The 143,587-nt window shown below is 37.0% G+C and overlaps 11 protein-coding genes, 2 long non-coding RNA genes and 1 other non-coding gene across 27 annotated transcripts; 4 read left to right on the top strand and 10 right to left on the bottom strand.

Moving 5' to 3' along the window:
* Nucleotides 1–3,492: 3,492 nt before the first annotated feature.
* LOC106172215 (uncharacterized) lies at nt 3,493–30,815 on the bottom strand. 5 transcript variants are annotated; one of them, XM_087015691.1, is made up of 5 exons: nt 30,607–30,812; nt 15,585–15,730; nt 14,698–15,015; nt 14,331–14,481; nt 3,493–6,277 (listed from the first exon to the last, which is right to left on the bottom strand). In XM_087015691.1, the coding sequence occupies exon 5, from the start codon at nt 6,213–6,215 to the stop codon at nt 5,067–5,069; it is 1,149 nt and encodes a 382-aa protein (XP_086871817.1). In that variant the 5' UTR covers nt 6,216–6,277; nt 14,331–14,481; nt 14,698–15,015; nt 15,585–15,730; nt 30,607–30,812; the 3' UTR covers nt 3,493–5,066. The 5 variants fall into 5 exon arrangements, with proteins under 5 accessions (XP_086871817.1, XP_013408300.1, XP_013408296.1 ...); XM_013552846.2 differs by lacking the exon at nt 14,698–15,015 and having other exon boundaries at nt 3,493–6,226; nt 30,607–30,815; XM_013552842.2 differs by lacking the exon at nt 14,698–15,015.
* Nucleotides 30,816–36,326: 5,511 nt separating this feature from the next.
* Nucleotides 36,327–49,016, bottom strand: LOC106172207 (urocanate hydratase). 2 transcript variants are annotated; one of them, XR_015335302.1, is made up of 20 exons: nt 48,851–49,016; nt 48,209–48,339; nt 47,827–47,980; nt 47,255–47,383; nt 46,819–46,880; nt 46,264–46,330; nt 45,630–45,773; nt 44,813–44,964; nt 44,346–44,454; nt 43,821–43,891; nt 43,270–43,367; nt 42,422–42,530; nt 41,974–42,062; nt 41,451–41,521; nt 40,897–40,995; nt 40,303–40,402; nt 39,639–39,720; nt 39,108–39,156; nt 38,816–38,955; nt 36,327–38,106 (listed from the first exon to the last, which is right to left on the bottom strand). XR_015335302.1 is itself a non-coding variant. In XM_087016313.1 (20 exons), the coding sequence occupies exons 1-20, from the start codon at nt 48,974–48,976 to the stop codon at nt 37,966–37,968; spliced, it is 2,034 nt and encodes a 677-aa protein (XP_086872439.1). In that variant the 5' UTR covers nt 48,977–49,016; the 3' UTR covers nt 36,327–37,965. The 2 variants fall into 2 exon arrangements, 1 of the variants encoding a protein (XP_086872439.1); XM_087016313.1 differs by having other exon boundaries at nt 38,905–38,955.
* Nucleotides 49,017–49,041: 25 nt separating this feature from the next.
* Nucleotides 49,042–68,074, top strand: LOC106172206 (UDP-N-acetylglucosamine transporter). 2 transcript variants are annotated; one of them, XM_013552825.2, is made up of 3 exons: nt 49,042–49,195; nt 64,283–64,617; nt 64,992–68,074. In XM_013552825.2, exons 1-3 carry the CDS (start codon nt 49,168–49,170, stop codon nt 65,640–65,642), a joined length of 1,014 nt encoding a protein of 337 aa, XP_013408279.1. In that variant the 5' UTR covers nt 49,042–49,167; the 3' UTR covers nt 65,643–68,074. The 2 variants fall into 2 exon arrangements, with proteins under 2 accessions (XP_013408279.1, XP_013408278.2); XM_013552824.2 differs by lacking the exon at nt 49,042–49,195 and adding an exon at nt 49,218–49,403.
* Nucleotides 58,139–62,120, top strand: LOC147760949 (uncharacterized). The gene is made up of 3 exons (XR_015335305.1): nt 58,139–58,658; nt 59,553–59,682; nt 60,691–62,120. It is a non-coding gene; the product is annotated as an uncharacterized LOC147760949 (long non-coding RNA).
* Nucleotides 61,826–63,473, bottom strand: LOC147760950 (uncharacterized). Its single transcript, XR_015335303.1, has 3 exons — nt 63,335–63,473; nt 62,840–62,895; nt 61,826–62,332 (listed from the first exon to the last, which is right to left on the bottom strand). It is a non-coding gene; the product is annotated as an uncharacterized LOC147760950 (long non-coding RNA).
* A 324-nt stretch (nt 68,075–68,398) lies between the features above and the next one.
* LOC106169483 (cyclin-dependent kinase 20-like) lies at nt 68,399–86,920 on the bottom strand. Of its 3 annotated transcripts, none has more exons than XM_087016320.1 (12): nt 86,809–86,920; nt 85,790–86,341; nt 85,497–85,570; nt 85,049–85,088; nt 84,578–84,766; nt 84,089–84,210; nt 83,720–83,782; nt 74,149–74,200; nt 70,865–70,936; nt 70,236–70,391; nt 69,524–69,710; nt 68,399–69,395 (listed from the first exon to the last, which is right to left on the bottom strand). In XM_087016320.1, the coding sequence occupies exons 2-11, from the start codon at nt 85,862–85,864 to the stop codon at nt 69,525–69,527; spliced, it is 1,029 nt and encodes a 342-aa protein (XP_086872446.1). In that variant the 5' UTR covers nt 85,865–86,341; nt 86,809–86,920; the 3' UTR covers nt 68,399–69,395; nt 69,524. The 3 variants fall into 3 exon arrangements, with proteins under 3 accessions (XP_086872446.1, XP_086872445.1, XP_086872447.1); XM_087016319.1 differs by having other exon boundaries at nt 68,399–69,710; nt 85,790–85,932; nt 86,230–86,341; nt 86,809–86,919; XM_087016321.1 differs by lacking the exon at nt 86,809–86,920 and having other exon boundaries at nt 68,399–69,710; nt 85,790–85,932; nt 86,293–86,341.
* Nucleotides 75,883–81,939, top strand: LOC106172208 (uncharacterized). The gene is made up of 2 exons (XM_087016318.1): nt 75,883–76,222; nt 79,538–81,939. Exon 2 carries the CDS (start codon nt 80,083–80,085, stop codon nt 81,811–81,813), a length of 1,731 nt encoding a protein of 576 aa, XP_086872444.1. The 5' UTR covers nt 75,883–76,222; nt 79,538–80,082; the 3' UTR covers nt 81,814–81,939.
* A 455-nt stretch (nt 86,921–87,375) lies between the features above and the next one.
* On the bottom strand, nt 87,376–96,472 carry LOC106169503 (pseudouridylate synthase 7 homolog). Of its 4 annotated transcripts, none has more exons than XM_013548971.2 (17): nt 96,380–96,472; nt 95,594–95,860; nt 95,154–95,241; nt 94,627–94,734; nt 94,233–94,359; nt 93,495–93,612; nt 92,945–93,022; nt 92,734–92,799; nt 92,350–92,412; nt 91,622–91,747; nt 91,318–91,391; nt 90,503–90,660; nt 90,175–90,370; nt 89,651–89,770; nt 89,328–89,397; nt 88,975–89,126; nt 87,376–88,677 (listed from the first exon to the last, which is right to left on the bottom strand). In XM_013548971.2, exons 2-17 carry the CDS (start codon nt 95,812–95,814, stop codon nt 88,553–88,555), a joined length of 1,890 nt encoding a protein of 629 aa, XP_013404425.2. In that variant the 5' UTR covers nt 95,815–95,860; nt 96,380–96,472; the 3' UTR covers nt 87,376–88,552. The 4 variants fall into 4 exon arrangements, with proteins under 4 accessions (XP_013404425.2, XP_086872443.1, XP_086872441.1 ...); XM_087016317.1 differs by having other exon boundaries at nt 95,594–95,855; nt 96,359–96,472; XM_087016315.1 differs by having other exon boundaries at nt 96,359–96,472.
* A 208-nt stretch (nt 96,473–96,680) lies between these two features.
* Trnal-caa (transfer RNA leucine (anticodon CAA)) lies at nt 96,681–96,807 on the top strand. Its single transcript has 2 exons — nt 96,681–96,718; nt 96,762–96,807. It is a non-coding gene; the product is annotated as a tRNA-Leu (tRNA).
* A 1,500-nt stretch (nt 96,808–98,307) lies between these two features.
* On the bottom strand, nt 98,308–102,797 carry LOC106169485 (uncharacterized). Of its 3 annotated transcripts, none has more exons than XM_013548949.2 (2): nt 102,598–102,797; nt 98,308–101,455 (listed from the first exon to the last, which is right to left on the bottom strand). In XM_013548949.2, exon 2 carries the CDS (start codon nt 101,255–101,257, stop codon nt 100,403–100,405), a length of 855 nt encoding a protein of 284 aa, XP_013404403.2. In that variant the 5' UTR covers nt 101,258–101,455; nt 102,598–102,797; the 3' UTR covers nt 98,308–100,402. The 3 variants fall into 3 exon arrangements, with proteins under 3 accessions (XP_013404403.2, XP_013404402.2, XP_086871934.1); XM_013548948.2 differs by having other exon boundaries at nt 102,477–102,797; XM_087015808.1 differs by having other exon boundaries at nt 102,341–102,797.
* Nucleotides 102,798–104,124: 1,327 nt separating this feature from the next.
* Nucleotides 104,125–109,803, bottom strand: LOC106169489 (E3 ubiquitin-protein ligase TRIM56-like). Its single transcript, XM_013548952.2, has 2 exons — nt 109,720–109,803; nt 104,125–108,124 (listed from the first exon to the last, which is right to left on the bottom strand). Exon 2 carries the CDS (start codon nt 108,104–108,106, stop codon nt 106,202–106,204), a length of 1,905 nt encoding a protein of 634 aa, XP_013404406.1. The 5' UTR covers nt 108,107–108,124; nt 109,720–109,803; the 3' UTR covers nt 104,125–106,201.
* Nucleotides 109,804–109,993: 190 nt separating this feature from the next.
* LOC106172194 (E3 ubiquitin-protein ligase TRIM56-like) lies at nt 109,994–116,696 on the bottom strand. Its single transcript, XM_013552811.2, has 2 exons — nt 116,616–116,696; nt 109,994–113,230 (listed from the first exon to the last, which is right to left on the bottom strand). The coding sequence occupies exon 2, from the start codon at nt 113,210–113,212 to the stop codon at nt 111,302–111,304; it is 1,911 nt and encodes a 636-aa protein (XP_013408265.2). The 5' UTR covers nt 113,213–113,230; nt 116,616–116,696; the 3' UTR covers nt 109,994–111,301.
* Nucleotides 116,697–117,129: 433 nt separating this feature from the next.
* LOC106169486 (uncharacterized) lies at nt 117,130–120,616 on the bottom strand. Its single transcript, XM_013548950.2, has 2 exons — nt 120,483–120,616; nt 117,130–119,890 (listed from the first exon to the last, which is right to left on the bottom strand). The coding sequence occupies exon 2, from the start codon at nt 119,870–119,872 to the stop codon at nt 117,965–117,967; it is 1,908 nt and encodes a 635-aa protein (XP_013404404.2). The 5' UTR covers nt 119,873–119,890; nt 120,483–120,616; the 3' UTR covers nt 117,130–117,964.
* Nucleotides 120,617–133,223: 12,607 nt separating this feature from the next.
* On the bottom strand, nt 133,224–135,569 carry LOC106169488 (thyrotropin-releasing hormone receptor). The gene has a single exon (XM_013548951.2). The coding sequence runs from the start codon at nt 135,222–135,224 to the stop codon at nt 133,710–133,712; it is 1,515 nt and encodes a 504-aa protein (XP_013404405.2). The 5' UTR covers nt 135,225–135,569; the 3' UTR covers nt 133,224–133,709.
* Between the last annotated feature and the right edge of the window lie 8,018 nt (nt 135,570–143,587).

A 143,587-nucleotide genomic window follows, 5' to 3' on the forward strand; every position in this document is an offset into this window, starting at 1 on the left:
GAGCAGAACGACTGGAGTACGTGGACGTTGGGAACCAAGAAAAGCGTCGGACGCAAAACAACTGATCAAATCCCTTGGTTAATATTTCACACTAAGTACTTGTCCCTCGAGTGTTAAAGCGTAAAAATTGGAGGAAAAAACAGGAGGCTACAACTGAAACACATGCGTTCCGTTCAATTGAGGTACGTTACGTACGTTATTTCTAAAGTACATGTATAGGCACAATTACAAAATAAATGTAATTGTTTCTGAAGTGTAGCGAACCAAATTGTCCCCAAAGTGGGCTTTGATCTTCTAAATAAAAGGAACCGAAATGTACTTTACATCTGCCTGTCCTTCAGACATGAAGTCAGTTAACCTTTACTAGAAAACTGGTAAGGCCCATATCTCTCTCTCTCTCACTCTGTGTGTGTGTGTGTGTGTGTGTGTGTGTGCGCGCGCGCCCGCGTGTGCGTTGTTTGACTTTTGAAATAAAGGGCTGACATAAATAATGAATAATCAGTTTTGGCTTGTAATGTAAAAAAGTGCGACCATAAAAGATACTCCCATTATATATTAAATATCATATCAAAGGCACTGATTTGCAGAACAATCCAATTCTGAAGCATTCAGATATAGCTTTTGGCCTTTTAAATTTCCAGATCGAAAATACGGTTTCAGCAGGTCGCACTTGTTACATGAAAAGACTGAGTCACATTTTCTATTTTTGACTTGCTACACGTACACTGTACATTATATACTTGTATTTGTGAGGGTTAACGCTGCTATAGAAGTACTGATGGAGCTCCTGGAATGTAGAACTTGTCGAGGCCAAACACATCTTTGATTTGGCGGATTGTTATATGACAAAATTGATCTTTGTAGCATGATATTGCATGACAGTGTCTTGCCAGATACAGAGGACAAAAACATCTTTTGTTGAAGCAATTCTCACAGCTCGCCAATGTCGTTGTTTAATGCCAGAAATAAACATATATCTGAACAGTTGCATAAATATCGAATTGCAATATGCTGAACATGCAAAGTTCTTTCCTGCAAACCCTTCATAGCAGTGATGGAAGAGTATAATCGTTAATAGATTGAGCTTTAAAATATATACGTGTTTCGGGAATAAAAAGCTTTGTGTCCAGTAACAACTTCACCCACTGATTGGTAACTGACCAGCCGAACAGGAATGTTGGTATAATCTCCACAATCCGGTGTGACAGGAGTGGTAGTCCGCTAGGAACTGTAGTCCGCCTCCCATTTCTTTGTAAAGATGGCATTCATCCCATATACACTAACCCCAAAACTCCCACTAATCCTGACATGTACTCATCATATGTGACCCCGGAATTCCATTCCTACGACTACCGTTCCCGTCACACCGAGTCATTAGGAGTACGGTGACAACAGGAAACAGACGCTTTAACCATGACCTCCTGCTTGGGGGCATCTGAACTAAAATCATCATCTGTTATATATTTAGAATTGACGGTACTGACGATGCCCTAAGCAATCTCTTTTTCGCCGACTTCATTTAGACACATATTTTAAAAACAACGCATTGCCGCAGCTGGTATATAAGTACAGCTTGGTAAGATCATAAACAGGGCTTAATTGGTCCCGAGTTAGACCTATCAACAACACATGCGAAACCCATGGTAATAAACAAGTATGGTGAAGTCCAATAGTCCATGTCTGTCCCCAGAAGGTCACCAACTGCACTGGACGTGTATGTCCCCAGAAGAACATCAACTGCTTTTACTGATCTTACGGGAGGTGGAAATAGCAAGACTAATGTTCTTTCATACTCCTTATTTACTGCTTCCCAGTTCCCTTCTTTCCATTTGTCTCTCTTTGCTTCATTCAGTCCCAGCTTACGAAGTTCACCCCGTTCACATTTAAATTGCATTAAATGTAACACGTGTAGACAGGGGTCAGTCTTATTCTTTGCGTTCATCACACCCACGCCACTTTTGGAAAATTATGACATAACATAAAATAATCAATAAATAAACTTTCGAAATTGAAAAGAATTTGGCTTTTAAACCTACCAATTTAAAGTGTCTCGTTTTAAACAATTCCTGAACGAGATTTTCACGGATTGTAATGGTATTTCAGTAAGTGCCATCCTTTGAGTTGCCAGCACCTCTCCCAACGGGACTTAATTTCATCTTTCACTTGTCAACAACGATATAATTACGCCTCTTTCCAAGAATTCTCAGCATCCATGATTTTGGTGGCAGAAGAACTAATCTATACCATCCGCCTCTAAACATGCGTTCATTAACACGCTCCATCAGTTGCACTATTTGTAATCTGATAATGAGCGTCTCATTTGTAAAATATGGCAATTCTGAAAATAAAATAGCTAAGTCTAAGGACCCAAAATGAATTACGTTAGGACATTGAAGTAGACAAGACTCGATCACATGCCTTATCTGTTCTCTCTTTTACATGTTTAGTCTTTGACGTTTTTGATGTTTCTCCGACAAAATAGAACCCGTTGGAACCCATAATATACCCTTGAACTTGGTAAATTATTATCAAGTGCGTGTTTGTAATGACAATAAAAAACTCAGATATGACAGAAAATACTTTGTTTTACGTGTAGTCCCGTAAGATGTTATCCAAAATTGGACCTGGAAAAATATGAACAAGCAGTTGAAGCTGACAGGGGAAATAAATGAAAGGAATCCATTTGAATAAAGAATTTCGCTTCGATAGCTCGGCCTGTAAGATACATACTTGTAGCAAGAGAACTGTTTTATACATTTCCTATAACGAACACAAATTACATCTACCAGTTACCTACACACCTCCAATAAAGTTCAATTGTCAAATAAATAAATAAATAAATACATAAATATATTGACTTCATCGCTCTGTCAGCAAAAAGGGCTTTTGAAATTTTATCTACATGAACTTTTTCCTCCGGTTTGTTGAAGCACAGGAAGTGAGCAGGAAATCTGCTCAAATATCATTTGCGGGGATTCCTTATGACACTCTGTGGCATTGCTTTCAGTTCTGCTATTTGAAACCGTTTGGTGGTATTTGGTTAGATGTAGCAGCAATAATTTAACTTGCCTGCTCACTTAATATGTACCTTGAAAAACGCATCCACTGTGATAAAAATGTGATCATCGACTTTCTGTTTCTGTAAATCTTGGTCTGATGTTTGTGTACTTTGGTGTAAGCCCTTGGTTACGTTTTGCCGCTTTCTTTAATAGATGTGGCATCGGTATATTCCTTAAAAAACACGGGATTCAATCCAGTACCTGTACCTAACCGAAGTACAGGACGTTAAGGTCATATACTCTGAAATATATCATTATGTGACCTAGTTTTAGTTCGTCTTTCATTTCATATTTTTTTATCAGTCCATCATACCTGGTATCCTAACGGACAAAACCGATCATAATAAGATGTAGGGCCGTCATTGCACTGCGGCCCCAAGGAATGCATCTTGTGCAGTGTATGTTGTGACAAGAAACAAATAAATGCGTTACGTGGACACAATGCTGTTTATTTACAGGATAAGTGCAGTTTTACAGAAGAATGTGTACATATTGTGAGTATCCGCTAACATAGAATATACATGTAAATGATACTGAATAAAACCACGTCGCTGTCTTTTATATCACTGGCGATTTATATGTATATCAACCCCTGGGTTAAAAAGTATTCAAAATAACTATTGTCCATTATTCGTGACTAATCATTGCTTGCATAAAAATGGCTCTTTCACATACCGCCCTCTGAGAAAAACTTAAAAACTGAATATGATGACTATTAGGGTTAGTAGCGACTTGGCCCACATACAAATTCTGTGGGCTCAATTTTTGTCTTTTCTCCACTTTTGTGACGTCACGAGACCCGCATCGGGCCGTCACTTTGCTAACTGTAACCTCTATGATATATATATACAGCACATGTGATTTTTGGCCGTGCAGCTTCCACATAGTACAATGGCAGTGGATTCTATTCTGTATTTATCGTGTCCCTGCATGTTAAAAAACGAAGTTAACAATCGTGAAATATACAATGAATAGAATCTTAAGACACGCCCCATATTAATAACACGGGAACATGTACAACATATACATTTTATAAGATCACACGCAGTTATGCGTGTGCATTCAAAACCGTCTAAAAATTTTCAAAAAGAGGTAAATATTATCACTAACATCAAAACATAATTGAAATTAAGTTATTTTAAGACATGAGAAAAGGTCATGCATTTTAATTCGTACCAAAATGTAAGTAGTTGGTGAAAATGGAATGGGTGTTAAAGCGTTACAAAATATAGCTCAATATGAGTCGGGAATGTCGTCAAATGTCAAGACTAAACATAGAAACTTAATTAGTTGCATTTCAAAGTGATATATATATATATATATATATATATATATATATATATATATATATATATATATATATATATATATATATATATATATATATAAAGAGAGAGAGAGAGAGAGAGAGAGAGAGAAATTTCTAATAATGTTGAAAGATGGTATTGAGCTTCGTAAAATAACGCAATTTGGGAAGAAGACTTAAACAGGCATTTGGTAGGATACAATCCGGTGCAATATAGGACATTGTTGCAATATCAAAATCAATTTCAAAGAGTACTGCCATAATCCGTGCCTTGAAATATCTAGGGCTATAAATATCAATTAGTATCTTAAACGTTTTCACAAACCCATATTTCAAATGGTTGCCATAAATGTTTTTTCTTTAATCCCGTGGCACTGAATCAAATCGATCAGCAACTATTAAAACCACCCTAACAAAGGGCTTAACAATGGTATTTGTAACTTCACAATAGGCGCATATTTCAGCGTTATGAAAGTATTTTGGATATCGACTTACTTGTGTTCATGCGGTAAGGTTTGATATGTACTAGATGTCCCATGTCTATTTGTTAGTGTGTATGCTGAGATGACATTTAATGTGGACAAACCTAACTATTGATTTTAAATCTTACACGCAACGCAGAACACATGTCAAAGTGACACCCGTTTGGAATGTCAACCCTGCCGTACGGTACTTCCTGTGACGGTTTCTGATGGCATTTTTCAAACAGTAGAAACGCATTCATCTTTCGTATCGGCGCAGTGTGATTCCGTCACTGTCTGATTGACCACTGTCCACTCACGTTGTGGGGCTTTGGTCAAAGGACCTCCGCACCTGCAATTGCAAAACCAGTCCCATAGACCAAGACGAAACCGTTTGGAGGCCGCGACGAACAGCATAACATTTAAGGCGTAGTGAGTCAGACTGACAAGATGGAGCCAGGAGTCTATGAATCTTTCTGACTCCGAGGCTGGGTACGTGACTTCCGTCTTCAGTCTGACTCCGTGCCAAGGCAATGACATAATTAGATACAACACTGTCACGAGTAAGGCAACGTTAATTAGGCCTCTTTGGGGTACAATCTTGAGTCGTTTCTCAGATTCGTCGATTCCAACGTGGTTGTCTTCAACTGATTCTTTAGATTGGCAACGACTGTTTGTTGTCAGTCCCACGCTGCTTGGTCTTTTATTCGCCGCGGATAGTTTCTTTTTAACGAGAAAGTATACTGACAACACAGTCAAACCAATCATCAGAAGGTCTGGGATTACGATTACTATCGCCAATTCCACTTTTACCATGATTGATAAAAAATCCGAATGGTAGTAAAACATTGGGACACAAAGATGACGATTTTTCCCGGACATCCACGTCCAGTAAAGATTCAGTATGACGGCCATCACCGCCAGCACTGTGATGTAGCATTTACTCCTGAAAGTGCTGCATGTTTTGTTAAACTTCGGCTGGCGACTGAGGCTGAGATATGTGGAGGTTATGGCTGCACACAAGTACCAGGCTGACAACATATTGCAGGTATAGGACGTGTACACGATGATCTGACAGACGCCCTCTGGGATGTTGATGTCTGGCTGGACAGTGGGCAGCCATTGCAGTGTGGACGCAGACAGAAACCCTATGTCCACTGCACATTTAGCCGACAGGTACTGGCTGATGGCGAACTTCCGCAGGTGCTTGCTGCGAGATAGGATGATGGCGGGCAGAAGACTACACAGTATTCCCAGGCTGCTCACTATCGCTCTGTAGTTTTGTGAGGTTGGTGAAAGACAGTTCCAGCAATTTGTTATATCTTCTTCTTGAAATGCTGAGCCATTAGGGCCCTTTGAACTGTTCTTCTGCCAATCCGAATAGTTCATAACTGGATCATCTACGAATACAAATGGCAGTAAATATCTCGTCTGGTTCTGTTGGTGTTTAACTGGAATTATTAAAAATACATATGATAATAGTTATCACATTCTACCAGTACATTATGGAAAGTCTCAGTTTTTCTCCTAGTCTTTCTCTCTCTCTCTCTCTCTCTCGTCACGAAACGTGTAACGATGTTATATAATCACCATGCCTACAAGTTGAACTTCCGAATCCTGAAAACCACACAGGAATTTACTCATATAGCATTGCATGCGGCTCCTGTGATCACACAGTTCCAGAAATCAGCAAACACCAGTGACACGCCCTGCCCTATCAACTTACATCTCCGCGGCAAAAACTTCTCGAATTACAAACATGAAAAGCGTATATTACAAACTAAAACGTAAGAGCAGCTGTATGTGCGTGTTACGTTCTATATGGTAACACATTGCGAACCATATTGGCCTATAGGAACTTTCAGAATTGCGATACACCTTTTGAATTAACACATCAATATTTTCTTCAACTTTTTTTCGTTTATGCAGTCCCCTTTCCTTTTCTATCATTTTTTAAGATCATTTTTATCTTCTAATTGCTTATAAATTTATATTTGGCCGTTAACAACGGTATGTGATGGCGATATATATACTATTATATATAATAAAAAGACAAAAAAAGTACGACAATTCAGTTACAGTACCTCTGCAGCTGCCATTGTCGTACTAATGAAATGTTCGCGTGAGACATGCGAGGTCTTCCAGCTCGTGCAGCTAGCAGCTAAAAAACACTACTGTTAATGATAAGGTCTAGCATTAAATGGGTATATTCAGCCTGAGATAATAGGATAACCCTTCTTAATTTTGAGGTTTATACATTTATCCTGTAAAATTTTCACAAAGATTGCCTTTACTTAATTTTGTTATGTAGGTCTCAGTGCAATCTTCTCTATCTTCGAAAGAAGTAAACTACAGTAAGTATAGATGTAACTGAAATTCTGACTGGTGTGATTGTCAACAGTTTTCCAGGAATTATAACGGTGCTTTCCATTTAAATATCAATACGCCTTAAAATGAAAAGTAAAATTGAAATCCAGGTGCACATGCGGAGTTTTCATTGCAAGTCTAATATTCCTCGAGAAACAAAGAGAAGTTTTATATCCCTAAGGCCATAGTATTTAGATCAGGCAACAATTTGCTTCTTTCTTGTTGTGAGTGGGAAAATGAAAGTTTGTGGTACACTGGGATGGAGGAGACATAAAACCACTTGTATCCTTGCCAGGATTCACTGCCTGCCCCGGCCCTGCACTCGGCGACAATGTGTTGTGCCATTTCTTATTAACTTGGTTATACATAAATAGTCATTCCTATAGATTACCACGTCTTTCAGCATTTAAGAAGGTAATATCTATATCAAGTTTTTTTTTCATTTCAGGAGTTTTACAGCATTAAGGAATTAGGAAAGTTTATTAGATTTGCATGACATTTCGACGTAGGGCAGCTTCATAAGCGCACTCAGGTTGACTTAAGATTTTATACCGACACTCGGCGCATTATCTACAGACAAATCGACAGTTTACTTGTAATATAATTTGAGTGTGCCCTGGTCGTTTACCTCGAATGAGGATTGTTATATTTCAAACAGGTTCTTCTAACCGATGTTTATTATAAAGCCTACCTACTGTTACACAATTACCAGAAGGCGTATGTTAGTCTGTATTGCTATGGTATCCAACCTTTCAAGTTATGTAAACCATCGATCATTTGGAGACAAAACACCTTAAAAACAACACAGTTAAGTTATTTTATGTCTTCAGTTTTAATTCTACAGATTAGACAGGCAGAGGCCACAAATCAACGTTAACATTGGCTGCACGCGGCTTCTCATTGCTCGACATACAGGGCAGTGTCTGAGGTCATAACCAGGGCCCCTTATTATTTTTCTACTCGAGGGACAGAGATAGCGGGAAAGACATTTTTGCGTTTAAAATAATTAACTTTTTTATTTGATCTTTTTTGTGTGCCGTCCGACACTGTTAGTCAGATTGCATGCTGAAGTACTAATAAGAACACAAAGGTTCACGTTATCCTCGACCCAAATGGGACACGGCGCCATTACGATGATGAGAGTACCCCTTGTCAATACATTTGATTCCAAGAGATCCAAATCGTAAGTGTAATTAAGGTTAATGGTGGTTTAAGTCGCTTGGTGATAATTCATTACTAGTGCCCTAATCTCCATTACAGGACAGCGGCAGCACCTCACGCCATGGTGTCAAGGGTTCCACAATGTACACATCATCTATCAGCCAGATTCAAATTAGGTTGAATAACATCATCCAACTTATTCCCTGTATGATAATTGTAAGGGCAATTTTCAGAAATCAATACAGCACTAAAAAAACCACCTGCGTAAATTCGATCACTTGGTTCATCCTGGTCGCTCGATGAAAGGATTCTTTGAGTTAGTTTTCTTGTCAAGATTTAGCTAATTCCACTGATTTCTGTAGTGTCGAGTCCTACAGGGATTCATTCATATTCATTACGAGGGCAATTTTGTTTCAAGGAAAATAGATAAAAGATAATTAAGAAGCATTAAGGCTACCTTCTGGACACGTTTGCTTTAACTGAAGTCATTAACATCACAGTAAAAAGGACCGTGTGTAGACACGCTACTGGATAATCATTAGGAGCCTCTCCACGGTATGGAGGATTCAACTGTATGAAAAATATTAACCAGAAGTTTCTGATTTCATCACAACATTATATCGTCACTTTTCGCACAAGCAGAAAGCATTTGCGCATGCCAACACTTTGGTCTAGATTGGATCAATCTAGCATTTACTACTACTAGATCAAAACAACTGGCCTGTTCTGCCCATATTAAACAATAAACTATTCTAATAAAAGTCAAATCCCATGCTGATATGTGGATGGCAGGATACCGGGTACTACACGGATCTTCAGGTGCACGCAGCACATGGGAATTACTGGTGGCAAAGAGAGACGTAGTAACATGGCAAAACAATAGTAAAATATCAGCGAGCCCCCCCCCCCTCCCCGTCATATAAGGAAACCTGCACACTAAGTACCCCTTATCTCCATGTTTTTCACAAGACCCTCTTTTTTGTATGTATATTGCAAGTTTGGAATGAAAGCAAAACCAAAGATGTCTCACTGACAAGAACGTTCCAAAGAAGGAGATTCTAAAACATACTGTAAGAGCCCGAGCCTTGAAGACTACCTCACTGCCATCAGAACAATAGATATGTCACACGAATGAGCTGTTGTTGGATATTGAGGTGTTGCAGCTTTTAGTTTAAAAAAAGGTTCTCATTTTCTTTTTTTCTGTGGGAGTTAATTGTTACGTAAAATGAAACCTGCTTTGTGTCGTGTGTCTGGTGCCAGACAACAGAGACTGAGGCAGAGTCGCCAGCCATCTGGTACACAATGTACCCCGCACTGAACGTGTGGGAACCGCGAAGACCTTGATGTGGTTGATATTTCAAAGTCTAGAAAAAAACTCGTGAGGGGAGGGAGGGGGGGGGGGGGGCATGGGAGGGAGGGGGGGGGGCATGGGCGGATTTAGGCTGTCTTCTGGGTCTTCTAGAAGACGGTCAGATTTTCAAATTTACATTGACGGGTATCTATTTTTTTCTGTCGGAAGACGGTGAAAAATGTAGGATGGATCAACAAAGATAATTTAGAAGACTGTCCGAAAATATCTCTAGATCCGCACCGGGGGGGGGGGGGGGGGGGGGGGGGGGGGGGGGGGAGGTGGCTGTGAGTTGTTGTGTCTCTCTCGGGCCCAGGGCCCTTTACTGGGGGGTTTCAGTAACAACCGATAAAATAGGCCAGGTACGTTGTGTGACCTTGTCATTATTGTGTGGGCACATCTAGACAACCTCAGTTGTCACTTTCGACGCCTTCCTAAACCAGTAAGCACTCTGCCACCCCTAAGCTTTACAACAGACGAACTCTTGTTTGGTTGATTAAGGCCGTTTGTGGCGTCTGTTCTAGACCAAATAAATAAATTAATAAATTTAAAAAAAAAATACAAAATTTAAAAGCAATTGCTTTTAGAAAAATACTTCATTTTAATCGGCGCTTTAAACAACTAATGGTCAATTCCACCGTTTTGTCCTATGGATTTAATGGTTTTAAATTTATCACTAAATAATAAAATAGTAAATCAATACGAATAAAAACCCCTTTAAAGTAGTTTCACACTATAGGGAAAACTGAGAGACATATAGGCCTAACTAAACCGTGCCACAGCAAATACAACCCGTATATTTTTAGTGGAAATTATAAGCATTTAGATCAAAGAAAGTATCAAGTTGAATTTATTATAGATGAGGTCGTGGCTTAATTGAATAGTACCGACAAGAGAGAGCACGCAAACAGTTTAAACGTTTTATATTACCACTGTATTTCCGTAGTTTCAAAGAGCATTCCATTAGAGGCAGTGTTATGCCTTTTGAACGTCGGTGAAAAAGGTTCATGGTGAGCCACATTTAATTCGAACGGCAAATAAGAAATAGTTGACAACTGTGCCATATGGGACGGACGGATGGAAAACTGCTTCATTTTGTCCCATTTTGCATGCTTCGTCTAGGGCAGGGGGGGGGGGGTTGAGCGGGAATGAGCTACCTCCTAAACTGGGGGTGGGTGAGGATTAGGGTCGCTCCCATACGCCAAACTGTAGACGCGCCATAGGCAAAGTTACATGCCCAGATCTTGCATCACAGTGTCAGCTCTTAAATAATCCAAGTCCTCATTTCGCTTCGAAGGTCGTGGTTTCAGATAACATTCGTTCAATCTGAATTATAAGAATACATTTTGCCTGGAGCTATAGTGCCACCCGACACTGAACCGTATACTTAAACCACCTTTTGTCAGAGTCACAAAATGAAAATCTTGGCTGCAATGTTTTGAACAGTTTATAATTTCTTTGCTTGTAGACATGTTGACACTCAAATACCTACAGAAATAGCCACTAATCCTTTACACATTAAAATCAAGAACGCTGCTTCAGTTCCTTTAGATCTGTAAAAGTATGCAATCTGCCAATCAGACAAATACAAAGACGGTCAAGAGATCAGTGTCTTCTCATTTATTCTTTGCCGCCAGCTATCAACGTCTGACGAAGATACGTATAAACTCCATGCATTATATAAATAATAATAAATTTCATTAACAATAATTTTTAAGTAATTAATAATGACACATTTGTACACAGGATCTCTCGAAGATTACTCTAGACGAACAGAAACTGCAGACGTTTTCCTTCAAAAGCGAGGTATTAATTCCAATAATCCGTCATGAAAGTCTCTACATATATCGCCTAAACTATTGTTTCCATATCAATGCGTGCCATCGCCCCATTTTATAAAGATTAATCATAAATCATAAGTGTGAATCACGTGTGATTAAGCAAACAGGATAGACAATACTAAAGTAGCAAATGGCGTTTAAACAGGCTCAAGTCAATCAGTGGAAATGACTCTGGTATAAATCAAATGGCGGTGCTCCCTTTGTTTCTGAGGCGATATCACAGTAGAAATCATCAGTAATCATGCAAGTAAGGAAAACGAGCCACACCAAAGAACAGTTTGAGCAGTTTGATCACAGCATCAGACAGTTGAGTACTGTGTAACATGCAATTCACTGTGAAGATTACTGATGTATTTATTCCGGAGGTATCCATTATTCGCACTGTGGAAACCAAGTAAAATGGTCGGTAATTATGGACGCCAATGATAAGACGATCTGGCCTTGGCTTGTATTGACATAGTTGTTAATTCTGCAGCCAACGTGTTCATATTTGTCATGGGAAGATTTCATTCCGGAGAAAGGACATAATTTGCGTCAAAATACTGAAATAATTTAATTCTAGTGTCTGATATGTAAATTCCTTCCTGTTAAACCGGCAACAGATTCCAAACACGTGTATCTACGTTTTTTTTTTCAGTGGAAAGATGTGCATTATAACTTAGTTTGATTTTTATCTGGCTGCATCCCTTCACAGTACGTATTCTGCTCCCGACCCTGGATACTTACTTTATACTTAGTAGAAATTAGCTCTACAACATAGCACATGTCCAGAAGACTTAACTACAAACGTATATAACCTTGGATCTAACAGAATGTTATTTAGTTTGGGTCCTAGACATAACTGAATTATTTTTGTCACCAGCGAAAGTAAAAAATCAAGAGACGAAATTATTAGCAAACCTCAGTTTAAGAAATAAAAACTGTTTTTTTATTTACAACTGGACCTTGCTGTCCATTTTTACTTAGGTTGTATCCGCAGTGGCACAGTGAAATATAACAACTGGCACGGCCCACGGCATAAAGGGGGGGTCACAAGTTTAGACGACATCATTTCAGTGGGGGAGAAATACACAGAGGTTTCCAGAGTAAAATCGGACTTATGGTTTTTGATTTGAAACCAGAATCGTATTTTAAGTCATTTTAGACAAGAAGCAAATAATCTTGCACTTACTTCCGGTAAGGCGCTTTGGGCGTTAACCAAATAAGCACGTAAGTCTTCTACAACGCTATGCCTGGCAATGTGTGCCTAGACAACACATAACAACGGCATCAACTGTCAGTTATACTAGACGCCTCTAAGGTGTTGGATATAAGATGTGAAATATGGTTTTATTTGCGTGCTAATCGAGTTCGGGTGGCATTTCGTTGCAAATAAAAGTGGTAATAGACTGACGGTATCTGGAAAATGAATGTCAGATCAGCCGTATCCAACATAACTCAACGTAAAGCTGTGAGTAAAGGTTAGAGACAGGGAAATGGTTCAAACTGACGACAGTCCACGCTGTCTTATAAAACACTGCAAGAAAACCAGATTTGAGATTTTAAAAAATTAAGTAAGTTGCTGTTGAATAAATGGTGGAAAATAGCCCCGTCGTTTCATTAACATTAACATTAAAGGCTTGTTAAATTGTCATAATAGCCAATGTGTTAATAAAAAAGAAAATTATCAGATTTATTCCCAAAGGATATCTGCCATTGAGATAAGTTACGGCATAATTTGCAGAAATAAGTAATTTCGTTTTTGAAAGAGTTTTTTTTCGTAATATCTGTGTTCTTACACATGGCTAAATCGAAACAAAATAAGCGCCAGCATTCTTGAAATCCAAGTATTAACACAATATGGCTGAATTGAAATTGGAAGGAAACTTACTCGACAGTGCATCGGAGGCTAAGCAATTAACCGACGGCAGGAGAAATGAAGTTTTCTTTCCATCTTTTTTTAATCATTTGATCATCTTATCACGTCGGCTTCGAGTAATCACCGACGGCGTCCTTATCGAGGAGAAGGGAGGCATCGCTGAATGATAAACTTTGATATGGCTCGATTGAACCACAGCACGCAGACTTGGTCTCCTGCAAGTTATCACTAGCCATACACCTCTCTCTCTCTCTCTCACACACACACACACACACGCTGAAATAATCCACGGGTAAACGAGAGAAGTATTTCTCTATGAAATTCAATTGATTTTACTTAATTAAATGGATGAAATGATAATTTTAACAACTACAACTTTTTAAACCAGAGTAAAAAAATGCACGCTGTACATAAGATATTTAAAGTAATAAAAAGAATAACCAGTCGTTGACATTAAAAGAATACGGTTTTAGATTACGCTTAATCACGAAATGACGACAGACAATATACTTTATAACTGCCAAGAAGAAACCATCGCCAATCAATGGTTAGATAGGAAATCTAAGACAAAGAACTAATGAAAAAGATTAGAACGTATTTAGCGACATATTCTATACACCCGTTCACTTTAGACGGCGCTTATGATATCGATTTCGATTCATTTCCTTCCAGAGATATTGAAAAAAATACTCGAAAAAAGTACGTTGGCATCGCTATCATTACTGGTTCAAATAAAGTGCACACACCCTCCATAAACAATGTTATATATACACGATATATACACGATATATCTGTATCGATCTTTAAAAAAACTTGAGTGCCTTCTAGCAGCTGACAGGAGAGCCATGTTTATAAGAATCTTGTCAGCTCCAAATGTACGACCAATTAGTTCTTAAAATGTAACCAACATTGCCGTGTATCTATCTTACCTTCTCAGGTCTGGTCTGACCACGCCTTGTTTATCAATGGTAAAAACGTGAAGTGAAGCACTGTTGATCAAATGTCTAGTGGACTGATTACGCCCCGCAGCAACGCTCTGCGCTTAATCCTGATCCCGACTGCGCGGGTGATACGTTTTACCTGGAATTAGAAATAGAAAAGCCGTGTCACTGCTCTATGCCGAACTACTTATGAACGACACACGTTTTTCTTAGAGGGTAATCCCAGAGTTAAGAATTTGTGTAACTCTGTGAAAAAGATCCCTACGCTTAACAATTTCATGGTTTAATCAAACGCCACAGAAATCGTTTCAATTACGGCGTGAAATGAGCAATACAAGATAACGATGGCACGCACCGTCAGATCAGAACAATTCTCAACACGACAGTCGAAGCTGACATTTCCGTGATTTCATGAAAACATCAGCATTCAAAATAAATTCCGATTTTCAGCATCTCGTATTGATTGCCTCGGCTCCTCGTGGCGCAATCCCTGAATATTCGCTGCATGAGATCCTCGTAATGGCCAAAGCGCAATCTCTCTCAATCCCACACCCATTTATATATGTTTTCATATAACCGTATCTTTGGCGTGCCCTGCGAATACTCTCTCTTCACATCTCTTCACCAATTTACACCGTTCTCTGAGTGTTTTTCCTGGAAACTCTGGCGTGGTCTAGTGCAAAAATAAGACATACTTCGCTTATGTGTTAAGGACGCTGCGCTCGAAGTCAATACAACCCACCTCCTTACCCAGTACTCACGAAATACTAACTAACAAACAAGTCTCCGCCGGATCAGTGAAGATTCCACTCACTGCCAGGTTGTTGCAGTAATTAAAAAACCCGCTGACTAAAAATTCCTGTACTCACCGTCTGATTATAAAGTTGACGAAAGCAAAAGATAAATAACAACATATTTACACTAAACCGCCCAATAAATTATGGTTTCTACATGTTTTTTTTTATTCGGAATTTGCTGAGGTGCGTGGACCTGCTGTTAGCAACAGTCATTGCTGAATTGTTGTTGCCCTCAGATGTAATACCATACAAAAATTAAAATCTTATTTGAATTTCTTACAAAAATACTCCACCATATTATGGTTCAATTAACCACAGAGGTGACTTATTGTGTGTCTCTATGTGATAAGTTGACAAATGCTGATCTCAATCCCCTTTGATTACAACTATAAGAACCTGCACTGTGCGGCAGATAGTAGTAAAATGTTGCCCAAGTCATCCTTACCCGAGTCCAGCTTGGGGTTTCTTAACTGTGTTTGCAGTATCTGTCACGGTCTGTAAATGAGTTATGGTGATTTGGATATGGGCTATGGTCTGCTGTGGCCCATTTTATCTCATGTCTGCCCACCGAGTGTCCGCTTGGGAATCTTCCTGGAAAGAAGCACCAGTGCTTGAAAACAAACATATGTGGTGGCCGCCGTTACTTTTGTTAATATGCCCAAATGAGAGCGATCAAGATAACGAACGCCGCTTTAACGAGGCGTCGAATTGGTACCCGGAATTCCAACGTTAAGTGGAAGATATTCTCTTTCTGGAATACAACCGAAGCAGGCAGGTTGTAGGGGTTAGTATTCAGTTAATACCAGTGATCGTTGGCTGACACCACCATCCATAACATGCTTGGACAACAGGCTTTTCCGTTGGGACCACGAAATCTACAGTCAGAATACTTATGTGGACGTTATTATGTTACTGAAAAGCCACGCAATTATTCAACCAATTAGTTGTCTTACAATAAATCTTCTTTGATTCATCCCAGAAATATTCCGATGTTTGCCTCATGTTGACGACCTTTTTTCCCAGACAGATGTCTTCCATTTTGTCGTGTCAGTGACAAAATGTGCTGCGTGGTCTCTTGATAGTTTTTTTTTTCTTATTTTAATAATTTTTCGTTCATGCCTTGCCTCCCACTGTGCGGATATTAATTATCATGTCTGTCAACTTCAGCTGCGCCTTTTCAGTTTTTACCATTATAATTTCTTTGCATGACCTAAACATGTTCATTTGTATGAATGGATCGACCATTCACTCAAATCGAAATTGAAAATTCAAAGGGAGATTTGTAAGTGTCCGGGGTCTATTCATGGCACCATAAGCTGCACAGAAACCGGATCACGCCAGGTCTTTTTACACTATAAGATGTCAAATCTCTGCTTGAATTTGATTTGGTTCGGTTCAGCGTTTTAAGACGGCTAAAATCAGATCGTAGATTACGCACAGTCTCCCATCGTGATTTAATTTACCAGTAGGAGCATTTCACAAACTATTGCTCAAAAATAAGTCAATGCGACACACGGAGAGATGCTGGTGTAGCCACTGGGAGGAAAATCCGAGTCAAGAAAACAGGAATTAACCTGTTGTTTGGATGATTCGGGATAAAAATCATCAATTACATAAGATGTACAAAGTATAATAATAATAATAATAATAATAACATGGCATAGCCTACTCAAAAAATAAAATAAAATAATAATAATAATTACAACAATGATATTTTATTTTTTGTACTTTCGGTTGGGCTTTAATTCCAGCCTTAAACAACAATGTCTCATTTTGGTTTCATTAATATTCTACTGAAAGACGGGCCAAATACAAGAGTAACGAAATATTTTTCCGCAACCAGCCTTGATTCTACACGTAACGGGGCATGCTTTCACAGTTTTGAGTTTCCTCTTAATTCACCATTAAAACTGTGGCCATGTGCTCACAAAACATGGTGTTCTTGAAAAAATACAAAATTCGTAATTATTAGAAGCCTTACAATATTTTAAACATTAAAAGTGTGTTAGCAAGCTACAGGTAACACCTAAATCTAGTTACGATGCTGCAATAATTAGCATAGGTATCCATGAAATAGACGTTAAGCGCTAGCTGAAAGACTTCAATCACACACTTGTCACTAATGTACGGATGGTATGAGCTACGGCGTAGACGTCCTCCGGGATCTTTACAATTAAAATCACATTTAAACCGTTAGTTAAGCGAAAGCAGGACTTTTGACTTCTACGGAAAAGTTAAATCGTAAGTCACTTAAAAAGCTTTTAACCTCAACTAAGGTCGTCATTAGTCTGACTCGAGTGCTAAAAAAACAATTGGTTTCTATTGATTTATTTATTAGGATAAAAATGTTTTAGTTTGGCTTCAATAAAATCGAAGTCAGGCAGATTTCAGAGGGTGTCCAGGGATCAATTTTATTTTAACAAAATTATAAATTGGTCTGAGACTGAGTATTAGAAATTGCGTAGTAGGATTAAATCGGGTTAGAATACTTCTTAAATATGGTGTTAAGCGGATTAGAAGTCTCAGATCACATCCTCTTACCATCGATTTCAGCCGGGAAATCTCACATTTCCCGGAAAGTGAAATCTGATCGGATCTTACCGCGGTGTGAATATAACGGGCTCCCAATTTCCAGGACAGAGTTTAAGGAGTTTAAGGGTATCCATCTGATTGAGAGAAGCAGCAAGAAAGTTTTTTAAAATTTTTATACCCTTGCTAAAAATGGTGGAATGTACCAACAAAACAATGAATGTGTGATTTCAAATGTTCAGATTAAGACATCATGTAATATTGAAACAGCTCAATGTGTTTTGTTATGTTTGTCAGTATATTTGCGCAGTATATTTGGGTATTTGGTCAGTATATTTAGGTTCTTTCTGTTGATCAATTATAAATTTGCTAAATTATCGACAGTTTATTAGGAAAAGCAAACGTCATGGTCAAGTGGGTAACGTATATATAGGAGAGTAAAGTACTAGACACATTGGACGTTCTGTTACAGCCGATGTTATGAGTATTAAAGAGTTTCATCAAAGAGCTATTATGTTTAATGGGATCCAATTACATACCCACAGAAAGAACAGAAACGAGTTCTACCTAGTACCATACATTGCCGAAAATTGCTGTCACTTGAATAATGTCCGAATCTTTGAGAATGAGAGCTGTTGGTCTTTCACAGAAAAACATCTGGATGCACACCAAATTGATACATAAGAAGCGATCGGGTCAATGTATATCTAATTATTGGTCAGTTTCTCACACGAAATGCCACTTGCCGGTAAACCAACCAATCGAGCAGCAGAAAAAAGGCTTTAAAGCTGCGATTTCCTCAAATTTTGACTTTCTTATTCTTCCTCCAGTTCGTAAAGCACAGAAAGTAAGCAGAATAAATATATGTGCAAATAAAATCATTTTTCAGTAAACGGTGTAACTTACCAACTATTTGAAACTATATTTTGGCATTTGATTGGGTTTAGCAGCAATTATTTGGCATAAGCACTCACTTTATATGCATCTTTAACATTAAGTTGGGAGATTTGCTAATCATTGTGCAACATATAGTAAAAAGACAATGAAAACAAGACTCCAATGAGACTCTCGTTTTGTATCTGGTAGCACATGTTGAATCTCTTTGTCTGCATATCGAGACGCCTATAGATGTATTGTTTCCTTTGACTTTTGACATTTCGCTTTATCGTTAGATATTTATGACATTTATATTTAGTTTATAATTCAAAGATTTGACAATAGATATGATGTTTATTGTCAAAGTGAGTGTTTCCAATGGAATTCAAAACACAGTGAATGAAATGCATGAAGACATGAAGAAAACCAGTTTTTTTTGTTTCATTCTGCCACTGAGGCACTAGTCGGAGTCAGGTGCCAGACCAAAGAGAAAAAAACATGCTCACCATGTCTCTAGATAGTCTACCAAATAAGAAACATGCATGTTGAATGATGCAGAAAATGAAGAAGAAAGGAATGCAGTGGTGTTTTATGTGAATATTCGAACAGAATATTCTTGTTGATAGTTTGTCTTTGATAACTAATCAAAAAGAATCAAATGGACAAAACTCCAGCCATTGATTCGCTGTGAAGCAATGCTCCAAACACCCGTTTGAATATCGGCGGATGTTTCACATGGAAATGACTTTGACCCCTTCCCCCCCCCCCCAAAAAAGGTAAACAATATCACCCTTTCCCCACAAAAATAAATAAATAAATAAATCCACCCACAAGATCGGTAAGCCTATCGCATCTTCCGCTCAAGAGAAGTAAATAAATTCCCCTTCTCCCACTAATATCTACCATTTCCACCCAGTTGCCGTCCTCAGCTGTGCTCTGCCAGCGAACAAATATGTCCTGAACTACCTCCGGTAGCTTGCACACACTTGTGGCACTTAGGTAGCATTTAGAACAGTTTGATCGCTTTCAAAATAAGTTGATCCGCGGATTAAGAGATCCGCAGATCAAATATGGCCGACCCACTTAAAAGCAGCGCTAACTAATTCCCTGATGACCTCGGAGCCGATTAACATTAGCTTTAATTGCTAGGGATGGCGCATAGGTAGGCGAGGAAACCATTAAGGGATTACGCGGCCTCGCCCCTAAAAGGGTCCGCCATATTTCATCCGCGGATAAGTTAGTCTGAGGAACAAACTGTGCTGAATGCGGCCTCAGACCGCAGAACTGCACTCAACCTTGATGTTCCTCATAACCCCACAGGAGGCCGGTAGCATGCCGCCAAACCTATTTAACACTAGTAGATCGTGCACCCCACCGGTCATATACCTTACACCTCCAGTAGCATGCTGAACTGATGATAATATCCCCAGTGGACAGCATCATGCGCCAGGGTTCTGAACAGACGAACTATGTGGCATTCAAATGGTTTATTAACTCTAGTATGGAGACAAGTGCCACAGCAACTGAGACAACAACGACAACTACATTCTAGGAGATTATGAAAATATTATCAAACATTTCAGATTTGACAGCAAGGCTGTGTAAGCAATTACTGAGAAGAGAAGAAAAAATACGGGGATTATTGATCTCTCTCGGTTGTGAGTCTGTCGATAAAGTAGTTAAAAATGCGTTCCCATTAGCGCCCAGTGTAGATTTCATTAAAGACCCGAGGCGGGTGGTGTGCAGTGAGTGCTGGGGGGGGGGGGGGGGGGTGGAAGAGAACAAATTACCCCCTTCAGAATGCTGAGAATCACTTTGTTATTGTTCTGTTGACATAGAAGTAGGAGACCCGGGAGGGAGGAGGGGGGGGGGGGTTGGTGCCTCGCTCTTTTCAGCCACGTTTTTGACCACATTCACAACAAAAGTCGATCCATGGACTTACAGGTCTGCAGATCAAATATGGCCGACCGTCTTATTCCCGCCGGAATCTGTTCAGTGTTTATTAGGGGATTCTGCGGCAGGCTTTCAAGTGGATAAGACAGATCTGATCCGCGGATCTGTTAGTCTACACTACATGCTCGTAACTGGAGTTTTTGAATTACTGCACATACTTTCTCAGAGTTCAATATTTCACATTTATTGTCATCGCTTTTTGCAATATTCGTAATTGAGGACTTCAGTATCAGGCGTAGAGAAGTCTAGACTGGTTCTATAATTACTTTTGTGTGTAAGATATTAGTTTGAAGGAACAGATTGTTAATCATTTGACCATAACATCCCACTTCCGGAGATGTCCCCTTAAGCTGACGTGTTCAATCATTCCAAAGAGTTATCTAGACGCGTACAGACCTTTTAAATTTTGATTGTTTTCGAAGAAATTTATTGCATTCTCTCTCTCGTCTAGACAAGTCTATGTGTGTTAACACGAATAACAATGTTTACTTACACTTTGTGCAGATTGATTGTCTTAGATTCAGTTATCTTGTAGACTCAGTGTATATAGCTCTTATGGTGGTTATCAGTAGCAAGCCTCCAACTATTTGGACTCAAAGAAATTCTCATCCTTTAACATAAAAAGCATTTGAAACTGGATGTCTCTCACACAGCTAAATATATCGTCAGTATTAAGGCAATGTCTCCAAAACGGCAATGATTTTATCAAATAATTTCGTCATAAATCAAAGCATTGTGCCATTCCGCATAAGATAATAATATACCAAGTTTATAACAATTCTCCGGTTTTATTGGATGTAATTTTTCATTTTTTGACGTATGTTGCTACCAGCCAGTTGGGTGGGTTAAAGGAACACGTGCAGGAACCGGATTTCTGCCTTATAGGCTTAAGTAAGAATGGCGTTTACATGGATATTTTCCACTTATTTCGAAGGCTTTTTATGGTTCCCGAGAGATTGACTTGGTTTGTTTTTTGTTTTGTTCTTCATTTTGGATCTTATCTGTGTCTTGCTTGAAACAAGCTCCAATTATTCCTATACACTGAACGTTACAGGGCAATAACCCTCCCTCTGTACGTATCTTTAGCATGTTTACATGATTATTGGCGTGGCCGCCAAAGCGTATCTTTAGAATCCTCGAGATAAGATCACTGTCTATAGAACAATAACGCACCTGCCATCTGGAAGGCTGAGAATCTTGTTATTTGTATCTTTAACACAATTATTAGGCAGTATTGCCAACGTTTAGCACGCGTACTGCATACACTTACCAAGATTAAAATAAATGCGTATAGAAAATAAACGAAACTCAAGATTCTCGTTGCATCCTGCTGCAAAATATTAAAAAAAGAACAACTGTTCTTGTAATGTCTGAATCATCTATAGTTGTTATAAATACAGCAACAAGACGAAAAAATGTCACAAGCCGCCGTCATTCGTAATGGTCGGCCGGCAAAAGGGAAAACTTAATCTTTCGTTGATAAGTACAGTTCCAAGTGTTGTATGCTTTATGGAACAGGTTTTTCTTCGTAATAGATGAATTTTGAGCATTGCCTAACTTAAATCTTCTTACAGATTGAACACATATGAATCCCGATCTCTGAGTGTACACGTAATGTAAAAATCTAATGGTTTGTTTTACGTGAAGTAAATTAAAATAGGCGCGTGTTTCATGAACCGTCTTTACCTATTTGCCTGATCTTCATGCTTTTTAATCACCTCCACACATTATATTTTTATCGATTGCCTTTAACATTTTGAACACAGTAACGTGGATACCTCAGTACCTAGTCTTTCTCCTGACAACATTTCACACGAAATTAATCTTCTCCAGTTAAGAGATAATGAGAAGAAAAGCTTATCAATCACGCACATGTATAATGTTTATACTGTTGTATTAATATTTTAATATTAAAATATTAACTGTTTTTCTTTCTCTGTTATTTGTCGGGCCCTAGCGTTATGGCAACCTCGATATGCAACATTTAGTGGTTACGGCAGATCTTCCGGTGAATTATGACTCCAGTTCTTGTTTCGATTTAGGTCGTTAACTTTTCAAGTAAAATTTATTGCAAAATCCACGGTGCATTTTTCCATGTTATCAGTCCTAGCTTTTCCCATGTTGATGGTTTCATATGGTTTGGAAGGATATTTTATGCCCTCAATCTTCACTTTACAAGTTCGTTCCCAAAGGAGAGTTCCTTTGGTTTCTATGATTCCACGATGCGCGGAAGGCATGGATATCCGTCGTTATTCGCCTGACGTCATACGAGATAAGAAAACATGCGAGAATCCGGGAAATTGGGGATGGAAGGGGATTTCGTTATGTCTTGCAATAGACCGTCATTAGACAGAACTATAAAGAAAAAAAAACAGAAAGATACCCGCCAAAAAACTGTCAGCCTTTATTCGTAATCAGACCGTACTCGTATGTGAGTCTCTAATTATTTTTTCTTTTATCTCACTCTCATCCAAATCCTACGAAATCTGAGAAGGACACCATAACCTTCATGCCCTGCTTGAAGTCCAGTGCAGCGTGTCTTACTTTATTACTTTGTTAAACACTAGGTATTTCGTCTTCTTACTGATATCACAAGTGATCATAAAAATGCAAGGACCTTCCCTAGCCAAGGGAATGTTATTCATTGGTAAACAGGACACATAGGAATGATCGGATGTCACTAAAGACACACTGGTTCCCGGTTTCTACCTACATTTGATAATATGTGCATGATTTATGACAGTGTGGCGAAAATACCCGGTTGTTATTTCCTGCTTGATCTTAAGCAGTTTCCTGATTTCTAGGACACCTGCAATTAGGAGATAACAGATTAGCGTTGACATAGAAACAGGCAAGAACGCCGCAGTGACGTCAGCACGCTATAGCTTGGCTTTCTATTTGGTTTTTTTACTTCGGTATAAGTGTAACTAGCTGACAAGATGTCAAGGTATTGCGTCAAGTTTTTTCAGTCACGTGAATCACGTGAGCGGGAAATATAAATCCCCCGCGCCATACTATTCTTCGTCATTCTTCGTTATTCTTGAGACAGTAGTCGTTCGTCTGATCAGGGAATTATATCCGATATAATTCCCTGGTCTGATGTATAAGGAAATTAGAATAAAGGATCTTCTGCTTATTTACGGTAAAGTCGATTTGTTGTTTTATACTCGGCCACATGAGAGTGGGTAGAAAGACAGACAAAAACCTGGGCGAAGAGAAGAAAAAGAGATAAGACGAAAGTTTAGATAAATATAAAATAAGAATTAATATCCAAACATTTAGACTTAGGAAGTTAGGAAATAGAGATAAGAGGAAAGAATAGATAAATATAAAATAAGAAATAGTATCCAAATATTTAGACTTAGAAATTAGTCATCTTTGAGATACGGTAATATTCATGACCCCACAAGGCCATGCCTGAAGGCAGCAATACTCTCAGCCATGTATTATGTCTTGTCACAGACAAACACAGACAGACGCTCTGGCGGACTTTACATTACCGGTGACCGGCAGCACCGTCATCCGCGCTGGTGAGCCAAAGTGACATCAAAGCACACCACTTGTACCTAACTAGTTGTTATGATGTATCAACCTCTGTCCCCAGCACTCCGGACCAGTATGATGCTTAGATGACAAAGTAATAACTAAGTGATACATCAAACATTAAATGTCAGTTGTTAAATGGTTTGTAGCGTTTGATATGGTAAACTCTGGTACAGGACAGCTACCATCAAAGATCAGCGTCAGGTGGACTGCTCAGTTAGTTGATGTACAAAGGACATTTGTTTTACAGGTCGTGTTTTTAATGGTACCTTAAAGATTAAAGGACAGCGCTGTTTAATCATTATCGAACAGCTTCCAATGCTTTACGATGACGATAAAGCCGGATATTGTACTTTGTTAAAGGTACTTCAGGTACATTATCTTCAGGTGATTAACGGTGCTTCAGTTACATCGGCGCTAATCAATAAAGCTCTCTGCGTGGGGTGCTTTGTACTGCAGCTAAACATCAAAACAACACATGAGTACCCGGTATGTAGCATGCATCATGCTTTATCAATTAAATGTTTATAATGTTCATTAGCAACAAACGAACAAACAAAAAACAAAGAGACAGACAAACAAATAAATAAATATATGGGTGTTGTTCAATACACTGAAAGGCACCAGATAGAGAATTAGTATCCTTATGCTCCGAATGTTTTCTATTTATAGTTACAGGCATCGGTGTTATTGGATACCACATGAGATCACGATGATTCTTGAGAATTTATTGTAGTCAAAAGCTAGTCCATGAAGAACCGCGCAATTTGGACATCTTTGACGTTTCTGGCAACAAGCCAAATCCGCCGATTGGTACAAATTGCATCTTTCTGTTGACTTTTCCCAAGAGGAGGAAAGAATGCTACGTAATTTATGAATCGAGATTAACGCGCATTTTACCCCTGTATCTGAACAAAAAACAATTGGAATTTTTACATCTTACGTGTAAAGATATGAATATGGTCAACTGGAATACCCGTGTCAAAAAGAAACAATGGTTTGAAAATGATCATAGAAGATAATTCAAATATTTGAAAAATTGTCACATCGTCGTGGAGTTTTATTTCACAAGGTCAAAACAGTGAAAACATAGGTGGTTTAAATGCCTTTTAGTCAATTACAAAATACAATTGTCTTCACACACTATTGTAATTGATGCAGAAAGTTAAGCCAATATATCAAGATATGTGTGTCGTTGCTGACCCTCGGATTCAGTCTTGGTGCTGTTTTCCCTGACAATTGGTTCCAGTGTGACAGGAATGGTAGTCCGCTGAGAACCGTGCCCCATGATTTAGACCAGGTGAAATTTGTCTTTTATACTAACCCCAATACTCCAACTAACGCTAACCTGTACTATTCATATTGGACCAAGGACTTAGAACCATTTCTAGGACTACTAATTTGTCTCACATATGTGTAAATATATTAATATATCTGGTAAGAAGGGTTGATTCATAAAACTAGACAGCGAAGCAGTAAATTATACAGACACTCAACAGATATTAGCTTTCACCCATCATGCTAATTCACGGACTCAACCGGCTTTTACCGTACAAAGCCTTCTAGCAAATTTGACAATGATTTGGCACTTATAGGCAAACGTCGCAAAAATGCAGGTAAACAAACCAGTTAGGTCACTTAGTAAATTTCAAGTAAAAAGGCGGTCTGACAATTAAGTTGGACTGCAACGGTAACAGCACGTACAGATAAGATAATACACAGTGATCAGAATAAATACAGACGCTTACAGTTTTACAGAACCAAAGACAACTGCTCCTTCTTTATCATAGAGGATATTTTCAAGACGGATTTTCTGATAGTTCTCCACCCATACTTCGTTTCTTGAACTCAAAAATGCTTAGTGGGATAAATAAAATCGGATTAATTAACTTGCCTGGAAGAAACCTAAACACATACCTCATTGACGCCGGGCAATTTATCAGTCCTCCCTCTGCTCTGGCACTAACCTGAAGCAGCAGGCCACGTGAAACACAATCAATAAAGCCGTCATATTCTCTTAACTGGTTAATTTCTTTGAATGAACGCAGCAGACCCAATATTCCCAAGTGCTAATTTCTCCAATGTGATTGACAGTTCCGGGAAAATGTACGTACATTGTAGTTTAAGACGGCACGCTGGTTAAGATGGCCCAAATTCTCGCCTATCATTTTTTCAGTATATACCCAGTATATATATATATATATATATATATATATATATATATATATATATATATAGAGAGAGAGAGAGAGAGAGAGAGAGAGAGAGAGAGAGTCAAAAACCAATTAAAATATTCAGAATACATTACAAGGGTATTTATATCGTAACAGAAAAAGTATCAATGAATTCAACACCGCTTGTATTCAATTCAGAATAAGGAGCTTGCCTGTATGGAACACGTGGTGAGGAGGAGACGCCGCACGTGACTTAAGCAGCGGATTTATCCCCGGCTAAACCTTGCCACGAGTATTACAGAAAAATAATTTGACAACTAACTCGAAAACATGTAAGACTCGGTTCAAGTTGACATGTCCACTTCAACTAGCGCCGAGAACACAACAGGAACCATCTAAACTTAGACACACCGGCTTAAACTAGCAGAAATCACAATCATTTCCTTATTCTGCAAAGTACCCCTTATTGCGTTGACTAGAGTCGATAATATACCTTTATTACGCAGATAATACCTGTAAATGATAAAGAAGCGGTCAGCCGAAAGCAAATATAGCCTGGCTAATAACCGACTCTTATGAAAGCGGTAGTCGTTAAATACATAAAAATTGGTTTCCTGTAGGGTCGTCGTGTCTGGGTCGTCCAAGGTGCTGCAAAGTTGTTGAATGTTGTTTTCTATATGTTTAATTTTATTATAAAAAGTTTGATAAATTAGATATGGCCTATTACTTCAGATATTGGGCCAGTTTCGATGAAGAACTCAAGAACGACAAACTTGGTCTGGTTTAATGTCTCGTGCCCTCACACAGAAACAACATTTCATGTAAATGAAATGACACACTATCAAAATATCTTGTGTGAAAGTCTGTCAAAAAGTGGAAAGTGAAAAGTGGACTAAAGCGTTTGTACTTACAGACAAACCTTACTCCCTGCGTAACAATGAATGTGGCCATTCAGAAAAGATGATGGAGGCGGGGAGACCATCGAGAATCAGCGGCATCGCTTTTTTTTTCAATTTAACAATTCAATTTCAATTTTTGAAGAAGTGTGGTCGGCCATATTTAGTCGGCGGATCAGTTAGTACTCGGATTATCTATTCTGATTAGCCCCTATGTTCCTTTGTAAAATGAGCTCCAGACAGACGGGTTACAGTTAATAGCAGCTTGAACAAATAAAAGCGATCGTGGTACAGTGTATGTAGGCCTAAAAAGCTGTTGGTGTTTTGGACCAAAGATGTTTGTAAACATGTTTACAGTTTATGGAGTTACCTTGACTTTGATTTTTTAATATTAGCCACGTGCTAATGGAGTTACCTTGACATAGATTGTTAATATTGGCAACGTACTGATGCACGACCAGGCGGTTCAGGTTGATCTTTCAGTGAAAATCGTTGAGTACATTTTACCCGATATAATCATTAGAAATTATTGCTGTATTTGAAAATACGATAATAGCAATATGTCTGTCGATATCAATATTACAAAAGAACGCTTGGGATATTTGCTTCCCGACAGCGTTGGTACCTTTCTATATAGAGCGATAAAGAATAATTTTGAAAAGTTATTTTGATGAAAGCATTTTCAAACTTCATTCCCATATCAACTCTGTGCTGCATGTGTATGAAAGCTCTTTCTTTCAGTGTTAACTAGCCAGGTTCTTCACTAAGAGCACAAGAATTGTTTAAGATACGCACGTTATTTCCTTTTTTCTTAATTCCACGTACATTGGTATTGTTCTATGATGACATAAGCACACATTTGGCACTATATATCATGTTTGATATACAGTCCACTACGCTATGCCCACACCTACACGATTTGGAATTCAGCTTAATCATTTTTCGTTTTCATGTAATATCAAGACAGAACATTTGTGTGCCTTGGCTTTATCGAACCGGTTGTAATTCTATATTTGATTACTCCCATTAGATGCGAATTACATGTTAGGCTATTTGGGAAAAATGCCACCAACAGAAAGATAGCGTTACTCGAGACTTTGTGCCGGAAAGCAGATAAACAAGACTTCATAATACTATGAGCTCCATCATTCCTCGCCACCCCAAACTTGCAATTATACAGACAACCATAATTGTTATTTTAAAATATAATATTATCACTATTTAAATATGATGAAAACTGAATAAACAACACAATGTCATGCGTATTCAGGTGAGGGAAAAGAGGAAGTCAACTTTAAAGCTTCGGCAAAAGGTATGGACTCGTAATAGTGCTCGTAATTTTGACCAAAATAATAAATGATTATCGATAAAACTTAAAGAATAAATTGGTCTCACCTATTTTCTTATTTTGTACGCTCACCAGGTTTCCGCTCAAATTGGCCTAGCATGATCAAGTTCCATAACAAAAAATTTGAAACAAAATTATTGGAAAAAATATAAGAACTAATCCGATTATATCTAGTCTAAGATGTAATCTGGTCCATTAAGGTCATCAACGCTCCTTTAATTGGATTAGAATAAACTGAATTTTTTGATAATCAGATTGGTTGAAACAGTGTTCACAAGGCGACGTGTGAAAAATGAGAAAAAAATAGCAGCCCATCATGCGTGGTTTTGTTGACCTGGATGGTTGATCTACATCTACTCCGCCAGGTGTCACCATGAGTAAAGTTCCAGTCGGGATGATACAGTGCTCCCGAGATTCACGTCATATATACATAAATATATATATAAAATAAGAAACTTATTCAAGCGGCTTCCTCCATTGTTTATTCCGTCCGACCTTTTCCCCGAAGGCTCTTCAGGGGCATACAATTTCAAAAGGAAGTATTTTAATGGAATCATGTCTGACTGACCTGCATTTTAGAGCAAGTTGTCTAAGGGCGCATTCCCATAGATTTTAGATCGATCTATTCCCGTGGGGAGTCTCACTAGATTACTGTCAGATAATCCGGCTTAAATTTCCGTCCCGCCTACTGCAAGCTGTAAGGGGATTACCAACTTTCGTGCCCGATTGGCTGACAGCTATTTAGCGTGAACCCCCAGGGAGTTAGGTCGATCTAATCTCTGGGAATGGGGTCTAAGGGTGTCATCACCGCGAGATTCAAGTTACTCTGTCAGTATTAAAATGATGGAAGAGACTTCAGACATTATTTAGTATATTTATCATATCATTGTATAGCGTCATGTAGGGTAAAAGAAGTTAGCGTTTAGTTACATGTATAAAGAAAATTCTAGTCGCAAGTCCTGAATATAATTTTTCTTGTATTAATTCGAATAGATTTCTAAATGACAGCTTGGTGGCCATTTTGGATAATGCACTTTTAAGTTTTAACAGGTCACTGGATTATGGCACGCCAGGGTCCTTAGATCAAACTGAGCTCAGAATGTTAAACTGGCATCAATTCACTGACGCGTATCACGTTCAGCTTTTCAATCAATGATTTAAGTATTTCCTTCTATAATCTCACGCATCAAGCTGTTGCATTAAGGCTTTGCCTGACACATTTTACTCCATCGCAATACACACACACACACACACACACACAAAGCACAAACGCACACACATTGACAAACGCAAGCACGAGCGTACACACACCTCGAAGCAATTGTAGTTATTTTGTTCATATACAAATAATATGTATTTGTCAGATATGCTAGGAAATATGGTGGTACTGACATCAGCTAACCATCAATAATTCATAGACTCTTAAAGTAGCAATTATAGAAAACTGGAGAATGAAAAAGTAGGAAAAGCTGCTTGGCGTTTCTCCTTGCTATCATCTCTGGCACTGGGTGAACACAATTGGAATTGACTATGAAATAAGACACTGCCTAGGATATCGGATTTGCCGCCTTTCAAGACAGCATGGCGAACAGTTCCAACTCACCACGAAGCTGCTGGCAAGTACATGCAAGTCTCATCTCAGCTTTGTTTCGCAAATCTCACATCTTTTTTTCCATTGATGGATGCCATGACAGCGAGAAACCTTTTACTGTTTCCATGAATAAATGTCAGGACAATTCTAAGCATGTCAAAAAAAAAAAAAAAAAAAAAAAAAAAAAAAAAAAAAAAAAAGAACGATTGTTCTAAACACCTATTATTTGTATCATAGTGTGTAACGCTTTGCAGACATACCAGTATGTACGATGCATGCTGAAGCGCGCGTGTGTGTATGTAGCGGTAGTGTGTATCTGGGAACCTATCAAACGTGAACAAAACATGAAACCAATAACAGTCATATCAGAAAACACTCGATTCAGTATTGTTTTCTGTGACGGCAACCCGCGACAACACAAGGGCTTCAAATAAGCAGCACCTGACTGAATTCTGACACATTTACAAATGTGAAAACTCAAAATGTGTACAATAAAAAAAAAAAACAGTCGTGCGAAACGCATCCACATACACGCCAAATAAACGCTGTCAACTTACCTGTGACACAGTGGAAGTGTGACTCTTGCTGTTAATAGAAGTGTGCTTAAAGGTAAACACATATATCTGTGGAAGTCAACCCCGATCTTTGATGTCTCGACTCCACTCCCTCGTGAATAACCACTACCGGAATCACAAGTAGCCGGCTGCGTAGCGTTCTCCTCTCTATATATCTGTACGACAGATGTAATTGTGCGTGACTCCAGATAACCAGGTGACGTGCCGCTCGTTAAACGGCTACGCATGCGCAGCGATTTTTTTTCGTTTGAAAGAGACTCTAGTACAGATATATATATGTGTGTGTGGTTGTGTGTCTTGTAACAAATAAAAACCAAATATGTGTCTTACTATAGCAAAGCAGGAGAGGTAACATTTTTTGTTGTGCTTTCTATCCAAAAGAAGGGCGTGAGTTACGCTATCTCGACACAAGTGAATTTTTGAATGTTTGTATTACAAAATACGAGTAAATTAACCTAGATTGCAAAATGGCTTAAATTTGCAAAATCTGTTGGAAGAAGTAAAAGAGTTAAATGAAGATCATCGAATTGAACAAAAAACATACTGAAATAAGGCTGTCGGCATGTCTAATTCGAAGTTTATTTATAATAATAAACATAAACAAGACAGTGTAGATTCATATACCAAACAACAAAAACATACACTGTATAGCAACAATATTTACAAAATCAATAAATACATTAATAAATAAACTGAAGAGGGCGACAGCTTTTGAAATGTTAATCCGTCCATTCTGATTTTCCATGTCTTTTCCAAACAGTGCTACTCAGTATACTGGTATTTCTAAAAAACAAAACAAAACAACGGCTGGGCAGGTATAAGGACTGATGGATCGGCGACATGGCCAGACACTTTGATGAAAATATATACAGACACACGCACGCGAGTGTGCTCGCATAAAACATCGTAATGAACACCCTTATGTCAAACGTGTCTATATTACCGCCAAACCACCAGCAGACGTTGCCATAGTGTGGCAATATAACGTATGCGCAGTCGTTTCTCAGGTCCCTGTTAATGCATTGTCTCCATTTTATAGTAACAAAATAATATAATAAAATAGGATAATTTTCAATGCAAATGATTTTTCACATCCATACTTAAGGTTGCCGGTTGTTGTGTTTTCACTGCATTTTATAAAACGGGTGTAAATTGTACTTAATTTTCAGCTCTGTGCTAACGGTCCTCAGTCACGTGTTGCGTATTGTGTCAAGCTCATCCAGGACTTGCACCCCATTTCCATAGATTTTTAGATCGATCTATCCCTGTGGGGAGTCTCACTAGATTACTGTCAGCTTGGCCGGCTTAAGCGTCTGTCCCGCCTACTAAAAGCTGTAAGGGGGTAATTAACTATGGTGCCCGCTCGGCTGACTGCAATTTAGCGTGAACCCCCAGGGAGTTAGGTCGATCTAAATCTTAATCTTTAGATCGATCTAAATCTCTGGGAAAGCACCCTTGGTCATGTGCAGACAAAAGGGGTGGAACAAGCGGGGATCAAAGGAGTCTGACTTATTTCTTCATGTCTACGATCCATCGAATATTTGCGGGGAGGGAGCGCAGCATCTAGAATTAACGATCATTATATATTATTCTTGAAAAAAGAAAAAAAGAAAAGAAAACTCGCAAAGCAGATTGCTGATGGATTTTCGAGTTTTGGCGGCCATAATGACAGACCTCAAGCTAAGACCCCGCGTGGTGCGCCATCACCATGGCAACTGCACACAACATACGTCACACGTACATGATCAAGAATTCATTGCATTCGACTTTGAACATTCTCTATGACTCCATGCAGGTGCAAAAGAACAACCTACATGGATAAAGATGGCTTGCCTTTAAGACAAAAATCTTTAAGCTGTGATGTGATGAAAGCGAACATGAGTCCATTTTGTAAAACGAAATTGCATTTTTATGTCTTGTGTGAATGGTTTGTTGACTTAAGCATACAGATAAATCAATTAATTAAAACTGTATAGTTTAGTTTGATATCTCAGTACATATAACCTATAATGTGTACGACCCCGGCGTACAACCATCACTGGCTGTTGTAGCGGTGGTGCTAAGACTGCCAGTCATATAGACAATGCAGAGATATCACAGCTAACCTTAATATAATTCCTTGACCATTTAGCGCCAACACCGCAGGTCATGCCACTGCTCTAAAGGTCTAACGCTAATTAACTTATTATTTAAGAACATTTATGACTCCTCCCTTGAAGGCGATGGGATGTCACTGCCAGTTAACTTTGTAATGAATAATTTGGTCACAGACACTTTCTTTAACTCCACGGAGATTTTCACTTCATGACAGATGCCCGCCTTCAATAAGTTGAACACGTTGGAATTACTAACGAAAGTGAAAGTCGGGATAGTCCCTAAGATAACGGCTGAGGTTTTCTATTTCTACAGCTTATTTCAGTGATAACGCAAAGATCAAAGGATAGAATTGTTTAATCAACATCGTGAAATCCCTATCGACCGCATGACAAACTGCATGACAAACGCTGCTATTGTGGTTGTTGTTCGCCTTACTGAACCTGTCCTGCCACGTGATTCGCTTGGCTGTAAGCTCCAACTAGCTTTCAATTGGTCAGGCTGTAGACTGTTTTGTGGACATTGTGCCAACGTTTTAGTGGCTACCTGTGCACTTTATAAAATATAGATCTCATACGAAGAATTATTATCCCTTTAAGCGTCAATTATGGAATTCAAAGCAATTCAATTTCTTTTTCCTGCTAGGGGAAAAAGACCAAATCACGCGGACAGTAGGCCTCATGGCACATTAGTTACTTTGAATTTTACAAATTTTATCAACGTACTCTTAATACCGGATATTTTTTCTGAAAACGTCTTCCTTTACACAGGTTTTATGCACTCAAGCAGAGAGTCTTAAAATAGCCAAAGAAAATTCCCAAGGAATTGAGAATAGTCAGTTTGAATATGCTTAATCAAGGTTTGTACTTTGGGCGGTTTCCTGTACTTTCTTGATATCTGTTCAATTTTACTTCCATTGGGATACGAGTTTCAGGAAAATTGATCCGATAGCGGATCCTCACCAAAACTGGGGGATCAAAATGCAATTTTTCTTTGGACAGAAAATGCATTATTCCTTGTTATCTATGAAATCATTTGCCAATGATGTAAATAAGAACTGATTAAAGCCGCCTTGTGTCTAGGAGGTCCCAGACAGCAATCACCTGCCCCGGGAACACATCATTTCTACAACATTACCGCCTTTGATGTTTACCATATGCCACAGCTACCACCTGGCGCTGCGAGCTATTATATCTAATGGTTGAAACGATTCCAATCTACATTTAGATTGAAAACCGTTGATTTCAACATAAAGTGACGTGCAATTATTCATAGAAAATTATTTCATGTTATCTAACTTTTTACTAGGAAGAGTTGTTTCTTCCTTTATGTCAATCAGATACATTATAAGACATAGTAAGCACTTGTATATTTCGAACGCGTGTGCGCGTGCGGGCAAACAAACAAACAAACACACACACACTGTATGCCAACATTCCAAAGTTGCGTCAGCCCGAGTCACAAGCAATGAAATTGTTCTACGTTACCTCTCTGATTAGTTTATTTGAAGAAAAGTGAAGATAGAATACCACTTTGGACGATACTCGAGGCTTTTAAGTTTACCATTTGTCATTTATTCGCTGAATTATTTTTATTGATTTATCCAGCGATCGACCTTTTACATAGACTTGGGGAAGTCTTACATAGCTGGCACACCTTCATGGTTCCTTGATGACAACACTAAATAATCACGGTAATATCGACATCAACAACTTTAAATTCATTTTATTGATGCTGTCAGTTTTCCCTTATTGTCTATAAAAGGTACTATTAAGGATTGAAGGATTTCCCCGCCCACATTAATTTTCCTCGAGATTCCTAAGAAATCACAGCTCTGCCCGTCCTTGCGTTTGGATATGATGTTTTATATCATTTGTAATACAATGACTTAATTCTTAGTAACTGGCCTGTATATTTAAGAAGATCGACACCAGGTACATTTTCTGAGTTAATTTAGTTTTTAAGGTATGAATTGGGAAAGAATATTAGCTTTGCAGAAATGTAAAAACAGAAAATATGGCTTTTGTAAATATTCAAACGCATACAGAATACCTTAAATATTAATCTACGAGGTATAATCAACAAGTTCTCGGCCTAATATACTTTGATTCAATACATTGACAGATAATCCAAATCAGTCGATAATTTTATCTAATTGAAGGTCATTGGTTGAGAGAATAGGATTACAACGCTTATTATTACATCAGAAAGTCTCTGTAAAGACGAGAAGGGTGCGTAAAACTGACAAAATGGAGAATGCTCACACGTCGCAAGTTGCCATGGCTGCCGCGACTGAATCCGGCTTCGAAGTTCTTCCTCATCCCCCATATTGTCCTGATTTAGCCCCTTCTGACTACTATCTGTTCCCAAAACTGAAAACTAACCTTCGTGGTAGAAAATTCGGAAGCAATGAAGGCGTCATAGATGCAATAAATGAGTACAATGTACTTGGGGGACCAGGATGAAGACTTCTATTTAGAAGGGATACGTAAATTAAAACAGCGATGGATAAAGTGCATCAAGCTGAAGGGAGATTATATTGAAAAGTAAAAGCCAACTTTTCATTCCTAGGTATTCTAAATTACTAGAGGGCGGGAACTTTTTGATCTTACCTCGTAATTCGATCTGACTGAGGGTATCCGCCATGACAGGAAGGGAATTCTTAGGAATATTATGGAAGTCCGGATCTCATATGATACCTTGTAAGTACAGGTTGAGGTGAACTGGAAATATCCGGGTCAGTATGAGGAACAAATGTCACCTGTACAAAGTAATGAAAGCAGACCACTTTTCACAGAAAACAACCAAACTTGTACCACGTCTGGTAAAAATGTATTTTATTTGTCTGAAATCTAATTTATTTGTCTGGCATTCTTTGAAATTCACAAGAAGCGGTTGCTAATTATTCTGTTTTCCTTTCAGAATCCTTACGTTGCAGTCTGGGAAAGTCAATCTTCTAAGGCGTATTTTGATTAAACGAGGTGACCCTAGCATCTTAGCGGCAAACACATCGACTAAAAAATGTATTAAAGATTGCCACTGTCATTTGAACAAGTATGAATCCCGGATGAAAACAAAACTTAATGATATCTTGACGTACAGTGTGTACGAAAGTCCATGTGCCAAATTAGATGATCAGATCAACTTGATACCATCAAAGTACAAAAAAATATAAAATGACATATTCCAAAGATGCTCAGACATAAACAGGAAACCTTGTGTACTTCAAAGATGGTTCTGTAATTGTGAAAATGTGAATAAAAAGCTTTACAGTATGAATAACGCATTTTGATTTTTGAATCTGAAATTTCATACCCCTGTATATAAGAGGACATGCTAACAATTTTGCAATTTTAAATTATCCATGACATATTTTTCAAAAACGTACCTTAATTTAATGTGACACAAATATTAAAATGGCGCCTGGGAAGTAAATTATTCGAGTCTCTCTCTATAGGAACCCTATACATGTAGACTCTGTGGGACTCTATAGGAATTCTATCAGAAGTTGAGATAAGAAAGGATAAAATTTTGAGCCAACTTCGTATTGGGTCCTAAAGGGCATTATAGCAATGTGTTGTTCAGTCTCAAAGTCAAGAATAACGCTGTTTTATCATCGTATATTGTATTTATTAGGGACCATCAAAGATGTGTTTCACAGTAAAATATTCATTTGTGTCTGGATACACCAGGTGTGTCTTGTGTACTGCAGTCAGCATTTCCAACTGAAGACTCTAACTATGTCATTACAAGTAATACTGGACAACACATTGGTATTTGTGAATATTTATTGTTATACAATGAACTCAATAGTAAATTATAGCACTTACATTAAGCAAAGGCTCCTTATCATTTGCTAATGTTGGTATATATATGATTGATAGCGGTGTTAATACTTGGGTATATCAATCTTAAGAAAAATTAAAATAATGAGTTATTTAAAAAAGGTGACACTGTCAATGCGTATAAAGTACATCTCCATGTGTCAAAACTCGTGACATGGCACACAATTGTAAACCACATAAATACAAAACAAGTGTAAAAACCATAGTTTGACAATTTGTGCAAAGTGCATTAAACTTCAAACTTCAATGAGCTCAAACCTAAAAAAACACTGTTTACCAACAAAACAAAAATATTTATAAAGCACACAAAATAAGTGGATTTTACTAAAAATGTGTAAAGATATTGTAAACAATATATGTAAACAGATCATTGATATGAATGTACGCCACTGTTTCCAACATAATTATGCAATTTTCACATTAAGTTTACAAATTAAATGCATGTAAATAAACAACTAAAATAAATAATAAAAATTAAATTGAAAGTAAAATAAATATTTTTTTTTAATCTGGCATATGTGCAAATAATAATGAAGCTAACAATACGTCAAAAATGGAATCACTTATAAATTGAGCATATCAGATAACTTTACAGTATAATTATACATGTATATAACTTGCAGTAGCATAAAGGTTCATAACATGGACATGACAGCTACAATCAAATGTACGTCTATTCTGGGAAGTCTTCACTACAAGCTCACCAAGGAGGGGTAAAGGGCCCACATTTTAAATGTTCACACCCTGAGAGTCAGGGCACTATAAAGCTTGCTCACTATACCTTTCCTACATTAGCTTTACGGTATTGCTGATGTGGGTAATATATGAAATCAAGATGGAGTTGGCAATACTGAAATCTAGAATCTTGGGTAATCTTTGGATGCACAATGGACAACTGATGTGGGTAATATATGAAATCAAGATGGAGTTGGCAATACTGAAATCTAGAATCTTGGGTAACCTTTGGCTGCACAATGGACAACTGCTGTGGGTAATATATGAAATCAAGATGGAGTTGGCAATACTGAAATCTAGAATCTTGGGTAATCTTTGGATGCACAATGGACAACTGCTGTGGGTAATATATGAAATCAAGATGGAGTTGGCAATACTGAAATCTAGAATCTTGGGTAACCTTTGGATGCACAATGGACAACTGCTGTCATACATGCTACTCCTAGAACAGCTGTATTAATGAGGTCAGTCTTTGGACAGATACTGTCTTATACTTCATTTTTAGTGCTAAACTTCCAGACTGTTGTATCATTCAAGACTAATTTGTATACAAATACAGTTTAACTTAATATCCATGCATAGCACTGGTCTTGTTATTGTCAATGACCTTTACAATAATCAACACTGACCTTGACCTACATACAGCTTTGGTGCCTTATTAAATGACTCATTCTCTCAATGCCCTGTCTAGGATGCTCTCATCCTGGACATGGTAGGGTACTGTGACCTTGAGACGCTCATTTTGGTCCATGGCGCGGCAGATCGTCTCCTCTGCGTAAGCATTTCCAGACCAACTACGCCGCGCAACCTGTGGTGAGTTAGAAGCAGCACAATGTAGAACATGATACCATATATATGATATTATGTGATAGCAGTGCAGAAATTGGGCACACTTATTTTTAAGATAAGACAAAATATTTAAAGGTTCTGTTTTTCATTTTTCCATAATACATACAAGAACCTGAAACAAGTAAGATATGGTTGACAATGAAATACAAATGAAGTAAACTTAATATATATGTATTCTAAATTAAATCATTATAATACTAGTTTAAAAATATATAATATCTTAACATATTAATAGTTGAATAATAAAACTTATATAATAAACTATTACCCAAATTAAATGAAAATATGAAAAGAAATTATTTACATGCAAAGTGGGAATATGTGGTTGATAGCAGAAAGTAAAGTGAGAGTAAAGTGAGTAAAGTGAGTGTGAACAAACAGTTTTGTGGACCTGGACCATAAACCAGTGAGGAACCAGAACGTCTAATAGGGATAAATGGAAACAAGGAATGAAACAGACAGAAAAAAAAAGAAACAGAAATCGAAGGAGATAGAGTTAACTAAAAATAAGAAATAGAAGTATATATTATTATTTCAAAAATATAACATGGTTTGTGACATATATGTATGAATATGAATTATCACATTAACGTACATCAACATGCTAGTATAACAATCAATATTGCATGATACTTGCTGTTACATAATGTATATGTGTGACATGATACCTGTGTTATATGATGACAATGTAACATGCCACCTGTGTTACATGATACTCATGTTACATGATGAGTGTGTTTAGAGGCATGTCACTCACCCCGTTAGACACATCCCAGGCCAGCATCAGTTTGGCTCTCTCTCCGGCATCCTAAAGAAATGTATAAAAAGAACATAATCCTACTTCATGATGTCACTGTTTGTATTGCATTTGAATACATAAACGTAAATTTCATCTTTGGGGAACAAAATAGATGAAAATGTTTTTAAAAATTATAGGAATTATAAGCAAACAGCAGTTACCTCAGAGCCATCCAAGACAAGCCCAAACCCACCGTTCATCACCTCTCCCCTGAAATAACGAGAAAAGGAGAAATGTAATTCTGTATTGAACATGGTGACCCAATAAAACAAAAACCTATTTTAAGCGTAGTAAAGAAGGTGAAGCAATTTCACTGTTACTATATGCTAACCTAGTCCTCTGCACCTTCTTCAAATAAGCAAAACATTAAAGAAAATGGTAAAATTCTACATAAATGAACAAATAGTGAATGTTTTACTTGAGTAAACAGTCAAGCTGAAGAAGGTAAATATTTCAACCCTCTTTTGTAAAATGTGACCAAACAAAATATATGCAGTTAAAGATTACTGAATGTGTCATGCCAGATATATTCAAACTGAAGTCAGCTAATAATGGAATTAAAAATGATAATGATAAAATAATAATTATAATAATAAAAAGTTTTCTAAAACCACAGTCCATATTTCCCTTAGTATACAACAGTGAACAAATCTACAGTAATTGTTTAAAAATGTGATGAAACAAAACCTAACCATCCCACGCCCCCGCCATTGTGCAGAGCTACCCAGGTGGCACCACGGAAACTGTCTCCGATCACGTTCTGTACGGCCATGTCTGACAATGAAAGAACAAAACATGATAAAGAAACATTTTAAAAGGCAATTTTTAACAGTTACTATAATAAAACATTTTAAATATATAAGAAATAAGCCATTTTTATGAATCAAAACATAAAGATTGAGCAGAAGTGCTGGTATCTTTTCAGAAAAATGTATAGAAACATACCCCACTAGGTACTACAGAAATATTACTATCAACTGTTCCACTTCAGAACAATGAATGAACTTCTACCAGTCAGAATTAACACACACACACACACACACACACACACACATATATATATATATATATATATATATATATATATAAACAGCCTACTAGCAGTCACAACTAACACAATCATCCTACCAGCATACAGTCACATCTAACACCATCAGCCTACCAGCACACAGTCACATCTAACACAATCAGCCTGCCAGCACACAGTCACATCTAACACAATCAGCCTGCCAACACACAGTCACATCTAACACCATCAGCCTGCCAGCAGTCACAACTAACACAATCAGCCTGCCAACAAAGTCACAACTAACACCATCAGCCTGCCAGCACACAGTCACATCTAACACAACCTACCGGCACAGAAACTAGAGCCATCATATATATTGGCTGTCTCTCTAAAGGGACTGTCTGTGCCACTGACGTCATGGTGGTCCCTGCTGATTACTACAGGACCCTGCGATAGAAAGATTATACTTAATTACAGGCAACTACATCCATCTTAATGTCTTTAATGCAATTTCTGACATGATGACTGTAGGGGCCTAAGGCGGAAAGATAACAATAGGCAAGACCTGTTTTAACTGCAAGAAGAGAGTACTTAGGCAGATAGCTACACTTAGTTGGTATTGGGGGGGGGGGGGGGGGGGAGAGAGAGAGAGAGAGAGAGAGAGGCACATTCACAATGTAACTGTCATACTAGGTAGATTGACCTAACTCCATGGTATATCTGCAGAGTAGGATTCATCTACCCAGTACCAATGTTTCATTGTGAAAGCACCCTTGGATGTTATATATGTCTTTTGTTCTTAAACAGTTATCATCAGATTACAATGTGTTTGTAAAACCATTCTATGTGCTCTCCTTATTATGAAGCCCATATTTTCCTTTGCTGAATGCTGTCTTAGGGCATAGTTATAATACACAGTAACACATCATACTATGTCTTACCTGTATAGCTCCATCCTTGATGGCTTTGTTAAAAGCGACTGCAATGGCGGATCGTCCATTTTGGTCTGCATATAGGATTCTTGCTTGTGATCCCACAACCTGATATCAATTAACTATATATTACAGGAACACTGAGACAAAATATGTATATATAATACAATAAACTATATATTACAGGAACACTGAGACAAAATATGTATATATAATACAATAAACTATATATTACAGGAACACTGAGACAAAATATGTATATATAATACAATAAACTATATATTACAGGTATGCTGAGACAAAATATGTATATATAATACAATAAACAACATGTAATATGTACTTTAAAGAAATTTTACTTCTAATGAAGGACATAGTTAAGGGTCAGTTTTAAAAAAATGGCAAGTGAGGATAATTTTCACTACAATACTGCACATTTAAGTTTCACTTTCACACAACCTCCCTTACTGCTTCCAATTTTCACCCTTGTTCCTGGGGTAGGGGCGGTCTTGGTCTCCTCTCCCACCCCATTCCCCCCTTAAGAAAACCCTGCATCCACTCACCAGTTTGTGTTGGGCAGCCTCTTTAATCCACCTTATGTTATCTCTGTACTGCATTGCAACTGTCTCTGGGACTGAACCACATATAACAAGATAATACATTTTCATTAAATATTAAAAGTGGGAAATAAAGCACTAGTTGATAAGCCAATAGATGAAAAGTGTCAAGATAAAAAACATATCTAGTAGCTAATGAACTGGTAGGTCAGATGTGACATGTTATTAAATAATAACAGTTAAAACTTGAATTGTGTCTAAGTTGAATAAGTAGCAGAGGCAAACCTGGCCAGTTCACTTAAAATGGGTAAAATATGACACACACATGGACTGTATAGCTACAAGCTGTTTTAGGTGTACTGTTCAGAATTATATCAGTTTACTCACAGATTCTGCTGTTTTTTATTTATCTTATTCATTTGAATCAGTATGAAAACATAATTAAAACAAATAAAAAACAAAAGGTAGAAACATGTGTTGAAAAAAAAAAATAATAAATGAGTTACAATAAGTAAAATGGTCCCCCTACCCCCCTGGTTGACGATATCCTCCATGACAGCAGCTGCTATGTTATCTGTGGTTTCTAAGTCACTGGGTTCACAAGAAGTACACACCCATCTGGAGATAAATACAGCACAATAATAACGTCAAAGTGTGCTGAAATCAAAGTATGAACTATCATCTAATATTTGTAAAAAAGATGATTATATTAAAAAATTTAATCACTGAGGAAAACAAAATGTTAGGGCTATTAAAAATGTCTAATCGAAAATACCAGTGTTGTTGCAACACAATGACACTGTCACCTCTAACACAATGACACTGTCATACCTAACACAATGGCACTGTCACCTCTAACACAATGACACTGTCATACTTAACACAATGGCACTGTCACCTCTAACACAATGACACTGTCATACCTAACACAATGGCACTGCCTCACTGATCATATTCACACAATGAGCAGAAATTACCTGAAGGGTCCAAATCCCAGAGAGAAGATGTCTCCCATGATATCCTGTACATAGGACGGGTACCTGAACCTTACACTGAGTCCTCCAGAGTCTTTGATCACATCAGCACCTAGTCAAGTATATAACACCTCAGCAGTAACACCAGGATGCTTTAAATGACCCCAACATGAATTTTCTACAGGGTCCTTTAGAGATATGTCCTAGATAGGAATCCTATAGGAAGTCTGATAGAAAGTGGGTCTTGTAGGATTCCCATGGAGTCTCATGAAGTCCTGTAGGACACCTGTAGGAGATTTCCATAAGGGGATGGACATTTTACTAGCTACTTTTGGTAACACTTGACATAGCAGTGACTAGACAAAGGCAAGGAAATAAGATTTAAAATAATTTTCTTGAGTGTGTGTGTGTGTGTGTGTGTGTGTGTGTCTGTGTGTGTGTGTGTGTGTGTGTGTGTGTGTGTGTGTATCTTTTTCTCATCTATTAACCATTAGCTGAACCATGTGCAAGGGTGTCAACATCGGGGTTCTTCAGTATAACTGTATTAATTTATAAACAAATACAGTCCATGCTAATAATCAATATCTTTAACAACTCTAAGAAAGATAACAACTTTGCCCAAAAATAAAAAAATAATCAGAAAAAAATATAAAAACAGCTCCTCATCCTCTGTTACAGGCATACATTGCACGCTTCACCTTTAATATATATACTGCTTAAAGAAATAAACACTAATTTTCACTTAACAACCAAGGTATACCTCATCAAATACTATTGAGTACTGACATTTCCAAGAAAATCAAAGTAGTGCTATAAATGTCCAGCAGCAATTGTGTATCTTAACCAACTACCTGCTCTTGACGCCTCTAGGAGGAAGGCATTTCCATAATCAAAGAAATACATTCCGGCCTCCGACAGTCTGTTAATGGCTGCCACCTGCCTGCGCAAGCTAAAACACCGAGGGGGAAAAGGAAAACTCAACAACATACAGAGACAAAGAAGATAACTCAATATCTGAAAGATGCACATTAATAAACAGAGAAAATCAATGAAGACAAACAAAAAGAAATTCAATATTACAAATCAAGTAGATAACAGTAGATTATATAAAATACAATAGGATGAGAAAACTTATTATTTTATCATTAAATAAGACATCAAATAGCAACATTGTTCAAATAAGACATCAATTATAAAACTCAGTTCCTAATACAGTATATGCACCTGGCATGCTGTGTCACAGTATTGGAATTTGACAACACCAATGCTTGTAAATGAAAATAAGGAAACAGGAAAGTACTAGCAACAAGACAGCATACAATAAGTAACACAGTATTAGCATCATGATGCATATGTTTGCAGGTAAAAATAAGCTTGGGATAATTCTTAGTCATTTACCCACCTTTCCTGGACTAGGTTTTTAAACCTCACAGGGTCCGAGTGCATCATCATTCTGCTGTCTTCATAGCTCAACTGGAATAGAATTAACACTGGCAAGTGTGTAACTGTGTCCCCTGACACCCTCCCCCCCCTCGACTACTGAAACTAAGGCTGCACTCAGAACAGTGGACCAACTAGTCCGAGGGTCAAATATGGCTGACACACTTGTGCTCCTTCCCCACGGGGAATATATATTCAGTTCTGTTAGCGGATTAGATGGCAAGCAATTAAGTGGGGCACCATATTTGACCTGCCAATTAGTGAAACCACTGTTCTGAATGCAGCGTGAGTGGAAGCTCTTATCTTATAAACAAATACTTTGATACAGTTTCTGCCAAATCCAGAAGTCTGGAATATCACTGAATGGCTTTTGAGGGAGGGAGACAGACTGAGAGAAAATGAGAGTGAGATAGGCCATGAGAGAGAGAGAGAGAGAGAGAGAGAGAGAGAGAGAGAGAGAGAGAGGGGGGGTCCAGAGAAAGCTCACCTGTACAGGGTAGTAACCACCAAGGAATGGGTTGTGACATGATGTCTGGTCAGACCCTATGTCTACCAATAGATCTCCTGTGCTGTCATACTCATACACTAATCTTTCCCTGTATATTAAAATGATATATATATATATATATATATATTTGACAGCCTATGTCTAGCAGTAGATCTCCTGTACTGTCATACTCATACACTAGTCTTTCCCTGTATGTTAAAATGATGTAAATATTATATATATATATGATAGCTTATGTCTACCAGTAGATCTTCTGTGCTGTCATACTCATACACTAGTCTTTCCCTGTATGTAAGAATGATGAACTTAAATTATGTACTAGTAGATCATACCCGTTGTCTGTAATATTTTCATTAAAATGATTGATTTCTACCATTACTACAGCAAGAGAGTGGCTGTACTCAAATTATTGTCTATTGACAATCATAAAAAATTGACAGCCTTACCACAAGTCCACAATGTTTCCATGGTAACCAATACTGACTGCCAGTTGGTCTTGTCTTGCATGGCGTATTTTGCGGATGCAGTCCTCTAAACTGTCTGCGATCTCCATGAGCCATCCCTGGTCATAGCGCTTACGCAGGGCCTCCTCACTTACCTCATTAACAACATCATAAATTATATATATAAACAGTTCACTTTCTGCTTGGAAGTATCACTTTTAATTAAGAAAAAGATTATATGACAGTGATATAAGTGCCATCTTCAAGATGGCTGATAACTTTCTTTGTAAGCTACTCACACCCCCACATATCACACTCTTTAGAATAACAGAATCAATAACATGACAAGGAAATAAAATCTTTTTGGTATCTACTTAGCAATGACACCCACACAGTAACATATAGCTACATGTCCTTAAAATAACAGAATATAGATTACATGACAATAACACATGCAGTTAAATCCTGCTGATGTCTAACTCAGCAATGGCACACACAGAGACAGTCTTAAGAATAACAGATTATAGATTACATGACAATAACATCTTGTTGACAACTAACTCAGCAATGACACCCACACAACAATATATCACTGTCTTTAAAATACCAGAATACAGATTACATTGTTATATCTAACTCAGCAATAACACCCACACAACAATATATCACTGTCTTTAAAATACCAGAATGCAGATTACATGACATTAATAAAAAATCTTGTTATATTTAATTCAGCAATAACACCCACACACAGACACAGTCTTAGAAATACCAGAATACAGATTATATGACAATACTTTAATATTTTGTTGATATCTACCTCAGCGATGACCCCGACACAACCACAGATGACGGCTGCCTTGGGCTGCGCTCCACTCATTCCTCCCAGTCCAGACGTTAGGAACACGCGTCCTCGCAAATCACTGCTGCCAATATGGCGGCGACCAGCATTCAGTACTGTCAACTGTAAGAAAACTTCTGCTCAAGGAACTATTTTGGGATTTATTTATCTGTTGCATACTTCAAACAGAAAAATGTTATGTCATAACATGAGAAACAATATCCAAAGTGAATTACTATACATCTACATACAAATATGTAAGAAGTTGTAGGCTTTATTATTTTTTTTCTTTAATTCTTATCATTCAATCTTTTACTTTTTTGTAAAGTAATAAAAAACTTCCTTCTGTCATCAATTCAAGAAATGTGTGATTCAACTGTTGGTTTTTAGTTTTCCAAAACTTTATAAACAATTAAAAAAATTTATATTATCTTTTATCTATATGCAGCTAAATTTGCCCTCTTTGTCGTCAATATTGAAAAACAGCTTTAGTAACAGTTAGACAAATGGAAAACTCGGGTAGACCCATGACCTTCTTAAAAGTTTGTCTTATAGTTGGTTTGAAATTTTTGTCTTAGAATAATATAAATTTCTGAACCATATCAGTACTCACGGTTGTCCCATGTACAATGCCTTGGGGTCCTATGTAACAATAACTGCCTGCTGTCATCTGACCATACCTGGTATAACAATAACAACAATAACATTACCATAACAATAACTGCCTGCTGTCATCTGACCATACCTGGTATAACAATAACAACAATAACATTACCATAACAATAACTGCCTGCTGTCATCTGACCATACCTGGTATAACAATAACAACAATAACATTACCATAACAATAACTGCCTGCTGTCATCTGGTATAACAATAACATTTTAACACATTTAATACATATGTCAGCTTATTTACAATGGTACATTTAATAAGGATAAATTCTTAGAAGTGATCTACATAACATTTACATAAAAAAAAAAAAATTTCATCAGACAAAAAAAAGTAATTTTCTTTCTCCTACAAAATGTTTGCTTTAACCGTCTCGGCACTTGGATGTTGATGCATGGTGGTTGGTATGCTGGCCTTGTAACACGCAGTCTACATAACTGACGTTGTGATATGTCATGGCTGTCATTACATATACCATATCTTCTTCAAAACTTACATGGTGACACCCAAGGCAAACAATTTCTCGTACATCTCTCTGGATGAGTAATTAGGAATCACCTGCAAATAGTGACATACCACATTAGAGAACAAAAGTAATTATTCTACAATTACTGGCGCTTTTCTTTCAAATATCCTACATTTCCAATAATGCAAAAGATGTTGAGGATTATAAAACATCACAGAGACACTAGTTATCATGCACACATGCACGTGAACACTCACTCACTCACCCACACACACCAACATACTCACACACACACAACATACTCACACACACCAACATACTCACACACACACACTCACACACACGCACACATGCACACACACACACACACACACACACACACACACACACACACGCATGCATGCACACACACACACACTCACATGTCCCCTTTCAACTGAATGCATTTGCTGAAGTCATCCCTCACCATTCCGTTAGTAATGACCACCCTGGGGGCCGAGGTGTGGCTGGGGAACAACCCCTGGGGGTGGCCTGAGCACATGACAAGCGTCTGGTCGTCTCTCATGATGGACAGGTAGTGCATCACCAGCAGGAACTGTGGGGGAAAAGATGAAAAATGTAGAAGCTTTACCAAGGATGTTGGCATGATTCAACTCAATCTTTATTATACAACAATCAAATACTGTGACAGTCTTATATAATATTAACAGTTGACATTTGCAAGCAAAAATATTAGCATTGTTACATAATCACAAATCCTGATCGTCATTGATTTGTCTTAAGGCAGTGCGGTCAATCATTCTGTTACGTTAACCCCTCGTCAGCTCACTGCCATTTTGGATCTCCATGGCCACGGCATCCACCAGATAAATCATCAATTAGTTTTCAGTGTATTAGAATTATTTCCAATTGTCATTAAAATTCACGATCATATAACTAAGCATTTATAATCTTAAGTGTTCAGCATTTGGCGCCAGTCAATTATCCCTGCTCAGTGTTGAACCTTGCCAAGAGGTGACCTCGCAGTGACCACATTACCTGTGCCCAGTTGGAGAACACCTGTCCGTTGCCACCGTAAGTCACCAACTCGTGCGGGAACTGCGCCACGCGAGGGTCAAGATTGTTCATGATCATGTGCATGATGGCAGCGGCCTGGCGTGAGCGTGCAGGGTATTCATCTATAGGATATGCCCTGGTAGTATAATAGGTCAGCAGAAGTTTAATGCTGTGTTTGTTTTTCTCTAAGCACTTGGTACGGTAAAAGAAAATGTGTTAATATGGTCCTAATTTGCTTGAAAAAACATATTGAGCCTTTGCAAATTTTTTAAAGTAAAGACTAACAATAAAGTTTTGTGCCATATGCTGCTGATATTATTTGAATGTGCTGCCACTCACAGTGTGATTAAAATTTTAATTTTACCTCATTTCTATATCTGGCCGGAAGCGGTACATATAGATGTGTCCATAGTCTCTCAGTTCCTGGGCAAACTCTGGCGCCAGTGTGGCATGCAGCTCTGGAGGGAAGTAGCGCAATGCATTCTGTAGGGCAAGCTATAATGGGAAGATGTACAATGTTTATTTCCAAGACTTATGGAATAAAATTATTTGCTAAGTTTTATAATTACAGTATGTGTGCAGATGTGGGCGATCTGGATTTACAGTATGGACTGTGAATTTGATTCTAACATTTCTACCACAAGTTCAGGGAATGGTTATCAGATGCTAAATCACCATGGTTTGAATTCCTGATACCAGTTACTGGAAAATTAAATGTTAATAATTAAACTTTCCAAATACATTGTACTGTACTGGTACTCAGTACTCACAAGTACTTTTAATATGAATCATACATTATATCATAAGCAAGGCCCAAAATATCTGCAAAAATTACTTGATATTATGAACTATAGGCTCCCAAACTTTTTTCTACAATACCAATATTTTAGTCTCAGTGACTGAGGTACCCAGTAAGATATGTAATGTTGGCACTTAGCAAAAATAAAGACTTCACAGTTCACTGACGAAGGCGGGGTTTTCAAAACAAGTCGTGTCAGATCCTCACCCTCTGTTCATCTTGCGTCAAGTTAGGCGTCCTAACAGGTGCATGCGGTACTGTCTCGTCACGTGGTCTCACCCTGGGTGGTGGGTTCACTGGTAAACCGTCACAAATCTCCTTTAAGCTACCCATGAAGAAGGACACGCACTGCGTTGCTACACGATAGCGTCTTGCTGGGTCAAGGCCGTTCTTGAAACCAGAAACGGAAGTAGTATTTTAATTAGATAATTTGCCGGCGGGTGCGGAATGCCAGTGTGCTTGGCACAGGTTTTACTGGTTTGCATTTATACTCTTGCCACCAGACATAAACTGTGCACAATAGGATGACTATCAAGGAAAACCCAGGAAATGGTGAGTATAAAGAGAAAATGAAGTTCTCAATTTTGCTGATTTTTTTTTGCCAAACTTGGTGCATTCCGGTGAGCGGCGAATAACGGAAAGCGACCGGAAGTGGCAGAAATGCTGCAACACGTCGACAGCAGTCGACACTGATCCAAGCCTCTGTTAGCCAAAACTTTAATTATGGTTAAACAGGGGATCGCAGAGTCTCAACAGTCAGGTAAAAATTTGTTATATTATTCTGAGATTCACGGAAGACTTCTTATATCATTAAATGACTTTACATAATCTACAGATTTCACCGTGCTTGTGGCAGTTGTGTTTGCTTAGTTGCTTGTTGGTTCAACTTGCGCCGTGGACACGTTGCTTTTCAATGTTTACAGCACTTTTGGTAGCACAATCGTTTTGCTATACAGTAGTGTGCCACTCGTGAGGGTGAGGTGTATGAGGTGATCACGCTGATTATGCCCAGAGACGACCGGCGTTAGTTGACAAGCAGCAAGATCAATTTGCCTTGGGTTCACTTCAGTTGCCACGCGTGTACCAGGGTATACTGGGAGCACTTGATATGTCTTTAGCAGTGGCTGTGTAGACTATAATTTATAACACTGATCATTAGATTATGTTTAATACTGCCTGCTGCAGTATGCAAGAAACAGTGTTTGTCTGTGTGTGTGTGTGTGTGTGTGTGTTTGTGTGTGTGTGTGTGTGTGTGTGTGTGTGTGAGAGAGAGAGAGAGAGAGAGAGAGAGAGAGAGAGAGAGAGAGAGAGAGAGGGAGGTGGGTGGGGGTGAGGAATGTCATCTAGCACCTACAGTGAATGTCAGAATGTTAGATAGGTAGGGATAGTTAATGTTGTTAAACTAAACTAAAAAAACGAAATAGTTTCATCCATGTTGTAGGTGTGCTTTGCATGTTCAGCCTGGTTGAACAATGTTCTCATGAGAATTTTTCTTTACTTGAATGCATGGTTAAAGGGTTTGCTTCATGCCGTCAGAATGGCCTGAACGGAACATATCATTCAGAAAACATGCCCAACTAACGATATCTTTATCCAAAGACACAAATTAAAAGCTCATTTTGTCAATTTTTGGCTTTAAAAAACGTCCTATTTGCTCGGCCTGGGAGTTAATGAGCTACGTGGTCACGTGGTCCAATGACGACAATCGAGCCACTGGAGAACAGAGCATGCTTAGCTGTCAAACTGAGCTGCATTGTCTACCTGTAAGATGCCTTCTCTGGCTTCTGATAAAAGTTTATACTCATTCAAATCTCTTACCCGAGGGGTCAAAATCCTCGTGAAGCTGTGTAAAACCATTTCCCGTCTAGTCATTTCTTTAACAAGCATTTCATTATGGTTATCCCAAGTTGTATAAAACACTGCATTTGAATGAGTTAAGGGAAATGTTGATTTTTGCATATGAGGTCCATGTTATTTGTGAAATTCAATTTATTTTATTAAACCGCTGACACTCCGTCTTGCATACTTTTATTAAACTGAGGTAAACAATGCCCGTTACCTTTACAAGTCCTATCTTAATCATCCATCTAACTGGAACTTCCTTTACCTCTTAATTAAAGGGTTAAATGGCATTCAATTTGTCTTGCTTGTATCGAACGCACTCTCTATCTAAGCTTTACTCCAGTTATCTCAGGTAAAAATCTACCTGTGCGTTAGTTACAAAGCGCAGCTCCCGTAGACCTGGGGGTACTAGATAAAATCTGAACACCAGGTTTATCGAGGAGCTAGAGAAAGAAAGGAAGAATTTTTCCTGCACAACTTCATAGGAATTTTAACACGGACTTGATCCAGCTTAGACCTCCAAACTAACAGGGTGACATGGGCAATTTTCACAAACAAATCATAAAACTATATTTCAGTTAACCGCCTTTAAAATAAATATACCGTTCTGGGTAAATTAAAATAGTTATTGAATCGCAAGAATATAAATGATGATTTTATTATTAATGGAAATTAAGCTACTATATGAGGTACATTTGCTGTGATTACGCTGTCCTTCATGTTTTGCGTAAGTCTACATTTTGCTGTATGTGCTTGTAATCTTTTTAAATACATGCGTACAATTTTTGCAGGTCTGGTTACCCCCCTGTTATGTGATGCGAGTATTAATTTGGCAATTAGTTCCTTAGCTTATTTGAATAGAATTGCAGTGTAAAATTTTCAACAAGATGTTGGCGAAATAGCCCATTACTCTTTGTAGGTATTTCCCCCGTCAAAGTTTGTCTAAAATTATCTATCAATCTTTACTCTTTCAAAGACAGTATAAAATTACCTGACATATTTTCGTGTAAACTTAATGACAAGCCAAGTGTCTCCAGTTCATTCCGTACTCAATTTTACCCAAGCAAATTTTTTTCTTGAGTAGATCTTTATAGCACGGTGTTATAAGCTTACAAATTTGCAAAAAAAAAAATTGCGTACTGACGCAGAATTTGCGTTTCAAGTTGTAAATAATCAATCTTTTAAATTATTTAATATTTCAGATGAAATAATCTTCAGAAACAAATCTTCAAAGCATAAACGAATTAGGATAACGAACCATTTTATTATAGCAGTTCCCATTTTTTCTTTAATATAATGCTCTTTTTCCTGTTTTTCCTCAACACGTTTTCTTCCACGGAAGCTTCAAGATACCCTGAGAGCAATTGCTTTTATTAATGTTCGCGACCGTGTTTGAACTTAATTGTTTAAGTATTGATATTTAACGTCATTTACAAATACCAATAAAATAACCCCATGAAATAAATGAGATATATTGAAAAATATGAAAGCCCACCAAGACGAGTTTCATACCTGTTATTACCTGGCTTGGGAATTGCAGCGGTGCATAATTAACAGGTTTGTTGTAAACGAGCTTTTGGTCAACTACAATGCATTTAAAATGCATCAGCAATCAGTAAGTTTGCCAACTGATGACAGTTAATCTGAAAGACTACCAGCTCTTGATATGATCTAAACCACCTGAGGTGACCATGATCTAGAGCATCGCAACTATTGTCACCGAAGTTAGTAAGTAAGTCACGGAAGACCGTCACAGACAAAGAGAGATTGTCAACGAGAGCTGCAATTTTGGTGAATCCCACGGCAACACACCGAGGCATAACGAAAATTCCTCAACTCCGTTCAACACAACTTTCCTTAACTTCTCCGTCACCATGCAGCTCAGTTGAGTCTCATAGACCTTTATCGTGATTGTCGTCACAGTACCACGTGACCCAGATCTGTTGCTTCATTTTTGCATATTGAGGTGAGGTTTACTAGAACGCTTTTTTTCTACTAATAGATTGTTTTTATAATTTTTAAATGGCGGGGATCGATTAAAACATACCTCTAGTGTATAGATTGAGTGCTGTATCTTCAAAATTCGAGAAATGGATTTTTACATGAACATTGTCCTTTAAGTCAACAAATGTAATGCATTTTAGACAGAGAGAGAGAGAGAGAGAGAGAGAGAGAGAGAGAGAGAGAATATTTGCTATAATATTTTAAGCTAAAGCCTTCTAGTCTGCACCTTAATATCTGGACAATAAACAAAACATACTATTTATTTATAATATCTTGTCAGATGTGGAAGCACTGGTCAATGTAGACACTATGGTAAGTACTCATTATAGCAGTGGTTGGGGCCTCACTGGGTTTTCTTTGTGTCAAGGGACCTGGAACTTAAGGGCAGTGGTTTGTAAGGAGGCAGGGGTCCGTAAGAAGACAGGGGTCGGTAAGGAGGGGGTCTGTAAGGAGGCAGGGATCTGTAATGAGGCAGGGGTCCGTAAATAGGCAGGGATATGTAAGGAGGCTGGGATATGTAAGGAGGCAGGGGTCGGTAAGGAGGCAGGGGTCTGTAAGGAGGCAGGGGTCCGTAATGAGGCAGGGTCTGTAAATAGGCAGGGATATGTAAGGAGGCTGGGATATGTAAGGAGGCAGGGGTCTGTAAGGAGGCAGGGGTCTGTAATGAGGCAGGGGTCCGTAAATAGGCTGGGATATGTAAGGAGGCAGGGGTCTGTAAGGAGGCAGGGGTCTGTAATGAGGCAGGGGTCCGTAAATAGGCAGGGATATGTAAGGAGGCAGGGGTCCGTAAATAGGCAGGGATATTTAAGGAGGCAGGGGTCGGTAAGGAGGCAGGGGTCTGTAAGGAGGCAGGGGTCTGTAATGAGGCAGAGGTCCGTAAGGAGGCAGGGGTCCGTAATGAGGCAGGGGTATGTAAGGAGGCAGGGGTCTGTTAGGAGGCAGGGGTCCGTAAGGAGGCAGGGGTCCTTTAGGAGACAGGGGTCTGTAAGAAGGCTGGGGTCTGTAAGGAGGCAGGGGTCGGTAAGGAGGCAGGGGTCCGTAAGAAGACGGGGGTATGTAAGGAGGCAGAGGTCTGTTAGGATGCAGGGGTCCGTAAGAAGACAGGGGTATGTAAGGAGGCAGGGGTCCGTAAGAAGACAGGGGTCTGTAAGGAGGCAGGGGCCTGTAAGGAGGCTGGGGTCCTTAAGGAGACATGGGTCTGTAAGGAGGCAGGGGTCCGTAAGGAGGCTGGGTCCTTAAGGGGACAGGGGTCTGTAAGAAGGCTGGGGTCTGTAAGGAGGCAGGGGTCTGTAAGAAGGCTGGGGTCTGTAAGGAGGCAGGGGTCTGTTAGGAAGCGGGGGAGGGGAGAGTGCAATCAAAAGTGTTTGCTTTCAGTAGAAAAGAATCTAACAGTAGGCGTACATGTAGCTCAATCAGGTGTATTTTAAAGATTTTATTGTATATATGATTAGTAGAAAAATGTAGGCTTGCACATCAACAGTTCGGTTGAGAAGAAAAAATGGGCATTTGATGGCTGATCATGGTTTGAAAGCTTATGTTGAAAATTTTTGGTTGTGGATTTATTGTTCATGTAATGCATATGTAATAGACACTCTGAGATTTCAAAAAGGTAACTTGACCTTGTAAATCCAGCTTGAATTAGCAGCTGTTAAGACAGTACTTGGGAGTAAAAAGCAGTACTAATTTATATAGTAAATTAATTTATAGTGTCATATATTTCAAACTTTCTAAAACTCTTGTATATATTTGGTGGTGTCCATTCTTTTTTTGCACTCACTTGTGACCTTCACGTAACACTTATCCATGTCGACTTTAAATAATTCCACTGCAAAAAATCTGTTGATAAAATTATCTGATCTAGAAAGTATTCCACCTTTGTGTTAGCTAAATAAATTGCCATAGATACAGTGAATGTATTGTCTATTGTCACCATTGTGTGCATGCCCTGAGATGGAAACAGGTATGTGAATTTATGTGTAAAAAAAGCCAAAGGTTTCATTTTTTTGTATTTTTATTTATAGTCATTTTTGTCATTTAAATAGGTTGACCTTTTTTTCCTTTATTTGGGAATGGTAAATTTAAGTTGTAAAAGGTCATAAGTTATTTTATTATCAGAAACACTGTATTTGACAATCGTCATCATTGTGTAAAACAAGGTTGCAGTGCTGACATTCCTATCTTGTCTGAAAAAAAATTTGATTTTTCTGCTTCTGCATAAAAGTAATCCTACAAAAAAAAGGTAATAGTTTACAAGATTTTGCATGTTGAGCGCCTTGGTAACTCTTTGAAGCACAGTTCAAAACAATCAGAGATGATTTCTAAATCAGTAGCAAAATCTTTACTTTGTATGCACCAGTGGAAAGTATCATGCAGCTTCCATCACACCCATAATTCTTGGTTCATCTTTTCCCTGTGCACATCCAGTTATTTTTGTCACATAATCATAGCACATTATACTGGTTGTGTGGTGTACATGCTTCTGTATGTGAGGAGTCTGAAGATGATTCAGTAGAGTCAGTGGGTGTCAGTTCACTCAGTTTATACCACATTGTGTACACTGGTACCAAGTGTTACCTGTGATTTATGATGGTTTTTGTTTGTGGTTGGTGGGACCCCTCAAGAGGTTGGTTTAAAAATGGTCAAATTTTGGTAAATATTATAAAATATATGCTGCATTCATCTGTACTAGTAAATAGTTGAGATCATAGTGATCAAGACAGTGATGTGTTATCAGAAATCAAAGCCTGTTGTTTTTTGGATGCACTTGTATTGAAGTACAATTTCTTTCATGGTTTTAGTGTTCTGTATATTAAAATGTTTTTTTTACATTAATTATTCACATAAGAGGAGCAGTCCAAGGGTAAGTGGTGTCTAGTGGAATTAAAGATTTTATTTCTTGCACTTGTAATATTTTTGTGTTTATCAGCCTTATATTTTTTGCTCTTTAATTTTCAGGCATATACATAACAAGTTAGTTTAATCCTTGCTGAGTCGGAAGTTAAGCCTTCTAAAAATTTTACAAGTCCTTAGAATAATTTCTTCTTAATTCTGTATATAAACAATCTACATTTTACTGCTGGGGCTGGAAATTACTAGTAACTGGTCTGAAGTTGAGGGTTTATGTAGCAGTGGTATGACACGTCTGCAATGTGTCCTCCATAGATAAATGTCTCTGTTGTCAACTGTAGACCCGCGTCACCAAATACAACACGGGGCTTATCATTTGTTCAGGATGTAGACTTTCAGATAGCAGCTGTTAAGACAGTACTTGGGAGTAAAAAGCAGTACTAATTTATATAGTAAATTAATTTATAGTGTCATATATTTCAAACTTTCTAAAACTCTTGTATATATTTGGTGGTGTCCATTCTTTTTTTGCACTCACTTGTGACCTTCACGTAACACTTATCCATGTCGACTTTAAATAATTCCACTGCAAAAAATCTGTTGATAAAATTATCTGATCTAGAAAGTATTCCACCTTTGTGTTAGCTAAATAAATTGCCATAGATACAGTGAATGTATTGTCTATTGTCACCATTGTGTGCATGCCCTGAGATGGAAACAGGTATGTGAATTTATGTGTAAAAAAAGCCAAAGGTTTCATTTTTTTGTATTTTTATTTATAGTCATTTTTGTCATTTAAATAGGTTGACCTTTTTTTCCTTTATTTGGGAATGGTAAATTTAAGTTGTAAAAGGTCATAAGTTATTTTATTATCAGAAACACTGTATTTGACAATCGTCATCATTGTGTAAAACAAGGTTGCAGTGCTGACATTCCTATCTTGTCTGAAAAAAAATTTGATTTTTCTGCTTCTGCATAAAAGTAATCCTACAAAAAAAAGGTAATAGTTTACAAGATTTTGCATGTTGAGCGCCTTGGTAACTCTTTGAAGCACAGTTCAAAACAATCAGAGATGATTTCTAAATCAGTAGCAAAATCTTTACTTTGTATGCACCAGTGGAAAGTATCATGCAGCTTCCATCACACCCATAATTCTTGGTTCATCTTTTCCCTGTGCACATCCAGTTATTTTTGTCACATAATCATAGCACATTATACTGGTTGTGTGGTGTACATGCTTCTGTATGTGAGGAGTCTGAAGATGATTCAGTAGAGTCAGTGGGTGTCAGTTCACTCAGTTTATACCACATTGTGTACACTGGTACCAAGTGTTACCTGTGATTTATGATGGTTTTTGTTTGTGGTTGGTGGGACCCCTCAAGAGGTTGGTTTAAAAATGGTCAAATTTTGGTAAATATTATAAAATATATGCTGCATTCATCTGTACTAGTAAATAGTTGAGATCATAGTGATCAAGACAGTGATGTGTTATCAGAAATCAAAGCCTGTTGTTTTTTGGATGCACTTGTATTGAAGTACAATTTCTTTCATGGTTTTAGTGTTCTGTATATTAAAATGTTTTTTTTACATTAATTATTCACATAAGAGGAGCAGTCCAAGGGTAAGTGGTGTCTAGTGGAATTAAAGATTTTATTTCTTGCACTTGTAATATTTTTGTGTTTATCAGCCTTATATTTTTTGCTCTTTAATTTTCAGGCATATACATAACAAGTTAGTTTAATCCTTGCTGAGTCGGAAGTTAAGCCTTCTAAAAATTTTACAAGTCCTTAGAATAATTTCTTCTTAATTCTGTATATAAACAATCTACATTTTACTGCTGGGGCTGGAAATTACTAGTAACTGGTCTGAAGTTGAGGGTTTATGTAGCAGTGGTATGACACGTCTGCAATGTGTCCTCCATAGATAAATGTCTCTGTTGTCAACTGTAGACCCGCGTCACCAAATACAACACGGGGCTTATCATTTGTTCAGGATGTAGACTTTCAGATTAGTATTAGTGAAAATGAAACAGCTGTACACTGGAAGTATAGTGAGTCTTTGTTAACTTGGGTTTTATCAGAGTTTAAAACTTAATTAGGTCATTATCCAACTAAAAACTGAGGTTTATCAGGAATTTAATTGAAAGTTTTTTGGGTTGCTGAAGGTAAGAAATGAAGTCTGTCTGGAGCTTAGTGTGGATTCTTGTAATGTGAAGATTGTGGAGACATTCTCACTACACAGCAGGAGGGAGGGGGGAATGTTTAGATATTACCATCTACCAGGGTCACTACCCAGTGGCGGATCCAGAGCTATTTACTGACAGTCTTCCAAATTATCTTTGTTGATTCATCCTCCAATTTTGACCGTCTTCCAACAGAAAAAATTGGATACCCGTCAATGTAAACTTGAAAATCTGACCGTCTTCAGGAAGACCCAGAAGACAGCCTACTAATAAATCTACCCCTGCTTCCAGTACATAATTTTGAACCAGATATTAAATATATTCACAAATATCACTCAGTCTCTGGTTAATTCATGACACAATTGAGCTACAGAAAATACACCTAAGTATTCTGTGTTCCTGATGGAGAGGGCAGGTAATACTCTGCTGTGTCACAACTGGAGCTAAGAACATGATGAAAATAACTGATGATCAAATGATAGAGATTACAGGTAGATAATTGAGCTGTAAGTGACTCATCACATTGTCAAACTCCTACATTACATGTTAACATACAGAACAGCTTTGTACAATGTAATAAAAGAAAAGTATTGTTAGACACAAGGTGCTGTATACCAGTATATATATTAAAAGGACACAAAAGAGGATTTTCGCGCCAAAATTGATTTATCCTGATTTATCCCGAGGTTAACACTACTTTTCCGCGATTTACCAACCTTTAATCTATCATTCCCGGCACTCGCCATCGCTCTGTAACATTTTTGGAAAATACAATAAAAAGAAAACCTCCGCTTAAGCGGAGGTTTACCAACAACCACCTCCATTTTCATAATTGAGCTCTCTAGACTTCCGGATCTCGCGAGATTCTCGTATTGCGACCTAGTTAAAACCAGTTCAAGCTGCCGGGAAAGGACAACGTGAAACAGGAGGCTCAGTTATGCTGGGAGTCCTTCGAAGAAGCGAAGACAGATAACAAAGAGAAAAAGAAACAGCCTTTACAAAAAACATGCGTAAAACAGTGTATCAGCAAATGTACGACAGGCAAACAATAAACACCGGCGAGGAAGAAGGCAGATGAAAACCTGCTTGGGTGGCCATGGATACGAAGAATGGCCTGGCCGCGAAGTATTTACTGGATTTGTGAGTACCATTTACAATAATCTTTGAGATAAGACACCAGTGAAAATATTTATTAAGCACAGAGATTTATGTTTATTTACGTGTGTTCGTTGTATATCTTAACGATTGTCAGGCTCGTCTGTCAAAATATGCCATGAAATTGTAACTAATATGAGTGGTATCGATGACAGAAAGTGTTGCTCATATGTCGACTCTGACAGGGTTTGGGTTAGTTTATAGAGCAAAGAAAGTTTAAATAAAAACGGACATGGTGGGAGATACTAGTCTCATTACATATACATTACAATGGCCAGGGCGAATTTTTGACTTACCGAGGGTACATTTCTTGTGCCTCTAACATCTAGGCATACCACAGTAATTAAGACATATGACAAAGATGCTATTTCTTTAGGCATCTAAATCCCAAAATGAATGTGCAGAAGCTGTTATTGTATCTAAGTTTAACCCAATGTTAAATGGCATGTCAACTATAAGTGAAAATAAATAGTAGTATTTTGATTTTATATTTTAAAGACAATTTGTCTCCTTTTTACATTAAAAATAAATAAATCAGAAAGGGGATATTGCATGTTTATGTTTGGTACATCTCTCTAATGTATTAAATAGTCCAGAGTAATAATTTAGATCATACAATTTTAACTTCCAACCAGTATTTCGGAGATTAAACCAATATGAAGTGATCAAGAAACTTCAAAATTAAGTTGTAGTTAATACTAGTGCAGTTGAAGATGACAGTCTAGATAATTTAAGGTGATCATATTGAGAAAAATGGCATTTATACTTATTTCAGTTGAGTTTTATACTTATTTAAGTTATGTTTTTACATAATTTTTCTCAAACTCGATTATCTTATTTTATGTACTGTTGCTTTTTTTTTTTTTTTTTTGGTTGCAGTATCAAGGTAACTTTTTCCTATGGTATGCCTGAACTGGAAGAAGTGCAGATGGAAGAGGAGGAAGATGCTGAAGAAGAGGGAATTAAAGGATCCTGATGATCCAACATGGGACTAAAACATGTCTTTAGAGTAAGCAGAATTTTAATAAGCTGATATTCACTCCTCATATATTAGGCATATAGGTGCATGATTTCTCTTTTATCAATTTTTTTTCCAAATTGGCGACACATAATGTAAACATAATGCAAGACTCTATTTCCTCCGTCAACTGAAACGAGCTAAGCTTTACCAAAGTATTGTGCACTCAATTCTAGAATATGCCTGCCCTGTGTGGCATCCAGGACTAACTATAGAGCAATGCAAACTCTAAGAGACTGACCAAACTTGTGCTTTGAAGATTATTTTCCCTGACCTATACTATGATGAAACCCTGAACCTGGCATATGTGTACTTTAGATAAACGAAGAGATCTGTGCAAAACTTTCTTTTACAAAAGAACTGAATCCTCTGACAAACTGAATCACATCTTTATTGATCAATCCAATCGTCTTTTAAGATCAAACAATAGTAACAAATTCAAATTACTGTTTTTCTTTTTATCAAGAGCTTGTAAAATATGTGGGTATTACCTCCAATATTTCTGTGACTGTCAGTCACCATCATCGGGGAGTAAATGACTAGGGTCATTTCACCTGGAATGAAAATCCAGGTCAATTGCCCCTAAACCCTAGTCATTTACTCCCCGATGATGGTGACTGACAGTCACAGAAATATTGGAGGTAATACCCACATATTTTACAAGCTCTTGATAAAAAGAAAAACAGTAATTTGAATTTATACATACAGAGCTAATGAAACTGTTCTCTCAATAGTAACAAAGTGCCACAATTTAAGACCGACAGATTCTGATGCTCTTTTATTCGGTATGCACTTTTAAATTTCCAATAGTATTATGTTGTCTTTTATCCTAAGTACAATAATTTTAAAGTTCAATTAGCAGTCTTTTAACTCAGTTTTATTCAAGCAAATATTCACTTTATTTTCATTATAATTTTCTTAGCACTATGTACAACTTCAACCCACTGGGTTGCAATCTTAATAAATTATTATTATTATTATTTTGATTTGCTTTTTTAGACCTAAAGGTTATGAGCAACTGCCAGTATGATGTCCTGAAGAAGAGTTTTTTACATGGAAGAGGAACTCCATGGCTCTCCACCAAAAAAAGGTGAACTTTTCTTGAGGGTCCAAAGCGGGGACGAGTTGGATAGTGAGAGACTTTTCCTGACTTTTGAGTGCTGCTTACAGGATATATTCAGTGAACTCATCTTGCCAATGTGACAAAGCATAATCTGCTGACTTCAAACCATCTAGCACTTACATGTATGCTATAATGCAGACAGATTGGAAATCAAGGTGGTCTTTCCTCCCAAACCTAAGTCATATGCCTGATATTGAGAATAAACCATTTTGGTCCAGCATTTACTTCTTAAATCTAAATGACATCAAATGTATTATGGAATATGGTACTGGTGGCATATTGTGATTTCAACTTGATTTTAAACCAGTGTGTTGTTAGATTTTGTAAGATCACCAGTTGCAGTTTTGTGACTTTGTTACAGCATAAAATTCTGTATTTGGCAAATGACTGCATGTCATTTCTTTTAAGACCTACAAAAATGGTTTGAGTGAACACTTGTGCCTGTATTCAATTCTCCACTCAGCCATTATTTAGAATTCATGCAGGGAAGCTATGCCTGTATTTTTTAAAGAAATATTTATACCTTTCTATTTATTCCCTGCACATCTTGGAAAAGTATGTGTGAATATCTTACTGATGAAACAATTTATGTTTGTGTAAGTTGGGTTGGTCCTTTCTTATGACACATCCCTTTGCATGGAGACAGCTCACATGAGTCAATACACTGACAGAGAGGGGGATAATTTGTTGATCTGCAATCCTCATGGGTCTGCATGTACATCAGACTCTTAACATGATAGCCTGGCTATTAATAAGTCTCTCTCAAAAATGTTATCATACTATAATGCTTACTGCACAATGTGAAAGTTTGTGAATGCTTGAATAGAAGGCTTATTTATGAAGATGGCATTAATGAGTATGAAAATAATTATGCATTCTAGCTTACAGAATCTGTGTATGTCTTATTCATTACATGTGACAGGTAATAATAAAGATGATTTGGCCAAATTCCAAACTTATGTAGCAAACTTTGTTTATTCTTGTATTTTTGCCAAATATAAATAAAAGATGTTTCAATATTTAAACTTTTATTTCATTCATAATCTCTACCCAGTTAATGCTTCATTGATACTGCAGCTTATGCTTTGTACATAACAATATGTTAATTAATAATAACAGTTGGATAGTACATGTTAATTTACTAAAGGGCTAGTTCTTAGAAAAACATGTTCGACATTAAAATATATTCTAAAAAAGTTTTCAAGTATTGCATTAGAATTGAATCTTTGGATGTATTTGACAAAATTATAAAATTATTGAAGAGTTGACAATGCACAGAAAATAAAGGCCTTGAGGCTCTCGCTGATCTCAGTCTTGTCACTTTAAATACATGTACATGGGCATTATAATATAAAACTGTTCACTCGGTTTTGGTAAAAGGTGGTGGATCATGTGGTCATCGCTGCAAATTTTTTGTAGCAGTCTTTTACACAACTTGTCACACCGACATTGAAGTGATGCAGTATTGTAAGATTGGAGTGCTTCCTGGTATGAGTTTTCCAGACATAACTTGAGGCACTGTAATAGTAAAATTACATAAAATGGTTATAAAGAAAAAAATGTATTGATATTATCATAACAGCACTATTCTTTAACAAAAATCAACAAATTAGAGGGCATGATCACTACATGATAACCAGCTTATTATAAAGAAGCAAGTCTGATTATGGCAAAAAAAAAAAAAATTAAATTTAAATATCTGCAGCTGCATTAAATCATAAAGGCCATAAGAAGAAATAACATAATCACACATGGTTTCAAAGAACTGATGTAAAAAAATCACACTAATATTCCCCACTTGGAATTTGAATTTTGACTAGCTAATTTACTACAGTAAAGTGCTAAACCGTACCAAATGGCACTGTTCACCCTCTAAAATACCAAAGTTTTAAGCAGGCCCAGGACCCCACGCCAACTAGGGGGGGGGGGGGGGGGGGGGGGTCGGCTTTGCATCCGCGCCACCCCCCCCCCCTTTCAAATAATCCTGGATCCGCCCATGTTATACTTCTAAAATTATTAACATACCTGATCTCTTCACTCGTGCTTGAAGGGGTGTATCACCCAATTCCTCCTCTGAAAGGCTAAAAAATCATTCCTTATAATCATATTCATTGACAATATTATTAAATTTACAAATAAGCTAACGTAGTTACGTGCCGTACAAAGAACACCCTCTAACCCCACTAGTACTCGAGTTACATTGTATATCTCATGGGATTCCCCTGCGAGAATATGGTGTGAGGTTAGTCTGTAAGTACTGGTAGTTGACCACATTGAGCAGAAAAGGGTATTCCTCCTGCTTTACAGACCTATACACCTCAGGGGTAAAGTGCACTATCTCGCTTCATATAACTATAGTAGTACGTACCCAGTGCGAGTGATTTGGCTGCGAGTGCGTTACCCGAGGAAACGTTAATTATTAGCAGTTATCTACGCTTTTTAACTTCCTCTGCCAGACATTTTGATTTCCACTGCCATCTTCCCATTTTAAAGTACTTTTGGTAAATATAACTCGCTTACCTGCAAAGATTCGGTGAGCAATTCCTCTTCTCCTTCACGTCCACGCTCACCTTCGAAACGACATGCTGTCTGCATTGTTTACATCTCGTATCTGAGTCGAGAAGCCTCGTTATTTCAAACTGTGTCAAGATGGCAGACGCCCGGGGTTCGAAAGTGGACGGTGAATATGATTCTTTTTTTCGATATTGATTAAGGCCATTTACCTGCCATTTTATGCTTTACCCATAGCAATTGTTCTCAGATAAGTTAAAAAAGAAGCAATCCATGCACTAAAAAGGCGTTTTTAATCCTATTTTTTGTCCCTTTAACTGTGAACATTCAGCAACCCAGATCATGCAAGTACTGCACATATGTAGTGGCTGACTTATTTATATTATTGCTGTTTAATTTATTTGACAGCTTGATCAGTAATGCTGGAAATTTATAAGCCGTCACACCAGTCAGACATTCACTGCAGCTTTTCATGCTCACTTTGGGCTTCTAACATCAAAAACTGCTTGAAAACTTGTGATATGGTTGAGTTACGAGGTTGAAACCATTTATCTTTTTAAGTATGATTTATTCATGAACTTTAAAGAAATAGTGCACGTCTGTGGTTGAAACATTAAAAGTTTATAGGATTTTTTCAAATTAGTGCAAATTCTGTCAATGAGCAGCACATTGGGGAATGTTTCTTTCACAGCATTTTTATTGTCCAGGCACAGAGTATATCGATGGAAATAAATCTTGAATATTTGTTAAGATGATTGTATATTTTCTGAAATTGTGTGTCAGATGAATGCATTCAATTTACATAAATAATGACCCTAATTAGTAGATAAATAGTGTGCTAGATATAAACAAGTAGGTTTTAACTTCAAACCACACAATTTTAATTAGGTATTAACATCGTGTAGACATGTTATGGAAACCTTTTGAATTTTCTGACAAATATTATTATATTTTCAGTGTTTCAACGGAGTCTCAAGTCCGTAAGCCTCGTGACCTTGACCTTCCAAAATGGTGCCCTCACTCTGGTGTCGCGCTATGCACGAACACGTCCTGGGAACATGTTCTTCTCTACGACAGCTGTGGTCATGGCTGAGCTTTTCAAGTGTGTCTCCTGTCTTTTTATTATTATGGGACAAGAGGGAGGCATTAGGCCGTGGGCGCGGCGTTTAAATGAAGATGTTTTCCAGCAACCATATGACTGTCTGAAGATCTCAGTGCCGGCAGTGGTATATGTGATACAGAACAACCTGCTCTATGTCGCTATATCTAATCTGGATGCAGGAACATTTCAGGTTCAGAATTTATTATTTTAAAGAAGTTTACAGAAGAAATTATTGGAATATTTAGTTGTAAATCAGATTTGCCAAGTACCTGTATTTTTTATATCTCTGGACACACAATACATTTTTAAAATAAATATGCCAACATTTAAAAGTTGGATAAGAAAAATTTGCGCTTAAGAAAAATAATTGAATTTCTTAGTTTTCTGTGTTTAATGACCCTTTGTAACGGTAGATTTTAAGAAAACGTGAACATTTAAACATATTTAATATATTCATATATGAAAAGAACAGAATAGTACACAAAAAGTAAATTTGTTGTTAATGAAAATTTATTACATATTTTTAAGTTGAACTTAGATTTGACCTATTTTCTTGTATTCTAGGTCACATACCAGCTGAAGATCCTGACCACAGCCGTATTCTCTGTGATCTTGTTGCAGAAGAAACTGTCCAAAATCCAGTGGGTTGCCTTGGTGATGCTATTCACAGGGGTTGCCTTTGTACAGTTCAAGCCAGAAAGCACCTCAGAAAAAGTTTCCACTGAGCAGAATCGATTGCTGGGGTTTGGAGCAGTGCTTCTGGCCTCAGCTCTTTCAGGTTTTGCTGGAGTTTATTTTGAAAAAGTTTTAAAAACGACAAAGCAGAGTTTGTGGCTGCGTAATGTCCAGCTGGGCTTCCTGGGCGTTGTCTTTGGGACGGTGACTATTTTCCTGTCGACGGATGGACAGAAAGTGAGAGACAAGGGGTTTTTCTTCGGTTACGATATGGTGGTGTGGGCAGTAGTATTTCTACAGTCATTTGGGGGACTTCTTGTAGCTGTGGTAGTGAAATATGCAGACAATATTCTGAAGGGGTTTGCTTGCTCTGCAGCCATTGTTTTTGCCTCCCTGGCTTCTGTGTACTTGTTTAACTTTCAGCTGAGTCTGCAGTTTGTGATTGGAGCTTGTCTTGTCTGTATCTCTGTGTTTATGTATGGTTACCAGCCCAAAGAGAAGACACAGTCAAATTTGCAAGCACAGGGGGAGAAAATATAACTATAATATATTACTTTAGGGAAAGAGAAAGAGAAAAGGTATGATTATGATGAATTACACTAGGTGGCAGCATTGTGCAGTATATTTTGACCAGTTATTTAAAACTAATACTGTTTTAGGTCTATTCATTGTTGACTTAGCACAAATAATTTACTATTCATTTAGTGAAAAGAAACTGTGAGTCCAAAGCAGTGCATAGAAAAAGCTTCTCAACAGGTCCCCATAGTCACACCACCAGTCTGTATAGATTGACCTAACTCTGCTGGGACTCTCACTCAGTGCAACCAGCTTAACCATACGACATGCCTCCTCATGTTTTCAACGTACGCATGTAATCACCTGCTTTTCTGTGTTCTACTTGACACCAGGTGGCATGTTAATCCGTTAAGCTGATTGTACTTAGTGAGAGCCCACGTAGAGTTGTTAATGAGAGTCTCAGATAATCACGTATTCATGTGAAAGCTACCAGGTTCACTTACTGTTGAGGAAAACAGTTAACGGATGTCATCTCATCTTTATAAGGGGTCATCAAGAGGAATATGTCAGTTTTTATGTAATAAAAAACAGCCACCTAGGAGAAACAATATGCAAATGTTTATATCCTTTGACTACTAAACTGGTGCCTGGCCACTCTGATCTTAGTCCAACAGCTGAAGCTTAACTGTGATGTGGTGTTTATGTCAGGACTTGGTCAGTATTACCATTAAAATCAAATAGAACTGCAAGATATATATATATTTATATATATAAAAGACTTATTGCCTTATCACAAAAGAATTATGTATGGATTATTTCTTACAAATGATGTAAGTATTGATGCAATAATTGTGTTGTATTGATTGCAAATCAGGGAATAGTTTTATTTGTTGCTGGTTGAATTTGATTCTTCAGTCAAATAATTATGTCAGTGCAACCAAAAGGCTTGGATATAATAAGTGCACAATGTCTCTGCAGTCCCAATGCCAGAGGTTTAAATAACACCTTGTTCAACAAATATTTGCTTAGCTATAAAAGTATTCACAGATCCTATTTCTATGTGTTAATTCTGGATTTTATATCTATCATCTACATTGTACCTGGTGTGGAGCAATTTTTTAAAATTATATAACGCAATTATGGAACATCTTGTGTTTGGATGTGGATAATTTCTTTAATAATTTGATTTTAATCTTGTTAAGTTCCCAAATATGTCTCATGATGGTGCTTGAACCACACGCACATTAAACTATGTATGTAATACAAGACCACCAGAGACAATGTAACTACGCAAAACTAACAGCTGGCTGCTACTATTCATTTCCACGTTATTAGAATGGAATTAAGGATGGACACTTGCTTTACCTTCATGTCCTGAGACCTCAGGCAGGGGGGTGTTGGGGGGGGGGGAGGGGGAAGCATTATATATTTTAGGTTGGTTACCAGCTTCTCCATTTTTCAGTCCCTGTGTTAAAACCCTAACCCAACTCTGCCATTTTCTGGAATTTGAGTTCAAGTTTACAGTGTCAATTACAAATAGCCAGGCCTCCGATGTGGTCAGTTAGGAAGAAATTGGGGTCACTCCCACAGAAAGTCCCTTGGTTACATGAACATATCCACTGCTCTATGATGGATACTTAGATCCATAACAGAAAAGTTTGGTACAATGTTTGGCAGATAAAAAGAACAGTTGTGATTGGTGCTGTGCACTCTACTCACATGTTGCCAACAGTCAACAGTTACATAAACCTGCAAATATGTAGACTGGAAAACAAAGAAGCTAACACTTTTGTAACACACATCAGGTGCAATGACTTTGGATTGGTGGTAAATTATTGTGTTTAGAAGTGTGTCTTGGTTATGGAGACTTGCCATAGTCATGAGATCTCTGAGGTAATGTTAAGTTTATAATTATTTGTTAGTTCTGCTTTGTGATAGTAAACAAATTCTTTCATTGCAAGCTGGATGCTAAGAACAGACGGCTGTAACAGTGGCTTCAAATTTAAACATAGGTGGCAGGAGTGGTATTTAGATACATTGTGATAAATTCGTGGTATTGGGATATTTAAAGAATAAAGAATAAAGAATCATTGCAAGCTGGATGCTAAGAACAGACGGCTGTAACAGTGGCTTCAAATTGGTATTTAGATACATTGTGATAAATTCGTGGTATTGGGATATTTAAAGAATAAGTTATGATAATAAATAATTACTGGTTTTTAAGGTATTCAGCTGAGTGAGGGTACCAGTGTGTTCATATACCCCATAGGGTCACTGTTCATATACCCCATAGGGTCACTGTTCATATACCCCATAGGGTCACAGCCTGCTGTAAATTATTTCTACTACAATTATTGACAACAGGCTTTGTTTCTGAGGGTACATGTTATTAAATTGATTTTGGTTTCAATACATTCCATTTATTTCTTGCTTGAATAAAGTACTTAATCTTGTGACATTGACTTTAATTCATTTCTCTTGTGCTGATAACTTGACAATGGTGAACAGTTCTGTGTTCTTAAAATAGGTAAAATCATTAGTTAAGGTGTAAAAATAACTATAATGATCACACCCTTTCCTTTGGCTTTGTTGCAATTTTTGAAGATTTTTTTTTAAGTAGAAAATAATATCTGTGCCCATATTGCACGTTCAGTTTTCATAATATTATTCATTACTCACTTCATGTGGTTTTAGGATTCATTATCTATATTAGCCTATCAATTTATGTGAAGGTCAAGCCAAAGTTTAACTTTCATACAGGTGGTGCTTGGAAGAAACGATACTGGTTAGTAAACTGTTTGACTTTATTCATGATAAAATTGTACTAAATGAAATATAATCTAAATTTAAATATAATTTTTCACAAAACAAGTAATTCAGAAAATGTAACTTACACAATTTACTTGTGGATAAAATGATCTTGCAACAGCCTCCCTTTTCATACTACAGGTGCATTTGAACAAAAACACAATCATTATAACATCTTGGTTGAGACACACTAATAAAATGCTTCCCATCTCAACTACCACAATGTACCATTTCTCCTTGCAGATTTCTCTGCATCTTCTATGCAGATTAAATAGTCTAAGCCCTCTTTAATTGCTATAATACTTCACTTGCTTATCACCACTTTTCAACTGGTCTTTATAATCTGACAGCATCATGTTAACCCTAGACACCTTTCAATACAGCCAATTTTGTGTCTCACTGACTCCAACAGGTTGCATGACACCATGGAAAAATAAAAAGTGTTGAGATCCTTGCAATAAACCATGTGATCAACTAATCACATGATAGGGTTTTGGTGCATATCATTACCAGCAACAATAAAATATTATCCCTGTGGCAATGTTTATATCCCAATATTTACACCAAAATCAAGATTCAAACTCAGAAACATTCTGCAGAGTTACATTTGTAAGACTACACTGGAACTCCATGTCCTCCATAGGCTCCAGTCTGGAGGGTGTCTGGGGGGAGGAGGAGGGGGGGGGGGGTCACAAACACCCCTTGTCCTTCTCACCTCTGAATCATGTAAATGAATTCAAAATGATGGGCAGGGTGAACAGTTGAATCAATTCAAAATAATGCTGCATGTCTTGGAGATATCAGCACAAAAGAATCAAAGGATTAAAAATGCGAAGATTTAAATCACAAAGAACTCCCAATAAATGCCTGACATATGATGAATTATGTCCCAGAAACATTACTCTGCAGATTCATAAGATTCAAGAACAGGTCGCACGTCAAGTTTGCAATCATACACAGTGGTGACAGGTCATATTTTCCTGTTGACATGGAGAGTGACAGAGTCTGGGTCAATGACACACAGTGGTGGCAGGTCATATTTTCCTGTTGACATGGGGAGTGACAGAGTCTGGGTCAATGACACACAGTGGTGACAGGTCATATCTTCCTGTTGACATGGGGAGTGACAGAGTCTGGGTCAATGAGAGATTCTTCTAACGGCGTATCTATGTTGTACTCGTGCACGTGCTGTGGACGTCTGAGTTTCTTGCCGCGCTGAGGTATGGGTAGCTCAGAGTGGTGTGCTGGTAGTGGCTCCATGAAGAAGTACGGGTGGAGGAGGGCCTGGAAGTGAGAAAAGTTACACTGACCATTACACTCTCATATTGAGCACATATTATTACCACCAGGGGTGGACCCAGATATATTTTGTGACAGTCTTCAAAATTATCTCTGTTGATACATCCCCCATTTTGACCGTCTCTCGACAGTGAAGATTAGATGCCCATCAATGTGAACTTGATTACTACCTTGTGCTATGCTATCAGAAGAGCAGGGAACACATTCTACATTCTTTCTCCCAATTGATAACAATTTATTTTGACAACATTTTTGTCAATAAAATTATAATTATAATAACAGATAAAGATCTCTTATTCAGTTACACTCGGGAGTAACTGATGGCTGAGACTGTAATAATGAGAAATTACAAAGTACCAGAAGTTACTTCCCTTTTAAATTGTGGTCTCCAGAGATAAAAATCATTTTGCCAATGTTTTTCTTACTTAAATTATAATAACAGAGTCTGACAAAGTTACAGCTGAATTAGATAAATTATCTATAAGTCAATGATACCACGTTCAATCTCACCTCTTTTGCAGAAATTCTCTCCTTGGACGGGTAAACAAGAAATCGTTTAAGGAGATCGAGAGCTATAGCTGAACTGTCAGGAAGGATCAGCTCAAATGGAATGGGTGGGTTCTCTGGGAATGTTATCTTGTTGTAGTCAGGAAGCTCTGACATGCCCTAAAACATGTTTTCTCAAGTAAGCAATTCAGTAATAAAAGCACACAAAGATCATCAGACCTTTATACACTTCTGTCATTTGGTAGTAGCATGACTTTTTACCAAGACTTTTTACTGATGCCTTGGCTAACAAGTGTATATGACACTATGTATATGTATATGACACTATGTATATGTATATGACACGTCTAATTTTAAAAAAATCAGAACAGAAGAAATAAATATGCTCATTAAAACATTGCATTTTTAAAAAATCAAGAACAAAAATGAATCTCATCTAGCAACCCTGATTACAGACACTCTCTGCTTCCTGACTTATGATGTTATATAATAAATATAATCATATGTGTACTTTTAGAATTAAGTTAACCAACTACTCACTGGCCAGGTAGCTTCTGTATTGTAATATAATAATATTTCTACTCACTGGCCAGGTAGCTTCAGTATTGTAATATAATAATATTTCTACTCACTGGCCAGGTAGCTTCTGTCGGTGTTCCCAACACTCTCAACACACAACACAACTGTTCTATGTCATTTTCCCCCTGGAAATAGTGATCATAATCATTTTAAGACATATCAATTATTGTATCAAGTGTAAAATTTATCAAAATAAATCTGTCTTTTGTGATTAAAATTTTGAGATAGTTCTCAGTGATTTTCAATGATGTCAACAAGTACGGTAAAGTGCCATGAATTTCGAACGGCTCTTGAATTTCGAACAATCTTAAAATCAGTCGCCTGGAGTTTTTTCTAGACCATGAACTTCGGCCAGTAAGCAATTTTGCACGATCTTGATTTCGTGAATTTCGTACCCCTTAAAATCGGCCACCAGGCTATTTTCGCACTCATAAAGATCTAACAGTCGGCAATGTTGCCCTGGCGTACCTTTACCTGAGTACTACGTGTGCGGCCCAAGGTGCAAGATAACGATCGGTACAGTTTGTTTAGGGCGCTAAACAACATCGTCATCACCATTCATTCAGATAACAGGAGAATCTATTAAGAGTATTGCTGTCGGGCTGTTGTTTCTTTACCGCAGTACTCGGTGTGAGATAGCGATTGGTAGTTTTGCTGAGGCGCCCAATAGCATTGTTAACAGTAGAGACTTCAGTAACAGAACAAAAGAAGCAATATTAAGAGCTGCAATAAAGATTACCATTATTGCTTTCTTGTCTCGTTCAGATCGTTCATGATCTCCCGCTGACGATCTTCCGCTAATGAAGTCCCTTGACATGTACAAATGATATGAAAAATATTTTTAAAAATTATCAATTTCAATGGGGAGGGAGGGTTAAAAACGATTGATAACAATCTTCCGCTGACGCTCTTTCGCGGACGAACTCCCTTGATGAATAAGAAAATTGCCTTCTCGTCTCGCTTAGATCCAGAACGATCTCCGGCTGACGATCTTCCGCGAACGAAAGTCACTGAACGAATATGAGCTTTCTCGTTTCACTCGGATTGCGAATGATCTCCCCCTGACAATAGGAAAATTGCGTTCTCGTCTCGCCCTTGGCTTACGAAGTCTTTTTAACAAATATGAAAATTGCCTCCTCGTCTCTCTCGGATTGCGAACAATCTCTTGCTGAAAATTTGAAAATTGCCTTTTTGTCAATCAGCTTTGTCAGCTGCCGTGCGTATGAAGGTCCGGAAGGTGTCCCCTTTCACAAATTGGCGGTTAGTTTGCTTAGAGTGTTTTGTACAGCATGAAAGTCACTCTTGTCACTGCTGCATATGGCGTGGCATGTGTATCTTCAATTTAATAGAAACATTTTATTGTGTTTTGTAAGCTTTAGGAAGTAGTTTCGTCGTGCCTGAATATTAGCGTACACTACAAAGTAGTATCATTCATCTGTGACGCATCATAAAAGCAGGGTACGTCAAATTACTCTAAGAAAATTTATATATTAAAGTTCTAATATATCTTAGTTTAATTGTTTGTACATTTTGTAAAAATTGCCCATGTCACCCCGTTAGTTTGGAGGGTTAAGCTGGATCAAGTTCGTGTCAAAATTCTTTGAAGCTTTTCAGGAAAAATCAATCTTCATTTGTTTCTCTGGCTCCTTGTTTAGCCCGATGATCAGATTTATCTAGTGCCCCCAGGTTTGCTGGGGCAGCTCTTTGAAAATAACGCACAGGTAGATTTTTACCTGAGATAAATATTCCCAGCGAGAGTACGTTTGATAGACTCAAGACAAAGACTACCTGTGATCTGAAGGGCACTTTACCATCTAATTAAGAGTTAAAGGAAGTTCCAGCTAGATGGACGATTAAGATCGGACTTCAGATGGTAACTAGTATACCTCAGTTCTGTGAAAGCTAACGAGAAGGGTGTCAGAACAATGGTGCATATATAAATTATACAGAGGATTTGTAAATTCAGGTAACGTTAACTTACAATCGAAGGGGATTTTCGATAATATTCCTTGAAAAATACACTAAATTTATAGAGAATAATATCCTGGTTGGCCAAAAAATTGTACGCACAGTGTATCCGTGCGTATGCCTAGTTACGCCCCTGTGACGCAAACCATTTCCCGCTGACTATATGAAAATTGCCTTCTAGCATGGATAAAAAGTCCTAGTATCTAGGCTTGCTGGGATCGCTGACGATCTCTTGCTGACGAATATAATAACGAAGTCAAGACCTGTACTCAACCCCCCCCCCCCCCCAACCTAGTATATTTGATCGCAGACAACAATCAGCGGTCATCTTGGTCGCGGCGCATGGCGGAGAGAGACCGTAATACACAGTGCGGCTGCTGTGGTGAAGGTTACCTGTGCGCCGCACATACCGATCTGCAGTCGTAGTGTCCTCCCTGCACCGCAGAGAGAGGCCGTAATGCCGAGACCGGCTTCTACAGTGAAGGCGACGTATGCGTCGAAGACACCGACCCTCGCATGGCCAGATGAGGACGCACTCGCGGGTTAAGCTCCACCCGACTTCAACGGTAATTGCAGGCTACTTGTACGTGCGACATAGAAACCGATCGGCTGTCGTCTCGGTTTCAAGGCAAGGAAAGGAGCAGCGGTAACACTAAGCTTCCACAGTAAAGCTTATTTGGCCGTGGTAGACTTTAATCGCCTGCCGTCTCTTCCTCCGTCTACTCCCATTCTGAGCGCCAGGATCGTTTTCGAAAGTCGACACTAGTTTCTTGCTGCCAGAATCGCTTTTGAAAAAACGACACTACTGATAACGATGCTGTTTTGCGTCCCTAGCCAACAGTACTGCCTGTTATCTAGCACCTTGGGCCGTACACAGTGATCGGGTGAAAGTATGTGTATCCTTTTGGTCGCAATTACCGACACTCACACATCATACATTATGGTAACTCTAAATAGATCGTCGGGAGAAGATCACAAAAAGCCTAGCCCAGACAACTTCCGGTCAAAATTGACAGAATTCCATGAAATTCGAACGTTTGGAAGTTCTGAGCACCTCCATTTCATGAATTTCGGCCAAAACAATCTTTTCCCAAATTTAATTATTTTCTACTGATCGAAATTCATGGCACATTACCGTAAAGGTAAATTTGTCTGATGAAACCCAAATTTACTATGATCATCTCTCAGTAGCATGAGCTTCCACGAAAAGGACTTGATAATGAGAAAAAAAGAGACTTAAATGTACAACACAAAAGAATTCTTAAGCAATATGTCTATTCATATCTACATGTGACATTCCATTTTATTTGAAAGATACTATGGAAATGAGAGAGAGAAAGGGAGAGAGAGAGCATGATGTAAGTCTTACTGGAAAAAGTGGTGAGTTATTCAGCAGCTCTCCAAGTATGCATCCCACCGCCCTGAAAACATACAATAAACTCCATGAATATTTTATACTTTTTTCCAAAACAAGTCAAAAATCAATGTCATGAATTAAAAGGCAAATGCAGCAGTAGGCTGTGAATAAATATTTTCTGTCTGCAAACACATTAAAATTTTCAGTACAAAACTATTAATTTTTGTTTTAGTTTTCATTTATATTAATCATTCCTCCCCTTCCCTTCCTTATTCACATACAATGTTCCTCATTGTGTGCACTGTCTGGCAGACACTGAGCTACATTTTACTACTCCATCTATCTCATCTATCCTGTGCACAAATAGCAATAAAAATGAAATCAAAAGCCATTAAATGCCATACACTAAAACAAATGCAGCATGAATTCTGTCTCCCTTTGCCACAGTGAGGCAGGTCACTTGGGATTACCTCCTCAATGTCCAATAGGTAAAATCAATAGAGAAGGAAAGAATCAAAGACAACAGACATTTTCTCCAGGGAAGTCTATTAACATTGTACAAACAGTAGCAAAATGTTATGTGAACAATCAAACCATTCTTCCAAAGGTTCACAAACTTTTTCTTCACTTTCTTTCTCCTACAGTACATAGACACTGATTCTGTTCTATTGTTTTTCTCCCTATTTCACTCACATTAATGAAGACTGTGTTAATACTGTCTCTGCAGTTTTAATCATGGATGTTAAAGGAAGTTAGTCATGTGGAGATTGATAAAAGACGACCGTAACACCAATAATACCACCCCTAACACTGGAACATACTGACATTTACCAACTTTGATTCCAGAAAAGATCACAAACTAGGCAGCTATTTCAATGTGCCATGAGGGCAGTTTTCATTATAGCAAATAAAACAAACCATTTCTAGTTGAAAAGAGAGTTGAAATTCAGGCCTACTGAAATACACTGGTATATGTATGCTATGTATTTGAATATGTATGCATTTAATATATGCAGTTTGACAATTTTCATCACTGTAACAAATGCAGTGACATTATTAAAATATTATGAAAATTTTCATAAGAAGAATTCTTAATTCAATACATATAAATAAATAAATAAATAAATAAATAAATAAATAAATAAATAAATAAATCCATTAATTATTGATTCAAGCAAAGTCTAAACCATTGCTGTATTTAATGCTTTATTTATTCTTTAATACCTTGAAATGTTAAAATCTATCTATTTAAAGTAAAAATGCTCTGAAACTGAAAATATCCCAAAGACACTCATAAAGTTTGGAGAATTACAATAACATAAAGATAATACTACTAAAAAAAAAAGAAATATATGCCTCCCTAATGCTATCATTAATGTTAGTATAAGTGTGTAACTTAATCAGAGAAAAGATCAAAGTAACTGCCTATGCATTTCTAGTATTATTATTATAATAGTTTAGTACACAGTACAAACATGATGCATTTTAATGTAAACTCTACACAAATCATTCTTTTTCTCCATTTTTTTACATATTAAACAAACCACTGATATTAATCAATTTCCTCCTTCGTTTAAATCAGAATATATATGCATGTCTTTAATATTAATATATTCATCAAAGACCCAGAGATATGTAAATCTTCACCAACAATCAGGGGACAGGCAGTATTTTAATTATATAACATATACATACACAAGAAGATAAAAACTTGCCTACAGTCATAGTGAAGTATATAAATCCTATCCTGAGGCTAATACTACATAACTCATCTACCCAGCTGCAGAGGAAGACTTGAAAATATGTTTTATGGGAGACAAGTGGCATCTAGTGAGCTATGAGAGCCTATAATAACGCGGTGTTGTCTGGTCACATGATGTTCATTAATAAGCTCTTCCAGTGAGATAACAGCTTTCTGGGACTGTCTCGTATCGTACCACGTAGAAACACAGGGACTGAAACTGTAGCAGCACAGTCAGGACACATTGCAGGAGAGAGAACAGGAAACATGGACATTAAAACAACCAAGAAAACTCCAAGACTGTCATTTTGAGAGTGGAGCAGGGAAAATGTCACAGTAAACAAAGTAAGTAGTTGGCTTGAGAAGAGGGACAGTTTCCTCTGCAAATGACAGAAATTAATACTTTTTGAAAAATTTAATGGATAAAATCATATTAACAATATCCTGTTATTATATGTTTTTTTTTTTAATAAAACATACTTTCCAAAAGACAAATGAAATATAGAGATTATTTGCAGTGCCCAACGGGTGACGCTGTACTGACATTTTTTGGGAAAAAAATACTGTTATCAGTTTTGGAATTTTCTCTATAACCAAGATAGCTATTAATTCAAATGGCATCATAAAGCTGGGTAAAATCACTACTGAAGGATACCAGGGAATTCACTTAAACTATTTCTTTTTTATTTCATCGACTTTTAAGTTAAATTACCCCACATTTCAATTGGTTATTCACTTTAAAAGATGATAACTTTCCAACAAACAATTTCCTCCAGAATCCCTGATATCCATCTGTAGTCCACATAATTCACAACAATTAGTGTAATTTTCATAGCGATCGGTTGCTAAGATAGGGACATATACCTGAAGCTGGCTCACTTATCTCATCAATCTGGAAAGCTGTTTTAACGGCCAAAAACATTCACAGGCTGGTTAACAAGCTTTTTAGTCAAATATTTAGATGAGAAAATTACCTGTTATCAGTTGTACAATCAAATGGAACCAATGCTCATTGTCATCTTTTGATACTTTGTTTGGGTGCTTTGAAATGCCAGAAAATATATGTTATGTTGTCCCTTCATGAAATATATGCAAAAAGGGAAATTAACCTTTGTAACATATTAAACAGGTTGTCTCTCCCTTCTTTGAAAACTGGAATGTAAGAAAACAGAATTTTGGAGAAGTTGAGTATCTTAAAATTGCCAAATGAAGAAATATGGAAAATGTTAAGAGATGGAGCATCTCAATTACATACAATAAATACCCTGATGCATAAAGCGATAATTTTCCCATCAACAGTTAAACTGTTAATGTAAGTGTTAAAACTGCAGTTAATCTCAGACTAATATTTCAATGTTTATCTTTGTTTATATATAGCATCAGAAATCAAAATAGTGGTAGTAAAGAACAATTTTTATAGTTTCTGTTGGCTGAAGAAAAAATTGGTGCTTCATTCTTAGTACATGACACTGCTGATGCAATTTTTTTTTTATCTTGATGTAAGTTACACATCCAGATTTGAAGTAGGTAAAATATACAACATAAATTCTGAAGGTAAATAATATTTTTTAATATGTGAATCAACACTTTCACTTTTCACTTTCTTCCTGTGTGTTATTCATCACAGCATGCACATGCTGAGACAACCATATCTAAAAGCCATCTTTTTCCCTTAATAATTTCATTTAGATGTAAATGTGATACACAAACCTTCACTGTAATTAGATTTATCTATCTGGCAAGTAATATTGCATTAAAAATTATATCATTTCAGTTTTCCCCAGTCTATAAATTTCACAGAGCAAACAAGTCTGTCATGACACCTTTTCTTGTGCAGATATAAATCCAGCATTAGCATTTTAACCTATCAAAGTTGTGGCAATATTTTAGCATTTTTCTTCCTATCACACAGATAGTCAGGTGAGAAAACTAATCAGAATTATCTGACATTAAACCATAATTACACAGTCTGGAAGCCTATTTTGGTTTATCCTATTTGATGTCTGCTGGAGTAGAAGTATAAATCATACCACAGCAAGTGTAACAAGCTGCCAATGATTCCACCATCATTATCATTATATAGCATGTATTAATATTTTAATATTGAAATATGATAATATCCCCAGAACTGCCTGCAAAGAACAAACTGAATGTCAACACTGACATCTATACCATTAAGAATATTTCCAAGTTTATAACATTTTAAAAATATAGAGTACGGTAGGATATTTTTGTGTTAAAAAAAACAGTATGTGCATGATGGCTGGTAATCCTGTAAGCATTAAATACATCACTGAACAACAACTCTTTCAATTCCTCATTAATGAATTCCATTTCATAACACTATATCAAAACTTTACAGCTGCCAGGCTTATACATATACTGTATTTCAATACCCATAAAATTTTACCTGGCAGTTCTTGGCGGTATCTGGTGATAAAAAAAAAGATCATGAATATTCCATGTTAGATCTGTTAGCTACTCAGTATATATTTTGAGCTTCAGATGCTCATCAGTAATCCTGATGTATACTTAGACCGGGTACATATTTTCCATTATCAACTCTGACCTTCCAAGGACTTGTAATTCAACAGTCTCTCATTCATAACAACAAAACCACCAGATTTTTAACAACATGAAGGTTTTAATCGCAACTGTTTAATTAATATAATATTTAAGCAAATTGGTAGATGGTATTATTTATGATTATATGATTTATATCTATAACATGGTGTCATTAGTTGTCCAACACATTGTGCAGGCTACATATTTCATTATGGGGATGTGCAACAGTGGGATAATTAATGACATATCTTTGTCCATTTTTTTTCTAAATTGTCTCAGAGTTAAGTTTGATGGCATATTTAAACTGTTTTTTTTTTTTTTTGAAAATGACAGTGAAGAGATGGACGACAGTTTAAACAATGTGATGGTATACATACATAATTTTACATGCAAAAATAAAATAAAGAATTAACATAATCACCCACATCTGGTAGGCTATTTTCAACTCTTCAGCTTCATCACATTTATTAATGGCAGTTTCTTGTACAAAATGGCTGTACTGGTAGTTGATGAAGTATCTTAGCAAGAGATCTTCACAAGGTCACACAGTCTATAAATTACCAACCAAATAGCACCAGTTGACCAGGCAGATCCCAGGACAATTTTCTCTCCCCCCCCCCCCCCCAAAAAAAAAAAGAAATCGTTGTTGATCTTCCCCCCCCCCCCCAAGAAAAAAATTTGTCCCTTAAAATAATATGCTTTATGTTAGAACTGTCCTGCTACTGACAAGATATTCAGCTAAAGACAGAGAAACTGACTAAAGTAAGATATAAAATAAAAGACAATAAGACATAAAATACACCTGAATGTCAACAACAGTGTTGGCAAGTTTCCAAAATGCGCATATGAAATAATATGTTTCTGTGTTTCAAAATACTGCTAAATGTAACATATATGATCTTCTATTCAGTCTTTAGTTATGACAATATTTTCCTGTTAAATATAATGCAGTACAGTTTTGGATGTTACGTACATGCCCATGTTGTTGTTTTTGTTTCATAGTTTTAAGTCAATTTAACACTCTCACATATACACTGTTAGACTCTCTTCAATCTCATACATTCTAATATTCTGTTTTTTTCTTTTTGTCTTCAGAAACAAGACTTAACCAACGGCAAATCCAATGGCTTTCTACTGGCACTTACAAATATGCATCTAGTGACCAGAAAAGGAAATTATACTCAAACCAATGAGGGATCTTCATAGGAGACCTACCCACACCCACCCGCTTATACCCACAATAGTACTATATCAGACACCCACACCCACCCACTTATATACACTGTAGTACTATATCAGACACCCACACCCACCCACTTATATACACTATAGTGCTATCTCAGACACCCACACCCACCCACTTATATACACTGTAGTGCTATCTCAGACACCCACACCCAGCCACTTATATACACTGTAGTACTATCTCAGACACCCACACCCACCCACTTATACCCACAATAGTACTATATCAGACGCCCACACCCACCCACTTATATACACTGTAGTACTATATCAGACACCCACACCCACCCACTTATATACACTGTAGTGCTATCTCAGACACCCACACCCACCCACTTATATACACTGTAGTGGTATTTTGTGTACCCAGATACACCCACTGTATCACTATCACCATGAGTACCAAAGAATCATCGCTTGGCACCAAAACCCACCAAATATTCAGACGGTACAAAGTGGCCATATTGCAAAGCTGTTCCCCAATTCCAGTGCTAATGGTTGGACTTATGCTGCTTTTTAACCTATTTGTAATCTCTAACATAAGTCATGATTCTTGGAGTGCCCAAAGGAAGAGCCATTTGCCAACCCACAAAACGGGAATATCACAGCACCAAACTTGGAAACCAAACATGCAAGACGATAAGGATATCAAGACAAATGTATTCAGCACAGGAAGGGCCAACAAGGCTCCTAGTTTTTTCACAAAAATTAATAATCTGGTTCTTGTAGAAGGTTTATCTGTTGAGAATCAAGACAGACACATAGAAAACAGGGTAAATGCACAGTCAATTGTATATAACAATGGAAAGATGGCACGCAAACATAGAATTATTGGCCCAAACTATTATGATTATGATGATCCCGACTTAGAGCAAGGAGCCAGAAATAGACATGGTGAGATTGAAAGTTCAAGTAAAGGCAAGGCATGGCTGAAGTGTAAGGAGAATCCGAACATATGTCCTCAAGAATTCCAAAAATGGTACAAATCAATGACGCCTCTATGTGGAGTGAACTTCATTGCCTTTGACAGAAACTTTGCCTTATGTCAGAACATCACTCTCAATCGACAGAAAGCTATTGGACAAAAAGGAGGAGAAAGTATCACAGAAGTGTTAAATCAGAAGGAGGCTGTAGAGTTTTACAAGTACAAGTTTGGATTTTTTGAAGTCAGGAACTGCCAAAAAACACCCAAGTATGTGTTTACTAAATACCACGGAAAGGGTCACCTCAAGGATTGGATAGAATCAGTGTCAATCAAAAAAAATCATCCCAATCCACAGCTGACAACAGTCAATAAGAATTTCACCATAGCTGTGACGAGGTACGAATATGTTAACTGGTACCATTCAATGACAGACTTCTACAATGCATTCCTAATGATGAAATTCTTTAGAAAACAACCTGATGAGATCAGTGTGTTACTTATTGACGCTCATCCTCAAGGTAACCTGGACGAGGTTTGGGCAACATTGTTTGGTAATTCTAAACGGCTGAGTGAGACGGACAGACTGGTGACCTACAGAGAAATGGTCTGGAATCCAATGGGTTATAACAGCATGATGAATCAACACGTACGCAAAACAATCCCACTTATTGATGAGTTCAGAGAGTTTTTTCTTCAGAGATATCACGTGTCTACAAGCAAAAATCTCAACTGTGACAAACTTGGCATTCTGTTCATATGGCGTCATGACTACGTAGCTCACCCACGCAACCCGTCAGGGTCCATCCTGCGTAAAATTTATAATGAAGATGAGATCATTTCCGCAGTGAAGTCAGAGTTCCCAGCCTTCAATGTCCAGGGAATACAGATGGACCAGTTAAAACTGAAAGACCAGCTTGAACTCGTAGCTAAGACAGACATACTCGTAGGAATGCACGGCGCAGGGTTAACCCACACGCTGTTCCTGCCAAAACATGGAGGCCTCATTGAAATATTTCCACAATATTCAAATGTGATGGGACATTTTAGATCTCTGAGTAATTGGAGAGGCATCCATTATGCATTCTGGAAAAACAGTGATGTAACTCTGGAACATCGGAATCATTTCACAGAGATTCCAACTGCTGTGGTTATTAAACAGATTAAGGACATGGCTAAAAGAATAGCTACTAACAGCTGCTGACATCTATCAGTGAAGTTATGACGATGCTATTTAACTGGTTTCTTATCTCTGCTAGAAATCTTTAGCTAATTATAACTTTTGTGGTGAAAAATTTGAGAATAAATATCAATCAACAATGCAACATGATCTTTTTTATTTTTGTTGTTTTTCTTTGCAGTTCTGCTATTAATGTATCATTTTGATAAAAACATTATTTTTATTATAAAAATGGGTAAACAAACCAATTAGGATGCTGTTTATTTGCAAAATTCTTTGAAAATAATCAAAATATACAACAAAAATTTTCTTAGTCTTTATAAATCATCCATTCTGATATTCTTATTCACTTCAAGAATTTTTTTTTTTTAAACATAATTTCACTCATTTTGATCTGGACCAATTTCAGAACATATCTGATTTAATACACACACATTTCAGCACTTGGTTGAACAAAACATGATGAGAAGTAAAAGGGGAATTGTACAGCTGTTTAGAAGTTGTCCCAGTGACTAAATGACAAGACAGCAGTGCAATAAATGATACTAAGTTCTTTCTCTTGTTTTTATAATTTAATAGAAAGACAATATTGATATGAATTTCTCTACATTTTGTCAACCAGTGTTTTGCAACTTTGTTAAATGTCAAGTTACAATTATCTTTAAGCCACTTTATTTCAGCGGAAGTTCAAATTCACAGTGCCACTGCAAAGTATTTGCTGAATAAACACATATTTCTGTTAACTTCAAACAAAGAGTTTACACAGTCATATGTCCCTTCAACCTTAAAATTGAGGTCAAAGTTTCAGTATATTTAGCAAAAATGTTACCAAAATAACTCTGGAACTAGTACATAATTTTTTTATGTTTTGTGTTTGATCAACTATCTCACAGCAAGATAAAAAAGTTGTACACTTTCGTGATAAATATTTGATGAAATCTAAAATATATTAATCCTTTAAGATGATGCAAAGAGTAAAAGACAAAAAGAATATTTGAAATACCAGCACATTAGACAAGATCCTGTTAGCATAAATCAGATATTGGGTCCTGTGTGCCCATGTTACAAATCACTGCCAGTTACACAGAGGTTTGAAAACTTCCACCATGTAATGTCTTGGTCCTAATTTCTGAAAGCCAATACTGGAATTTCCCTCTCCCCTCCTCCTCCCCTTGCCATAATTGCTCTCTACAATCTCACATACTTAAACATTATAGTTTAGTATATTTTTATCGATTGCACTGAATCAAGGTCAAAGGATATGAAGCCTAATTAGCTGTACTATTGCACAGTTAAACATGGAAAGCTATGTAAATGTCACACAGAGCAAAATAAATCTCAATTCTGCACAATTTTACAGATCCTTACTTAACCTTACATCATATGTCCAATGTCAACTAAATGTCAACTAAAATTATTTGATAAATCATGTTTTTTCCCTAGCAGGAGTTTAAAGTGTCTAATAGCTGATGAAAGATCCCCTTTTTAAAACAGTTATCCTCATGCTTAAAAGTCCATTTCTAACCCACTTTCAAAATTTAAAAAAACGTATAAAGGGTATAAAAAGCATTCTCTAATATTAAATAAAAATATTCTTATTACTTCATAGTATCAATTAAAATAAAATTGCAAAAACAAAAAAAAAAAAAAATGATTATTTCTTGAAACCTAACTTCAACAGAATTCTATAACATATCAAATAAAGAGTTGCATTTTACAATAAAGAAAACCTAAATACGTTGAAGACTGATGCAGTAGTTGAGTAAAAATCAACGAAAAAAATTTTGAGACAGCAGTGTAAAATGTGTTAGTTGTGCTGAACACAATGAGAACATCCTTGTGTGGAAGGAATGTGAAATGTGTTAGTTGTGCTGAGCAGTAGTCTGTAATGATGAAGGAGTATGCAGTAAACAGTAGACAGCAAACTTACCATAAATCAACACCTTCATCATATTTCCTGGCACCATACAGTAACTCTGGGGCACGGTACCATCTAAATAAAAACATAACAGTCATTAATTCATTTTAACTAGTACATTTCACACCTGTTTAGCAAACTGAGAATAACACTTTATTCTCTCATGCATTTTTCTCAACAAGCTTTAACATATCACATTATTCATTGTCAGTGAGTAAAAATAATACTGCAGACATTCACTTCAATCTAAAATTGTTCCTATTGAAGAAATATCATAAATGGATAAAAAATAAAATCCTCAATTTTGTATGAACAAGCTGCACAGACAGCAAGTGTCAGAAATTTTTGGTTTTTGAGAAATCTACACAAGATGGCGCGTACCTGGTAGCCACCTGGTGGCTGTATTGTCGGTTGCCTTCGTTCTGAAACACTCTGGCCAGACCAAAGTCTGCTATCTTCAAGTGACCCGTAGAACTGATGAGAAGATTGGCTGGCTTTAAGTCCTAAAATTGAAGAAAGAAGTAATAAAAAAAATAAATTTTTGGATTTGATGCAGCTGCAATGCAGTAAAGATGCAATCTTATAAATAAGGAAAATTGTGAATTTTACAGATCTTTTTTCAATCGTGAATTATTAGAACAAGAGCATAACTATTAAGTAGCATCAACAAAATTGGAAAAAAACCCACCTTATGGTTTATATTCTTAATGGCTCAAAAATTGTGCATTTAAAGGATTGATAATTTTCACCACTGAGTCATGCTTGAAAGTAAATAAAATATATCAAACAGGAAAATGTTTCTGCTAAAGAATAAACTCAACATCTATGCAAATTATGTTTTGAGGTTTGAGTATTTTATTATCTCCATACCCTGTGCATGATATTATTGTTATGGCAGAAAGCCACGCCCTTCAGCAGCATCAGCATGTAACTCTTGATGTGAGCCTCCGTCAGCGGAGTGTTGGTATTCCTGATCACCTCAGACAAGTCTGACAACATGAACTCAAATACTAAGACAAAACCAGAGCCGTACGGGAATACCTCTCGCAGGTTCACCACCTAGAAAATTAAGGGGTATTTTGGGAGATTAATTTTAAATAATAATTATAATATTAATAACAATAATTATTATATTATAAAAACAAATGAAAAAATTTATAACATTATTTTTATAAATCTTCACAGATTATATCACATAGATTCCTTTGATATCAATATAATTTGCAAATGTCTGCTGTGTTTGTTTAAAAAATCAATCAGATTAAAAATTCATAATCAAATTAGATTATAAAACTTTTTCCAAAAATTAGCCTTAAGTTTATAATCATGATAATTACTTACATATGGATTTTCTTCAATTTCCTGAAGGGCCTTGATTTCCCTGAAAGGTTGGCAAAATATAGAATTACACATTTATCAATGAGTTTACAACTTTTAAAGGATTTGCATCCAGGTTTTCCCAGCCCTCATTTGGATGGCCATTAGCCTCAAAAGATGGCCTCTATTTTTAAAGACGACTGGACAGCTTGCAAAATTTTTGGGGTTGGTTGGGCTTACTTGGGTTGGGTTCCCTTTAAATCCATGACTAAATTACATATTCACATTTTGGACTCCCTGCACCAAAAAGTCCTGGGGAAACCCCCAATTTGTATTAATAATTACTTTTTCAGTTAAAATAATAATTTTCAAATTATATATAAAGAAAAAGGTCAGTAACTTCAGCAATTGAAGGGTCATGCTAAAAAACTGACAGTAGATGCTTAGAAAATGTGCCACTCCATTTCTTCACCTGAGAGCTGTATTTGGGATTCCATCTTCCAACTTCTTGACAGACACCTTCTTCAAAGCTACAACTTCACCACTCTGAATAAACATATCAGGTTTTATTCAAAATAATCCACATGTAAGAATAAATTATCTCTTTTTTGCTGGCACACACAAAAAATATAAACACATTTTATAATAAGCAACTGGTGGTTATTCCATCTAAAGACAAGAAAATAATTGTTTCACAGATTAAAAACTGCAGCTTATGTTTTCTGCTTTTAAAATATCAGGATTATAATAAATTATAAATATTACCTCAGTGTGTTTAGCCTTGAAGACAATACCATGTGCTCCCTCTCCTATCCTGCCTAGAATGTTGTACTGCTCCATGCTGTAATATAGCTGCAGTCACACCCCTACTTATGCTTGGTTATAGACTGGACAGTGGCTACTCAGACCTAGATGTATATACCATATGATTACCAAACCCCATCAAATACTAAATGTCTACCATGGGTTTCAGAGTGCATGAATCTGTTGCTTCCTAACACAATCCAATAAATGCATGCACATTAACTTCCAATCCTGACTGTAAGAGAGCTGGGCTTCATTCCTGTGATAATGTGTCTGCTGGGTTCAGATTCAGTTTCTTTCACATCCCAATACGGGATCCAAGATTCATTACCAGAAAGTTAAGAGCATAGACCTGTACTTGGCTTTATTTATGTTTGGAATCTAGGAAAACACTGACTCACTCTGTATATTTATATGTATTCATTCAACATTCTCTGTTCAAATTATGTTGCCTGTTTTCATACATTATATATTCTGTGTTCGTATTTGCTCCAAGTCATTGTGCAGCCTGTCCTGAAAGAAACAACGAATTAAGATAATCACACACGACCACTGTCCAGTTAAATAACACAATATCTATTAATCATTTGGAAATAAATGTTTAAACTTTGTATTCTTTTTACAATTAATTGCTTTTTTAACAATTTTACTAGTTTCCAAAAAAACACTTTCACTAATATGATGTAATACTTGTTTTTTGGTGGTCTAAAGAAGTATTAAATGAGTTATTTCAAGTGTTTTTAGGTTCACAAACCGACCAAGCCTTCAAGTTGAAGACGGCCAAACGTGGCTTCGTCAGTAAAATAATTGACGCCGTGTATCAAAATATACAAAACAGAAATAACTTATACACCAAGCAATACTTCTGAACTTTTCTTTGAAACGTGTTTACAAACATGCACCAACAAAAGGAGTTCCACGTGAAAAAAAAATAAGTTAATTTTGGGAATTTTAAACGGCATTACACTGCCCGTATTTACCTTATTTACCATAACACCGGAAGTTCTTAATTCAACTTGTACCTCCAAACAAAGAAGAGTTGTAGTATTCTCGCTTTCCACTAGAGGTCACCTGTAGCACTGCGCTAAGTTTTGCTTTCATCTCACTCCTTTGTACGATGCTATTAAGAATTCTCGGTGAGAAGTGAGTGTTTTAAATCGTAAAATACGTCTACAACGTTTCAAAGGAGAGTCTTTTCTGAGAAATTGGGCCTTTTTTATCTTCGTAAGTTTTCTTAACTTTAAAAATTGCAAAGAAGCTAGGTCCCGTTTGAAGCAGAACAGCAGCTACTGTTTCTTTTCACCCTTCACTATACGTCCACTCCACCCATTGCGTGGCCTGTCCCTGCACTTGAGTCAATATTTTATGCTATTTTTAATATTTTATGCTCATAAACACCGGCAGCTCATAGAAAGTTTTCTTTGAACCAGTTAAGGGACCGTCATCGTTAATAAAATGATTGAGCTGCATGACCTGTCAAGCACTTAGTTTAAATGGTTATTGATGCTAAAATGTTATCTAGTAAAAATAATCTCTCAACACAATAGTGCAAAAATATACCAAGTTTAATTACAAACAGACACAAGTCTACTAACACCATTTCAACAGTTTATTTTTTAATTGATAAGTTTAGGTATTGCCTAAAACAGATATATTTTTAGTCCAGCCTACTTAAAAATTAGAATTGGCAAGTATTATAAATAGAAGACATAGAAACAATTATGTCTAAATTCAGCCAGCGACACCAAGTGTCACAGTCCACGTTTTAGACAGGCTCCAGGTATTCTTCACAATTGACTTACAAGAACTTTCTTTGTGATAAAAAATTTGTACAGATCAGTGCATTTTTAAGACCTTGCCATACTAGTTTAGCCTCAATAAATTTAATTCTCTGTTATTTTCTTAAAAAAGCCAAACAAGATGTGAACAGGTTTATTGCAAAATCCATATACACGAGCCCATTCAAATGCCAGAAACACTTCATAAGTATTACAGGCAAAAAGTTCAAATTTCTATTCAAATAGTCTCAGACAGCACACTGAAAGCTGACATCTGCCATCTTAGTTATATTGCAATAATGGAGATAACTTTCATCTTTCCCCTGTTCCACCTGAACTGACAGTGTTACTTCTTAAACACGCATACACAGATCTTGTTAAATTTCAGAACACGTTTTTGTCAAATATAATCTTCTCCATGATTCTACCTGAGAGAATCACTGACATCATTACGCTGCATGATAAAATGTCCTGAAGGTAATTCTGAACTTCCTCACTCAACACCATCTGATCTTCCAGCTACTTCAACACACTACTATCATAATTCAGACATTCAAGCAGGTCTTTACTGCTTTCAGTTCAACTCAAGAGGAACCGAGATGTGTAGCCACCTTCTGAGTGAGTACCACCAGCTGGGTTAAGAACATCAGTGGCATTACACCACACAGCATGATCTGAGAGAACTGGGACTGTTCACTGTCGCTGTCACTACTATGGTCCCTGCCAGATGCAGATCTGAACACTTGGGCTGATTGTCCTCTGTTCAATCTATCCAGAAATAACAACTGTGACAGACATTTCTGTCTTTTCAAAAGTCTCCTTAAAATATTTCCGAAATGCCTCCATAAAAAACCTTAAGAATATCCATGAATGCTCCCAGCTGTCTGACCTGCCTGAAACGTTCTCTTCCAATAATTCTTTCTCAAATATAAAGAAAAACCCTGTGTTATCTGTTGAGACTGATCTGAAAGGACTGGGACGTCTCCATCTTCAGGGCCTCCCTGACAACCATGGTTGCATAGCAACCCTTAGGAAGACTAAACTCCACTTTGATTGCCTTCAACTTCCCCTCTGTAAACAAAACAAAGAGAATTTAGTCCAACGTCTAACTTATACCTCAAATAATAATAATACTTTTGCCACATGCTTCTTGTACACAAAATGTTTACTTTTTTTTCATGTTGAAAATTCAGTAATTTTAGCACCTGTTTTAAATGACCAAACAATATGCATAACTTCTCTCAATTTAACATTTTCTAAATATCAACAATTTGTCTGTGTCAATGAAAAAACTGAAATGAAGATATCATATCAATTCATGAATTTCATATTGTTAGATTCTGAAAACTCATCGCATATACAACTAACCCTCAGATTGTGTGGGTAGCTCCACATTATTAAGTCTATCGCGGTCTGTGAGCACCAGGGGAATTGTGTTGTCGTCATAGCGATGGATGCTCCATTTGACCCCCTCTGGGCGTACTAACATCTTCCTGTAACTACCAGATACAGAGAATGATCTGAAACATGAAAATAAAGTAACCATCAGTTAACTGTTTACATATATTACAATAATGATGCATCTTACAAATATCAGAGTTAAAGAGAAAAGAAACTTGCATGCTTGCATGTAAGCAAAACAGTCAAAACTTGTCTACATCTTTTGATATCAAAATGTTATCTAACTCCAGGGATGAAAATATAATTCATGAATGACGTACTTTAAACTCTGTTTGAAGGTGTCTGCATCAATTCCGTCTTTCTTGAGCAGGTCACTTATCCATTGTTTCACTGGAAATACATGATTAATTATATTATTCTATTCCATAACCACATTTCATTTTATTTTGGCACATACTCCTTAGTAACAAAACCAAATGCTGTTAAGCCACTCTAACATATTAAATAACTTACTGTAATCCAATAATATTTTTGACTTCTGTGATTGTTGTGAGAGTGGCAAAAACTGACATCTTTACAGATTGAACTTTATTGTATTAGAGATACAACTTCCTTTTCTTAGAGAAATTAGAGCAACCCACACCTTCATTTTCAGGGTAAGTAACACCATATCCAGGTAACGGTATGACAACATCATAAATTGTATAGTTGGCTGCGGTCTCCTCTGTGAGAACTGTTACACTGGGTTGACTGGCAGTGTCCCCTGCAGAAACAGAAAGTCAAGAGTAGCAATTTTATAATAATATATTATAATATCTAATTTGTCTTTGACATGGTCAAACAAATAAAATAATTTCTTTTGACATCAATCTTTAATGGTAAAATTTATGATAAATAAGCATTTTTTGTCATAAATCATTTAACCTTATGGAACTGAAATATTAGTTTGGAACTAACTTGGAGCAGCAGAATCATCAGGAAAAAAGTTTGTTACTTTTATATAACAGAAAAAATACACACCAAATGGTTGACTTATATATAGCACAAAGTCAGAGTGAACCAAGACAAATAATAATAATAATATTCAGCAAACTGCTTTTCAAGCATTATAAGTCAATATTTACCTTTTTCAATGAACAGTTTTCAAAGCTACTGCACAGCAATTACCTGACTTCTGAGATTGCTCTTTTACAGCATCCAAATCATCCACATCGCAGTCAGCGCCATCTACAGTATTGCTATCCAGGACCAGGTCGCCTGCCATTGGCTTCATTCCAAACTGTCGTATCCGTCTGGACACTATCTGATTCCATATATAACTTTGATAGCTGTGCATGTACAGGGTTCTACTGTTCTTGGGAATCTGATTTAAGAAAAAAAAATTAAAGATTATACAAACATTAACAGGCCTCTTCCTTCTTCAACCTGAGCATTTTGCATAAAAAATTAGAGAAAAATCAAATACCATCCCCACCTCCACCCCCATGTTACCCACCATTTGTATGGCTGCCTGGAAGTTTTTCCCCTGATGTTTCTTCAGTCCAGTCATCACATACTGCTCCACACAGTTAAACCTGCCGATAACCGCCAGGGCCTGACCAGCGTCCCTCGTCTCTGACCACTTCTGTCTGCACTGCTCAGGCTTGTCCCAGCCTTAGGAATTAAAAAAAAAAAATAAACGTTCATTAATATATAAGATATAAAATATCCCAGCCTTAAGTGTTATACAAAATAAACATTCATTAATATATAAGATGTCCCAGCCTTAAGTGTTTAAAAAAACAAAACAAATTCATTAATATGTAATTTATAAAATGGCCCAATCTTAAGTGTAATTAAAACAAACAAATTAATTAACATGTAAGATATAAAATGTCCCCACTTGGGGTGTTACATAAACAAACAGATTCATGGACATATAAGATATCAAATGAAATTCAAAACTTTCCAATAAGACCTGTATCAAAAGGGTGTGAGGCTTTAATCGCAAATGCAACAGAACTGTGACAACAAGATGAAAATGTCATTGGTCAGATACCGTTTTAAATAATTTTTAGTTTAAAATTTTTAAATGATTTTTAAAATAAAATGTATCCTTTTAAGATCTGATTTCTGTTGAATCACAGCTTGAAAACAAAACAAATTCAGATCAACAAAAGACCAAAGTTCTCATACTACTAAAGGTCACATGTAAATTTTAAAAACTTGATCACAACAATAATATCTGCATTGGTGATTCAATTGTGCTGCTCAAAGTACATAACTTAGCAAAACACAATTTTTGAAAACTGAAAAATAGTGTTACAGTACTTCTCTCCCCAGGTTTATGTCTTGGCTTCATAATCAGCTCCAAAGCCTCTTTATAATCACAGTGCAACAGAGCTCTGAAATAAACACGACAACACAGTCATGTGAATTGTTTTACATCATAATATGTTCCAATATTTCACCCCACCCCTACCCTTAGTGTGGGTGCTACACCATAACATTACATTTAACAAAACGCAATCAGTCTTCAATCAAACATTTCTGCAATGGATGACTAATAGAACATTAGGCAAATTCAGACTTAAAATACATTGTATTAAATCTTCCAAACAAGATGATATCTAACCTTCCTATGTGGTGAGTGGGTACAATTGTTGTACCAAATCTCTGCATTCCAAAGTAGTTAATCAGTCCTGTCTCCCGTACTGCCGTCCACCCAGCATTGATCTGGTCATCTGTGCCTAGTACATCCCTGGAACAGCCACAAAGAACATATTACATCACAAATCTATGACAAAGTTAGTTTACTAGACATGTCAGCCATGTCCTGTTAAAGAACCCTAACAGTTCTAACAATTTGACACAATTTTACATTAACAACAGGTTGATATAATTTTGGTTTAGACTTTGGTGCACTGAAATCTCAAAGAGATAATCTGATGTTAAACCATGGGTTCCCCTGGTCCTTATACTTGTGTATGATATCTGATATATCATTATTTAATTAGAATGAAAAAACTTAATGACCATAAATTAAACAACTAGAATAGCCGTGGCCAGCTAAACCCAAAAGAGTTTCTGCCTTCTAAATACCATAAACTAGTACCATTTTACCTACATACCTAAACTTAGAAGAAAATAATTTCCTTTGTTTAATAATTACATTTTATTTTTTGGCTAGTGTGGGGAGTCACCCAGCACAATCCTGTTAAATGACTTATCAACACCACTTGTATATACTGGGTGACGTGGACTTGACACAAGTATTCAAGGTGGCAGGCAACCATAAAATTTTACATAATTTTTTCAAAATTACCAGTTCTATATTAATATTATGCAGCAGACCTTTCTCACCTCAATACAATAGTGAAATGGTTTCCTTTCAGTTGCCCTAGGGTTACAGGGTGATCCACATATCTGTACAACAAAATACTAATATGTAGTATTATAACAAAATTGGACATTTAAAAGTTCAAGATCCAGGGAATTAATATAGTTCAAAATCCAAATGCCATATATATATATATATACCATATTTTGACTGATTATCTAGGAGTTTAACATCAAGGTAATATGACCATTTTAATAAATTGAATCCATTCATAATGCAGGATTTAACTAATACAATATATTGCTTACAACACAGTTTATTTAATCCAACAGAAATGTTATTCTTTACAATTGTTATCATTTCAAAATTTGGAATAAGTTATTTTTTAAAAATAATAGATATCATACCTAAAGTTTCCCATGGCCAAAGTATCAGTATGCTGATTGAGTTCTTGGATCCTTTTTGCATCAACTCTGAAAGAAAAGTTACCCCCACCTTTCATGATCAAAGTATCAAAGAAATATTTGCTATCATATCTTTCTGTAAGAAACTGTTTCTGTTACAGTAATTAGTTTATCTTACAAGAAGCAGGATACATAATAATTAGTAATGTCTTACTTGAAGCAGGATATATATTGTGTGGTCACTGCTCTCTTGTCTTTGGTCCCAGCATAGCAAAACATGTTGGGCTTGATCCTAAAAATACCAAATATTAAAAATTAAAAAAATATATATATTTAAAATATGAAAAAATCATCTTTACCATCCTGTGAGGTGTGTGTACTTGTGTCTGACATATTTTTGATGTTTTCTTATGGGAAGTAAAATGACAGACAGACAGCTGAATCACATTTTTGTAAGGAAAATGTAGTAGGCCTACAGATAGGGCGAGTCTCTTTAACAGCAGCGAATGCATTTCATACTTGTCACATAATATATATATATATATATATATTAGCAGGGGCGGATTGAGGCTGTCTTCTGGGTCTTCAGGGAGACAGATTTTCAAGTTTACATTGACGGGTGTCTAATTTTTTTTTCTGTCGAAAGACGATCAAAAAATGAGTTATGGATCAACAAAGATAATAAGAAGGCTCTCAGAAAATATCTCTGAATCTGCCCCTGTTCAGATAAAGTTTATATGAAAAAAACCCTTAAAACATCCTACCTGAGAAATCTGGATATTTGACTAATGGCCTGCATGGTATCCTTGTTCTCCTTGTACAGTACAAACTTCAGGTGTTTTCCTCGGCTCTGAGGCCATACCTGTGAGGATCGACTCTCCCCTAGGAAATAACATGTGATGGTCATATATCCCAGAATTCCATGTCAAGTTTTATAACTCTGGTGACTAAACAGTAGGGGGAACATTTGAAATTATTATTACAAGGTTTTATTTTTAAATTATCAGCCTATTCTACTACTGCCTCCACTTGTTTTAGTTATTAGGTTTGGGAAACAGAAACATAACTAAAATATTGTGTTGGATCTTTATTTGTAAAGGGATTTGAGTTTATAAAGTTAAAACTATTCACTACACCAGACAGAGAGTAGCCAGGATTTGTAAACTAAGCTCCAGTACAGTCAGCTAACAGCCCAGTGAGGACCATCTAGAGTGAATTCAGAGCTCTCATAGATAAACCTTTACCTTAAGAAACTTCTCTAATATAAAAACCAGACTTGATTAAAATTCATCACAAAATTGGACAGTGCTTTTTACCTCTACCATGGCTATCAACCTCTGTATTTGGTAATGACTTATCACAATGTGAAGCAAACTTTTTATATTTAGTTATTCACCCGAAAGAAACAAAAGTCAAAAAAGATTGTTACACTTTAACCAACTTTCTCACTTATTTGTTTAATAAATATCTTTCACAAGCCGAGTGGCCAGCTATAGTACTACCTTTTTTGAAAGAGACCTCAATGACACTTGCTCCTATCTCACTTTTCACAGTTCTGCCATCTAAGTTAGGATACTTCTTCTTCAAGGTTTTGTACATCTGGGTTCTCATTTCTTTATCTTCCTGGACCTGACACGGAATTCATTTTGAAGAAATTTGTTCACATATTTTATACAGACATAACTAGTCCTGTCCAATTTTAAAACTGTTTTTTAAAGATCATTAAAATCTTCAGATTAAGAATTTTCTCTCTTTTTTTCTTTGTAGAGTGAAAATGATAGGTTTATACTACAATGACTTGAATATCAGTTTTATGTCATACACCAATAACCTGCTCACACACAAATGCATGCACGCACGCACACACACAATAAACTGTTACAAGTTTTTTCTCACTGGCAGTGTCAGAGTGGCAGCCTTGTCTTCTCTTGTCACAAACTCCTCAAGTTTAGCAATGTCTTCTGCAGAGAAGAATGGGCATAGGTCTAATCCTGGATCTGGACACTGGGACAAAAAAGAGGAAGAAAGCAATAAGTTCAAATTCAATCACTTCAAAAAGTCCTAGAACATAAACACAACTATCTAGACAACCCTTTTTTTATTAATTATTAGTGTCAAATATATCATAAATTATTGTAAAAAAAAAAACACAAAAATGTGTAACTGATACCAAATTGAATATAACTCATTCCAAGTAATCAAACAAATAAAGAAAAATGTATACAAAATAGCTTCCAAGACCCATTAGCCTAAGTAGTAGTAGTATGGTAGGTCAATCATTCAGTTCTTTATGGCAATAAGTAAGCTGTACCATGTTAAAATCATCCACTTGATTTGGACAGAGAAAAGTTATCATGGTTCCATGTAGAGATGTACCTACATCTGACCATAAAATCTAATATATATTTTTTTTAAAATCTCACCTCTTCCTTCTCCAGTGGCAGAGACAGATCTGTCAGGTGCACTATATTACCATCTGTGTCTATTTCATGGACTATGAAATCTGAAAACCTGAAGGAGAGAGGTGATTAAACAGTTGTAGATCAGCACACTGGGGCCCTGTCTGTTACCACACTCTGGTGAAAGATGTGGAATTAGGAAATTAATACCAGTCTGGAATACCAATAAAAGCTGCTTTTCTTCTAAATAGTAAATTGAAATATGTAGAATTGAAAACTATAAGAAATGAAATTACTGAAATATGTAGATGTACAGATTTTGATATGAAGATATCCAGGCACAGCCATTTACATCCTTTCTGGATCCAATGGAATACACACATAATTTCAAAAACATAAAGACTATGGAGGAGAAACAATTACTGGTATTTAAAGTATTTTTTAAAAAACACCATGTACTACACCTCTGTTTCAGCACCCCAGTGAACCCCTGATGTGAACTGAGGTACTCAGTAATTCCACAATCTTTTTCAGTGAGGAGACTTCCATCTTCACTCCCTGTGATTTCTTTATCTTTAACCACGACAGGATCTGTTCCTTCTTCTAATTTCTGTTTCTTGGGTAATGGCTCCAGAGTGTCCTCCTGTACCTGGGATTCAGCTGTATGTTGGGGAATATCTGCCATGTTCCAAATATCACTGGCACATTTAGTCTCTCATCTCTATCCTAAGCTGAAAGATACACAGAGAATAACTGAGAAACTTTAAGATGCAATGTTGTCTATATATCAACTAAATGAAAACAAAAAGAGGCTCAAGTTAAACAATACAATGATGGTTGTTTTACATTTAAGATTTCAGTATGGTAAATTGCATCTAGTATACTTGCAAGAAATAGCAAATGGAATCGATCACATCTGACTTGGACAGAGTCCAAAATTTGACACTTCTTGTCTGCAGTATCCTCCCCCCCCCCCCCCCCCCCGGCTCATATAACTCACCATATAACAATCATATAACCCCCACCGTATTAATTTTTATATATATTAATTTAAGTATTGAGGATGAGAAATATATATGCTACACAAACATACCATTTACAGCTAGATCTGTTGTAACTTCTTGGGTTGACTAGGGGAAATTAATTTGCTGTAATCGCATTTGTCAAAGAACTCAAAGGTTTACTTAAAAAAGATTTTAAAAAAGTAAATGAAGTCTACGCTTTCTTGCCTTCAAAATCGTGCCACATACCAGTACACTGAGAGGAAACACACTCATCAACAAGAGAATCATCAACACGTAAACGTAACAGCAGCACGCGTGTTTTCATGGAATGAAATTGTACCGGAAGTGACGTTATGTACCGTGACCTACTTAATTTCACTTTGAAATAGAGACAAGCCAAATGTCATAAGCCGGCAACAGTTTCCCATATTAAAGTATACTTCAGGTTTAATAATTTTTTGCTACAATCAACAGATATTCTCAGAAATGGGCCATATTTTCTAAAGCTTGGATTATGTATTTTATTTGTCAACCAGTTTCATCAGATGTCAGGATGGCCGAGCGGTCTAAGGCGCCAGACTCAAGGTGGTACACGGGCTACCTTGCCTTCTGTCAGAAGGTATGAGTGTTCTGGTCCACGAATGTGGGCGTGGGTTCGAATCCCACTTCTGACACACTTTTTTTTTTACTTCACCTTTTTTTTCACTGAAGGCTTTGTATTGCTTGTTTTATCAAATGGTATAAATAAACCGCCTGACCTACAACTGTAGTATCTGTATCAAATTACCGAGAACTGATCTCTCAGCAACATCATTGTGGCGTGAGACGATGGAAACATGACTCAATTTTGCACTCTGTCAGAAGGTATGAGTGTTCTGGTCCACGAATGTGGGCGTGGGTTCGAATCCCACTTCTGACACACTTTTTTTTTTACTTCACCTTTTTTTTCACTGAAGGCTTTGTATTGCTTGTTTTATCAAATGGTATAAATAAACCGCCTGACCTACAACTGTAGTATCTGTATCAAATTACCGAGAACTGATCTCTCAGCAACATCATTGTGGCGTGAGACGATGGAAACATGACTCAATTTTGCACTTAGTCGTTTCATATGTATACAAGGTCTTGAAAATATCAGAAAAGTAGCTTTTACAAGGCAGCAAAGCTGTCAAATGTACAGACAAAAAGCAGGAAATAACAAAATAGGCTACTGTCAATTCTGATGTAAAAGTACATTATGTTAAACTGCAAATTCAACATCAAATTTTAATTATGCTCAACAAGTAATACCAATGTAAGTAAAATGTGTAACAAGCATAAGGTTTCAAGCCCATGAGAGTTCAAGTTCACACTTTGAAAATGTAAAACTTCCAGAAAAAGAAGTCAATTAGACTGCTTTTCCCACTTGAGCTGCATTTTAGTCCTGTGTTTCTTTTTTAAAAGTTTGACAATCATAAGTAATATGGTTTTCCCATGATGGTCATCATGGCAGCAATACCCAAAATTGTGTTTTCTTCTATTTTGATGCAATATTTCATAATGCTTAACAGCATAAAGACCATCAGTTTTTAATAATAAAATATACGTATCGTGGATTTTCAGAAAATGTGACTAGCATGGGTCTTCAAGCCCAAGGTGGTTCTAAGTCACACCTTGAAATTGCCAATATGTGAAAAATTAAATTTTCACAAAAAACTGATTAACTGCCAGAAAAATTTACCAAATAGACTGCACTGCCTAATGAAACTGTATTTTAGTCCCATGCTTCTTTCCTGTAAGTTTGAGAACAGTGAGTGACATGATTTTCCTTAAATGATCATCATGGGAGCAGTGCCCAAAATAGGGGTTTCTGCAAATTTGGATGCAATATTACATAATGCTTAACAGCATAATAACCATCAATTTTTAATAATAAAATATAAGTATCATGGATATTCAGAAAATGTGACTAGCAAAGGTCTTCAGGACCATGGAACTTCAAAGTCACATCTTGAAAATGTCAAAATGTAAACAAGACAGCACTTTTCTGAAATGGGTTTATTTCCATTTTTAACACTTTTTTAACATAAAAAATTGATGAGATGGGAAAAATACCAATAGAACAGTGTTTAATGTCCAATTTCCTCCATTCTGAGTTTCTGAACATAGTGAATGAATGAATGAATCTGACAAACTGCAATGATAAGAGTTTATTTCCATTTTTGAAACTCTATTATACAATACATGATAACAAGCTTACCATCATTTTTACATAATCAACTAACAATGTTGTAAAGATGCAGGAAATGTTAAACAAAGACTTTTACGTATCTTATTAGTTAAATAATGAGACTGTTAACATGCCTAAGAATTGAATCTGAGGAAATGTGAAACAAGACAGTACTGTTATGAAATGCGTTTATTTCCATTTTTAACACTTTTTTAACATAAAACAAAATTAACAGTTTACTGCTATTTTTATATGATCAACTAAGAAAGTTGATGAGAGGTGAAAAATATCAATAGAACAGTGTCAAATGTCCAATTTCCTCCATTCTGAGTTTCTGAACATAATGAATGATTGAATCTTACAAACTGCAATAATATGAGTTTATTTCCATTTTTGACACTTTATTACACAATACACGATAACAAGTTTACCATCATTTTTACATAATCAACTAACAATGTTGTAAAGATGCAGGAAATGTCAAACAAACACTTTTACGTATCTTATTAATTAAATAATGAGACTGTTAACATGCCTAAGAATTGAATCTGAAGAAATGTGAAAAAACAGCATAACTTATAAAATAATGGCCCGATTATGCCGATTTTCGAACTTGACCTGCGTTTTAGTAAGATTGATTACTCCTGTGAGTTTCATGACAACAGGCCTATCAGTTTTCTTTGAAATGTGTTAACAGTGTTGCATATATGCTGAAAAGTGAAAAAAACAGCATAACTACTAAAATGGTGGCCAGATCATGCCGATTTTCGAACTTGACCTGCGTTTTAGTAAGATTGAATACTCCTGTGAGTTTCATGACAACAGGCCTATCAGTTTTCTTTGAAATGTGTTAACAGTGTTGCATATATGCTGAAAAGTGAAAAAAACAGCATAACTACTAAAATGGTGGCCCGATCATGCCGATTTTCGAACTTGACCTGCGTTTTATGAATATTCATCAGCTCTGTAAATATAAAGCCAAAAAGTAAAACTGTCTTCCACTTATGGTGTTAACACTGAAAGTGCACGGCGACGGCGACGGCGACGGCGACATGAACGGCGACGACAGACGCAGGTGATGGCAATATGTACAGACACATCTGTGTCTGTACATAAAAAAACGGTGTACCAAACTATAAGTTTTTGTCATGGTATTGTATTGCGCTACATATTATACTTGTAATGCCTTTATTGATCATTTATCCCTGTATGTAATGTTCTGCTCGCTGGATATTTATTATGTAATCATACGCATACAGTGATGATAATAAACTACTACTAAAAAAAACTAGTAAATACTACATGTATTTTATCATTTTTATTTGATCTCATGTATCTGCACAACCTCAATCTTTTGTTTGCAAAGTTTTTCAAAAATTAATATTATTATATTGAACTATTTTCATACATAAGTTTTATAAGCTATAATAAATTTTCTGAGAAATCAATGCAACAAAGAAAAATGCAGAGCACTACCTAATTTTTCCACTCATATAGTTTATAACAAATGACTTTATATTGTATCTATATAATTAAAATTGGTAATTTTACTGGGAACATCAATTATATAAAACTGAAACAAAATAAACATTATCATATTCTCAATCAAATTACTCTGCCAAAGGTTTTCTTTTCTGAGAATAACAGTTTCAATAGAAATATTTTTCAGTGAAGGTTTTCCAGGATAATCAAGAAACAATACATGTTTGTATTACATAACAATAAGTTCCTATTCTATATGTGAAAGAATAGTTTCAATTTTTTTTCCAGTCAGGACTTATCATTATTATCAGGCTACAGTAAATGTTTGCATTATAGCAATACACATTGCACACAAATACTTCATTTTCTGTGATGTGACGGTTTAGTCACAGCTAACATTTCTCGTTCTTATATAAACCCAATATGGCGAGGGTTCCAAACTGAAACAAAACGTTCATGATACAAGCGAGACAAGAGCTAGACAGGGTCTGGTAACTATAACTAAGTTATAAAATATCCGTTTTTTCCAAACATAATATATCCGTAGTCCATTGTTGGTTTGGTATATCAGTAATCAGTCATAACTGAAAAACTTTAATCTTGCCTCCTTCTTCCCCAACAACCAGTTGTCCGAGTTGGTTTATTGCAACATCGTTTGGCCTGAATAGTCCATTGTCTCTGCTTAAAAGAAATCTCTTGAATACCCCCTCTGGAGTTATCAGGTGAAGACGGTGGTTGAAGAAATCTGTTAGAATTATGTCTCCATTATCCAAGCAGCATGTGCCACATGGAGCGTCCACCTGTCCATCCCCATCACCCTGGGTACCATATCTGTATTTAAGCTGGAGAGTGGAATCGTATACACGGATGTGATCATCTCCTGGATCTGAAACTATGATGTCATCATTAACGTTACAGTGAATGTATTTTTGAAATTTAACCTCTGGGTCTTGTGTCGTCTGCAGAACCATACCATCCTTGTGGTGCACAGTCAGAGTATTACTACCAGCCACCACATACTGACCCTTGCTGTTGACCGCTACTGCTTCTGGTGACTCACTGTGGAATGTTCTCACCTGGTCCCCTGTCTTGGTGTAGACAATGATTTCATCTGACACCAGACATCTAGTGACAATGTTACTGTCATCATCAATGGCAATCCCAACAAACGCCTCCTTTTCTGCTGCTCTTGGGTTTGTAATTGTGCCCTGTAGATCAAAGTTGGTATCGTAGATGTGGATTCTGTTCTGTGACCTGTCCTCATTACACCAAACACCAGTAAGGATATCACCATTTGTATCAGTGGTCACATGCATGATTATCTCCTCTGGCGTCTTGGCCAATTCTACTTTAAATGATGTCACCAGTTTTCCACTCACGTCAGGAACCACGTCTCCAAGGCAACTGTTAATATTGTTAACGCTATCCTCCATGTTGTTGGTGATAATCTGGGTCAAGGCTACAGGCAGGGTCGGGATGTTGAGTCACAAATTTTCTTGGAAGCATTGCTGGCAAAACGTATGCAAATATCAGAGGACCTTGGGATCTTTGAACTTTTCATGGCAAATGCTGCACGTTAGGAAATCTTTTGTTAGGATCTTGGACAAAGACATGGCTCCTCAGACCAATATCTTAAATAGAGAAATGAAAGGCATCGAATTAATGCCAAAGATTTTGTAATGGAGGTTTTTTCATTGTATGTCTGCGATATGATAGAATATGTATAAAATAATTATAATAAAAATAAATAATAATATGTATTTATTTGCAACTTAAAAAAGTTGGATTTTACAATAAAAACAAATAGTCGTGAGATGCACAATCTTAAAATATACTTGTAAGTGTTAAAATGATTCAATACACAAAACAATGGATGTTCTCTGATAAAAGAAAGCAGTGGTCAGAAACCAACAACTTGAAAATTGAACATGTATAAGATTAACCCTATTCAAATTTAATAATAATAATAATAATGATTCTTATATATATTCTTTTAATCTTAAATCTATATACCAATATGTTTACTAATCAAATATGCAGGGTTACAAGCAATGGCCAATTTAATATAAAGAGACTCAATGACCAATTACAAGTTTCGGTTTGAATAGATATGCACCCCTAAAGCGTGTGCCGCTTACAATACCAAATTTATATTTTCTTTAATTTAAAGAATCAATGACATCTTTAGTCAGTATAGCGAAACCCTGCTGGCATTATTGTCACAGTGGCCTCCATACCACATCTTATAAAAATATGCAAGTAACTCCCACTCCCCTACCGCCCCCCCCCCCACACCCCCGCACCTCATCGACACCATCTACTGCAGTATATCTAGTTACCCTGTGTGACACTAATTCAGTAACGTTAAATTCATCAATTTTAATGACAAATATATACCGCAATGAAAGTGAATATGTAGTTGATTAAATATGCACAGATGATAAAAAATGTCAGCCAACTCGGAGTAAAAAAAAAACAGATAAAATACACATCAGTCGAAAGTGAAAGTAACAGACCTGTCACTAAGGAGCCGCCATGTTCTCGTAGCCGTAGTTTTCGTAACACTTACATTAATGTAGAGATATCTCAAATGCGAGTAAACAGGTGAAATAGTACCTACACGTATTAAAAACAAAACATTAAACCCTTCACCTTTCACACTGGACTGTGGCGTCTGTATTCGCTGGTATGTGTGGCTTTCTTTTCGACCTAGTTACAGAATGACGCACAGTTAACTCGAGATCTTGCCCGATCTGTTTTAACTTTCACTGACCTAGCTCTGCCATGTGTAGCAGACTTCTTCCATTGCCGAGCACGTGGCAGAGCGTTCGAATTTCACTTCTAGCTGCACAATCTGCCAATTGATCTATATTTTTATAATCTCATATAGCCTGTTGTATGATTACTGAGCAAAGAAACAGAGCTGAGTAGTTCTACATGTATCTCACATATGACAAACCTCAACAATGTCAACAAACACAATTAATGTGCAACGTGTGAGTCAAGGCGCATCTACCGCAATACATCATGAGCGGGTGTGACAAGAAAGGTAGTCCTAGGAATAAGTAGACTTAAAAGCAGACAAATAGAGAAGCTGTTTGGTGATAACATTACGTGAAAAATGTTATCAGTCATCCAGAGGAATAAGAATGATAATTGTAATTATCTTGTGAAAACATGATCATAATTATAATTTTTGTCGTTAAATGTATAAGCTCCAGTATCAGAGTTATTTATAAATAATATTCAACATTATGTGGTGATAACATTGTGTAGTAATGACATTATCTATCACTGTCCTATCAATCTCCATTTTTTTTTTTTAGTTTAGTCTGTCATATTTCTCCTTTCTGAGATTTACCTTGGAAACAGTTACGTAATAAGGTGATTATTTCATTCAAGATTTGTGATATGAGAAAACGAAATACATTTGTGCATAACAATAATACACATGCTACGCAAATAATCATTTTTCCGTGGTATGACTTTTAGTCACTAGTAACAGTTTGGTCCTTACGCGGTTGCTTATGACTGCATTCCAAGGGATATCTTCATTCATACAAAACATCCGTTATATGTGAGTGTCATACATAGATGAGCGTTTAAACGGACTGGTCAACTTGCCACCATTTAACACTGATACATTATAGTAAATTAAGTAAGTTTTATTTTTATGTCATACATCCATCAGCACAATGGCCATGGATCATAGTCCTGGATTTCGGGAGGAGAAGAGGGAAGGGTCTGTCCCAAGCAAGCCTTATTTGTCATTCATTTGCACAGGTAAGCCTCGCCCTAGATTTTTGACCCACTTAGGTCAGGCTAACCCTAACCATTATGGTACTTTCTGTAACAAGGACCCTCATACAGTTTCGTTACACTGGTATATAGGAGAACACTTTACCGGAAAAATAATATGGCAATTTGTACATATACTAGTGCACTGGTACTAGCGTAAAACAGCAACTTTGATCTAACTTTTAGATAACTGCGTTTTACTTTGAACCCATTTGGTCTTAATGTAAATACTTTATTTTATGTACTAGTAAACGTAATGTAAATGTTTTACCATTTTTGTTGGAACTTATGTATCTGTACAACTTAAACCTTTTCCTTGCAATTTTTTAAAGAAACTTAATATTTATAATAAACATAAGTTACTCCGATGGTACTTCTTTTTATGTTATTACTGATGATCCAATAATTTTTTGTGAGATTAGTAAACCAAGGTATAATAGTAACGCAAAGCATAACCTATTTTTAAACCGGTAGAATTAATAACAAACGTCTTTGATGAATGTAATGTACCATTATAATATAATTATTTTACAGGCAACAATAATTATATGAAACTGAATAGCAGATGATAGACAAGTGATACACGCATTAGTCCTTGTGACAATGTAAACATTGTCATATTCTCATTTTAATTTCTCTGCCAGATGTTTCTTTTCCTGAGAATAACTATTTCAATATCATATTTTTCGTTCAGGTTTTCCAGTATAATTGAGAAACAGTGCATATTTGTATTACAATATATACGTGACACACAGTAAGTTCCTATACTGTGATAATAACACTGTTATAGTTAGTAATGACGACAACAGTTTGGAGCTTCCGAACGTTTATTCACCGACTCACTCTTCATACAACTTCACAAATATTTATACTCAATTTCTCCGTACTAATCACGCATTTACTTGTTTTCTTTTCCATTGTCTTTGCGTGATTACAAAATATTTTCCATTCTCATGTTGCAAGTCACTATGCAACATTTCCTTATTAGGTAATCCATTAGAGACTTGTTTTCAATTAAAGATATCTAAAATATTATTTGGATTACTCATACTTGGATCTTGTCCAAAACTCAGTTATCATGTGATAAATAGATGATCAAAATTATTATATGTTATAAAATTAACCAATCACATTAACTGTTACTGACTTTGACCTTTTCCATCTTTTTCTGACACTAAAAACATGTTCTACACTTGTTGACTCTTGGAGAAACTTAACTTACACTCAATAACTCTTTGTCTTTTTACTCTTTTGATTCCGCTTTAATTGCTATCTGTAATTAGTGAAAGTGTAAGTAATTTGCTTTACAACATACACCCCTTCTTCAAAAGAATTCGTCCTCGAATTCTAAAACTTTACAACATACGCTCCTTTTTCATTTTTTCTAAAGCAAAGCAAATACTAAATAACACAAAATACATAAATTTTCAAAAAGATTAAATGATAAGGTCACATATATGTCATCAATTTAAATGTTATACGCAAGTTCGTCAATTTCTGCAAAATGAAATAAAATAATAATGAAAGAAAATAATGATTATCTTCCTTAAATACTTCATTTCTACCACAAAGTCATGCAAAAATATAACTAAGAAAAGTAATTCTATATAATTAACTTATACATAAAGTTAAAAACACATTCGACATGAAACTAAAATATATAACCTGAAGGAAGATAATGTAATAACTTTTTAAGAAAATGCAATTCTTCGTGGATATAGTTCGTATTGTCATTTACACCATTTAATGTGTGGCCCAAGAGCAAAGATACTTTTTATCAGTTTTCTCATGAGGATATCGAAATATTTTGCTCTCTCATGTTGCAAGTCACTATGCAACATTTCCTTATTAGGTAATCCATTAGAGACTTGTTTTCAATTAAAGATATCTAAAATATTATTTGGATTACTCATACTTGGATCTTGTCCAAAACTCAGTTATCATGTGATAAATAGATGATCAAAATTATTATATGTTATAAAATTAACCAATCACATTAACTGTTACTGACTTTGACCTTTTCCATCTTTTTCTGACACTAAAAACATGTTCTACACTTGTTGACTCTTGGAGAAACTTAACTTACACTCAATAACTCTTTGTCTTTTTACTCTTTTGATTCCGCTTTAATTGCTATCTGTAATTAGTGAAAGTGTAAGTAATTTGCTTTACAACATACACCCCTTCTTCAAAAGAATTCGTCCTCGAATTCTAAAACTTTACAACATACACCCCTTCTTCAAAAGAATTCGTCCTCGAATTCTAAAACTTTACAACAACACTTTCATTTTCAATCAGGACGTCCCATTATAATCAACCTACAGTAATTGTTTGAATTATAACAATATACGTTGCACACAAATACTTCATATTCTGCCGTGTGACTGTTTAGTCACAGCTAACAATCTCCCCCTTGCGTGTATGTGCAACGAATATGCCGAAATATCGTTACTGAAACAAAACGTTCATGAACCATTTGAAACATGAGCTACTCGACCCTGCTAACTAACTACATGTTAAAATGCCTATTTTTAAAAACGTAATGTTTTCATAGTCCATTGGTAGCTTGGTATAATAAGTCATAATTGATAGACTTTAATCTCGCCTGTCTTTTCCCCAACGACCAATTGTCCGAGACGATTTATAGCAACATCTCTCGGCCAGTTAAGTCCATTTTCTTGGCTTAAAAGAAATTGCTTGAACTTTCCATCTTGAGAAACTAAGTGTAGACGATGGTTGTTGAGGTCTATTAAAATAATGTCTTCATTATCCAAGCAGCACGTGCCACCTGGACCCTTCACCTGTCCGTCCCCATCACCCTGGGTACCGTATCTGTATTTAAGCTGGAGAGTGGAATCGTATACACGGATGTGATCATTTCCTTGATCTGTGACGATAACCTGATCATTCACGTTACATTGGATGTATTTGACACATTTACTCTCTGGGTCTGGTGTCTTCTTCAAGACCTTGCCATCCTTGTGGTGCACAGTCAGAGTACTGTTACCAGCTATAACATAGTGACCCTTGCTGTTGACCGCTATAGCTTCTGGTAACTCACTGTGGAATGTTTTCACGTGGTTTCCTGTCTTGGTGTAGATAATGATTTCATTTGATCCAAGACATCTAGTGACGATGTTACCGTCATCATCAATGGCAATCCCGGCAAAGGCATACTTTTCTGCTGCTCTTGGATTTGGAATTGTGCCCTGTAGGACAAAGTTGGTATCGTAGATGTGGATTCTATTCCGTGACATGTCATTCTGACACCAAATACCAATAAGGATATCACCATCAGAATCAGTAGTCACGTGACTGAGCACCTCCTCAGGAGACTTAGCCAATTCTACTTTAAATGATGTCACCAGTCTTCCACTCACGACAGGAACCACGTCTCCAAGGCAACGGTTGATATTGGTAACACACTCCTCCATGTCTTTGGTGATAAGCTGTAGCTGGGTCATGGCTGCAGGCAGGGTCGGGATGTCGAGAGTATGAACGCTCTCGCTGCTTTGCTCACAGGCGGGGGCCATTTGCAGGACATCTATGTCGTTCCCATGGTTTATGAGCTTTCTGGAGAAGTCTACAACGTCGTCCAGTTGGTTTTGATCGGCGGTAGCAGTTGCGATTAAACCATCTAAAACTTCTAGTTTGGCGTCTGACTTGGCATCTATTTCTTCCAGAAGATCAGCAGCGCGTTGACGGGCCACCTTAATAACTAGCTCTACCTGGTTGTTAACTTGATTCTTTGCCTCCTTTCTTCCCTGTTCTACTGACGCTTTCTGGTCTTCAGCAGCGATTTTAAACTGATCGTAGAGTAGAATTTTCTTCTCGATAGGTTTTATGTCGAGTTCTAGTTTTTCCTTGCGTTTGTCAGCAGCAATGTTGATTCTTAGGCAGTCATGATCCTTGTGTTCTAGAACCATACAACCGACGCAGATGAACTTTTTACAACTCGGGCAGAAGATTTCTACGGGATCCTTGTTGTTATGGTCACAAAGGATGTTTTGTCGGGCACGCAGCTCTGTCACGTATTCGTCGCTGTCAAACTGGTCGACGGGAAACAATTTGTGGTCACGGTTTAACTTATGAAGAACATGGTCTGAAGAACATTCTCCACACATACTTTCATTGCAATCCAAACAGCGTTTTGTGGCGGGTGGTGGATTGCGTACATTTTTCAGACAACATACCTCACACTTCTTGGCAGCCTTGGCTTGTTCTACTTGATCAATCGTGTGTAATATGCTGACCAGAAGATGATTTGTTTGTAAATCTCTTACACCGCCCACAGGGAGGTCACACTGACGTCTACAGATAGGACAAGGGAAGCCACTCTGACCTTGGAAATTTCTGTCCAAATGGTCTTGGAGGCAATGTTGGCAAAAGGTATGTGCACAGCCGAGGACCTTGGGATCTTTGAACTTTTCAAGGCAAATGCTGCATGTTAGGTAATCATCCGTTAGGATCTTGGACAGAGACATGGTTCCTGGGACCAATATCTAAGAATAGAAAAATAAAAGATATTGAATTAATTATGAAGATTTTGTAATTGAGGCTTTTCATTGTACAACATTTCGTTATAATGAAAGGTGCATAAAAATGAAATGAAAAATAAAATGAAATGTGTAAAAAAAAAAAAAAAAAAACGATAGATGTTCTCTGACAAAAGGAATCAGTGGTCAGAAACCAATTAACCAATTAACTTAGCGTGTAAGATTAGGGTTGACTCCATTTAATTTTGTGCTTTTGTCGGTGTTCGCATAAAACACTTCATTCATAACCTCTGATCTTACGATATACGATTGTGTACTCAGAACGAGTGTCCTTTGTATCCAGCTTTTAAGCGAATTGAATGCCATTTCTACATGACGCAAAATTCAGTTTGAATAGAAATTCAATTTGAATAGAAATCAAGCGGGTCCCGCAAACAACACCCAACTTATACTTTCTTTCACTTAAAGAATCAATGGCAACTTTTGCCAATATCACAAAACCTCGCGCGCTTTATTATCACAACGGGCCTGCACACCACATCGTATAATAATATGTAACTATAGCTGCTGGTTCTTGCAAAAAATCTTGTGAAAGCAAGTGTCTTAAAGCCAAGTGGGCTTCATTCCTGTGCTGTGTATGTACTTTACTATAAATCCTTTGTAAATATTTGACTTCACAAGTTGTAAGCTAATTGTTCGGTTAAATATACATTACTGTAAATTGTCTGATTCCCATCAATATAAAAGACTTTACTTAAAAACCCTCGTTGAGTGATACTTTGATGCGCTCGATCGCGAGGGACATGAACTCTTAGTAAGACAAATTAGATGTATATCGCTCTAATTATCTTTAAGAGGGTCGCACATAATTTAATTATTCGTTTGTATCTATATTTCACAATAAAACGTTGTGAACAATTCTTAGAAATATAATATATTCTGTTTTACCACAAAACGGCAGTAATAGCTATTATTCTGATATTAGGTGGGTCCTTCTATATGTATAGAATGACTTGTTATTTGCATCTTCCTACTCCGAGACTATGGAAGTGATGAGCTTTGAACTCAAGGAATTGATTGACCTACCGGTATTTTCAGGATGCCATACATGAAAACAGATTTCTTACCTTTTTGTTGCCATGATGTTTATATTTCTAATAATCAAGACTTAGGCAGCAGCATAAATATCCAAGGGGATGGGGTCCCTGGGGTGACCTATTTTGGCAATATGGCAAAGTGCGGGGATATGCTATGGTTACCCATCGTCACCACCTAGTTACCTTCTGACACTTACTAGTAGTTAAATTCATCGACTTTAATGGCCAATATATACAGCAATGAGAGGGTGTGTGTTGTTGATTAAGTACGTATAGTTGTTAAAATGTCAGCCAACTTTTAGTGAAAAGCAGATATGTGTTATAAATCAGTCGAAAGTGAAAGCAACTCAGTTGGCGAGAGGGCGCCTCTGTGTTCTTTAAATACGCAGTGTTTTTTACACTTATCGGATTATATCATTTGTATGGATAGGCTATGTCTCAAATGCAAGTGAACCGTTTAAATGTAACCTACACGTATGAGAAACGAAATATAAAATCGCTCACCTTTCACACTGGGCTGTGACGAAATGTGTTCGACTCGTAGGTTTGGCTTTCCCATCTATCGCGACCTTCATGCAGGTAAACATAACAAGGCACTTTTGTCTTACCTGATTGGTCGAGAAGTGCTGAATGAGGCGCGATACCCCTCCCCCCGAGAACCTCGTTTTAATTACTGACTGTAAAGACGCGATACTATTTAGACGTTCACTGACCTCCACGTGACAGCGTTCTGCCATAGATAAAAACCTGACAAAGCATTTGAATTCCAAATATCAAACCGTTTTATGATCTTTTTATTCTCATATAAACTGCTGTATGATTACTGAGCAAAGGAATAAAAATGCGTATTTTTATGTGGATGAAAAACCTCAACAAACTCAATGTGCAATGTATGAGACAAGGCACATCTACTGCAATACAGCGCCAGGGTCGGTGTCACGAAACTGACGGTTCGTGTAACAGAAAATCCGTCCTCCATATAAGCCTCGGTAAGCCTCGCCCTAGATTTTGACCCACTTAGGTCAGACTAACCCTAACCATTATAACTAAATGGGGTACGGACTTTCTGTTACAAGGACCCTCATACAGTTTTGTTACACTGGTATATACTGTACATGTAGGAGCACACTTAAAATAATACAGCAAATGGTACATCTACTAGGGTACTGGTACTAGTAAAACAATTATCAAACTTTTAAATATCTGTGTTTAACTTTGAACTCAATTGATCTTATAAATACTTTATTTTATGTACTAGTAAACGTAATGTAAATGTTTTATCATTTTTGTTCAAACTTATGTATCTGTACAACTTAAAACTTTTCCTTGCAATTTTTAAAAGAAACTTAATATTTATAATAAACATAATTATAAGTTACTCCGATGGTACTTCTTTTATTACTGATAATCCAATATCAATGTGAGATTAGTAAACCAAGGTATACTGGTAACGCAAAGCATACTAACCTATATTTAAACCGGTATAATTAATAACAAACGTCTTTGATGAATGTAATGTACCATTATGATATAATTATTTTACTGGCAACAATACTTATATAAACTGACTAGCGGATGATAGAGATGTGATACACGCACTTCCTTGTAACAATGTAAACATTGTCATATTCTCAATTTAATTTCTCTGAAGTTTCTTTTCCTGAAAATAACTATTTCAATATAATATTTTCAGTTCAGGTTTTCCAGTATAATTCAGAAACAGTGCTTATTTGTATTACAATATGTGCGTGACACGCAGTAAGTTCCTATACTGTGATAATAACATTTTCATTTTCAATCAGGACGTCCCATTATAATCAAACTACAGTAATTGTTTGAATTATAACAATATACGTTGCACACAAATACCTCATATTCTGCCGTGTGACTGTTTAGTCACAGCTAACAGTTCTCCCCCTTGCGTGTATGTGCAACGAATATGCCGAAATATCGTTACTGAAACAAAACATTCATGAACCATTTGAAACATGAGCTACTCGACTCTGCTAACTACATGTAAATAATAAAATGTCCATTTTTAAAAACTTAATGTTTTCATAGTCCATTGTTAGCTTGGTATAATCAGTCATAATTGATAGACTTTAATCTCGCCTGTCTTTTCCCCAACGACCAGTTGTCCGAGACGATTTATAGCAACATCTCTCGGCCAGTTAAGTCCATTTTCTTTGCTTAAAAGAAATTGCTTGAACTTCCCATCTTGAGAAACTAAGTGTAGACGATGGTTGTTGAGGTCTATTAAAATAATATCTCCATTATCCAAACAGCACGTGCCACCTGGACCGTTCACCTGGCCGTCCCCATCACCCTTGGTACCATATATGTATTTAAGCTGGAGAGTGGAATCGTATACACGGATGTGATCATTTCCTTGATCTGTGACGATAACCTGATCATTCACGTTACAGTGGATGTATTTGACACAATTGCTCTCTGGGTCTAGTGTCTTCTTCAAGACCTTGCCATCCTTGTGGTGCACAGTCAGAGTACTGTTACCAGCTACAACATAGTGACCCTTACTGTTGACCGCTACTGCTTCTGGTGACGCACTGTGGAATGTTCTCACGTGGTTTCCTGTCTTGGTGTAGACAATGATTTCATTTGATCCAAGACATCTAGTGACGATGTTACCGTCATCATCAATGGCAATCCCGGCAAAGGCATACTTTTCTGCTGCTCTTGGATTTGGTATTGTGCCCTGTCGGACAAAGGTGGTATCGTAGATGTGGATTCTATTCCGTGACATGTCTTTCTGACACCAAATACCAATAAGGATGTCACCATTTGTATCAGTGGTCACATGACTGATTATCTCCTCTGGAGACTCGACCAATTCTACTTTGAACGATGTCAACAGTCTTCCACTTGCGACAGGAACCACGTCTCCAAGGCAACGGTTGATATTGGTAACGCACTCCTCCATATCGTTGTTGATAATCTGTAGGTCGACATGGGTAATGGCTGCGGGCAGGGTCGGGATGTCGAGAGTCTGAACGCTTTTGCTGCTTTCCTCACAGGCGGAAGCCATTTGCAGGACATCCATATCGCTGCCATGGTTAATGAGTTTTCTCGAGAAATCAACAGCGTCGTCTATTTGGTTTTGGGTGGCGGTAGCAGTTGCAATTAAATTATCTATAACTTCTAGTACGGCGTTTGACTTGGCATCTATTTCTTCCAGAAGATCAGCAGCACGTTGACGGACCATCTTGATAACTAGCTCTGTCTGCTTGTTAACTTGTTTCTTTGCCTCCTTTCCTCTCTCTTGTACTGAAGCTTTCTGGTCTTTAGCAGCGGTTTTAAACTGATGGCAGAGTAGACCTTTCTTCTCGATGGGTTTGGCGTGGATTTTTAGTTTTTCCTTTCGTTTGTCCGCAGCAGTTTTGATTCTCAGGCAATCATGATCTTTGTGTTCCAAAAACATACAAATGCCGCAGATGTACATTTCACACCGTTGACAGAAGACTTCTACGGGGTCTTTCTTGTTATGGTCACAAAGGATGTTTTGTCGGGCACGCAGCTCTGTCACGTATTCGTCGCTGTCTATCTGGTCGACAGGAAACAATTTGTGGTCACGACTGAACTTATGAAGCACATGGTCTGAAGAACAATCTCTACACATACTTTCCTCGCAGTCCAAACAGCGTTTTGTGGCGGGTGGTGGATTGCGGACATTTTTCAGACAACATACCTCGCATTTCTTGTCAGCTTTGGCTTGTTCCACTTGATCAATTGTATGTGAGATGCTGACCAGAAGGTGGTTTGTTTGTAAACCACTTACACCGCGCCAAGGGAGGTCACACTGACGTCTACAGATAGGACAAGGGAAGCCAGGCCGACCTTGGACATTTGTGTCCAAAAGTTGTTGGAGACAATGTTGGCAAAACGTATGCGAACAGCCGAGGACCTTGGGGTCTTTGAACTTTTCATGGCATATGCTGCACGTCAGGTAATCTTTTGTTAGGACCTTGGATAGAGACATGGTTCCTTGGACCAATATCTAAATACAGAAATGAAAGACATCGAATCATTGACAAAGATTTCATAATGGAGGAAGCATTCATTTCCCGTCATCACGATATGCATACTTACCCAATATAGAGGTGCAAATGAGGTCACAGGTATGCTCTTAAAATATTCAGTGAACAGATGACAAACTATGTTCGAATATTTTAGGGTCCCACACGTACCATGAATAATAAAAAAATGATTCAATTACTAACCCCAAAAATGTCACAAATCCAAAACGTCCAGAGGCGAAAACGTTTTACTCACTTTGAACATTCAATCATCAGTGGTTTTGTTCTTTATCTCATACAAGTATAGCGCTAAAAATGTAAAAATCTTCTGTTAAGAGCATTTTTTGAGCTACTTCAGTTTGCTAGTCAGTGAATATTAATACTGTCACTGACTGTAGAATAAGCATTAGATTAACTGTTTGCCATTCGTTAACAGATTATTGTATCAGAAATATCAAACTATCGTGGAATCACAATATGTTTTTGAGTCAGCAACAAGAACTCTGTTTTCTATTGCACCAAGTACTTGGACATAATGAAACTTTCTGGCTTTTTTTTCTGGGCAACGTACGTTCCGTAGTATTAGTCATGACGACAAAGCCCCTTGAGTTACAGTTTAAATATTTATAAAAACAGCCTTATGTCATATATAATTTACCATGGCTGAATTACTACAAAATATATCAGAACGCGATATAAGAATTAAAATTATACATACGTTACAGGAAAATATGTTACAATTTAGGCTCCTAACATAGTGTATAGACATGGTTAAATTTAAAGTAGATGTAAAATTGAGACAGACGTAAATTTTTTTCTATACACATATAAATTAAAAAATAAGAAAACTTTAAATTCATTCAATTTTATTATTTTTTTTATACTTCGAGCATACGTGTGCTCCTCTATATCATACTGGGGTATGTACATGTTGGGTTTGGGAGAGTTATTCAAATAACTTAAACAAATTGTCGAAACGACCTGGGGTAATACATGTATATAGCATGGACGTTAAGAAAGACAATATGCTGAATTTTTTTTGGGAATACTAGTAGTAAAACAAAACCCTGTGGTCTGTCTTTAAATTATTACTCATTCTCAATATATAGGTCCAGTCCAAGAAATCAGAAAAGGAAAAATAACGTTAAATGTATTTTCGCGAATTTTACTATTTGTAAATGTCTGGAGTCATAAAGTGATAAATATGGCTTTTTGTGTAACAAATTGAAATTTTTTGTATTCATGCCTAACTGGTGTGGGGAATTTCGTATTCAGTAACAAAGGTTTTAGTCTAATTGAGTAACGGACGCTTAAAAATAACAACCCTTTTGGATAATAGTTATTAATACCAACAAATATAAGGGGTATTACGAGATGCCCGTTGATTTTGTTAGCACATGTAGACCTAGTCCTCAACCTCGAGTATGTTTTTTTATCAAGGTTTGGCGGATAACTTTCTATATGCTAATACAATTTCGCTGTGTTTCGTGTAAAACATTTGACTGTGACCTGTCACCATATTTTCTTGTTAGTGGTAAATGTAATTGAATTGATTTTCTATGGCTGACGTATTACAAAAAAACATCAAACAACTAAAAATAATGACCTGCAATAAGACATTACACTTTTCTTTTCATTTTTTAAAACCCCGCCACACTGCAACAGTTGTCTTCAACTATTTATTGAGATATTTAAAATAAACATTCCAGCCATTTTCTGAGACGTCAGACATCATGATCGCTTCCTGTGAAGTTCTACTTCATAAAAATAACTTGGATTGGATAATACTGCGAGAGACAGTAACGAAGGTTTAAAATTCAGCCATTTTAGGTTTTATGTGTGAGAGTGTAACGTAAGTAAGTGACAGCATGCAGTGAATAAGAGCGGGGAGTGTTTATTACAGTAACTTAAGTTGATTGACATGCTCTTATGGTATTTATACAACTGCGCTTAGTGTAAACGGAGAGAAGGCCGCTAGAGATTGCATGAGGTAGGAATAGAAATGAAGGAAGCGGCGCGGGTAATAACTGGACAGTAGTTCAATAAATAATAAGAAAGATAATATTTGAGTTGTATTTGCTACCTCGAGGTACATGAAGAAGACAAACCAATAACTTCGTCACAAGAGCAGAAAAAATAAATTGGTTTTTAATGATTTAAGTTGCTAGACTGATGTAAGTAAAGTGCCTCTTGAATAAACAATTATTTCGCTAGCTCATTTCTAATTAGTTAAAACAATGATAAACAGGGCCCCGATTCAGCGCAAGCGTCTTGATTCCATAGCACGCCCGTACTCGCCCCATATAATACACTGTAGCCTCTATGGCTGTATTCCCAGAGCTTTTAGATCGATATATCCCCGCGGGGAGTCTCACTAGATTACTGTCTGATAATCCGGCTTAAATGTCCGTCCCGCCTACTACAAGCTGTAAGAGGGTAATTAACTTTCGTGTCCGCCCGGCTGACAGCTATTTAGCGTGAACCCCCAGGGAGTTAGGTCGATCTAAAGTAGATCGATCTTATCTCTGGAAATGGGGTCTATGTGATATCACTATTGGCAATACGCGACGTTTTAAAGTTACGGGGCCCAGATCTATGTACATGTATACTGAATATATATTATTTGAAACAATGTGGTTGTATTTACCGGGTTTAGTCATGCATACACGCTTTACATGCTTCTTTTATTCAAAGAGAATTTAAGTTTCTTTAAAATAACTCTCTGGGTGCAGGAGAGGACAGGGACAAGTGGTGACATAGACTTAAAATATTTTTCAGGGGGTTCTGGCCTTTCTCAACACTTTATTTGTTGGAAGATTTCAGTGGGCTTTCCAATACTGAATGGCTGAGGGGACATTTGTTACCACAAACACACAAACAGTGACCTTACATAAAGAAGCTGAAATGCTTATAGCACATTCAATTGGTGGAATAATGTACAAATAATACAAATCAATCTTTTTTCTGGTCCTTCAGTTCTGAATACCCTGGATCTGCCCCGGCGTAATTGATATGTCTGTGTTTACCTTTGAAATGTGGACGGAAATCTATCAATGCCCTTCACCTTTTCTCTTTTTTATTTAAAATACAATGTTTACCATCAAATTAAAATGCCCAACATCAGGGGCGATGAAAGGATGCATAATACTGGTGAAATTTAATACGTGTAGCTGTTGAGTGAAAGGTCATGCAACTTTCAGAGCACGTGATAAACAGACGCAATCTTTAACAGCAAAAAAGAAAGTGCTGTGCTATGTAAAATACCCAGTGTTTATTGTTACACCTTGTTACCGGTACACTAATGTAGATATGAACAGTTACATTATTACCTATATTTATTAGAAATGATATATATACTACCTTTACCTTTCACACGGGGTCTTGACGACATTCACGGCCACATTCGACTGGTAAGTGTGGTTTTCTTTTCGACCTAGTTACAGAATGACGCACAGTAAACTACAAGTCACTCTTGTCCGATCTGATTGGTCGAGTAGATCTGAATGAAGCACGATCCCCTTCCCCCTAACAGCCTCGATTTAGCTACTGGCGCGATATTAGTCAAACGTACACTAACCTAGCTTTGTCATGTGTTACAGATTTCTTTCATAGATGAGCACTTGACAGAGCGTTTGCACTTCGCTCCTGCTGCACAAACCGTTGGCAATTATCATAATAATTATCATAATTTCTGTTGTTAAATATAAGTTCCAGTATCAGAGTTATTTTTAATTAACATTCAACATTATGTGGTGATAACATAATGTAGTAATAACATTATATAATCACCGTTCCTACCAATAATAAAAAACGACAAAGGATAAGCAAAATTACCTCATAACTTCCAGAACACAAAGAAAACCAAGATATAACCAATCCAATTTCAAGAGTGATCAATTCCGAAACATTTTTATTCATTTATCTTTTATTAAAATTTTAAAAGTCAGCGTTTCATTCCGGACTGAATTTGATCTTAATGTAATTCCTTTATTTTTATTCCAACGCATGTAACGGTACAATCTCAACCTTTTGACTATTTAGGCCTAACTATTAATACTTAAATTTTCTGAGAGTTTTAAGTATAAATCAAAGCATAACCTAATTTTACCAATCGTAAAATTTATATCAAACGTCTTTGATGAATGCATTGTACCAATATCATCAAAATTTATTTCACTGAGAACAACAATTATATAAACCTAAAAGGCAGATGATGAAGAGGTGATACACACACTAGTCCTTGTAACAGAATAAATATTGCCATATTCTCAATCATATTACCCTGCCAGATGTTTCCTTTTCTGAGAATATTAAGTGTCAATATTATATGATTATTTTTCAGATAAGTTTTTCTAGTATAATCATTAAAATATTTGTATTATAAAGTATTGTTGGCACACAATTAGAGTCTATTCTGTGATGGAATAGTTTTATTTATTTTTTTTTTTTCAATTAGGATTTCCTATTTTAATCAGGCTACAGTAAATGTTTGTATTATAACAATATACGCTGCACACAAATACTCCATATTCTGCCATGTTACTGTTTAATCACAGCTAACAATTCTCGTCTTTATATACAACCAATGCGTTCATGATTCAAGTGGCAATAACATATGAACTGCTAAGTTATGAAATATCCAGTTTCTCTATTTTTCGTTTTTACAAACACAATATTTCCGTAGTTCCTTGTTAACTTGGTATGGTGGCAATCAGTCATAATTGATAGACTTTAATCTCGCCTGTCTTTTCCCCAACGACTAGTTGTCCGAGACGATTAATTGCAACATCTTTTGGTCCATCAAGCCCATTTTCTTTGCTTAAAAGAAACTGTCTGAATTTCCCATCTGGTGACACCAGGTGTAGACGATGGTTCTTGAGGTCTGTTAGAATTATATCTCCATTATCCATGCAGAAAGTGCCGCCTGGAAGGTTCACCTGTCCATCCCCATCACCCAGGGTACCATATCTATATTTAAGCTGGAGAGTGGGATCATATACGCGGATGTGATGATCCCCTGGATCTGTGACGATGACGTCATCATTCACATTACATTGGATGCGTTTGAAATATTTACCCTCTCCAGGGTCTGGTGTCGTCTGCAGGACCTTGCCATCCTTGTGGTGCACAGTCAGATTATTACGACCGGCCACCACATAGTGACCCTTGCTGTTGACCGCTATAGCTTCGGGTGACTCACTGTGGAATGTTCTCACGTGGTTTCCTGTCTTGGCGTAGACAATGATTTCATTTGATCCAAGACATCTAGTGACGATGTTACCGTCATCATCAATGGCAATCCCGGCAAAGGCATACTTTTCTGCTGCTCTTGGGTTTGGTATTGTGCCCTGTAGGACAAAGTTGGTATCGTAGATGTGGATTCTATTCACTGATCTTTCAACATTACAAAAAACACCAACAAGGGTGTCACCATTTGCATCAGTGGTCACATGACTGAGCACCTCCTCAGGAGACTTTGCTAATTCTACTTTAAACGATGTCACCAGTCTTCCACATACAGCAGGAACCACGTCTCCAAGGCAACGGTTGATATTGGTAACCCACTCCTCCATGTCTTTGGTGATAAGCTGTAGGCGGGTCATGGTTGCAGACAGGGTCGGGATGTCGAGAGTATGAACGCTCTCGCTGCTTTGCTCACAGGCGGAGGCCATTTGAAGGACATCCATATTGTTCCCATGGTTTATTACCTTTCTGGAGAAGTCTACAACGTCGTCCAGTTGGTTTTGGTCGGCGGTAGCAATCGCAATTAAACCATCCAAAACTTCTAGTTTAGCGTCCGACTTGGCATCTATTTCTACCAGAAGATCATCAGCACATTGACGGAGCACTGTAATCATTAGCTGTAACTGCTGGTTAACTTGATTCTTTGCCTTCTTTCTTCCCTCTTCTACTGATGCTTTCTGGTCTTCAGCAGCGGTTTTAAACTGATCGTAGAGTAGACTTTTCTTCTCGATAGGTTTTATGTTGAGTTCTAGTTTTTCCTTACGTTTGTCAGCAGCAGTGTTGATTCTTAGGCAATCATGATCCTTGTGTTCTAAAACCATACAACCGACGCAGATGAACATTTTACACACTGGGCAGAAGATTTCTACGGGGTCCTTGTTGTTGTGGTCACAAAGGATGTTTTGTCGGGCACGCAGCTCTGTCACGTATTCGTCGCTGTCTATCTGGTCGACAGGAAACAATTTGTGGTCACGGTTTAACTTATGAAGCACATGGTCAGAAGAACAATTTCCACACATACTTTCACTGCAGTCCAAACAACGTTTTGTCGCCATCAGTGGATTGCGTGCATTTTTCAAGCAACATACCTCGCATTTCTTGGCAGCTTTGGCTTGTTCTACTTGACCAAGTGTGTGTGATATGCTGACCACAAGATGATTTGTTTGTAAACTGCTAACACCGCCCCTAGGGAGGTCACACTTTCGTCTACAGATAGGACAAGGGAAGCCAGGCTGACCTTTAAAGTTTCTGTCCAAATGGTCTTGGAGGCAATGCTGGCAAAACGTATGCGAACAGCCGAGGACCTTGGGGTCTTTGAACTTTTCAAAACATATGCTGCACGTTAGGAAATCTTCCGTTAGGATCTTGGACAAAGACATGACTCCTCAGACCAATATCTTAAATTAGACAAATGAAAGTCATTGTATTAATGATAAAGAATTGGTAAAAGGGGTAAAGACATATCAGTATACTCTATTTAAATACATGAAGTGTAAGGTATGGGTGTTAATGTCTAAATGCAATAAGACCTGTCCTGATATGACGAAAAGTTATGAAACGTCTTCATTATACTTAAGAAGGACGCCTCTCTATTGGGTTAACGTGACAATAGTTTTTATCACCAAGATGGATATCAGTACAGTAGGAATGAAAACACAAAGCGAACTAATAAAAAATAAACAAACCAACAAAAAAAAGAAGATATCACTTTACAATTAGATATGTAATTAACCATGACTTCATGTAGAGTGAATTAAGGTATAAATGAAAATATGAAATGGGATATAAATTTTAAAAAGCAATTGTAACTGAAACATTACAAGATAGTTATATGACGAGTAAGTACTACGGTGCGAACGTGGGAACAAACGGTAATGTTTAACCACCCTTCAGAAACACAAACTGCAGCAACCTCCAAACCAGTTCATTATCAGATACATTATCTTCCCTATGTATAATAAATGACAATATAGTAGGACTAAAATTTACCTGCACTTTCTCCAGTTATATTTCGTTTGGTTGCAAGTACAAGCCCCAAGTCGCCGTTTAGATGTGCTGTGTCTAGTAACATGTACACCTGGTCAGGTGAGTCGTTCAATGTTCAAGGAGACTTTAAAGTCATCTTAATCAGCAGAATAGTACTATCTCTATGTACAATACAGACACGGTGACATATTTTATCGCTTTTATCTGATCGAGTTCAATTGCGTACACTGATACAACTGACCTAGTAACAGGGGTGTATAAAATATATTACAGTACCTTGCAGATAGTTATAATACAGTGATCCGCAATGGGCCTTCATCTAAATGTTGTGTTGTGGATTAAGTAATCACAATCTGATACTTGAGGTAAATGTAGGAATTAGGATTTAGGATTTATTCATTAATACATTCGCTTGCCGGTGGTGGTAATGAGGTAGACAGACCTTTTAACGAATACTATGCTGAGTGCATGTATGTGTTATATATTGAACATTCTGCTTTACAATCGGAGCAGTAAAAGAATTCGGTATGTTTCAACAACTGCAATCAAATCTCAACAACCGCAATCTGTCTCACAAATCTTGCAGTATCACCTCTACCGCATTGTGTCTGCATTGAGACTCTTTCTTTAAGTGAAAAATGGATCAAACAATAATGGGACGTTACGTGCGACAGGAATGGTAGTCTTAGGAATGAAGTCAGGGGCCCCATATGATAAGTAGAAGTTAGGCTTAGTCAGAGTATTGGGATTAGTAGATGAGACCAGTGTCACATATACAATGTAATAGGGAGCGGACTACGGCTTCTAGCGGTCTACCATTCCTGTCACACCGGGACAACGACATCAAAATATTTACGACATCAGTCCTGGAACGCTTAGTGCCAGGTGTGGTTAACAGAAGGGTTGCCAACATTTCCAGTAATAATTTAATAGGTGCTTTAAAATACGAGCACTTAATTATCGGCAAGTAATCAGTAACTTCCATTTAAATATTAATAATCCAATTATAATTGTAAATAAATAAATTCTAATCTGTCCAGCGTCTTCATGTAATATTACAAAACCTACGAGTTACTTTTTGCCGATGATATTCAGTATGTATAATGGCGAAGATAACATTATTGTATTATCACTATATTGTATTCACAGTAATATGTAAGACACAGGATTATAACAAATACGTGGTATCGTCTGGTGTCGCCTGTTTGATATACGTACTGGTGTTGGGGGCACGTCCAAGGGGTAAGGTGGGCTTGACATTAAACGTATCCTAGAATTCAGAATGGTTCTTTTCTCAAAGTAATAATGAGTCCAGCGACCATTTCGTTGTATATTGGGAGGCGGGACGTACGATACAGTCACCACCGTGAATAATCCTGATAGAACGCTCACCCTAAATAACCAAAACATGTTCCAAATACCTGCGGAAATCGTCTGTCATATTTAAGTAAATGGCAGTTCAGTGTGAATTACCAGATAAAACCTATAAAAAGCGCGGTTGCGATGCTTTTACTGTCAATTTGTGGGAGAATAAACATGCTCCAAAGGTGGAATATAACCGTCGCTACTTCAGATTTCAAGAACCACGTTAGTTGTTTGGTGTGGTCCTTTATCCAGTCCACACTGGGCGGCTTCTACGTGTTCTTTCTATGTATTAAAATTGTTGATATAGTCTTACCATTGTACATGAAGTACTGTATATTAGGTAATGGCCGAAGACACTGTTTTAATCAAATGTACTTGAATCTAAATAAAAAATACGTGTGACTCTGCTGTATAGAATGGAGAATTAACGTAAAACATTTTAAATCTAATATGTAAGCAATTAACAACTATGCAGTGCAAGAAACTGCGTCTAGAGTATATTAAGGACCCTTCAGTATTAAAATTGTATATAAGGCCACACTTTTTTATGTTTATGGATGACATCCTGCGCGCGCACCGATTTTCGTCCGTTCTCAAAAAAAAAAAAAAAAAAAAAAAAATCACCCCCAACGAAGTCGGTTGTCGCAAACGCCCTTCTTGAATTTCGCCGGAAAATGAGCTTTCTGCGCATGCGAATTATCGCCACGTGCAAACATGGCTTTGCCGTCAAATTCATCTCTAGGATTACTGTCAAATTACACGACAATTAAAGTCATGAAGAGGACGCATGCCGTCGTTTTGGATTGGTATGCATTGATATTAGGCATGGAGATATCACCTTTCTACAATTATACGAAAGGCTGGCGGCGGCCAGCGATTATCGCCCGGAAAATTTCAGTGACATTCTGTCCAAAGCAGCACATACCAGTTTTTTTTTGTAGCGAAAATAGGGTCGACAAGGGCGTCGAGGTATTTGGTGTGCTGAAGGTCGGACAGGCCACCCGACAGTTTGGCTGCTTCGTGCCAGTCAAAGTAGACAAAACGGCATCGACCGAAATGACCTTTAATAGATTTAGTAGTATTAAGCATATCTTTGCATGATTTATTATTTTTTTTTACATTTCTGTGAAGTTTTCATAATGCTTTAATATTCTGAGAGCACAAATAAAGACACACTGTTTGTTTAATGTTTGTTTTATTGATTGGTATACCAACAAAATGCATAAAATAACCCTAAATAGATTTGGTAATATGCAGCATATCTATTCATGACTTTTTTTACCTTTCTACAAAGTATTCACAATGCTTTAATATTTTCAGAGCATGGATAAAGACATATTGTTAGTTTGATACTTGTTTCTGTGGTAAATTTGTGTTTCCAGCTGTGTACTGACAACATTCCTTTACTTAAGCAGTTTTTTTTGGACTGCTTTTCTTTTTTTCGCCCTCTCGCACCGACTTCGAGGTCCCCAGAAGATGTCATCCATAAAACTAAAAAAGTGTGGCCTAACAGTTTTTAGAGTCCCGTACGGCTGCTGGGTTCTATCCTCAAAGGGAGACAGTTAATTTACACAATGGCCATAAAAGTTACACATACCAAGACTGTATACCACCCTAGACATACACGCTGTACTGATTTAATGCCGATTTTTATGTGAGGTATAGTACGTGCCACTCTTGTCAGAGAAAGAAGAGAACGTCATCAGATAAGTTTCACATCTACCACTGAACTACATGAAGGGATTTGCAACCACCTTTTGTCTGTATTTTTAAAGCACATCTGCTTGTACAGGTACATACAGGTACAGGTATGTGCTGTTTGAGCTTGATAGAATGTTCTGCCAATCAGTAAAGTCATAAATCTTGAACTAATTTGCTAAAGCGGTGAACTGAAATTGTCCTACCGTGTGTATTTCAGGGACACAGTGCACCCATACTAGGAACCCGGCGTCCATAGCGTACCTGTGTCATTTACTTTAGGGCACGGTTGTGAATGGTTGATTTTTTCATGATTTCCAAGCAGATACACGAACGGCTAGTCACGTTAAACCCACGGTCACAGGTACGCTCACAAAAGCGTGTAGTCAGTCCAATATTTACCGAAATCGACCCAAAATCCTATTCTCTGGACAGACAGAAAGGTCATTGCATCGATATCATTAATAAGATGTACCCTGTAAGAATACATGTATGGAGCCGTTAGAGCTCGATTTGGAAGACATTATGCCAAGGTATTCATCTTCAAAGTATATAGAAAATAATCATTTTGACAACGGTTGAAGTGTTTGCCATCCACCATGAATCTATCACAAAATTTAAATAAAATCTGGTTACATATAATTATGAGACTCAGGCTTAGAGAGGAAATGTAGATTGTGCCTTCTGATTGCATCTTAAAGGTCATAGAACATGTACAAAAGCTCAATATCCGCGTTCCCAAGAGTTTAATACAGCCAGTGAACGCTCTGTACTGTACTACCTTGCTTCGTGCATCACTTGTTTTTCTTGCTGCAACTTATGTCTCTTGAGAATATATAAAGAATACCTACATGTGTATAGGAACATTTATTCCACGTGCTTTGTTTATCTTCTGCGTTTCCCCATATATAACGTACATAATGGGTTTTAGTACCTTTTTACATCATGTTGATGGGTAATATGCGCAGGCCTACAGTGGTCTCATACAAATACATATTTTAATTGAAATATGTAGCTAAAACAAGTGAGAAAAACACTATCAAGTCTTTTTTTCCATCCCAACTCAAATTTTTTACTAACATTGCTAACTAGCTTTAGGTAAACCACACCACTATACAACAACCTAACTGGGCTCCTTTGAGAATATTTTGACCTTTCTTGCACTATTTGCAATAAGTTTGATTTATATTGGCACTGCATTGCCCTGAAGTTGATGAGGTTATATCGCCAACCCTTTTTTGTTTAAACAAAACATAGTCAAGACTTGTTTTTATGACCCAAGGGTAGCAGCTATATTTGGTGTGCTGTACGGACCGAAATTTACTGAATGTCCGTATTCACAGTATTGTGTATAATAGAAAACAGGAATGGAATACAGAACATGCGGAACAACCCGACTTTACGATACCCTGGTTACACCAATGATGTACATCTCACTTCTTTCTACAGTTTCAGCATATAAATTACCCGCCTGTATAATTTAATCATCGTTACCACATACTGCATGCACATTAATTTTTGTTTACAATGCCGACCACCGGCCACATATCAAGTCTCGTCGTTCCATATTACATTCTCCTGAGTTCAGATGATATTGGGTCACCTTTATAAGAGTATGTGACATTGTCACACGAAGATTTAGTGGTTCATTTTCAGATTACTTTTAAATATAACAAACAGTGGCCCAGCAAGCCTTGCGGGTCCATTTTTGATCTGTGCATACTGCAGAGGTCATTGGAACAGCCGTATAAGAATCTGACATACATCTCTTTGCAACCCCACAAATGAAATTTGTGCAAAATTGTTGGTAAATAATAACTTTTGCTGACTCGTCGCATCATAATTTTTAGGATGATGAGTCTTATTGAATATTTGATATATAATATTTATCCCTAAGGCCATAACATTTAATACAGGCAACAATTTGCTACATTGTTATTATTGTTAAAACGATCAGGATAGATAGAGGGGTTATATAATAAAAGCGGCCTTGTTTGGCCAAATCACGAACAATCAATACTCCTGGTTACCTTCTTTCTTGCTATGAATGAGACTATAAAAGTTTGTGGTACACTGAGATGGAGGAGACATAAAATTTTTGTTGCACAATAATGTGGATGGATATTTCTTATTTTAAGCTTTTATGTCCTTTAGGTTCTGTTCCTTGAAAGTTTTTTGTTTTATTACATTTAAGTATATCAAATGGAATACGTTTTAATAGAAAAATTATATTTGAATTCTTTAAGTTTCGTTGACTAGAATTTTATTGGAATGGCGTTTGCAGATGAGACCGTACGGATAATCTACATTGTATGTTACTATGGGTCCTTCATGAATTGGTAATGTAAGCAATATTTGTATATAGTTTAAAATAACAAAAACGTTATATATGTTGAGAGTTATCCACACAGAATTTCCCAGAAGAGTTAATAAAGTGCAGAACAGAGTGTAAGATTATAAGATAATAAAGATTTTTTCCATGCCGTGCACTTAATGTTACAACCCACAGTCAACAACACGGGGCAGAATTAATCCCCAACACAAGGCACGCGTTCTTCATCAGGTGACTGCATGGCGACCTTCACCCCAACACTATCTATAGGGACAGCAACACGTTATGAATGAATAAAAATAAAACCTCTGTTAATGCGTTTCTTCGTGTTACGTAATTACACCTTTATGATATTCAGCAAAGTGGTTAAGTGGGATATGCACTGTTTGAAACTATTACACATGTATGAGGCGTTTCTGTGCATCGTCGATATTTTGTATATTTCCATACCAATATAAATTAAAGATTTGGAACTATTAACGGGACTAAGAGAGCTCCAACGTCTCATGGGATTGTCTGCCTTAGAGAACGATAAATTGATTTTCCCCATAACTTATACATGTAAAAAGCATTCTTCGCCTACCATGATTATATATATTTAAATATGAATCGCAGAAATAATCCAACTAAGGGAGAGAGCTATAGGGAAGATGATGTCGGAGCAGGAAGGAAATATAAGCACGCATTCAGAACAGCGGACTAGCAGAACAGCGGCTGAAATATGCTGACTGACTTAAAAGCTTGCCGCTTAATTCCCGATTAGACACGGAATAGAGACTTCGCGGGATTACGTAACAGTCATTCAAGTGGATCGGCCATATTTGATCCGTGGATTTGTTAGTCCGCTGTTCTGAAAGCTCTCTATGACGCGTGAACTGTAAATAAACGTGTGATCAGGAAATAGGCCTTTGTGATTATACATGTAGTAATGTCACTTCTGAAAAGGGTCAAGAAGACATACTTTGACTCCCTACTAAGCACAACGCACACAATTGCACCATTTTGCAAAGTACCGTCAAGGAGTGTCGGTGTAAGAGACATACGGTTAGGATAGTCCAAATACCATCCTCAAATTCTTGCAATAACAGCTATATATAGTATTCTATTATAGCGAAGGTTTATAATTACCATTTTGATCACCCCTTATGTTTTTGATATGCTTTCAGTACCGGTTAACGTTAGAAATTAATACACTCCTCACGTAAAAACACTTTTCCTTGTATCCTCGACATTCATATCAAAGATTTGTATCCGGGATGGAAGTTTAACTGAAGTCCAATATCAGTCAATTAAACTTCAATACTACAACTTTCAGCTCTGGCTTCCCTTGATGTTCACAAAGCATACCACGAATAGGCGTTATCATACACGCTTACATTTGACACAAACTGCCGATAGATTTCTAAAAGACGCTCTGCTTCCTTTGAACTATTGGCAGGAAATACATAATCAATTGTTGTTCACTTAGCGTCCTAAATTGGTATGGGGTTGTAACAGAATGCACGCAGATGTAAAACGTCACAATTTTGGGAAGCACGTCACAAGCAGTTAAAGCACTGATGTGAAATATTTCAGTTTATATAATTTGACCTTCGTGTGCTTCACATGGTCCATCAGGCCAGGCAACGTACATGTAAGTCAAGATGTGTTCTATGGTAGTTAACGTCACACCTATTGGATGCTGGCCAATCTCGCAGTACTGAATGGAGGAAAGATGTTGGAGTGAAGAACGGGCTGTCATTATTGCCTGTTTGGAACTAATCATCTAAAACGGCATTATCGACATCCAAGGTCTAATGAGGGAATTAATATCTTTCAAATATTGTTTTTGTTGCCAGAAATTTCCAATTGCATTAAGCTTATCAATGCCCCATGCAATTCAATGTAGTAATTGCTTGTTTCTCAAGCCTCACTGCACTGGCAGCAACAGAGCGTAGGACTGCTATTGTGACGTCATCAGCACTAATTGCCAGGAATCCGGGGCTCTTTGAGAACCCATTTATCATTAATCAGATGGGAATAAAATCGCTCGAGGAGGATTGCCTCCATTTCCTCGCATTATCTAATAAACTGGCGGAAGCACATAACTTATACATTAACTTCACTTAGCAGAGAAATAACGTGCGGCAATCCACACCGTCTGTAAAGATGAACAAACCGCATGAGTTTACACTTCACCATTTTTTAAATCCCCATTTAGCACATTTAGCAGCGTGGCTGTTCTTCCCTAGCACCTCATCATGTGAGGTTTTGTTGAAGTGCTTGCTTGCTTGCTTTAATTATAGACTAAGATTGTGTGAACTCAGCGACTTAATTTGTCTGCTGACTTCAATCTATTTCGGCACTTGGCTGTGAAAATACGATTCCACAGGGTGCATCCCAGACGCTGAGATCGACATGAATATTCCTGTCCTGTCTGAAATCGGGTACGCAAGTAAATATTTGTCTAAGCTTTTTGATTCTGACACATTTTGATATCCGTAAAATGCCTTAAATATCTCTAGTAGTATTACTTTCGCTGTTTTAATAATCTTTTTCTACCATATATCTACGTACATGTACGTCAAAGGCTTATACTGATTTTCAGCAATTTCCCCGTAATCATTGGTATTAATACTGTCTGATAAAATAACAATATACAGGTATTAGTACTTACTTGGTTGCATCACCACTACCGGTAGATGACATGCAGTGTGTATTCAAGATATATTGGACAGAACGGCGTGTTTTTACGTGCAGCGTGGGTTTATCTGAATGGTATGTGGAGAGGTCGATATTGAAATAAACAAATTATTATTATTATTATTATTATTATTATTATTATGAGTTTGTATAGCAAAAATAGCTTTCATGCCATCAACAAAAGGTAATGTCTTGAAAAGCATGTATTTTTTTTTTTTTTGAAAAGTGTGTAATTATAAGAGCAAACGGAAAACAGAAAAGCTGTTCCACATGTACTGCACTTGAATCATTTCGTTACCCTTCTACGAATTAGTCATTCAACGTACAAAGCAGATATATGCATCTCCAAGTTCTCATCTAGAATTAACTTATATTTTAGATGCTTTTTATTATTCGATCGAGCACTACATGTCAGTGAATCCTTTGTCTTACTATACGCTCTGCAGTTAAAACTTGTAAGGCATTCTTTCAAGTTTATCTTAACAGCTCGCTATTCTATGCAGTGGTATAGTGTCCGTTAATTGAATCGGCCACACCTGACCCAGGAACTGAAATAATTTCTACACCTGTTGAGGAAGCTAAGCCACTCCTCTCCTGCGAACATTTATCTTGATATCTGGAAGTTATACCTTTGCTCTTCCCCTGTATGGAAATGGTCCAGGGTAAACGGGGCTTTGATATGGAGTATAATATGGTTGAATTTGTCTGTGCCGCTTCCGAAGGAGAATGTCCTCTTTTAGACTGCACACCTGGAGGCACATGTACAGGTAGAAGCTGTGCTTCACATTTAGGATTAATACTTTCAATATAACATTGACAAAAATGATGAGTCAATGAAAAGTGTTTATAATATACCGAGGATTATTTGACAATGAAGTAAGATTTTGAAACCAGAGCACATGGTTTCATAAATGACAGATGGTGAGTGGTTGGGACTCGCGGTGTATTGGCTCAGCTTCACTGAAACCTTTTAAACACAAACTCGTTGAGTGAAATGAGGTTAGTAAAAGAATGCCTAAATCACAAACAGGCAGAAGATTAAACCATATTTTACTAATAGCACATACTGAAAAATCCTCAAACGTAAACATTTCAGTGGCAAATTAAGGATTCATCTCTTTAATTAATGCGCATATGCAAATAATTCTGGTGAAAGCTATGATTCTTAACTTCAGTCTGGCGTTCACCCAAATGTCACGGTTGTCATATACCACAATTCCCGGAACCTATGCAATGAAAAGTTTACACCTTTTTAATGGAAATGACAAAGCTGTAGTACACAAAAATGCCTTGCTTCACATGCAGCCTTAATTGGAATCCATTCCGACGTATTGAACTATACATCATCTAATTGGTTTACTGTACTGCAGGGAATTCTGCTAAAGTCGTTCACTTCCGAAGTCTTTGTAAAGTAAGACGAAACCCTTGACGTAGAAGACAATTTGATTGAAAGCACGGTCCTCCAGACACTTATCCAATCTCAGAGTGTTTGTTGTTCAAAATAAGATTATTGCGTAACTACGAGGACTATAATATGTCATCAACAAGTGGTCAAAGACATCCATAGTGTAACTAGGATGCCACTGGTCTACTTCACACTATAGATTTGGACAAATCTAATATCTAGCTAATTGATGGAGTTTAGAAACCAAATGGCTTTTGTATTGGTTTTGTATTAAAGAATTAGCTATCTTCTCAACCACAATATTCCTGGGGTGCTGTTTTTGTTTCTTTTTATCTTATATTATTTCAGTACTGATTTTTCACACTAATTGAAATACACGTTGGCATACCTGTTTCCTTTTCAAGGGAAAGATCCATTAAATGGTTACACATGTACACATGTAACTGTATGTTGAACAAATGTTCTCTTCCAAACATTTGATCTATTTCTAACAACTCGCACCTGTTCATTTTACCATCTGAAAATATTGTTTTAACTTTGAACGTCTATTACAGACTTAGAAAGATCAAAATGTGTTCCTATATGTATAACTGTCTGGTTATATAGTAAAACTGCCTTTAGCCTTCCAATAAAAATGGGCAAATGTTCCGTCAATGGCCTCTGGACTCTGCTTCATCCTTTGGTGTTTAATGATGTGACGGCACTGCCGCATTTGACCGATGAGCTGGCCGCCCTGCCCTCTCCCGTCCCACCTCATGCGGCCTATCAATAAAACAGCCGAGCAGACAATGAATCGATATTTTAATAATGACCTCATGGTTGCTGCTATATTCGACTTGTTTACGTGTTAAACCGTATGATTGATGGGTTTATCTCCTAAAGCCACTAGGTACGAGACTGATGTGGGCACAGTGATAGGGAGACAGTGCTTTGTTCTGGCAATTACGGACGGTTTCATTTTGCCGTAATCACTTTTACAGAGCTTACATCCGGCGCGGTAACTCGTAACACGAGGATCTTAGAATAAGTGATTTTGATAGTGATTTTGAAAGAAGATACATGTTATTAGTTTTTAAAAACAACCCAATAAAGAAGACCCATCCTTTTGGCATAGAATATGTTGACAACGTTTGACTGTAGACCGTGGAGTAACAAGAATGACTTGAGCTTGTAATTATAAAACGAGTAAAAATAAATACGTCCAATGCACCTCTTTTAAGAACGCGGTTGGTAAATATTATATTACTCACTTCATGGATCACAAGTGTTGGTTTCTTTCTACTGTGTTGAATATTGATCCTTCCTTTTCATTCATTTCAATGATTGCGTGTCTTAGAAGATAAATGTTTGGCTGCCAAAGAGCGACTATTTTTGTCTGTTACATAGGCACATCAACAAGAAAACTATCAACAACAGTCTATATATAGTGTGTATTTAAAAATTACATTATTCCCCAATCGCGTATTGTGATCTTCGCCCAAGCCACTGTCTAGCCTTAATTACGGACTCCTCACCTTTAAACCCACTGTATGCGAACAGTAAAACGAGTAACTTTTTTTTCATATTTAAAAAGCATATATTCTTCCTGTAAGTCCACGGCTTCCTCTGGTAAACAAAAATAAGATAGCTCGGAACAAACAATGTTATTCTTTGCTATAGAACCAAGAAAAAGTAACGCAGCACGCTTTTAAAAGCCAAAAGTCACCACGGATAGCAAACATTCTTTGTTCATAATTGACTGCTGAGATCGTAAACTATTGTAAGTTCCACAGAACGGGAACCGATACAAACTGAGATTTGAAAAGCAATATGCAAGTCGATATCAAATAACAATCATCTTCTGTTTGAGGTGAATTAGAATCACAAAGCAGCACAGTTTTCCCAGAACTTCCAACAATTACCGACGTTGACTTATCAATGAATTTGTACTGAAGTTGAATTTTTTGATTGCCATTTATAGTAAATGCCGTGGATATTGGCTGAAATTTCCAAAGTTCAAACGAAGCAAGAAGTTCTATATGGTGTTCACACAGAGGAAGACAATCCAACATTTATAGACTATCAGTAATCTCTGATATAAGGCAAGTCAATTAGGCAATCTGAATACGGAGTCTGAAAAGATTTCATGGTGATTTCTGCGAACAAATCGATGAACACGTATTGGCGTCAAGACAGCAATTAAATGACGGATTCGCCGTAAATGGGAGTATTTCCCAGCCGATGGAGTTCCTTGTAGACTATATGAAAAATTTACCCAGTTTAAGGCAGAAACATACACTAAATATACAGGATATCATAAAACCATTAGACACGGAGATTCCATAAAGAACATGTTATCTCTGATAGAATGACTCAAACTTTGGTCCACTTCTGTTATTATGCTTGCGCGGGTTGTATGTGTTAGCTCATGCAACGTAAGAAGCCATTAAAACACTGGGGACAACCATGCGTCTATTTGCAGATCAACATAAAAAAACACCTTAAAGAGAGCGAAATAAATCAATTACTATCTGGGTAATTTAAAAGTAATTATCATCAAATTAACAGCCCTTTACCTATGTTATGTATGTTTTACCCCGAAAAGTACCCATATAATTATTTTTGCTTCTTATGTTACAAAATAAATAAATGGTATCCTTGAAGATTAGTATTATATTAGTTAAGCCAATATAGTTCCAAAAACAAACTTCAGATTTTCCAGTAACTGTGGACATGACAGCATTTTGCCACTAATTTGTACTCCTCGGCACAGGTGTATCCTAATCCGTGTCAACAGGTGAAAATAACATATAGCAGTTACAGGTTAAAAGAATAAACTGCCAGATTATGTACGTGTCAAATAACGCACCAGCCTCACGTGTGAGGTCACGTGTTTAAGTACAGGTAAAGCAAAAATAAACATATACTTCACTAGAGGCTATATGAAGAAAACCAGGAAAATAAATACCCATATTGTATCACCAGTATCTGTATGCAAGTGCCATTGATTAAGACATATCTTAAAACACCAGGGGCAGTAAAAATGAATCGTTATATCCAAACGTTTGATTCGCGTATATTGCTGAGGCGTTTTCTCTTACAGAAAAGGGTTAATTTGATGGTGCTGGTGTTGTAGGCTCTTACACATAATTGCAGCTTGCGGCATATTACACGTGTACCAGTGGCATTGGGGTTTTGAACCAATTTGGTTAGAGTGCTCGTAAGTGCTGTTCGGAGATCGAGTATAATGTTCTAAAACTGAATCAACCAATTTACCGTTTTGATGGTTTTTATTAAAGGCCATAGAAAATGGCTTAGCTAGAATGACATAACGGATATTGGAAAATGTAAACAATTGTTATAGTTAAACTAGACTACCGTCTGCAGGTAGCATGGCGTCATGTTTTGTTTTAAAGTTTTAAATTGGTATATAATGTCGAAACTGAGGAACATCTGATGGAATACTTTCAATGAGCGTAGTGCTCAAATGTTTTGGAAAAATTCGTTTTTGATCGCTAGTTATTCCTCATCCATACCCAGCTACGTGAACGCTCTGGTTAGGCACACTTAGATTGCTAAAGAATTGTATATCTTTATCTTCACAGAATAAATAAACACAATGAATGAGTAGCGTTAAATGTATTCCAAATATGTCTTCATGCAGACATTAGAAACAGTGTACATATTCCAAGACATCCATACAACATCTTCACGTTAGATCAAAATATAATTCCCCGATAATCTGTTGTATGTATTATTATGATATCCACTACACCCGCCTTCCAAAAGCGGCGATACAAGATTGCCTTCGAGGTTTATCCTTATCAGTCTGGACTTTGACGGTGACGGCAAGCTGCCCGTTCAGCGTGTTATTGTTAATGGCTAGTTCACTGCGAGTGTTAAAACTTGTCATCATGCTGTTCGTGTTGCTGTCTATTTCCCGGTCAGAACGCTTCTTTTTCTTGCTCGTGCATCCGCACACGTGCCTGAGGTGTCGCCGGAAAATCCGCCCGCTGAGACAGTAGAGATAAAAATTCACCGCACTGTTCGTATAATAAAGGTGCTGAAACGCGTGAGTTAGAAGCACGTACCACGCAGATGACACAACCTCGCTGTTCTGTCCAATAAAAAGATCAAACAGTAAGAGGATTTTATACGGGGATGTCATAAGAACAAATAACACTGAAACTGAAACCAGCATAATTGTCACTTGTAGACGCTGTCGTTCATGAGACTTCTGTGGATTGGAGTGGTGGGGTGTAGCCGGTTGACCGGGCACTTGTAGCGTGTCCATTTTCTTAATTAGACTGAAAGACACGAGACGTTTCTGCGTTTTGTTGGCTTTAAGGACAGTTCTAATGATGACTGTGTTAAGACTGGTTAACATCATGAAGGGGAGAAGAAAGGTGACGATAATGTCAAACCAGGGCCAAGCTGTCAACAAAGCCTCATTGTTTTTTGGGAGAAACAGGCAAAGTTGGCCGTTGTGTAACCGTACAGTCCAGGCAAGATGAAGGTTCTTGCACACGATCAGAATAGCACCGGTTAAGAGTACCTTCCACGAGCGAGACACGGTGCAAAATGTTTTGGCCTTAAGAGGATATTTGATCGCTACAAACCTATCCGTTGTCATGACGAGGGTTGTGAAAATGGAACAGTCAGCGACAATCTTTTCACACAGTGTCATTCCTTTGCATAGGGCATCTGTGTTACTATCCGAGAAAAAATTAAAGAAAAGCCAGTACGTGCTCTGAAAGAACAATAACATCACAGTATCCAATATCGCCATCACAGATATGAAGAAATAAGCCGTAATATGTTTGTGGCGTTTCTTAAAGGTCACGATGAACGCCAGTATGTTTCCTGTTATACCCCCAACTAATATAAATGGAGGGATGTAGAGAACTATGATTTGGAATATTATTCCATAAATTCCCGAGTCAATCTCTGGAGAATCTGCTCCGTTGTTTTTTGTCGCCATGGAGGTATTTGCAGTGAAAACCGAGCTCATTGTGCTCTCTGGTTCCGCAGGCATGGTGAGGATATATGCCGCCGCGTGCGGAAAGGGCTCGTCTCCACTTGTAGAGGCGTCGCTTAATCTACCTTCCGAGTGAATAGATTCTGTAAATATACTCGTATAGTTTCCGACGTCTCCCGGTAAATTCATCAATGTACTATTTTCAAACAGTCGGAAGGAATTCTCCGTCTCATTAGGTACGCTAGTCTCTGCAGTGGCTCCAAGGACAGACCGCCTCGGTTCCTGAAACACCATCATCACACACATACACTACACTGCATCTCACCAACCAGTCCTAAAACCTTACTTTGTGTTCATACGACGTCAATATTCTGGTCGTGCTCTGCATGCAAACCTACCCCTGGCTAACAATGACTTCACTAAAAAACAACGATCGTGTTTTGATGCGTCAACTGAATGAGCTAAATATAACCGCCAAGTCTTCTTTTGTAGGCGACGGTAAGGCCGCAATGCGCAGAATCGATTCATCGTTTCCTAGAGCAGGCAAAGTGTTTCATCCAGAGCGAGTCTAGGAGGTTCTTACATGTCCCATTGGGTATTCCATTATGACGGATAGATCACACAGTTAGCGCACCGCGCCGGTGTCAGTCGTTAACCGTTGGAGTTGTTACACAAGAACTTCAGAAAACAGTATATTTAGGATCTTAAGGCGTTTTTATGTAATAAATGGACTTGGACTATTTCATTTATAAATCACACAACCTTCACATTGAAAATAAAAGCTGATTGAGTTCGTTTTATCAAAGCTTTTCCATTATTTATTTATGTTAGAGCGTGATTTTGTAACGCTCTTTGAAATGTGGACTTGCGTATAAGAGAATAAATGATTTTAAATAACTAATGTTGACCACGTTTTATTTTCTGCTCCTCCTATTGATAACGCTAGCTAACAATTGACATGGGTTTATTCCAATATACCAATAAATTTCCCCCGAGAATTGGGAGCCTAAAGAGAGAAATGTGTAACAGCTATCACTTGACGTACCGACACTTCAATAGATATACAAGGTTTTATATATATTTTGAAATGAAAAAAAAAAATGGAAGCATTAAAGAAGGAATATAAAGTAGTATTGGATGAGTAGGGGAAAGCAACTGTCATAAAACAAGATAGAGAAAGAAGATGAGGGCTGGGCAACTTAATAAACGTAGCCATCTAATCCCTTAGGGATTTAAACTGAACAGCCTTTAGAAAAACATCTGAGATAATTGAATAGTACTTGGTCCCGCGCCACGCTGCAATTATTATATTGCGTTCAAAATATCTTTGAAGGGTCGATCAGTCATACATGAATGGTTTATTACTTTAATCGACTATATTGTTACTACATGTATTTTCTACTATACCATTACTGCGCTGCTTAGTATTGAAATATCTTTGTTACTTTATTATTATTATTATTATTATTATTATTATTATTATTATTATACTTCGCTGTTCCCGTGGGGAAGTGTTTACCAAACACTTTATTCGGAGGTTTCTATCATTCTATAATTTGGAAGAAAAAATGAGAGCCCGTAGCATCAGTGACGTTAAACTGTAAAAGTGAAACAAAACAACCGACGGCAGCGTATGTCCAACATAATAACGATTATTTGAAGCGAAAAAAAGCACTTACCGTTCGCAATCTAAAATTGGATTAAAGCCATGTCTTTATAATAAAAACGTGTGTCAGGACAAAGTAACATACGTGAAACTGATCGAAGGGGTTCATCGCTCGGTCACTAAAAACGACAAACCTCTTAGCGTGAACAATAAATAGAAAAAAATCAGCGCCAGAAGGTTTACAATCTTTGTTCATTTCGATTAATACAGTGGAGTCTGCTTAAGGAAATAACCGCCCCCCCCCCCCCCCGACCCCCGCTCTGTGTCCCTAGTTCTAAACTTTGGTCAAATGGGCCCCCTACATGTATTTTAAAGTTGAGGACATGACCACATGTATAATATCCTTTTTATGTGTTTTATTGATAATTAACAATTTTAATGAACTTTTATGGAGTTTAAATGCAGTTGCACATTTTTTAGTCTCTCATAACCCTTAGTAGGGTGGGATTTATTTATTTAAAACGTGAGACGTTAATAAAATTATTATTATTATTATTATTATTATTATTATTATTATTATTATTAAGGTAAATTACATCCCAAATGTAGGGCTTTTACTCTTCAATATATAGGACTGATGACTGAACGATGCCTCATATAGTGGAAAATAAGATAAAACATATCTGCAGGTTTGTGCATCGTATGTCCTTTATGTTCAATTGTTTTTTTTTCTGTCTATTCACCCTGTCCCTATTTTATTTATTTGGTATTTCATTTGTAAATTTCTACAAAATACTACTACTACTACTACTACTACTACTACTACTACTACTAATAATAATAATAATAAATTGAAAATGGTGCTAAAATGTTCTTGTTTTTTCAAAGCTTAATTCAAAAACAGTCTTTCGGATATTTTGTACGTTATATATCGTAAACAGGAATAACACCCGTAGGGATCCTCCTTGTAAACAGCACATAACTTCCTTCAAATATTAGGGCATCCCTTCGTTGTTAGCTTCCAAGCACAGAAACTGATATTTTCAAAACGATTATTCCCATGTAAAATGCTATTCCAACTCAATATATATGATAAAACTAAATTAGTAAAAGGATCCACTACGACGTCTTAAAGTTGTTTGTAAATTTTACTTCGTTCCTAGACTTTGCTTTAGGGCGATTTAATTAAGAAGCAACCTGTAGGTAGTGTATGTTTTAACATTGCAACACGAGCGTTGTTCAAACACCTGCTGCTATACCATGAAACGAAAACATGAATGAAAGCAACACGTGTATGACGTAACGACATGTTGTTTAATACGTATATGACGTAACGCCATGTTGTTAGATATGCTCTCCAGTTTGGGGCGGAGCTTTGTTGCTCTACACATACCTGCCTCTAATTATAACCCCATGGTTTTCAGGCAGATTATTTGGTTTAAGAGTGCGGTCCACGTGTGGCGGTTCTTTGTATTAACTGGTCATTCCGCGTGAACCAACTGCTCCGTAAAAACGAGAACAGATGTTGAACTGGACGGTGAGAGACATGCTGTCAGATGCATTGTACTAATCTGTACATATTTATGTTTACAGCTAACAATTCTGTAAAATGCACCCCCCCCCCATGTGAATACGCATCTACCGAAAGCAATGATCAAATAAATAAATGACGACTTAAGAAAGAAAGGAGTATCAAAACAAACGGGGAGGGTAACAGGTAAACAAGCAATCAATTAAACAAATAAATTAAGAAAGACACATTTACTAACAAAACGGAGAAGAAAAAAACAAAAACAGCAAGGGTGACATGTCCCTGCTTTGGCTATATGTAGATGGGTGAGTTGATATATCCGTTTAGTTCATAAATAACCTAATCATGTGTTTACCCAATGTCTCGCCTTACTCAGGTCCATTTTTATGTACAGACACAGATGTGTCTGTACATATAGCCATCATCTGCGTCTGTCGTCGCCGTCGTCGCCGTCGTCGCTGTCGTCGCCGTCGTCGCCGTCGTCGCCGTGCACTTTTACCGATAACACGATAAGTGGAAAACCATTTTACCTTTTGACTTGAAACTTGCAGAACTGATGAATATTCATAATACGCAGGTCAAGTTCGAAAATCAGCATGATCGGGTCACTTTTAGGGAATTTATGCTGTTTTTTCACTTTTTTCAGCATATATGCAGCACCGATAACACGATAAGTGGAAAACCATTTTACCTTTTGACTTAAAACTTACAGAACTGATGAATATTCATAATACGCAGGTCAAGTTCGAAAATTAGCTTGATTGGGCCATTTTTAGGGAATTTATGCTGTTTTTGCACTATTTTCAATATAAATACAACACTGATAACACAATATAAGAAAAACGGCTTGGCCAATTGTAATTATACTCACAGGAGTGGTCAATCTTACTAAAACGCAGGTTGAGTTCGAAAATCAGCATAATCGGGCCATTATTTTAGAAGTTATACTGTTTTTCACATTTCCTCAGATTCAATTATTAGGCATGTTAACAGTCTCATTATTTAACTAATAAGATGCCTAAAAGTGTTTGTTTGATATTTCCTGCATCTTTACAACATTGTTAGTTGATTATGTAAAAAACATGGTAAACTTGTTATCATGTATTGTGTAATAAAGTGTCAAAAATGGAAATAAACTCATATCATTTCAGTTTGTCAGATTCAATCATCCACTATGTTCAGAATCGCAGAATGGAGGAAATTGGACATTTAACACTGTTCTATTGATACTTTTCCCATCTCATCAATTTTCTTAGTTGGTCATATAAAATGGCAGTAAAATGTTTATTTTGTTTTATGTTAAAAAAGTGTTAAAAATGGAAATAAACCCATTTCAGAACAGTGCTGTCTTGTTTACATTTTGGCATTTTCAAGGCGTGACTTTGAAGTTCCATGGGCCTGAAGACCTTTGCTAGTCACATTTTCTGAATATCTGTGAAACAAATATTATATAATTAAAAATTGATGGTCATTAAGCTGTTAAACATTATGTAATATTGCATCAAAATTTGAAGAAACTCCTATTTTGGGCACTGCTTCCATGATGACCATTTAAGGAAAATCATGTCACTTACTGTTCTCAAACTTACAGGAATGAAACATGGGACTAAAATACAGCTTCAGTAGGCAATGCAGTCTGTTTGGTATTTTTATTTATTTATTTATTTATTTTTTTTTTTTGGCAGTTAAACAGTTTTTTGTGAAAATTTAATTTTTCACATATTGGCATTTTCAAGGTGTGACTTTAAAGTTCCATGATCTTGAAGACTTTTGCTTGTCACATTTTCTGAATGTCCATGTTACTAATATTTTATTAATAACATTTGATTGTCATTATGCTGTTAAACATTATGTAATGTTGCATCAAAATTTGAAGAAACCCCTGTTTTGGGCACTGCTCCTATGATGACCATTTAAGGGAAATCATGTCACTTACTGTTCTCAAACTTACAGGAAAGAAACATGGGTCTAACAAACAGCTTCAATAGGCAACGCAGTCTGTTTGGTAAATTTTTCTGGCAATTTAACAGTTTTTTGTGAAAATTTAATTTTTCACTTATTTGCATCTTTATTTTCTGTTCTTTGTCTGTACATTTGACAGCTTTGCTGCCTTGTTTATTATTCTAACACAGTATGACAAGAATTTTCAAATATTATTCCCAGTATCTCGTCCTCATATTAGCCCAAGGCAATACATTATGGCTTAGTTTACTGCGCTGCTTTCGAGTAAAGTTCCATGAAACGCTAAAAGGTCATTTACCAGCAGCGGGTGTGATTAACGTTTTTATGAATTGTGAGTCATCAAGCCATTCCCATCACATGTGTAAGTTCTCTTTATTGTGCTCTGGGTATTACAGGTAGACAGGAGGCTAACAATCTACCTGTAACTGGCGGGATGTAAACATTAACGCCTCTTTGGGTCTTTCTTGGTGATAAAAATAGATGTATTTAAAGATGAACTAGAGCAATAACATGCAGTAAACAAAGTGTAAAATAGAAGTACTAAATCTATACTAGAGCAGAAATATCTAGCCAACTTATTTCCCGGAGAGGAAAAGTCTGGTTCGTGTAAGTGTTTTTCAAAAACTACCACATTTTCATAAGAACTGTTCTAAAAATGTGGTTGGAATGAAGGATGTCAGTACACTTGTATCAATCAGAAGTTAAACTTAGATTTTTGTGGTTTCTCGGGTTTTTGTTACACCCCGTAGTTTAAATTTTCAGCCAATGTTAAAGAGACGGAGAGAGTAAATGTCAGGTGTTTTTCACTCTTGTCTTTGTCATTTTGCACGCAGTTTTTAGACAGTCCAGCTCTAAGCTATTCTGGTACAGTTTAACGGTTTGTCCTGGCAAAAACAATCCTTGCTAGTAAATTTTAAATGGTTGTGAAACAACACCAAGATTTAAATAATCCTACTCTTTAATTTTTCTTAATTTCTACCCCGGTATATCTATTTAGCTTAATTCACGAGAACCTCGGTACATTCTTTGATAAATGACCGGGAAGCATTTCAGAGAGGTAGTTGGTTTTTTGTGTTTATCAAATGCGACAAATGACCCCAATCTTCAAACAGCAGAGCTTTGAGTTTTAAAGGTTACCCATTAATTTACAAGACCTAACAAGGGAAATATTGCAAGAGCTGTAAACGCTGGCTGGGAGATGGGGCCGGTGTCGTGTCACATCAATTAAGGACACCGCAACAGCACAGGATAAGGTATAGTGCAAAAAAAAAGTGTTCCAGGAGTCTTTAATCAGTATTGCGCAGGCGCAGCAGGACACGTCCGGACCAAGTGGTATTTTCTAAAATGTGTTTTTTTTTCTCTTTTCAGCTTTTACTTCGTTAAGATAGCCTGAGGTGATCCAATTAATTCTCTTTGGTATAGGAAGATCTTATTTCGACTGCAATAGTATCCACACCTAGTTCTCATTAAATTCAGCCATTAACAAGGGCACTTTGAAGTCGTCCCTCCTACGATGGTCTTTTCCAATCATCACACAGTGAGTGGCCAGGCGATGAAATTGCTAGGTTTTAAAGCGCAAAACGACTAAGAAGTATTTCAAATGAACTCGGGGCAATAACAAGAGATCGTTTGATCAGGATATTGCAAGATCTATAGGTAGCCACATGCGTATAAGGACAGAATGGTCAGAAATTAAAGGTACCATTAACCACACTGTAAAAAGGCAATGGTATATTTACCTGTACAAGGCTCTGACACAAAGGAAGATAACAAAAGTGTTAAATACCACCTACTTACAGCAACAAGGAGAGTACAGTGTTAAATAAGATCGGTCTTTCATTAATGATCTAACATGATACATGTATGCTAAAAAGTTCAAGTAAAACATGTGGGGTTTCGACATTTTAATCCGAATACTAATTTGGCAGAGCTGAGAGTTCTACTGAGGCCAGACGTTACTGCATGAACTCAAAACACTGGGGAAGTGGGAAACAGTTTAGACTGAACACGATCATGGCAGTCGAGAAACACTGGTAATAACTGGAAATAACATAACTTAAACCGAAAGCAAAATAAATTATCAATTTCAAAATATTCCCTCTGTGTAAGAAAAGAATGAATATCGACAAAGTGTTAAGTCTGTCAGTGTTGTCCTCTGGCCGAGGTCAGATAACGAGTCGCTGGCCGTTTATGGCTGATAAAAGAACCGCGCCAGAGGTCAGATAACGAGTCGCTGGCCGTTTAGGGCTGATAAAAGAACCGCGCCAGAGGTCAGATAACAAGTCGCTGGCCGTTTATGGCTGATAAAAGAACCGCGTTGAATGAAACCTGGGAAGGTTAGTACAATATGATAGCTTCAAATGGCACGCGCCATGGGACTGTAAGACAAGAACGCAGCGTTTAATTTTAACCATAAGACCTATCGTTGTTCTCCGTGTCAAGACGTGATTAAATGCAACGCCGAGAAAGGATGCTCCCGACAGAGCGGATGAAGCTTTATAAATCAGTTTATTTCGTGTCACTGATCTCCTGTCTATCCAGCCAGCAGCCGCGTGGTTTCATAATCAACTTTGAAACCATCATTCTAGTGAATGGTATTGGTGCGCTAGCACTTTGTCAATAGTGCTTTCGCCTGTCACAACCCAATACAACTGAAATTTTCAACACGCCTTGACCTTAAGATACTATAGTAACCTTCTTGTATATCGTATATACCGGTACAGTACTTATACATTTGGTTGGGTGTCAGGGAAACCTATATAAAAAGCTACTGATGCTATACGCACTCTTTAGATTAAAAGTGACGGAATGACCGTGTTGTCCTGAAGTCAGGTTGATATGTACCAGTATCTTTATACATGTACGACATTTGGACCCTCCACTGAAAGGATTCCCCTCTGTCCCTGCGGTCGTGGTGTTTACACTATAGGAACCAATTACATCGTATCTACAGAAACAATAAACACATTGAAAAGTAAACGAAGTTGAACAACTCCCCATGTTCCATTATATCAGATATGAACGGTCGGGTTTGTATGAGGTAATTGACATAGAGAACCTGTCTGTCCGACATGGCATGAAAACCTGAAATGCCACAGAACCTGCAAAATTTTTGACATCGTAGGTCGTCTGCTCTGGTAAGATTTATATGAAGATACTTGACGCTTCCGTAATAATAAATAAACCTAGACAAAAGGAAATAGAATACTTAGTTCGGACCAGCACAACATTGGTAGACTTGGAGACTTCTTATAGTGCAGGTCCTCCAGAACTCCAGTATCTTCATCATATTCCTCATGTCTGAAAGTGAAAAGAGTATCCCTAACTTTCGCTACATAGTGACAATGAGATATTTTTCGTTACATAGTATACTGACAACTACAAGTACATAACGGAAGGACAGGAATGGAAGTCATAGGAATGGAAGCCCGTATGATTAGTACAGGGTTCGTTTGGAGTATTGAGGTTAGAATAAGGGACGAATGTCACCTGTTCACAGTAATGGGGAGCAGACTACGGTTCCTAGCGGACTTCCATGCCTGTTACACCTGTACAAGCTTTAACATGTGT

The sequence above is a fragment of the Lingula anatina genome, chromosome 6 (assembly GCF_051362555.1).
Source record: "Lingula anatina isolate TDL-2025a chromosome 6, LinAna3.0, whole genome shotgun sequence".
NCBI lineage: Eukaryota > Metazoa > Brachiopoda > Lingulata > Lingulida > Lingulidae > Lingula > Lingula anatina.

What these genes read in the sequence shown, in the direction of transcription:
- LOC106169503 (XM_013548971.2), bottom strand. Translation starts at nt 95,814, where the DNA reads ATGGCAGATATTCCCCAACATACAGCTGAATCCCAGGTACAGGAGGAC. An exon ending in CAATATATATCCTGCTTCAA is followed by an intron (nt 92,800 to 92,944) that starts GTAAGACATTAC and finishes CTTTTCTTTCAG; the next exon opens with AGTTGATGCAAAAAGGATCC. An exon ending in GCTACCCACACAATCTGAGG is followed by an intron (nt 88,678 to 88,974) that starts GTTAGTTGTATA and finishes TTTTGTTTACAG; the next exon opens with AGGGGAAGTTGAAGGCAATC.
- LOC106169488 (XM_013548951.2), bottom strand. Translation starts at nt 135,224, where the DNA reads ATGTGTGTGATGATGGTGTTTCAGGAACCGAGGCGGTCTGTCCTTGGA.
- LOC106172194 (XM_013552811.2), bottom strand. Translation starts at nt 113,212, where the DNA reads ATGTCTCTATCCAAGGTCCTAACAAAAGATTACCTGACGTGCAGCATA.
- LOC106169483 (XM_087016320.1), bottom strand. Translation starts at nt 85,864, where the DNA reads ATGGAGCAGTACAACATTCTAGGCAGGATAGGAGAGGGAGCACATGGT. An exon ending in ATCCCAAATACAGCTCTCAG is followed by an intron (nt 85,089 to 85,496) that starts GTGAAGAAATGG and finishes CCAACCTTTCAG; the next exon opens with GGAAATCAAGGCCCTTCAGG. An exon ending in ACAATAATATCATGCACAGG is followed by an intron (nt 84,211 to 84,577) that starts GTATGGAGATAA and finishes CTTCAATTTTAG; the next exon opens with GACTTAAAGCCAGCCAATCT.
- LOC106169485 (XM_013548949.2), bottom strand. Translation starts at nt 101,257, where the DNA reads ATGGAGGATAGCGTTAACAATATTAACAGTTGCCTTGGAGACGTGGTT.
- LOC106169486 (XM_013548950.2), bottom strand. Translation starts at nt 119,872, where the DNA reads ATGTCTTTGTCCAAGATCCTAACGGAAGATTTCCTAACGTGCAGCATA.
- LOC106172208 (XM_087016318.1), top strand. Translation starts at nt 80,083, where the DNA reads ATGAGTACCAAAGAATCATCGCTTGGCACCAAAACCCACCAAATATTC.
- LOC106172206 (XM_013552824.2), top strand. Translation starts at nt 49,367, where the DNA reads ATGGTTAAACAGGGGATCGCAGAGTCTCAACAGTCAG. An exon ending in CGCAGAGTCTCAACAGTCAG is followed by an intron (nt 49,404 to 64,282) that starts GTAAAAATTTGT and finishes TTATATTTTCAG; the next exon opens with TGTTTCAACGGAGTCTCAAG. An exon ending in TGGATGCAGGAACATTTCAG is followed by an intron (nt 64,618 to 64,991) that starts GTTCAGAATTTA and finishes CTTGTATTCTAG; the next exon opens with GTCACATACCAGCTGAAGAT.
- LOC106172207 (XM_087016313.1), bottom strand. Translation starts at nt 48,976, where the DNA reads ATGGGTAGCTTAAAGGAGATTTGTGACGGTTTACCAGTGAACCCACCA. An exon ending in GGAAACATTGTGGACTTGTG is followed by an intron (nt 44,455 to 44,812) that starts GTAAGGCTGTCA and finishes TTTAATATACAG; the next exon opens with GGAAAGATTAGTGTATGAGT. An exon ending in GGATATCGTCAACCAGGGGG is followed by an intron (nt 41,522 to 41,973) that starts GTAGGGGGACCA and finishes TATGTGGTTCAG; the next exon opens with TCCCAGAGACAGTTGCAATG.
- LOC106169489 (XM_013548952.2), bottom strand. Translation starts at nt 108,106, where the DNA reads ATGTCTCTGTCCAAGATCCTAACGGATGATTACCTAACATGCAGCATT.
- LOC106172215 (XM_013552846.2), bottom strand. Translation starts at nt 6,215, where the DNA reads ATGAACTATTCGGATTGGCAGAAGAACAGTTCAAAGGGCCCTAATGGC.